Source organism: Anolis sagrei, chromosome 2, assembly GCF_037176765.1.
Source record: "Anolis sagrei isolate rAnoSag1 chromosome 2, rAnoSag1.mat, whole genome shotgun sequence".
Lineage (NCBI taxonomy): Eukaryota > Metazoa > Chordata > Lepidosauria > Squamata > Dactyloidae > Anolis > Anolis sagrei.
The window spans coordinates 248567105-248711283 of record NC_090022.1 but is presented as its reverse complement, the minus strand read 5'-3'; the positions used below and the strand labels follow the sequence as shown (position 1 = coordinate 248711283).

Below are 144179 nucleotides of genomic sequence, written 5' to 3'. Positions count from 1 at the left end.
TAAAATTCCCTAGTAGAGAATTCTGGGCAGGCATGTAGCCGGGGGGGGGGGGGGTTGAGGGGCTTCAGCCCCCCCCCCCCCCCAAATTCTCATAGTGGTTCACGAAAAGGCCTTACTGGTGCATTATTTTAACTGTTATGTTTATTCATATCATGATCTGATCACCATACTCAATATATCCCATATGCATGGGGATATTGGGGTAATGATACAAAAGGTTTGCTAGGGTAGACCCTCTTTCACTCAGACTCAGCCCCCCCGAAACTCAGCCCCCCCCCGAACCCCCCCCCCCGAAATTTTTTTAGCCTCCCCCCCCCCCCGAAATGAAATCCTGGCTACGGGCCTGATTCTGGGTCACATGCCTGTACTACAGCAGTCTAGCAGATAATTGTAAATTGTTTACCAGATTTCAAACCTCATAGATCCATAACAGTAAAATGATATCAAATGCTGTAACTATGTAATGTAGGCCCCTTTCACACTGCCCCTATATCCCAGGATCTGATCCCAGATTATCTGTTTATTCCAGATTATCCCACTTTGGAGACTAATATAATCCAGTTTAAAACAAATAACCTAGGATGAGAACCTTGGATAAAGAGCAGTGTAGAAGGGGCCACAGAAGCGCACTATGGTCAAGATATTACACTGCTTCAATGTAGCAAAAATATGAGCCAGTATAATTAAATTATCATTGAATACAAATCAAATTTAACATATGTAAACCACTGGACAACATAGCAACTTCAATGGGAAATGTTCAGCATTAATGCATAGAGGCAACTCACTTATACTTTATTGTGCTACTGCATGCAGAACAGATCCAGATGTGAAATTCCACTTATGCCATTGTCAGCTGGATATTATTATTGTTCATTATAAAAAAAATCCACTCTGCATGTGCAGGGCAATGTACATCTGCATATGACACTACTAGGATGCTGGCCTACACACACACTCTCACACACATATTGTTCTTGGCTTTCTTATGAGGATGATAGACTTATAGAAATGGTAATGTACCATTTCTTCTGAAATGCATATACATTAATTCCTTCCCTGATACATGTTCAACAAAAGTTAAATGGCAGTTAATGTGGGGTCAAATTATATTAATTCTACCATGTATATGCTCTAAGAAACTCACAATTTCTCTACATATTGTCTTAGAAAATCCAGAAAAAAAAATCACCATAGGTCAACAATTGACTTGAAGGTACATTAACCCATGCAGAGTAATTTATTTAGAAACATGCATACATTTAAAGAAAATCTTTACTAATACAAAAAGACTCAATTTGGCAATCTTTAAATTCTTTTGTTTTTTCTCCCATGCAGACAGCACAGGAAATTAGATTCTCTTCATTTTTATCATGTTTCAATGTGATTTCCTTGATAAGCTGATGACTCATCACAAAGAGGTTGCTTTATTCAAGGAGCAATAGGAAAGCTGCTATAATGGATTCTCTATAAGGAAAACAAACTTCTTGACAGAATAATCCATATTGAGACATATGCTAAATACCTGAAACCACAATTCACTTGGGTCTGATTTACTAAAGTGTTTCCTATTTCAGATGCTCTATTTTTCACACCTATGAAATATTAAATGATACCTACAATGTGGTTGAAAAAAATTACAACTGCACTATGGTTGATCAAAACTACATGCCATCCAATATTTCACAGGTGAAAAATGGGACACTTGTGACCAAGCAACATCAGACTGTAGATAGGGTGGCTAAAATTATCAATGAATAACATGCAAGCTAAAGAGAGGCTTTAGCCTGAGACTACCATGATAGGACAATTTTACTGTCATCCTCTCCTTTGACCCCTTGTACTGACTTGAATTCAAGATACATTTCCACTATGGATTCATTTTGTGGCAACTAAAATAAGGTGAGAAAAAAGAGTTTGACTGGGCATTTTGAAAGCAGCTGAAAAGGTAAGATGATTGAGAATTCATTGGGATTGCGATTTCGCCTGTCCCAATGAATTCTTAATACTGATATTGAATCCATTTTCTCATATCTGTTTTATTGTACTACTTATTAGGGCTGGGCGGTTTCGTTTTGTAATTTCGAAATTCGTTAAAATTCGTTATTTTTTTTATAACGAAGCGATTTTGAACCATTCAGGAGCATCTAAAAAACGAAACGAATTTTTCAATTCGTTTCGTAATTGCTTCGTATTCGTTTCGTATTAGTTTCAAAATCGTTTTGAAATCGTTTCGTTATTATTTCCGCATGTCTGGGGCAAGTTTTATAGCTGTTGTTTGTTTAATCAGTGAAAAAAAATTATAAATATCACACCAACAGTCAACAACAGAGGGAGAGGGAAGCTTCAAAAGTTCCCCCTGTCCCATTTGGAGGTTTTTTAGCGTATTGCGCGGTCGCGTCCGTCATTAACGAATCGATTCGTATTCATTTCGAAATTGTTTCATAATTGTTTTGTAATTTACAAAAATTCGTAAATATTGAACTTTTTTAAAGAAAAATTTCGGAATTCTTTTAAATATCGAAATGCAAAAAACTCCAAAAAACAAATCGAGTTTAGAAACAAATTTTTCCATGGTTGCCCAGCCCTACTACTTATATATTACTTTCATTCCAAGGGTGTACTTGCACTGTAGAATGAATGCAGTATAATACCGCTTTAATTGCTATGACTCAATGCTATAGAATTCAAAGAGTTGTAGTTTTACAAAGTCTTTTGCCTTCTAAACCAATTAATGTTCGGTGCCACATCAAACTACTGGTTAGATTATTAGAGGTTTTGAAATGGCCAAATTTAACAAATTAAATTTGGTTTTAACATTTGAGGCATGGAAATTTGGTCTGTACTGAAACAAATATGTATAAAGACCAGGAAAAATCAGTTTCCAAGAGTTGTGGATGGAAAATGTTATTATTACTTTATATACATACTTGTATTTTGTATTAGATACCTACTGATAATTTAAGAAATTTTGAATACTGGATAAGTTAGTATCAATTAATAAGATTGGTATGGATCACATAAAAATGGATTGGTACTATAGGATTGTATAAGTCTGATGTAATACAAAAGGAAGCATGATATAATGCTACACAATAACAACTTGTTTATATAAATAATAATCTACTAACAGTTTAAATGAAAATTGTAGAATTCCTTTTAAAGATAATAATTAATAACTAATCACCAAAAAAGAATTCAAACAAATAGCCAACACCTGTAGGAAAAAGGTCCGCAAGGCTAAAGCACAAAACGAGCTCAGGCTTGCCAGGGACATTAAAAACAATAAAAAAGGATTCTTTTCTTATGTCAGTAGAAAAAGGAAAAACAAGGAGGCGATAGGACCTCTTCGAGGAGAAGATGGGGCAATGCTGACAGGGGGTAGGGAAAAGGCAGAACTACTTAATGCCTTCTTTGCCTCGGTCTTCTCACAAAAAGAAAGTCATCTTCAACCTCAGCAAGATGGAGTGGATGAGGGATTAGAGGACATCCAACCCCAAATTGGAAAACAAGTCATCCAGGAATACCTGGCTGCTCTAAATGAGTTCAAGTCCCCAGGGCCAGATCAACTACACTCAAGAGTACTAAAGGAACTAGCAGAAGTCATTTCGGAAACATTGGCAATCATCTTTGAGAGTTCTTGGAGAACGGGAGAAGTTCCAGCAGATTGGAGGAGGGCCAATGTGGTCCCAATCTTCAAGAACAGAAAAAGGATGACCCAAACAACTACCGTCCAGTCAGCCTCACATTGATACCAGGCAAGATTCTGGAAAAGATTGTTAAGGAAGTGGTCTGCAAACACTTAGAAACAAATGCGGTAATCGCTAATAGTCAACATGGATTTATCAAAAAAATGTCATGCCAGACTAATCTGATCTCTTTTTTCGATACAGTTACAAGCTGGGTAGATGCGGGGAATGCCATGGATGTAGCGTACCTGGATTTCAGTAAGGCCTTCGACAAGGTCTCCGACGACCTTCTGGCAAACAAACTAGTCCAATGTGGACTAGGCAAAACTATAGTGAGGTGGATCTGTAATTGGTTAAATGGACGAACCCAGAGGGTGCTCACTAATGCTTCCTCTTCATCTTGGAAAGAAGTGACGAGCGGAGTGCCGCAGGGTTCCCTCCTGGTCCTGGTCCTGTTCAACATCTTTATTAATGACTTAGATGAAGGGTTAGAAGGCAGGATCATCAAGTTTGCAGACGACACCAAATTGGGAGGGATAGCCAATACTCCAGAGGACAGGAGCAGGATTCAAAATGATCTTGACAGATTAGAGAGATGGGCCAAAACTAAAAAAATGAAGTTCAACAGGGACAAATGCAAGATACTCTACTTAGGCAGAAAAAAACAAAATGCAAAGATACAGAATGGGGGATGCCTGGCTTGAGAGCTGTACATGTGAAAAAGATGTTGAAGTCCTCGTCGACAACAAGTTAAACATGAGCCAACAATGTGATGTGGCGGCAAAAAAAAGCCAATGAGATTTTGACCTGCATCAATAGGAGCATAGTGTCTAGATCTAGGGAAGTAATGCTACCCCTCTATTCTGCTTTGGTTAAACCACACCTGGAATATTGTGTCCAACTCTGGGCACCACAATTGAAGAGAGATATTGACAAGCTGGAATGTGTCCAGAGGAGGGTGACTAAAATGATCAAGGGTCTGGAGAACAAGCCCTATGAGGAGTGGCTTAAGGAGCTGGGCATGTTTAGCCTGAAGAAGAGAAGGCTGAGAGGAGATATGATAGCCATGTATAAATATGTGAAAGGAAGCCACAGGGAGGAGGGAGCAAGCTTGTTTTCTGCTTCCTTGGAGACTAGGACGTGGAACAATGGCTTCAAACTACAAGAAAGGAGATTCCATCTGAACATGAGTAAGAACTTCCTGACTGTGAGAGCCATTCAGCAGTGGAACTCTCTGCCCCGGAGTGTGAACTTTTTTATTTTTTTAATTTGAAACATTTATATTTTCCCTTCTCACCCCAAAGGGGGACTCAGAGTGGAGCACAGCATATATATGACATGTATTCCATGTTGGAACATATCATAATTATAAATATACACAAACACTGCAATCAGTTTCATCAACTTTAAAATCAGCTGTTTAAAACCATCTCAAAACACCATGCTGGCTCTGGTAAGCGGAGTGGGTTTTCTATGGCCTTATTGCAGTCTCTCAAAGGCTTGGGACTATTAAGATTAATCTTCAATAAAGAAGAACCGGAAAAGAAAATAAGAACATAAATATAAAAAGGAACAAGAAGATATAATTATTAGACATAAAATTTACTTTTTATTTAGAATTTTCAGTATCTTATGTAATGTGTGCCAATAGAACGGAGATGAAAATTCAGTTGAAAAAAAATGATAATTTTGTATAAGAACCCCCCGCATCTCAACAACCTCTACTTTCTTCATTCTTACTTTATGATATATTAGATATAGGTTAACTAATAACAACTCTGCTATCCCAAATTATTCTTTTTTCTTTTCTTTCCCCCCTCACCTCTGCCCCCATTCCCTCTCTGTGAATTTTTATGGTATTGTTATTTAGAAATGCTGAATAAAATTATTTGGGTGGAAAAAAAGACTGGTGAGATTTGCATTTCACCAGTATCCAGGCCTGGGACCTTCTTAGTCTGGAATCAGCAATGTAAGAAAGCCTAGTATCAGTAATAGCTATGTAGTGGGATAAAGGCACTATACTTCCAAAAAGGTTGATCATCACAAATGTTAGGACGGATAGTACTTTTATTTCAACTAACTATTCATCTCCAGCAAAGGATCACTGCCTTGTAGTGGTGCCAGAGCTTGAGCACCTCAATGAAGTCACGAGTGAAACCATGAAAGGCAACCCAAGATAGGATGGTCATGGCAGGGAGGTCAGACAAAGTGCAATCCCTAGGGCAATAGCAATGCAAACCACTCCAGTATTCTTGCCAAGAAAACTGAATGGACCAGTACAACCAGAAATATGTTGGTATGCCATTGGAAGATGGGACTCCCGGGTTGGAAGATGGCCAAAATGCTACTGGGTAGGAGCAGAGGATAAGTTCAGCCAACCCTAGATGTGATGACGCAGCTAGCTCAAAGCCAAAAGGAAGGCTAGTGGCCGATGGTGCTGGAGGTGAATGACGAATCCAATGCTCTAAAGATCAATATACCATAGGAACCTGGAATGTAAGATCTAGGAGCCAGGGCAAACTGGATGTTGCTATTGGTAAGATGTCAAGATTAAAAATAGACATTCTGGGGGACAGCGAACTGAAATGGACCAGAATGGGCCACTTCACATCAGATGACCACCAGATCTACTACTTTGGAGAAGAGGAACACCAAAGAAATGGAGTAGCCTTCATAATTAATAAGAAAATTGCTAAAGCCATGCTTGGATACAACCCAAAAAATGACAGAATGATCTCGATTCGAGTGCAAGGAAAGCCTTTCAACATTACAGTGATCCAAATATACACCCCCAACCACAGCTGCTGAAGAAGCAGAAGTGGATCAGTTCTATGAAGATCTGCAGCACCTACTGGATACTACATCAAAAAGAGACGTTATTTTCATTACAGGAGACTGGAATGCCAAGGTGGGCAGTCAAATGACAACTGGGATCACAGGCAAGCATACTCTGGGACAACAAAATGAAGCAGGACGCAGGCTGATGGAATTTTGCCAGGAAAACTCACTGTGTAGAATGAACACTCTCTTCCAAGAACCTAAAAGATGCTTTATACATGGACTTCACCAGATGGTCAACACCGAAATCAGATTGACTACATCCTTTGGTGAAAACAAGACCTGGGGCTGAGTGTAGTTCAGATCATGAACTTCTTATTTCACAATTTAGAATAAAACTAAAGAGATCAGGGAAAATACACAAACCAGTTAGATATGATCTCACTAACATTCCTAGCGAATATACAGTGGAAGTGAAGAACAGATTTAAAGGACTACATTTAGTAAATAGAGTCCCAGAAGAACTACGGACAGAAGTCCGCAACATTGTTCAGGAGGCGGCAACAAAGTACTACCCAAAGAAAAAGAAAACCAAGAAGGCAAAATAGTTGTCTGCTGAGACGCTGAAAATAGTCCAAGAAAGGAGGAAAGCAAGAGTAAGCAGTGATAGGGAAAGATATGTCCAATTAAATGCACAATACCAGAGGTTAGACAGAAGGGATAAGGAGCTATTTTAAACAAGCAATGCATGAAAGTGGAAGAAGACAATAGAATAGGAAGGACCAGAGACCTTTTCCAGAAAATTAGAAGCATTGGAAGTAAATTTCAGGCAAAAATTGGCATGATAAGAAACAAAGATGGCAGGGACCTAACAGAAGCTGAAGAGATTAAGAGAAGGTGGTGAGACTATACAGAAGATCTGTATAGGAAGGATAATAATATTGAGGATAGTTTTGACAGTGTGGTGAGTGAATTAGAACCAGACATCCTGAGGAGTGAGGTTGAATGGGCCTTAAGAAGCATTTCTAACAACAAGGCAGCAGGAGACAATGGGATCCCAGCTGAACTGTTTAAAACCTTGAAAGATGATGTTGTCAAGGTGATGCGTGCCATATGCCAGCAAATATGAAAAACACAAGAATGGCCATCAGACTGGAAAAAATCAACTTATATCCCCATACCAAAAAAAGGAAATGCTAAAGAATGTTCAAACTTTTGTACAGTGGCCCTTATTTCTCATGCCAGTAAGGTAATGCTCAAAATCCTGCAAGGAAGACTCCAGCAATACATGGACAGAGAGCTGCCAGATGTACAAGCTGGGTTTAGAAAAGGCAGAGGAGCAAGAGACCAAATTGCCAATATCCGCTGGGTAATGGAGAAAGGCAGTTAGTTTTTTAAAAATAACATCTATTTCTGCTTCATTGACTATTCTAAAGCCTTTGACCGTGTGGATCATAATAAATTGTGGCTTGTTCTTGGTGGTATGGGCATACCAAGCCACCTTGTCTCTCTCTTGAGGAATCTCTATAAGGACCAAGTAGCAACAGTAAGAACAGACCATGGAACAACAGACTGGTTCAAGATTGGGAAAGGCGTATGGCAGGGTTTTATACTCTCACCCAACCTATTCAACTTGTATGCAGAACACATCATGCAATGTGCAGGGCTTGAGGAATGCAAGGCTGGGGTGAAAATTGCTGGAAGAAATATTAACAACCTTAGATATGCAGATGACACCACTGAGGAGCTGAGGAGCCTTCTAATCAAGGTGAAAGAAAAAAGCGCAAAAGCTGGGTTGCAGCTAAACATTAAAAAAACCAAGATTATGGCAACAAAAATAATTGACAACTGGGAAATAGAGGGGGGAAATGTGGAGGCCGTGACATACTTTGTATTTCTAGGTGCAAAGATTACTGCAGACGCAGACTGCAGCCAGGAAATCAGGAGATGCTTACTTCTTGGGAGGTCGACAGGGAGCTCTTGTGTGGGCTGGTCCATGAGGTCACAAAGAGTCGGAAACGACTGAATGAATGAAAAACAACAGCAATCATATTTTCCTTCTACTCTGGCAAAACCTGGATCTGTGGCAAAAAGAGCAACTGATGGGTACAGAGCCCACATAACTTGGTGGTTGAACACTTCAACTTCACTATGGCCTTTAAAATCTACTGTACAGCTCTGATCTTGTCAAAACCGTTTTGTTATATGAGTGACTTTTCACAGATCATGCAGATATGGCTTGTATTTTGGTGGTTTTGTGTGCAATAAAATTGATTTATTATGGGCTACAGTGAATTGGCCTTAATTTTTTTTCCACTGTTCTGGTATTTGAACTCTAGTAAATTTGTATGACAAAATTATTGCAACGTTGTATGAAAAAACACATACAAATAAACACAAGGTTGCATGCTCAAAAAAGATAAAGAAAATGATGTGTCAGGAGGTGAGGGGAGGAAAAATCCTCCCCTCCTGATACATCATTGTAAAGCACTAGGAGTACTCTATGTAGGGGCCTGCATTTCCATCAGGCTCCTTTGGTAAATTGGTAACTGGGGGGGGGGGATGGGGATCTGGGGGTTGGCTGGATGCCATTCCTCTAGGGAAAGCCCAGGGTTGTGGTAGGATGAGGCAGGTAATTTTAACCTGTTTCCTCCTGGGTTTTAGGTAAGTGTAGAAGGGTCCTGAGACTTTGAGCCCTGGCATTATTGGGAATATGTGCTAATAGGAGTCCAAGCTTTAAAAGCACCACTCATACAAAAATCAAATATTGATGTGAATTACTTCTTGCTCTCTTTCAATGAGGCTCCATTTACACTGCTGTATAATCAAGTTTCATAATGAAGTTTAACCCTGTTGAACTACATTATAAGGTTCAACACTGCCATATGATGCAGTTCAATGCAGTTAAACTACATTATGTGGGTATATTGGGCCTGAGACTTGTCTTTCTACTTGCATGCCCGAGGAATCTAGCAATTCTCTGAGAATTCAACCAGGCCTCTGAGGCTTGAAAGCAATAGTAACCAGTAGGGCTGGGCGGTTTCGTTTCGTTAATTCGTAATTCGTTAAAAATTCGTTTTTTTATAACGAAGCGATAACGAACCATTTTGGAGCAACTTAAAAATGAAACAAATTTTTCAATTCGTTTCGTAAATGCTTCGGATTCGTTATGTATTCATTTCGTTATCGGTTTGAGGTCATTTCGTTATTATTTCCGCATGTCTGGGGCAAGTTTTATAGTTGTTTTTTGCTTAATTAGTGAAAAAAATTATAATATCACACCAACATTCAACAACAGAGGGAGAGGGAAGCTTCAGAAGTTCCCCCTGTCCCATTTGGAGGTTTTTTAGCGTATTGCGCGGTTGCGTCCGCCATTAACGAATCGATTCGTTATTGTTTCGTATTTGTTTCGTTAATGTTTCGTAATTTTTTAAAATTTACGAAATTTTGTAAATATCGAACTTTTTAAAAGAAAAATTTCGGAATTCTTTTAAATATCGAAACGCAAAAAACCCCCAAAAACTAATCGATTTTAGAAACAAATTTTTTCGTTGTTACCCAGGCCTAGTAACCAGGTATCTAAAGAGTCACCTTCTATATTGTGAACTTGATTTTGTGAATGTATTATTGTTAGTTAGATCACTGTTGGATACAAGACCTTCTTCTGTTGTAATGACCTACTGTGTAAAGTCCTTTCTGGGTATGTTCACTTGGTGTTAACCTTATTTTGGCTTTTTAAAATTTGTCCATAACTTTACAACTGCTTATTTTTACAATCTGTTGAAGGCTTTCTCCTTTTTTTTACTGTTTGTATTGCTTTGTTACTTATAAGTTGTTCTGAGAGCCTTGGCTAAAGGAGCCTAATCAATGTTTTAAATAAAACCAAACAAAGTCTTCTCAGACAGGCTCTAGGGCACAACTACTGCATGGCAATGGCAAGGAATGATGATTTTCCACCTTAGAGGCTAAAAATTTAGTACATCCCCCTGTACTTTCCCTTAAGATTTTAAGATTAAGTTACATATTTAGATTCACATCAACTTTGTGCACTATTTTTGGTTAGCAATACCTGTTGAAAAATGCATTAAAATGAAATTAACATGCTTTAAGTAAACCAGTTTCATGAAAGATTGTATTGTTAAATGCTATTTTTATATCTTTATTTGTTCTAAAATAATACTTTGACACTTTACAGCATTCACTTAAATGCTGATAAAGTAATCCTAGCATTGAATTTCTTTTGAAGTTTCCACTGCCTTTATCTTTTGGGATACAAGATTGTGCTACTTTCAAACGGTGTTACATTCTGTATGCTACTGGGTATCATTTGATCAGCATAGCTGAAACTGCAAGTGCTGAACTAACATTTTTATAACCATTTTACTAAATGGGAGTAAAGCAGTCAGAGCAAATGGAATGAGCTTTGAGTTCAATATGAATATCACTGCATTACAAATAGGGAGAGCAGTGACACGAGAAAATGTTGGAAGCTAGTTAGGTCAACACATCATTAGAATCCATTTTTTATCAATACAAATAGGACATTAATGTTTTGCATCTCAACCACTTGTTGAAGATGCCCTAACAATAAAGTGATTTGCCTTCATGCCTGACCTTAACCCTGCAGGCTCTTTGGAAAGTAACACCTTCAAAAGGACATAAATATTGCTAATTAAGAAAACAAAAAAAGTTTCCAAAGAAGAGATGTCAAAAAGTTATCTGGTTGGGCAGGAGAATGGCAAAGCTCATTGTCAAACACATGGCTAAACATGGCTTACTATTTTGGGTTTTTGTTCAACTCAGCCCCACCAAGGCTAGCCAGTTAAAGGATTGTGTCTTAAAGCCATCTGAGTGAGAATAAATTAACTGAGACCCCATCTACACTGCCATATAATCCAGTTACAGAATGCAAATTAACTGTATTGAACTGGATTATATGGCAATTATATGGCAGTGTAGATGGGACCTAAGTCAATATAATAACTTGGTAAAATCAGAACCGATGGAATTTCGATTAATTCCCCGAGTCCCTTGGCTGGTTACAGGACATACTAACTAGGGACTTCTGGGAGAGGGAGTAAAGAAAAGCAACTCTTCCAAGACCTTCAAATCAAGCTACAAGCAAATTTGGGGGAAGTTCAAAGTGGTGGGGACAATTGGTAAAAATGGCTGTCTTCTTCTAACTAGAGAATCTCATAATTGAATCTCTGGATAGGAGATGCTCCAGCTGAAAGCACAGTTAAGCTCAGAGCTATAGTAGTGAGGTCTTTCAAATCTTGCACTAGCTAAAGCATTCCATAATTCAATATCTGGCTAGGAGATGCTTCTGCTGAAAGCACAGGTAAAGTCAAAGCCATAGTAATAAAGTCTTCCAAATCCCCACGAATGTTGGATAACAAAGTAGACAGAAACAAAGTGATGCTCAACAAAATCATGCCACAACAAAATAATCTGAACAAAATCATTATGAGGAGGAATGGTAGGAATTTATCCCAGGGCCCATGCAGACAGGCCTATATCCCAATTTTTAACCTGTTTTTAACCTCGTTTTTATTAATATTGTGTAAATTGTCATTTATTTATTTATTTATTTATTTACTTGTATACCACAGTTTCTCAGCCCAACAGGCGACTCAACGCGGTTTACAACAAGGGTAAAAAGTCAATCAACGATATACAATTTAAAACCATAAGAACATAGTATACAAATATTAACACAACAGTAACAACACAATACATCTCATCACTAGAGTCGTGATCCAATTCGTCGTCCATATTTCCATTCCTGTAATCCTCACATTCATTGCACTGTTTATCCGAATGCCCGTTCAAACATCCAAGTTTTTAATCTTCTTCGAAACACCATTAGCGAGGGGGCTGATCTCACCTTCATGGGAAGGGCGTTCCACAGCCAAGGGGCCACCACAGAAAAGGCCCTGTCTCTCGTCCCCGCCAGCTGCACCTGTGAAGCAGGCGGGATAGAGAGCAGGGCCTCCCCAGAAGATCTTAGGGTCCTGGCGGGCTGATAGGCAGAGATACGTTCGTATAGGTAGCTTGGGCCAGAACCGTTTAGGGCTTTATAGGCCAATGCCAGCACTTTGAATTGAGCCCGGTAACAAATCGGCAGCCAGTGGAGCTGGTGCAACAGAGGGGTTGTATGCTCCCTGAATGCCGCTCCTGTTAGTATCATGGCTGCCGAGCGTTGGACTAGTTGGAGCTTCCGAGCCGTCTTCAAAGGCAACCCCATGTAGAGAGCGTTGCAGTAGTCTAAACGGGATGTAACCAGAGCGTGGACTACCGTGGCCAAGTCAGACTTCCCAAGGTATGGGCGCAGTTGACACACAAGTTTTAACTGTGCGAATGCTCCCCTGGTCACCGCCGAAACCTGGGGTTCCAGGCTCAGCGATGAGTCCAGAATCACACCCAAACTGCGAACCTGCGTCTTCAGGGGGAGTGCGACCCCATCCAATACAGGCTGTAACCCTATACCCTGTTCGGCCTTACGACTAACCAGGAGTACCTCTGTCTTGTCTGGATTCAGTTTCAATTTGTTCGCCCTCATCCAGACCGTAACAGCGGCCAAGCACCGGTTCAGGACCTCGACAGCCTCCTTAGTAGCAGGTGGAAAGGAGTGACAGAGTTGGACATCATCCGCGTACAGATGACATCGCACTCCGAAACTCCGGATGATTTCTCCCAGCGGCTTCATGTATATGTTAAACAACATGGGAGACAGTATTGAGCCCTGAGGAACCCCACAAGACAAAGGTTGTGGGGTTGAGCAGGAGTCTCCCAGTAACACCTTCTGAGACCGACCCTCAAGGAATGACCGGAGCCACTGTAAAACAGTACCTCCAAGACCCATCCCCGTGAGGCGTCCCAGAAGGATACCGTGGTCGACGGTATCGAAGGCAGCTGAGAGGTCCAGCAGCACCAACAGGGACACACTCCCCCTGTCGAGCTCCCAGCGCAGATCATCCACTAAGGCGACCAAGGCTGTCTCGGTACCATGTCCCGGCCTAAAGCCAGACTGTGCCGGATCCAGATAATCCGTGTCTACCAAGAATGCCTGGAGTTGAGAGGCCACCACACGTTCCAGGACTTTGCCCAAGAAGGGGAAATTGGAAACAGTCCAATAGTTGACGAATTGAGTGGGGTCCAGCAATGGTTTTTTCAACAGCGGTTTTATTACAGCTTGTTTTAAGCTGGCTGGAATTTTGCCTTCCCGAAGGGAGGCATTAACCACCACCTTCACCCACTCGGCCAATCCCCCTCTGGCCTCCTTTAGAAGCCAGGGTGGGCAGGGGTCTAGGATGCATGTGGTAGCCCTCATTTCTCCAAGCACCTTGTCCACATCCTCGGGTTTCACCAATTGAAATGAATCCATCAAAACTGGACAAGCAGATGCTCGTGTTACATCCTCAGAAACTGCCGTTAATATGGTATCCAGACCAGAGCGGATCAAGGCGACTTTGTCTGCAAAGAACTGAGCAAAGGCTTCACAGCGAACTGCCGAGTCATCAGGGCACCAATCCTGCGTGGTGGGTTTTAAAAGGCCTCTGACAACTCGGAACAGTTCAGCCGGACGGTTCTTTGCAGACGCAATAGTGGCCGCAAAGAAGATCTTCTTTGTGGCTTTTATTGCCGCGGCATATGCCCTTAGAAAGGACACAAACAGTGTTCGGTTTGGCTTGCTCGGATCCGAACGCCACACGCTCTCTAGTTCCCTCTTCCTTCGTTTCATCGCTGCCAGCTCCTCAGTGAACCAAGGGGCTGGTTTAGCTCAGCTACTTGAGAGGGGACGTTCTGGGGCGATCGTGTCTATTGCCCTAGCCATCTCCCCATTCCAGAGAGCGACCAGGGCATCAACAGGATCACCAACCAAGGTGGCGGGAAACTCCCCAAGAGCCGTCAGGAATCCATCAGGATCCATAAGCCTCCTGGGGTGGACAAGCTTAATGGGTCCTCCACCTCTGCAGAGGTTGGGGGTGCAGTAAGTCTAAAACTGACCAGGTGGTGGTCGGTCCATGGCAACGGAGAGATGGACAACTCCTCAACACCGCCACCTTCCTCCCATCCCTGGCAGAAAACCAAGTCCAATGTGTGTCCTGCACTGTGAGTGGGGCCAGATACCTGTTGGGACAGCCCCATGGTTGCCATGGCAGACATGGAGTCCTGAGCCACTCCCGACAAAGCGGCCTCGGCATGGACATGGAAATACCCCAGCACAAGCAGCCGTTGGGACTCCAATGCCAGGTCCGGGACCACCCCCGCTAGCTCAGGTAGGGAGACTGTAGTGCAGCGAGTTGGACGGTACACTAACAGAATCCCTATTCTGTCCTGGTCACCCACCCTCAGATGGACACATTCAAAATTTGTTGACTGCGGAATGGGGCCCCTGGTCAGAGGGATGGAATTTCTATAGACCACTGCAACCCCGCCTCCCCGCCCTCCGGATCTCGGTTGGTGCTGCACAGAGAAACCTGGCGGGCAAAGCTGTGTCAAATTCACACCTCCAGCTTCGTCCAGCTAGGTCTCCGTGATGCACGCCAGATCTGCCCGTCCATCCAGGATTAAATCCTGGATGAAAGCTGTTTTACCATTGACAGATCTGGCATTCAACAGCACCACCTTCAATCCGGAGGGACCGCCATCCTGGTTACACCAACTTACCGTATCAGGAGACCGATTTGGAATTACTAATGTTGTTCTACAATCCCTAGGCCGAATTAGAGGTCTCCCTTTCCCGTATCTCCCCTTCCCCACCACAACTTCTATGGGGGCTCCTCGGCCGACGGAACACCCTCCCTCCTCCATGACGCAATCAACATCCATAGCTTCAACCCATGCTTCACTGATTATTTGATTCGTTGCAGGTTCAATTCACTGTAGTTTTCCCTTCCATTCATTTCTTACCCCAACTATGCTATTTCCGGAACTCTCTGGTCATTATTGTTTTCATGTGATTTGTTTTTTGTTGAATGTTCTGTACTATCTATTTGAATTGTTTAGTTTATTGTTGTATTTTATGACATTGAATGCTTGCCTTTTATGCTGTTAGCTGCCCCGAGTCCCCATGTGGAGATACTGTAGGATATAAATAAAGTTTTACTTACCTTTTGTCTCAGTTTTACCGGATGTGTACAAATGACCGAATTAATTTGGAATAAACCAGGGTTTCCCTAGTTTGTTCCAAATTAATTTGATACCCCATTAGACCCATGCCTTCCTGAAAGGCCCAGGACTATTGGGATATAGGGGCTGTGGGGACTCATTACCAGGTAGTCCTGCGACTACCTCGGGGTGAGTCACCATTGTCAGCTCACACCTTTTGGGATGGTGCCCACCCACTCCCTTAAAGATGGTTCCCACCCCCTCCTTTCAAGCCCCAAATGTACCCCTAAAAGTTAAAGAAAATGTATTTGGCTCTGCCATAAGTTCCCTCCAGGAGACCGGGGGGGGGGGGGGGCAGGAAGGATTTTCCTCCTCAACCCTCTCCATCTCCTAGCACATCATTTCCTTTAATTCAGGAAGCTAGCAGAATCCTGGGAAATTTAGTTTAGTGTGGGGCCTTTTGAATTCTGTGCTACAGGGGTCTCACCTCCCCAAACTACATTTCCCAGAGTTCTGCTTACCGCCTTGTACCTCCTCCTCCTCCTTATAGTTTTGGTGGGGGGAAACCCATGTTCATTCTCTAAAGGGATTTTGAGATAAAAGGGGATTGTTGGGAGTTGAGTCAATCCTGTGAGATAGGAAAAGTTTAGAGGCAGTAACTCCAAAATTGACCTAGTAGGTTTATAATAATAATAATAATAATAATAATAATAATAATAATAATTCTTCAAAGGCCGAATGAGCATTTGTTGGAGGTGGTTTGACTGTGCTTTTCCTGCCTGGCAGAAGGGGACTAGACTGGATGGCCTCTGGAGTCTTCCAGTGAAATAGTACTGTTAACTTTTATTGGTTAAAATTCCTTAAAACCAGTGGATGTGTAAATCTTTCAGAAACTTGGGGGGAATGATGCCCTGGCTATGTTGTATCATTGGAAATAGAAATTCAAAGAGACTGCTCTTGTAGTTTTTTAAAATTTTGTTCATAAAAACCTTTTAAAGTTCAGAAAAATCAGTGGATGAGTGAAACATTGGGGGGGGGGCAACAGTCATACATGTTTTCTATCATTGTAGCAAATTTCATCCCGATAGCTCTAAAAATTAGGGAGAAAGGAGCTCTGAAATCTCTGTCCTTGTACAATTACTAAACAACATGTTCATTATAGTTACGATATGGACCCATTATGATATTTTAGAAATGCTTTACAAATGATTCACTGCCCCATCCCTAATTTAGTAATGAGTTTTGAAACATTTTTTCATTGATCACACAGGGCTAGTTTTACCCCTACAAGTATACATTTTTTCTCTTGTGAAAGTTAATCGGATAGCTTACATTTGATGTCTAAATATATGCAAGATTAGTCTTTACATCCTGATTATTTTAAAAATAAAGTTAATCAGAAATTACACTGCTAGCATCCATCTGATTGACAAGTCCTCAAAACATCATAATCTTCCCTATTCATCAAGCAGAAGGTCATGACTATAAAACATAAGCATGTCTACATTTTGTGCAGTCACAGCCTTTATGTTCCATCTTCTGGTTTTGAAACTAAATAATGCAATCTGATTGATTGATTGATTTATTAAAATTAGCCTTCAGTTGTGGTGGTGGTGGTGGTGGGGGGGGGGGGGGGATACTTCTCTGTAACTAATGCAAAATTATAATCAGAGTATGTTGATCCAGGTTTCTTTGCTCAGTGACCAGAGATGTATAAAGGTAAACAATGAATATCTGCTAGTTTGAGGTTCAAGGAAGACATTTGATACCAAGAGAAAAATCAGCAAGAAGGTGAATGAAGCAGTAGTCACATTTCTGAGGAATGAAGTCAGTAGATTGCAAGTGACAGGTTCAATTACTGGCCCGTGGACCAATGACACATCTGCCTTAAACTCTGAGAAATGGGCAGTGGGAAAAGGATGAATAACTCTTAAGAATTGGAGAAAATATGTAACCACTCAGGCAGAAAATTAGCAATTACATTCCGTGCCATCAGTAATAAGTATTTCAACAAAGATCTTAGGTTAATGTCAGACTGTGTGACAGTATATCAACCATTACACCTGTGTTCAATCAGCGACCACATCCCTCAACGTGATACCAGACTGTTTAGTTCAAATGTGGCTTGTTCAGTGATAAGCAAGATGGCTGACATCTGTTACAAAAGTATTCAAAAGTAATTTATTTCATGGGCTTTGACAGTGGCTGTTGAAAGGAGAACATTTTTGAGAGATCCGAACTATGGCGATTTGTCTCTATGTGCTTTTGTTTTGACATTCCCCTGAGAGATTTCATAAACTGATAAAGCTGGCAAGAAATAATCAGAGGAGATACAATAGAGTACTAGGCACCATTAAGTTAGCAGGATGTGGTATTGTGAATGAGCATCCTTTCAGTGCAAGAACTTTATTTCATGCAGCATGTCATACAAAAGAGATGTAGGGCCTCCCTGAATGTGCCTGGATAAAATGCAACTTGAATGTTGACTAAATGTATGTGTACACCTAAAGACAACTCACTTGACACATAAGCATAAAAAGAAATGTTAGGAATAATTTCAAACAATGTGATAATACCTTTGCTGCATACCAAAAGTCATACTGTTATGTATTTTTCAATCAACTTTTTCAAAGTTGTGCAAACCTAAGAAAGCAAATCACTTTTTAATAAGCCAGCTGCCTAGGTATTGTATTTAAAAACTCATTTTGTTTTTGTATAAAAATTTTGAGGGTTTTTTGAAATTCTAACTTTTGAGTATTCAAAAATATTGAGCTGCTCCCCATAACTTCCACCTTCAAATATACAACACAGAACAATGTTTTTTTTATCTCATTTTCTTCCTTTCCAAACTTCTGCAGTTCATCATACTATACATATCTTATACATGAAAATTGCATGTCAGCTAAGAAGCAAGAATTCATAAAATACCTTAAATCATGGTAAGCTATATGACAACTAGATATCACCTGGTTACAAATATTTACATAGTTTTCAACACCATAATAAATAATATTTTACAGGCATACCAATATTATTTCATGCCAAGAGTTCTCAGCAGTTCCTCTTGGGAAGAGCTCTCTAAATTAAATGATATTATACATAAACCATTTTATGTATGAGAGACTGTAAAGTCTACCTTCCTTGCTATGAACCTCCTGCTGCAGTTATTTCCTGCCACAGCTATATCTTAAGTTAATGTGTGTATATCCTGTAGAATTAATGTAACTTGACCCCATGCTAACTGCCAAGGCTCAATGCTGTGGGATCATGGGAGTTGAAGTTTAGTGGATCACCAGTACTCTTTGGCAGAGAAGGATAAAGGCATTGCTAAACTGCAGTTCCCATAATTTCATAGCATTGAGCCATGGTAATTAACAAAATGTAAAATTGCATTAACTCTACAGTATAGATGTACCCTTGGAATATAAGTACTTTATAAGTACAGTTAAATATATGGAATAAACAGATACAAGAAACATTGATTCATTATCACTGTTAATAATAGACTGAGTTAATCATCTAGCAGGCCTCTGCTACATGTTTGGTTCTTGGATTATAGTAAAGAGTAGGCTCATACCACAATATCTGAAGAAATGCTGATCTAGGATCACATATGGCAAACTCCAGTTCTGCAGCAGCTTTACCGTGGTGGTCACTGACTCCCATCACACACCAGAAAAGTACTTCCAGGGTGATTCCATGGCAAAATGACTGTAGAACCAGAGTTGCCACCAAAAAAAGCCGCCGCTGGCCACACAGAAGGCCTTCTGTGGTTGAATTGACCTCAATGGGGCAAGCAAGCCAGTGGAGATTTACCCCATATGATAAGGTAGGGGGGAAGCTGAGACAGTGTGGGACATGGGGCAACAGCGATTCCGGTGGCATGTTTGCTACACTATATATGTATGTGTATGAGTATCTGTGTGTATTCAGAAATTGAGACTGGAGTAAATGTGTTGGATTTACTTTCTCATGCTTTCAGATTTTTTTAAACTTCAATATGTGAAAAAAAATAGTACATTTCCCCAACAAATGACTGAAATTCTCCATTATTTGCATTACTCAGATTCAAGAGACATACTTGTTCCAGGCTATATTATACTTATCTACCATATAGGTCTTATAGAACATGAACTCCCCAGGGGGAAAAAGTGGGAGATAGCAGCAATGATGTTTCAACATTAACATGGTTAAACATACCTGCATCTTTTCCCACAGTGAGAGCATTGGTTTCCAGGTGGAAGGCAGTCCCATAGAATCATAGAATCATAGAATCACAGAGTTGGAAGAGACCTCATGGGCCATCCAGTCCAACCCCCTGCCAAGAAGCAGGAATATTGCATTCAAAGCACCCCTGACAGATGGCCATCCACCCTCTATTTAAAAGCTTCCAAAGAAGGAGCCTCCACCATACTCCGGGGCAGAGAGTTCCACTGCTGAACGGCTCTCACACTCAGGAAGTTCTTCCTCATGTTCAGATGGAATCTCCTTTCTTGTAGTTTGAAGCCATTGTTCCGCATCCTAGTCTCCAGGGAAGCAGAAAACAAGCTTGCTCCCTCCTCCCTGTGGCTTCCTCTCACATATTTATACATGGCTATCATATCTCTTCTCAGTAGGTTCTTGTGGGTTTTTTCGGGCTATAGAGCCATGTTCTAGAGGCATTTCTCCTGACGTTTCACCTGCATCTATGGCAAGCATCCTCAGAGGTAGAGGTCTGTTGGAATTAGGACAATGGGTTTATATATATCTGTGGAATGGCTGGGGTGGGGCAAGGAGCTCTTCCCTGCTGCAGTTAGGTGTGAATGTTCAACTGATCACCTTCATTAGCATTTGAAGGCCTGCCTGCGCCTGGGAAAATCTGTTGCTGGGAGGTGTTAATCTGTGCCTGGTTTTTTCCTCTCTGTTGTTTAGCTGTTATAATTTTAGAGTTTTTTAATACTGGTAGCCAGATTTTGTTCATTTTCATGGTCTCTTCCTTTCTGTTGAAATTGTCCACATGCTTGTGGATTTCAATGGCTTCTCTGTGTAGTCTGACATGGTGGTTGTTGGTGTGGTCCAGCATTTCTGTGTTCTCAAATAATATGCTGTGTCCAGGCTGGTTCATCAGGTGCTCTGCTATGGCTGACTTCTCTGGTTGAAGGAGTCTGCAGTGCCTTTCATGTTCCTTGATGCGTGTCTGGGCGCTGCGTTTGGTGGTCCCTATGTAGACTTGTCCACAGCTGCATGGTATGCGGTAGACTCCTGCAGAGGTGAGAGGATCCCTCTTGTCCTTTGCTGAACGTAGCATTTGTTGGATTTTCTTGGTGGGTTTGTAGATTGTTTGTATGTTGTGTTTCCTCATCAGCTTCCCTATGCGGTCAGTGGTTCCCTTGATGTATGGCAGGAACACTTTTCCTCTGGGTGGATCTTCGTCTTTACTCTCGTGGCTTGTTCTTGGTCTTGCAGCTCTTCTGATGTCTGAGGTGGAGTATCCATTGGCCTGGAGAGCCCAGTTGAGATGGTTCAGTTCATCTTGGAGGAGGTGGGGTTCGCAGATTCTTTTTGCACGGTCTGCCAAGGCTTTAACGGTGCTTCTTTTTTGACTTGGGTGATGGTTGGAGTTTTTATGTAGATATCTATCTGTGTGTGTGGGTTTTCTGTAAACGGTGTGACCCAATTGTTGATCTGGTTTGCGGATGACTAGGACATCTAGAAAAGGCAGTCTTCCTTCATTTTCTTTTTCCATGGTGAACTGGATGTTTGGGTGGATGCTGTTAAGATGGTCCAGGAACCTGTTGAGTTCTTCTTCTCCATGGCTCCAAATGGTGAAGGTGTCATCTACATATCTGAACCATATCGTGGGCTTTTTGGTTGCTGTCTCCAGGGCTTGTTCTTCAAAGTGTTCCATGTAGAAGTTAGCTATGACTGGGCTGAGAGGGCTCCCCATAGCTACTCCATCTTTCTGTTCGTAGAATTCATTGTCCCACTGAAAGTAACTGGTGGTGAGGCAATGGTGAAACAGAGCCGTGATGTCTTCTGGGAACCTCTGGTTGATGAGTGCCATGGTGTCTGCTACCGGGACCATGGTAAATAGAGATACCACATCGAAGCTGATCAGTTTGTCGTTTGTATTTAGCTTGAGATTGCTGATTTTTTCTATGAAGTGGGCTGAGTCCTTGATGTAGTGTGTAGTGAGCCCAATATGGCTTTGTAACTGTGCAGCAAGAAATTTTGCTAGGTCGTATCTCTTCTCAGCCTTCTCTTCTTCAGGCTAAACATGCCCAGCTCCCTAAGCTGCTCCTCATAGGACTTGTTCTCCAGACCCTTGATCATTTTAGTCGCCCTCCTCTGGACACATTCCAGCTTGTCAATATCTCTCTTTAATTTTGGTGCCCAGAATTGGACACAATATTCCAGGTGTGGTCTAACCAAAGCAGAATAGAGGGGTAGCATTACTTCCCTAGATCTAGACACTATGCTCCTATTGATGAGGCCAAAATCCCATTGGCTTTTTTTGCCGCCACATCACATTGTTGGCTCATGTTTAACTTGTTGTCCACAAGGACTCCAAGATCTTTTTCACACGTACTGCTCTCGAGCCAGGCCTCCCCCATTCTGTATCTTTGCATTTCGTTTTTCCTGCCAAAGTGAAGTATCTTGCATTTGTTCCCGTTGAACTTCATTTTGTTAGTTTTGGCTCATCTCTCTAATCTGTCAAGATAGTTTTGAATCCTGCTCCTGTCCTCTGGAGTACTGGCTATCCCTCCCAATTTGGTGTCATCTGCAAACTTGATGATCATGCCTTCTAGCCCTTCATCTAAGTCATTAATAAAGATGTTGAACAGGACCGGGCCCAGGACGGAACCCTGCAGCACTACGCTCGTCACTTCTTTCCAGGATGAAGAGGAAGCATTGGTGAGCACCCTCTGGGTTCGTCCATTTAACCAATTACAGATCCACCTCACCGTAGTTTTCCTAGTCCACATTGGACTAGTTTGTTTGCCAGAAGGTCATGAGGGACCTTGTCTCGGATGGGGTTGGCTTGACGCGCCTTCCTCCTGGCACGTTTCTCTCTTTCACCCTCCATTCGTGCTTCTTCCAATTCTGCAGCACTGCTGGTTACAGTTGACCTCCAGCTGGAGCGCTCAAGTGCCAGGGCTTCCCATTTTTCAGTGTCTATGCCAGAGTTTTTAAGGTTGGCTTTGATCCCATCTTTAAATCTCTTTTCCTATCCTCCAACATTCCGTTTTCCATTCTGCTTTGGGAGACGATGGTCAGGCATCCAGACAACGTGGCCGGTCCAGCAGAGTTGATGGCGGAGGACCATCGCTTCAATGCTGGTGGTCTTTGCTTCTTCCAGCATGCTGACATTTGTCCGCTTGTCTTCCCAAGAGATTTGCAGGATTTTCCGGAGACAGCAAGGATGGAATAATTCCAGGAGTTGCATGTCACTGTAGACAGTCCACGTTTCGCAGGCATAGAGCAGGGTTGGGAGGACAATAGCTTTATAGACAAGCACCTTGGTATCCCTACGGATATCCCAGTCCTCAAACACTCTCTGCTTCATTTGGAAACATGCAGCACTCATAGAGCTCGGGCAGTGTTGTCCTGCACCAAAAAACCAAGAATCAAAAGTTTAGTCTTGTCTTTCATTGCAAGTTGTGTAACCTTTGCAAGTCTCTGTGATGCAGTTAAATTTCACAGAGCAACCAAGCTCTACAAGGAGGCAAAGCCAAACTTGCTGCCATAGGTTCCAGCCAATCAGGGTTGGGGGGGGGGAATAGAAGAGGCAGAGCTACAGCCATTGGCCTTTAAATTCCCAAGTGTGATGGTGCAGACTCCATTTGTGCTCAAGTAGGAATTGTGGCAGGAGCTCAATTGGCCACCTTGATTAGCATTTGATGGCCTGACAGTTTTTAGGTGTGGCTTGTTTCTGCCTGGAGGAATCCTTTGTAGAGAGGTGATTAGCTGTTCCTGGTTGTTTCTTGTCTGGAGCTCCCCTGTGTTTGAGTTTTGTTCTTTATTTACTGTTATAATTTTAGAGTTTTAACACTGGTAGCCAGATTTTGTTCATTTTCATATTTTCTTCCTTTATGTTGAAATTGAAACATTTACACCTAGCTCCAACAGACAAGAGTTCTTTCTCCCACCCTGGACATTCCACAGACATATAAACCTAATTTTCCTAGTTTCCAACAGACCTCACAACCTCTGAGGATGGCTGCCATTAATGCAGGTGAAATGTCAGGAGAGAATGCTTCTAGAACATGGCTATTCAGCCCGAGAAACCTCCAGCAACCCAGTGATTCCGGCCATGAAAGCCTTCGACAATACTTATTACACTCTGACAAAAGTTGAGTCAAACATTTCCAAAGATACAATAAACATGAAACATTTTGGTGGCAGTGGGTTGGGTTGTAAATCCTCTGAATCTGCTCGTGGTTTCTGAGTGGGGAAGAAAGTGAAGGGAGCATCCTGCAAACTACAATGTACAACTTTGGGTGGTGAAGGTGGTGATTCTAGTACCAGTAGAACTGCTGTCAGTCCCCATTTCTTTGGCGGAGGCAGGGCTGGATTTGCCTATAGAGTAGGCCTGGGTAACCACGGAAAAATTTGGTTCTAAACTCGTTTTGTTTTTAGGCGGGCCCTTGAGTTTCGTTTTTTTAAAGAATTCCGAAATTTTCCTTTAAAAAAGTTCGAAATATACGAAATTTCGTAAAATTACGAATCAATTTGTTAATGGCGGACGTGATTGCGCAATATGCTAAAAAACCCTCCAAATGGGACAGGGGGAACTTCTGAAGCTTCCCTCTCCCTCTGTTGTTGACTGTTGGTGTGATAATTTATTTTTTATCACTGATAAAACAAACAACAACTATAAAACTTGCACCAGACATACGGAAATAATTACGAAACTATTACGAAACAATTTCGAAACAATTTTGAACCAATTACGAAACAATTACGAAACAATACGAAATAAATTGGAAAAATTGTTTCGATTTTTAATTACTCCTCACAGTAGTTCTGCATGGCTCAATATTGGATAGTAAGCTAATTTAAATACGAATTAATAACGAATTACATATTAACGAACGAAACCGCCCAAGCCTACTATAGAGCTAACACAGGAGGATAATGTCTTGGAATCTGAAGAGTGGGACTCTCCCTGAGTCTCCCTCTGAGTCCCCAGCTGACAGTGAGCAGGAAGACTAGCCTGCAAAAGAGACTACATCATCAACCCTCCACTCCCCTTGCCCCACTCTCACCCCCACATCCACTGTTGTGATAGGAAGGCTGAGGTCAAACCTATGGGATCATTTCCAGCTGTATCCTGAGTTTGCCATGCAGGCAATATGCTAGCATTGCAATGGGAAAGTCAGCAGGGGAAAAGACTTGAGGCATCTGAGTACAATGGGGTTGAGGATGCACATAAAGAAACATCACCCACCCATTAAAGTAGAGAGAGAAACCAGAAGCAGCAGCAATGTTTTTTCACCACAATTTTTACCTGAAAGAATTTTATGAGCTGCCCCATGGCAGTGTGGCACATGCCAAAGTCATGTTGCCAGGACAGCTTCTTCAGGATTTCAACCAACTATTTCATCCTCTCACCCTTTCCCTACCTCTCATTTTTGGCAGTTTTTAAAACAGTTCCACCAATTGTGAGGGGTTCCTGCACTGAAAAAAAAAAACACCACAAGTGTTACTACAAGTGAACTCTGCAGGATTTCCACTGAACTATTATCTCTCTCCCATACTTCCAATTTGGTTTTTGGGTGTTTGCGAGAATCCCATAGATGATACACTGATCTTCCTTTGCTGCTCTGTTGCTGTCTCTGGATGGCACTTTCCCACAGCATCAACAGAGTATAATAACCTTTTAAATTAAAAATAGTCTTTCTGGTATCACTCTGGCCTCTGAACCCCAGCTGTCTTGGGGGTCTGTGGTCATGGGATTCCTCCTCCTCCTCTCTGCTAACCTTTCCTTCTTTGGGAGAATGTCTGGCACTTATGGAGGCAGAGTGGCCAGCCATTCCACCTCCAAAGCACATAAAATTGTACAACGTCATATTGTCAGTCTCCACCAGCGGTCTCTCATAGGGCACAATGATGCTATGGTGCTTGGGTTGGATATAAATTATCCTGGGGGTCTGTAGTCATGGGACTCCTTCCCCTCCTCCCCTTTCCTTCTTTGGGAGAGTAACTTGCCATTTCTGAGGGAGGAGATGCCAGCCAATCACTCTGTGGAGATGCCAGCCAATTACCCTCAACCATCCTGGTTGGTCTGTGGCCATGGTTCTCCTCTCCCTCCCCACCCTATAGTGAAAACAGAATAATAACAATACTGTAATAATAATAAAAATGCAATAAAGAACAGTAAGACTAACTATGACCCACATTAGCGGGCTTGTGCTAAACATTTCCACATGGTGGAAGTGGGGGTTATCATTATTGCTTGCTATTACTACTACTACTACTAGCATGAAAGGAACTAGAAAGAAGTTCCCATTTCGTAGGAAAGAAGTTATCTTGGTTCTAAGTTTAATATTAGGAGAAATAAACAAGTGCTTTTGTTTGGACTAAGAAAACTACTCTCAAAGTTCAGGAATGGAAGACTCCATCAGTTTAACAATTTTAACTTTTTTCTGGTACTAACAAAGGTTGGGTAGGATGGGAGAAAGGCATCAAACCATAATAAGGTTTGGAATTTTGGCTGCCTGCCCTCTTGCTTTTCCTGCTCCTGGCCTTGGGACAGCCTGAACCACACCCTGCCAAAGGAGGAGGAGGAGGGGGTGGTGGAGGAGGGGGCAAGGCCAGGAGTCAGGGCCCACCCAGTGCCTCATTTGGTTTGACAAACAGTTCAATGTGTCCTGTCCTCGACATATGTCAGCCATAGCAGCTAAAAGCGATTTAACTTTTTTACAATTCTTTAACCCCCCCCCCCCCCCAAATCAATGGATATGCTAACCTTTCTGAAATTTGGGGGGAATTATGCATTGGTTATGTTGTGTAATTGGAGAGAAACTGAAGGACATAGCTCTTGTATATTGTTCTTTTAAAAAGAGTTTTGGTAAAAAAAACCAGATTCTCCAAAAATCAACAGCTGAGTGAAACATTCTGAAACTTGGGGAGGGGGATGTTACAGTGTTAAATGTGTTCTACCATTGTAGCTAGTTTCACCCCAATATCTCTAAAACTGACGGAGAAAGGAGCTCCGGAATTGCCCCCTGGTGACCAATTACTTAACAAAACAACAACAACAACATTATTTATGTACCGCCCTATCTCCCCAAAGGGACTCAGGGCCATTTCCAACACACACAAAAAGGCAAACATTCAATGCCAGAATACAGTAACAAAGAAAAATAAACTATACTCCCAGATCCCAAAGGAAAATTCACAACTACTGTATAACAAAATTAAAATTATAACAGATAAACACAAATTAAGTAATGTTTGCACAATGCAACACTTTTTCAAAGTGTTCCCAAGCAAAATGGTAGGCAACAAAATGTCATGGGCTAGTTCAACTCTTTTCCTTTAAGAAGATCAATCATGTTTCCAGAAGTCAATTGGAAACAGACCCGTTATTTGCTCTGTCCTATTTGGCTCATAAATGATATGCAGAACTTGAACACAAAGCTCAGGCTTTAAACATTTGACAGATGGAATCCCTTCATTTTATCCTGTTTTATCTGTGCTCTGGAATGAAGGTCAAACATAACTTCATAGATATGACAGAGTTTACAGTGTAGCAGATAACGGAAAATGTAATCAAGATGGGTGTCACTGATACAAGTTTTAGCCACATATATTCAAAGTTATATTAGGCACGACATTGACTATGATCTAGTAAATTGATTGGCAGAAAGCAACATACTTTCAAACTGTCAAAATTTGGCAGTGATAATCCCAATTAACTCTCTGCTGTTCTGCATTTCCAGCTGCTTATAAAATGTCCCAGTTTTTCTTTCCTCCTTGTCTTTCCCCCTTCAGTCTCAGCTTACATCTACTGCTGCAAACTAAGGGTGGATCCAGACAGGCCCTTGTCCCAGAAGCATCTGCATTAAAATAACACCGATGTTTCTGGGGGCCTGTCCATACCCGCTTTCTGAGGTGGGTTGTCCAGACGTTCTCTCGGGACTAGCCTGAGAGAACATCTGGAGGCCCTAGCCCCCTCCCCATTAGAAGCCTCGGTTGGCTCTCCCGGCACATAGAAATGATGAGCCACGAGAGGGGGGAAACGATTTTGTTCCCTTCTCCCCCCTCCCGCTCTCCTGGTGCGTAATTTCTACAGGCCGGCAGAGACATCCGAGGCTTCTAATAGAGACCACATACATTTTTCTTAGTTTTCTAAGGGGTCTGGGAGCTTGGGGGAAGGGGTGGGTATTTCCACAGTTCACCGGGCTTATTTAGCTGCCGTATTCTGCAGTCCAGTATTCTGCAGTCCAGACCCAGATTAAGTAGATTTATCCCACACCTTCCAAGAAGGCATGAAATAAATCCACTATCAAACCAGAGTTTTCTTGGTTTGTAGTGAATTAATTCGGGACTGTCCAGAACATTGTCTGGACAGCCCCTCCTTTGTTGTGGGAGTTCCTGCAATAAAGGTGCTGTCCAGTCAGGCCCTATGTTCAAAGTACCAAAGTAGTTTTCAATCAGTTAATTCAGCTAAGGGAAGAGGAAAGAAGAGTGAGAACTCTATTATTTATTTATTTATTTAATATATTTATATTCCGCCCTTCTCCCCACAAGAGAGACTCAGCGCGGCCTCTAGTCCTATCCCAGTAGATCTAAGCAAGATCAAACTGCTGCAGCAGCTCCTAGTTTGGATGTTCTTCTTCATTATTAATATTTTTTCATTGTGATCACACTCTGATGTTGTTTACAACATGTATCCTTGTTTTCATTTGTGAAATACTTAATGACATGATGGGTCTGTCATCCCTTCTAGGTGTTCAACAACTTTGAAAACTGACTCCCAAGTACAGCTTATTCCCCACTGTTCTGAAAGAGCCTGATCACATGAGGCAAATTAAGCATCCTATGCTTTCAGGATACTTCCTCCTTGCTGCCTGCTGGATGGCATCACATGACATATGGCAATTTCTGGCAGGGCCCTATGGAGGAAGCATCCTCACAATGTTCTATAAAAAACTATAGGGACAACCTGCAGTGGCAATGCTTCCTCATGTGGGATAGGGAAGCATCAACTGCGGATGAGGTGGGTCATGGGGCGCCAGGATTGCCCCTCTGCTCCACTGGTGGTGGTGAATTGCCCATTAGCACATCATCCATGTGCTGAGGTTCTAAGGGTGCTTTCCAAATGAACTTAGGGGAAAGAAAATGCAGGCTTCATCCCTTGTGTAAATCTGCTTCTAATTCCATGATACTTCATTCCAAATTACCCAAAACTGTCATATATTAGTATAAGTTTTAGTTATATCCATATCAGCAATCAACAGGTTTCTAGGCATTGCTTCTCGGTTTCACCTCTCTTTCTGCAAATTATTTGCTGTAACCTGCTGTGTACACTATACAGAGATGTTTAAAAATGTCATCTAGCATTTTCCCCAACAACTAAGCAGAATATTCATGCATCTACTGTTATGATGTTGTTATCAGTAAAAAGAAAATGCATATCATAAAGTATATATAAGGTATACCAAACAATGATTATGTTGAGAAAGATAACATACAGAAATATTCTTAGACTATATTTTGACAAAAATACAAATAGAAGAAATGTTGGAGAAGCTGAAAACTAAATTTAGTGCAGACTTCACCAAACTAACCTGGGGATATGGGTGTGGTGTGTCAATCTGTTCTGGACAGAATTACACTCCCTCTGAAATATTGTGTTTGTATTATTACTATTATTAATTATTATTTGCAAACAGATGCTGATCCAAATGTACAAAGAGAAAAGTAAGAAACCGAATAAAACCAAATACAACAGATTTTCACATCTCTGATCATTTCAATTCATGCACATTCTCCAAAGTTTTACTTACAACTGCATCAAATGTGCCACTGTAATCACCACGGATCACGGCAATTCCAGCAGTGCTGTGCCCCGCATCACCTGATTCACCAGAGTCCCCATCCCACGGGAGGAAGCTTCAACCACCCAGCTTTTCCCCATTGTTTCTGGTGCAACATGGGAAGCCTCCTCTATTGATGCTGCAGTGGCATGTGCCAGTTCGCTTTCCCTTTAACCACAGAGCCCCGCCAGAAGTATCTGTGTGTCATGGAATGGGGGCTAGTAGTCTCTGTGGTTAAAGGGAAGGCAAACCGGAACATGCCACTGAATTCACTCCAATCTGATGAGGTCATTATGCAGCCTACTGACATATGCATAATTTACTTACATGCAAATGCTACAGATTTCAGTGAGATTTGATCTTACATATATGTTTGGTAGTGTGAAATCCTCCAGACTATGATAAAACCATTACAAGAGTACCAAAATACATGATTTAAACAGAAAGTCAACTGATGAATCCAGAAACAGAACTCAAACTCCTCACAAATCAAAGCATTCTGAGTAACAAAACAAACTACAGTCTGGATCATTGGGAATTTATGATTTTAACCATGAATAATTCTGTTTTAATAATCATGTTTTAAAATTCTTCTTTTGTGAATATCCCCAAATCCTTTTGCTACTTTTCAACTGAAAGGAGAAGAATCCATTAGTCAAAGCTAACAAATACTGGTACCCCCAAGTCAGACAGTACCAACCCATATAGGGTGATGGCTTGACATAAAAAAGCAGGTTTTTTTTTATTTCCCATGTCTCACTCCTGAGTTATTACTCATTTAATCTTCAACAATTTTGAGTCCAGGTGTGTTCAGCTGTGCTCCTATCTCCTGCATCAAACAAAATTGATGTAACACTTCTTAATGCTGTCTAGGGCATGATTTGATTTTCTGATTTTTCAACCCCTTTGGGGTCTCTTTCACCCTATGCCTTTATTAATCTGTCTTCACATTGCAAATCAGTATTTATTATAGTACTACACAATCAGCAATATGCAAAAAAGTTAGAGGGTCTCCTTGAAACATTGTTGCTACTAAAGGACCATGTTTTCACTATTACTTTAAGCATTACAAAAGGTTAGCAGTATTCAACTGTTTTGTAAAACCAACAACAAACAAGCAAATGTTTTTCAGAGCACATTCCCTAAATATGCACATTTTCCTTGCCTTGTAAATGAACCATTGGTATATAAACAATTTCTGCAGTGAGAATCAGAAAAATATCACCATGCTACCCACTTTTCAGGACTCGACTTTGTGCACTGGTGCATGAAAGCCTGGAATCATTTCTTGAAATCTATGCATGATGATGTGCATGTGAGTCAGTTCCTTGAATGAACACAATTTGCCATTTTTGAATATGTGGTCAGGTAGAGTACATTGCTCCTTTTATCTGCTACCCGTTAACAACAACATTAGAGGCTGAATATAGCATTTTTCTTTGGGTCACTGACTACAGAATGATGATATGAACCAATTCTAAGTAATCTGCAGGCCTCCAAATACTCTGCCACTTTCTTAAAACACTTCGAGGAAGCTGTTTTAAAGGCTGAATGATGAACAATCCAAAAGGTGAAAAGGAAAATGAACCTAACTGAGGTAATGGATATATTTTCTATTTTGGTTCCTGAAGCTATATTTGCACACAATTTGATACATGACTACTCAGAATATATATCTGTACCTGCAAGGTAAATGGCGCTGCAGGGAAGGTAAGTGTTTGATGGCCTTCAGGCATAAATACCAAGGTGCTGCACATGACAGGGCAAAGTCAAAAGTTACAAAGCCTTAATGTGCCTTCATATTAGTATCTTTTTTGGATCTTCACTTTGATGGCAAGAGCCAACATGAAGCAAGGGATGGGAGACAATAGCAAGGGATGGGGGGCTCACTGGGGAGAGGCAAACCAATAATGGGATGCACAGGAAGAATAAGCTGAGGATCAATCCTGACAAGACAGAGGTCCTCCAGGTCAGTCGCTCGGCTGACCGGGGTATTGGGTGGCAACCTGTGCTGGATGGGGTTGCACTCCTCCTGAAATCACAGGTCTGCAGTTTGGGGGTCCTCCTGGATTCAGCACTGACGCTTGACGCGCAGGTGTCGGCGGTGGCCAGGAGGGCCTTCACGCAATTAAAACTTGTGTGCCAACTGCGGCCTTACCTCATGAAGTTTGACTTGGCCATGGTGGTCCATGCCCTAGTTACCTCTAGACTGGATTACTGTAATGCACTCTACGTGGAGCTACCCTTGAAGACGGCTTGGAAACTACAACTTGTCCAATGTTCAGCAGCCAGATTAATAACTGGGGCGACTTACAGGGAGCAGTCAACCCCCCTGTTTAAGGAGCTCCACTGGCTGCCATTTATTTTCCAGTCCCAATTCAAGGTGCAGGTTATCACCTATAAAGCCCTAAACGGTTTGGGACCACCTACCTTTGTGACCGTATCTCCCTCCATGTACCATCTCGGGCCCTCCGATCTTCTGGGGAGGCCCTTCTTTCGCCCCTGCCAGTCTCACAAGCTCGCCTTGTAAGCACAAGGGAGAGAGCTTTTTCCTCAGTGGCTCCCCGACTCTCGAATTCACTACCTAGAGAAATTAGGAAAGCCCCTACCCTAGAAACTTTTAAAAAGAACCTCAAAACCTGGCTTTTCCATTGCGCCTTTGGTGAATAGGTATTCAATCTCACATTATCACTCATGTGCAATGTTCTGTCATTGGAATATACGTTCCCCCCCTCATGGGAAAACTTGATTCCGCAACTCCCACTATAATGAGCCCTCCTCCAGAAATAATTTGTTTCTCTTTTATCTCACCCGAGTTTTTAACTAGTTTTAATTAGTTCTTCTTTTAACCATTACATGTAGCCCACCCATTGTCACTGTGTTTGTTTACTGTAATTTTATATTGTTGTATATTCATATGTTTTATGTAATTATGATGTTGTTTATTGTTTATTGTTTGCATTTCTGGTTTGCGTTCGGTCATTCTTTATTGTAATTGTTGTTTGGGCTTGGCCTTATGTAAGCCGTTCCGAGTCCCCATTGGGGAGATGGTGGCGGGGTACAAATAAAGATTATTATTATTATTATTATTATTATGTCTTGTAGTTTGATGAGTCACTCTGTAGCAAAGAAGGCCAAAAACCTTGTTAAACTACAACTCTCATAATTGAATAACATTGGGTCATGGCAGATAAAGTGGTGTCATACTGCAATCATTCAACAGGACAGATGCACTCTTTTTCACCCTTAGTGATATGTGAGTGTGGTGGGGAGAGCACAAGACTGATCTGAAAGGGACATGATTCCCATTTTTGTCATAGGTGCTCTGCCATTCCACAACAAGGATCTTTTCAAGTAGCCTTTGATTTACAAACTCTTACACAGAAGTCAGTTAATCTCAAGGAATCATAGAGTTGGAAGAGACCATAAGGGCCATCCAGTCCAACCTCCTGCCATGCAGGAATACACAATGAAAGCACCTCCAACAGATGGCCAATGCAACCTCTGCTTTAAAACCTCCAGAGAAGGATATTTCTCCACACTCACAGGCAGAATATTTCATTATCAAACAACTCTTGCTATTGTTTAGGTGGAATCTCTTTTCCTGCCATTTGAATCCATTGCTCCATGTTTTAGTCTCCAGAGCAGTAGAAAATAAGCTTACTCCCTCCCCAATGTGACAACCTTTCAAATATTTAAACATGTATATCATGTCTTCCCTCAGTCTTCTTTTCTCTGAAATAAACACTCTAAGCTGCTCCTTGTAGGGCTTGTCTTCCAAACCTTTGATCGTTTTAGTCAACCTTCTCTGGACATATTCTAGCTTGTCAATATCTTTCTTGAATTTAAGCTACTTTACAAGCCTGAAAACAGGGCAGGGCTCTTTTATGTTTAATAGTTTGATCTGTCTTAGTGCAGGAAGACATTATATATGAAGCCTTCTCCATTACCCACCAAATCCACCTTTTAGCTGCTGCATTTCCTCACAATATGCCCATTCACTTTGACAGTGGTGAATAGAGAGAGTGACAGTGAAGTTGTAGGAAAAGGTGGTGCCACTCCTTAAGGTTGTGTATCCAGCCATAGGAATATAGACGGATGCTTCCCTGCTGCTGCTCCTTCTCACTCTTGACTAGCCAAAAATTTTAAGTTTGGATTGGGGTGATGAGGAAAAAGATGCCACGCAGATACAGGAGGTCTGTGCCATATTCAACTCGACATTAGGACAATTACTATGACTGTGGGGTGATTTTTTTAAAAAAGAAAGCACAGACACAAATAAAAAAAACATTATTTATGAAACTGACAACTTTTATCTTCCTATTATCTTCACAGTCAAGATGCTGTTCACTAGTTGGGTACTATAAAATTATGCCCACACATTTGTATAGTATGGGATTAGTGGATCACAGCAATGTGGAATCAGTCAGGCAGTGAATCGTTTGCCTTTAAGGACCAGCTTTACAAAACTGTCTACAGAATTTAATAGTTTGCACTATTGTCTACCCCCAGTATAACAAGGTTTGTGTAATTTCAAATAGAATGTTACCCTTGCGGAAGCACAGAGAACACATGCATAAAAATATTTACATCAACATAAAGCCAGAAAAACATTCTTGATTGTATATCTACCCTATAACTTTGGTTTTGAGAAGAGTAAGTTATGTTATTTTATTGGGTACTTCATAAGGCACCTCCACTCAAAAGCAGAAAAGATGATGTTAGCAAAAAGAAGCTGCCAGCTTAATATGACAGCATTTCAGTTCCAGCTTTTAGCTGCCTTTTAAAAGACAGTCAGATTACTGGATGGCCTCTGTTAAATGAAGTCCATTTTGAAGTACCATTCTTATTATGCACAGACTTATCTATTTACTGTCCCTTGAAGTATGTGCATGTGTGCTTAAATCCATAACACAGTAAACATCTAGCAGGGAATAAAAAAATTTAAAAATCTATAACAATTTAAAACTAATCTGTTGTGCAAGTTGTCACAGGAGCAACACATTCTGTTAAATTACATTTTCCATATAGATTTGAAGGTTCCCATCCTACTCAAAAGAAATTTAATCTGTAAGATAGTTTTTATATTGACACATTAGCCCATTAGTTTGACCCACAATAATTCCAGTCCCTGATAAAATATTTGAAACTGATCTTTCCAGAAGAAGCTTCTGAGATCAAACATCTCCTGGGAGGTAAGGGAAAGCAAACTCAAAAGATAAGACTCCTTTCTGCTGAAAAGCAATTTATATATTTCTTATACAATCTTCAAAAAATGAAAACATTTTTATATCAAACAATCTTTGAAGACAAATTATGTCTCTGGTGGAGGAATCTATTCACCCCCTTTGAGTTTATTATATGTTAAAATGTGTAACAAGAGACTACTTTGGAGATTAAAATCCTTTTGTGCTTTTCATACTTCAAAAATAGTATAAAATTGCAAATATATTATTCTTGCTGAGTATTCCTCCAAAGAGACCACTAAGACTTTGGGGAAATCTTTTAATGTTTACATTTTTTTTTCTTTGTGCACTGAGCTAGATTATTATTCCACTAGAATAATAGTGTTGCATTAGGCCACATGTATTCCTTTATAGAGTGTGTGTTCAGTGGTTAGAGATCCTTATTAAAGGAGAATGACACCAATGGCTTAGGGTTTGCCAGTGGTCCCTGTTCTTACTGCAAATGGACCACTTCATGATGCACAGCTGTCTCCAGTGAGGCAACCTTTTTGTGGGGAGCTATATTCTGGCATTGAGGGATACCCAGGAATTTGTTTTAAACTCCAGATAATCTTGGAGCATTGGGGCAGCCTGGACACTTGACAGATCCATCTCAGCCTGATCCATTACCCAGACGGACACTGCCACCATCATTCTTCCCTGCACTAATAAGAGAAAGGGAATAGTTCATGCCCATGTCACCAATGCCACTGTTCCCAGTCAGCCACAAACATCTACCTGAATACCTGACTACCACCTGTTGCACATGTAGTGTCAGAACAGGCTGGCCAAAAAGACACCAATCTCCTCCCTCTTTCTGCTCTGACAACAGCAGATGTGACCATGTTGCCTAGGGCCTAATCACACTTGAGCATTTTTCCACTTTAATCCACTGACTGAATATTGCAGAATTCTGGGGCATGTAGTTTAGGGAGGTCCAGGGCTTCTCTGGATTAACCTTAAAGCCCCCTTCCTAAACTACACACTCCAGAATTCTGCAGGAGGCAGTTACTGCAAAATTCTGGGGCTTGTTGACTAGGAAGGATCCTTTAAACTGCTCATCCATAAAAGCTGTGGGTAAAACAGATTAAAATATAATAAATACATTTAAAATAGCCTACCCTCTCTAATGTAGATGAGCTATTAGATAAACACACTAAAGGCTTTATTATAGGAACTCAATTCTATGATCTGAAAATTATCATGCTATTCTAATTTGCAGTATTTTGGGGACAGGACCTGTCAAGTGCCATCACAAAGTTTTGAATCCTATAATTGAGAACATTGGATAGCTCTCTTAATGTCTAGATAAAACTCCAAGTTTAGACAACAAAGCTTCCTCAGGTCACTTAGACGTTCAGGTCAATATCGTACTGAGAACAGATTGTATGTTTTCCCTGCTATTGCCTAATAATGAGATCTCTAAAAGTAATTTTGAGGGCCACAGCCCCTGAATCCATGAGTTAAGATGGCATTTTTTTTTCAAAATCTGCAGAGAATATTCTGAATCCATAAGTTTAAATAGATCATCCAGGGACCTTCTATGTAGTATTAAGTAAATATATGATATACAACAGGTTTAACTGATGACTTGAAACTCCTATGAATTCAACTGAACACTAATTATAGTGGACTAAAATAATTGAAAAAAATTAACATACATGTTGACTTACCCTTCAAGAACTGATTTGGTGCATCTACTGCAACTGGAATTACCACTTTCTATACAAATTGTGTGTCTTCAGTGGGCTCTAAGAATCAAAACATTTTTTCACATTTCAACATTTCAACATAATTTTAATTATTGCATTTTACTATTTTTTTAAAAAAAATTACTATATTATAATGTTTCTAAAGGTCATCCATTTATTCTATCAGATTCATTCATCTTACTTGCTGACCAGATAAAATAACTTGAATTCATGCTTAATCATACTTAGAATAGACTCAATAAATGAAGTTAATCCTAATTGACTCTAATGGGTATGTGGGGATTTAGTGCCAGTGGGGTGGTATATATATTCTGGGTTTTACTATGAACTTTAAAGAAGTTATCCAAAGTACTAAAACTATTAGGGGAATAATGTTCAGCACTTTGGAAGACTCCTTTAGACTAAAACCCAGAACTGATTGAACTGACATATAAGCTTTCTGCCATGAGAATGATTAAGCCTAGATCAACTATTCTACTTTCTGTAGAGTGTTGCTTATAGTACTGCTGCCTTTAGTGTTTCTGGAAAATTGACAAAAATGTCAATGTTTAAAGACTAACAGTCACAATGATCTGTAGAGTTCAAAAGAAGCCAGAAAGCCAAGAGTGTTAAATTTGCTACTTATTCAAACAAAAGAAGCAAAACAAGAACAAGAAAACAAAATTCTGCATAGAAGGGAATTTTGGGCACTGCAATTATTTTTACTGACATGATAAACAGTATCTTATTGGACTGAATCTGTAGCTCTCCCACTGCTCCATCTGTGTTATGTGGAAGCCAGAATTCTTTTCTGAAGCAAAAAAGCAACATTTAGAATGTATATATCATAAAATATAAAATGTAGAACTTCAGCATAAAGTCAGCTTCAGTATAAAAGGAAGGAATATATAGTCACTCTTAAGATGATATACTTTATAGGGCTGTGCAAAAAATTGTAAGAGGGCTGTAAATTGTGTTTCGTTAAATCCGTATGTACAACCCAATGTATGATCCCGAGAGCTACCTCCATTGAACATAAACTAATCAAAAACTCTGAGGTTTTGTAAAAAAAAAAATTAGCTTCACATGTCCTCTCACTCTGTCCACTTCCCTCTATCTCCTCATGCCCTTGAGGAGTGGCATGCTGCTCTCCCTCCCTCTCTCTCCCCCACTCTCCATCAGCCTCCCCTCATGGCAAGCATGGCAGAGGAGGAGCCCTGGCAAGGGATGCAAGCAGGCCCTGCCCTGGTTGTCCTCCATTCCTTCCATCCTCTCCCTCCCTGTTCTGAGCCTGGGGTGAGCCATGCACATGACGGAAACTCCTCTTCCACTAGGAGCATGGCTCACCCCAAGGGGGAGGCCAACAAAGAGTGAAGGGAGAGAGTACAAGGCCTGCTTGTGCAAGGATGGTACTCATGCCAGAGGTCTTCAGCGAGGCCTCGTCCCCCATCAAGCATACAGCTCTTCTGAGGCCCAACACAAGACAGGGTCTGCTCACATAAGACTATACGATGGATGAAGAAAAGCTACCACAAGCCCCAAGGGGGACTTCTCCTCCACCAGATATAGCTTAGCACTTGTAGGATTTTTTTAATAATGAAAGGAAAAAATAACTAATTTGTCATCACTTTGTATTAGATACAACCAGGAAGCAATTTTCCTGGTTACCTTCCCCATGTGTCTTTGCCCCAGAGCACTCAGGAGCATGCTAAGACCAAAAAAGGAGCCAGAATGCATACACCCCTCCTATACCATGTGCCAGATCATGCTTTCTATGCTATTTAGTTCCAAACAGCCAAAAAGATTTTTTTTAAAAAAGTTAAAATCTACCTCTCTTTATATTTTTAAACACCATATGGGAGATATTATTGCCATTCTCAACTTTAGGGAAAAAGAGATGGCAAATGATAAATAAATACCTCCCCCCCCCCTTCATAGAATCATAAAATTGGGAGACATCTCATGGGCCATCTGGAATGTGTCCAGAGGGCGACTAAAATGATCAAGGGTCTGGAGAACAAGGTTTTGAGAGCTCCTCAAACCTCAGCTTTTTTCGGCCAGACCAGGCGAGTTACTCGCCTTCCTACGCCCGGTGGATGGAGACCGGGATGGATGCGAACCCATAGGGGGGTCAGCCGATGGTCTAAACCCCCTCTCCCCTCAAGGGTGGGGGGCAGAAAGACCCGGTAGTGGCCCCCCGCAGGGCAGCGGGTTGCCGAAGTGCGAGCCGGCCGGCGAGACAAGCGGGCTCCGGCATTTTGCCGTCACCACACTCTTTCATTTAAAGAAGCAATTCTGTGAGTATTAAACCGAACTTTTAACTCTCTCACTCTAGTGACAGAAAGTGGAGGAGTAAACAAAAGTACAACAAAAAAAAATAAGAGAAGGAAGACTCCAAGAAGATTGGTAATTGCGACATGACAGACCCTGCAGAGATTCTGTCTTGTGAAATGTAACAACGGAAAACTACGGACTCAAACTTTTAGAACTGTTTGTTGATGTTTACTACAGAGGGTTAATACTGGAAACCCGCTCATAAGTTATAGTCACAGTTATGGTTCATAGTTTATAATTTATAGTATTTACAGTATTTATAGTGTTAAGGACACGTCTTGCTTATAGTGTATAAAAGTGTATAATTTAAGCTGATAGAGTATTAATAGAGATTGAATCAAACGCCGGCGCTGGAGGCCAAACGGGCGAAACGGTACACAAAGGAAAACGCAAGATACAGCGAGAACAGGACTTAAAACTATAAGAATCATTTGGAAGTAATTCGGAAGTAAGGAAGCAATAAGCAATAAGTGGCTTTTCAAACTGCTCATTGAGCAGCCTGATTGCAATCTGCTTAAACTACTAAACTGCTAAATTGCTAAACTGCTTAATTACTCACCCTCATTCACCCTCATTCCCAGCTGGAGGACATCACCCTGTTGTCTCGGACTTCTGGGCCGTTTGAGAGAGGAGAGGGAGGGGGGCGAGAGGTGACGCGAAGGCGCGAGAGGACGCAGCCACAACTCCCGCGAGACTTGGCGAAGCTACGACGAGCCCCTCCAGAGGGAGGGAACAGGGAGCAGGAAGAAAGAGGCGCCCGGGGTGGAGACAAGAACGATAGAAGAACGAAGGAGAGAGCGAACAGAAGGTGGAGACAAAATACAAAAGGGAGACAGAAGAACATCTAGAAGAGTAAGTCAAAAGAGATACAGCAGACTGTGCCCCAACCCTCCCTTGCTGTTCCTACTTGACCTTCCTAGCAGGGTGATGTTGAAGGGAGGGCTCTAACACATCCTTCCGCTCAGTGATAATATTCTGGAAAAAATCCTTCTCGCACCCCATTGGAGCTTCATTGTCTGGCCTGAGTGTGCGCCTGTCTATCCGCTTAGCAACAGAACTCACTACAAACACTTCAGCCCAACTCTCAGCTCATTGTGTTGGCTGCCGGGTGAGCAGAGCCTCCTTTTCAAAGTCTCTTTGCCATCTGAGCACGTTCCTTGGAGGGAGAGGACCAGAAGGTGCAAATCAAAAGAGATACAGCAGGGACACAATAGAACTTGAAACCAAATAAAATACAGGAATAGCCGGGGACTAAAGGAGACTTGAGGACAAAGGGGGGATGAAAAGGCTTGCCTAAGAAAAAGGAGTCTGAAGCAGCCTTTTAAACCATAATCAAGGAGAAAAACTGTATCATTGTTTCACTGTGAAGTGCAATAGATTATATTACTGTGAAATGTAGAAGTATGTTGTAATAAGAGTATTTTTATTGTGTATTATACTGAATAATAAGATTGTAAGGGGCCGTGGGGGGGGGGGGGGAGGACAGAGATGGGAGAAATGTGATTGAGACCTGTCTGTACTGCTCTCCCCCTTTTTTTTCTCTCTCCTCTCTTTCCTCTCTTCTTTCCTCTCTTCTTTCTTTCTCTTTCCTTCCTTCTTTCCCTCCCTCCTTTTGTCTTTCCCTAGTCCATTTTTCAAATTTGCTTAATTAACCCAAATTTATTAGCGGCAATACCAAGCAAAGTAAAATATTGTAGTAATACAGAAGAGGGAAGAAAAAAAAAACGACTGTCTCTGGGAACTGTTAAATCCACAACAATAACAAACAAATTGCAGTGTCAGAGCTATACAGAGCTATATAGGTATTTTTGTAAACACTATCTTCAGTACCCTTCATAACCCAGTCCATAACACATCTTCTCCAAAATCCACTAGAAGGCAATAAACCTACTTATTTACTCAGAAACTGAGCCGAGGGGAAGGAGGACTCATAGGTGGTAGAAGGGAGAGTGAAAGAAACCGAGAGATTGACAAGGATAGGGAGGGAGGGGAGGATAGAGACAGTAAGAAGAAACGAACATCAGATAGCAACAAGGAGCCAAAAAGAGATATAAACCAAATCAAAGGCCACTAAACTAGAATAGATAAAGATGACTACACCTAAACTCAAGAAAGATAAGGGGGAGAGAGTGGATAAGGAAAAAGAAAAAGAAGGAGATAAAGGTCTAATGCAACAGCCCACGGGACAAATTCAAAAGACTTCGGCCTCGGGAGAAGGAATAATGAAAGAGATATTAAAGGAAATACAAGGAATCTCAGCAAAACAAGATGTACATCAAGAAGAGCTAAAAAAACTCTCAGAAAAACAAGATGAACACCAAAAAGAACTCCAGAAAATGAGGAAAGAAATGTCAGAGGACTTAAATGCAATGAAGAAAGAAATACAAGTATTCCAGCAAGAAATGAAAGTACTGAAAGAGGAAAAGCAGGTACTGGCAAACAAACAGGAACAATGCGAGAAAAGACTGGAAGATCTGACAGGGAAAAGCCTAATGCTCGAGAAGCAGCAGGAGAAGCTAGAGACAAGCGAACTGGAATTCCAACTTAGATTTAGAAATATAGCTGAAGATCCAAAAGAAGACATCAGACAAATCGTGATAGAACTAACGGCGAAGCTAATGGAATGCCCGGAGGAGGTTATAGAAAAACAGATTGACCGTGTACACCGCATATCAACCAATTATGCAAAAAGAAATAAAACAGATAGAGACGTTATAGCAAACTTCACCAGAAAGACAATCAGAGATAGCATTCTTAAACAAAATAACCAACAACAAACCCATTATCGAGGAAGGAAAGTCATCATCTTGAAGGAAGTCCCACCATCCACCTTACTGAAGAGGAAAAAATATCTCTTCCTGATGGAAAAACTGAAACAACTTAATATAAGATTCCGTTGGGAAAGAACCGAAGGATTAATGGCTACATATAAAGGAGAACGAGTTTGGCTTACATCAGAAGAAAAAGCTCAAGACTTCTACAAGAAATTACAAAATGAGTTAGAAACTCAACCCTTGAAGGGCCAAAAACAAGGAGTTAAAAGAGCAAGATTAACATCCCCAGGAGGTACAACATATGTTAAAGAGCTGAAGGGTTGGGATCCGGATGCAGAAGAATCAAGAAAAGAAGAGGATAGCACCGGAAAAAATGAAAATGGAATGGAAGCTTAATTTACTATCATTAAATATAAACGGTTTAAATTCCCCAAATAAGAGGAGGAAAGTATTTAACAATATGAAAAAGAACAATTATGACATAACACTACTGCAAGAGACACATATCCATCAGAAACACATGGCACACCTAAATCAGAAAGGTTTTAAGGTATTCGCTTCCTCCGCCCCAGAAAAAAAGAAAGGTGTAGTAACTTACGTTAGAGAACCAATAGTAGCCAAACAAGCCTTTAAAGACACAGAAGGTAGGATTATAGGGATAATTGTAGAAAGAGGAGGATCCAAATTGCTAATATGTAACCTATATGTACCCAATGGAGCAAAAAATGTATTTGTAAATAAATTGAAAAATTTTCTTGTGGATCAGGAGTATGATGAGCTCATTATTGCGGGGGACTTCAACGGGGTGCTAGACACCAACTTGGATAAAAGCCCATTAGACAACAAGAAAAAGAAAGATGTAGGAGGTAAATTACCTACTAACCTGCTTAAACTAAAAGAGGAGTTTAGCCTAAGAGATGCATGGAGGACCCATAACAAAAAAGGGAGGGACTATACATTCTTTTCGAATAGGCACAAAAGGTGGACCAGAATCGATATGGTCTGGGTCACAAAGACGCTAGTGGGGAGAATTAATAAGATAAAGATCTTACCACGGTACCTCTCGGACCACTGCCCGATGGAAGTAGCCATTAATCACAAAAGAGAAAGGAAAACATGGAGACTAAATGAGTACTTGTTAAGATCGGAGGAAGACATAAGGAAGAACATAGAAATACTGACAGAATTCTTTAAAATCAACGATACTGACAATATGGCAGAAGAAATCATCTGGGACACCAGTAAGGCCTATATGCGTGGGGTCTTCATACAACAAAATAGCAGAAAATACAAGCTGAAAAAACAGAAGGAACTAGATATCAACAACAAAATAGAGGAACTAGAGAAAGAACTTAAAAGGCACCCAAAGAATGAAAAAATCAAATTAGAGCTGGAACTGCAGAATAAGCAAAAAGAAAATATGGAGCTAGAACAAATGGCAAGAAATCTGGCCTTCTTAAAACAAGACCACTTTCAAAATGCGAACAAGGCAGGAAAGTGGCTTTCCAAGAGAATTAAGAAGAAAAAAAGCAAACAGAACATCGTACAAATTGAAGAAGGAAACAAGATCTATACAAAAGACGAGGAGATAGCGGCCCAGTTCCATAAGTTCTACAAGAAGTTATATAGGAGAGATCCGATAAGCAGGGAAAAAATTAATGAATATCTGGGCAAACAGAAAATAACAAGAATATCGGAATCCCATAGAGAAACCCTAAATAAAGAGATCACGACAGAAGAACTAGAAGGGGCAATAAAGAGACTCAAGGCAGGGAAAGCACCTGGCCCAGACGGCCTTCCTATGCTATACTACAAAAAATTAAAGGAAATTATAATACCACAACTTAAAAGAGTAATGAACAACATCCTACAAAACGGTACAATACCAAAAACCTGGAAAGAGGCCAGCATAATAATGTTGTATAAGGAAGGCACGGACCCCCTTGGTGTAAGGAACTACAGACCAATTTCGCTATTAAATAGCGATTATAAGATCTTTACATCAATATTAGCAGAACGATTAAAAAGCTTCTTAGTAACGTGGATTAAGGAGGAGCAGACTGGCTTTCTGCCAAATAGAAAGATGAAAGACAATGTCCGAAACATCTTAAACATCATTGAATATTTTGAAAGTCATAACGAGAAAGAACTGGCGATATTATCGGTCGACGCGGAAAAGGCATTTGACCACCTAAGTTGGTCCTTCTTCAAATCAATACTCAGAGAAATGGACATAGGGTTTAATTTCATGAATGCCGTAAATACCATCTACGCTGACCAAAGCGCAACCATCAAGATAAACGGGCACGAATCAGAAAGATTCATGATAGAGAAAGGCACGAGACAGGGCTGCCCCCTCTCACCGCTAATTTTCATTCTAGCGCTAGAAATTCTGCTAAACGAGATCAGGGAGGATAACAGACTGACAGGAGTAACAATACAGAAGGAATCCTTCAAACTAAGAGCGTTCGCTGACGACCTTATTTGCACAATACAAGACCCCCTCAGTAACATCAGCCTATGGATAGAAAAAATAGAAGAATTTGGCAAGGTCTCAGGCCTTAAAATTAATAAAACAAAATCAATGATACTCACCAAAAACATCTCAAGGGAAAGAAAAGAAAGATTGACAGCCCTTACAGGCCTACAAATAACAACGAAAATTAAGTACCTTGGTATATATATCACGGCGAAGAACTCTCAGCTATTAAAAAACAACTATGAGGTAAAATGGAGACAGATTAAAAAAGATCTAAAAGACTGGCAATACTTGAAACTCTCTCTCATGGGCAGAATAGCAGTGGTAAAATCTAATATACTCCCCAAAATGTTGCATTTATTCCAAAATATACCAATAATAAGAAAGAAACAACTATTCGTAGATTGGAACAGAGACATCTCAAGATTCATTTGGAATAACAAAAAACCCAGAATTAATTTCACCAATCTAACAGACGAAAGAACAAGAGGCGGTCTAGGTTTACCAGACCTCAGGTTGTATTTTGAGGCCAGCTGTATGGAGTGGATCATAGATTGGATCAGATTGCAGAATAAAAAATTATTAATGTTAGAAGGCCACGACCTAAGATCTGGGTGGCATGCCTATATATGGAACAACAAGGCAAAGGTGGAAAAAAATTTCCGAAATCACTTCATCCGTGCGGCCCTCCTAAAAGTTTGGGATCAGTATAAGGGGAGAATGTACCCGAAAACGCCGCTATGGCTCTCCACCTTGGAAGCCCATCAAAGGAGAGAGATAGGCTGGAGAACATGGCCTACGTATAAAGACCTTCTTGCAAAGACAGGAAAGGAAGAAAAAATGAGACCATTAGAAGATCTAAAAGAAAAATACAACAATCTCACATGGCTTCAATATTGGCAACTGAAAGAGTACTTCGTAAAAGACAGACAAATAGGCTTCATGGAAAGCGTATCCGCCTGGGACAGACTAATAGAAAAACCAAGTAAATTCATTACCAAAGCATATAAGCTACTGCTTGAATGGTCTACGGAGGAGGAGAGAATCAAAGAATATATGATTAAATGGGCAAGACTGTTAGGAAGAACAATATCATTGGAAGAATGGAACATCATCTGGAATATAAAAACAAACTATTCATATGCCTATGAGATAAAAGAACACTGGATTAAAATGGTACACCAGTGGTATCTAACGCCCTCCAAGATTGCCAAATTTTCGAAAAACATGTGTAATAAATGTTGGAAATGCGGGCTAGAGGAGGGAACTTACAAACACATGTGGTGGACTTGTGTGAAAGTAAAAGCTTACTGGAAAACAATCCAAGAAAACTGCCAAAAAATACTAAGAAAAAACATCCCCTTAAATCCAGAGACATTTCTATTGGGTTTAACAGAAAAAATATGGGACAAAGAGACTGATAAGCTATTCGTCTATCTGGTTACGGCGGCTCACATACTCCTCGCCAAAGTCTGGAGAAAAAAGGAAATGCCATCGGAGGCAGAATGGATCAATAAAATAGTGGACATAAAGAATATGGATCACCTATCATATATCCTTTCAACTACACGAAATATACCGATTACAGAGACAAACTGGTCACCAATTGAGGAGTGGTTGGAGGAGAAGAAGTTAAAATTGTAAATGGGCAAATAACATCCCCACAGTCATGGCTCTAATCGCCGCTTATTTGTGGCAAATACGTTAATTCAAAGGTTTATTTTGTTTTTTTTCTAAATATACATTTTTTTATAAGTACGGAGTACAATCTTCTCTAAGTGCCGCAAGCTACAATACATAAAGCAAATTTCCAGTTAAAACTTTTATCTTAATATCAAACACTATACTAAAAAGCAAATCAACACAGATCAGGAAAAGAAGTAAGGTATAAGTTAATGGGCGGAAGGGAACACAGGGAATGAAACGAACTAGTGAGAAATAAAAGGAAACCATGAGACAGAAAACATGAGAACCTTTAAAGATAGGACAATAAAGATATTTACACGAAAGTTTTTGAAGCAAGAAGGACAATATCGAATATACCCATACAAGAACTAAGCATTAGAGTAAAAACATACATCTTTATATAAATACATATATCTGTATATAAAAATGAAGACTGCAAACAAAGACAAAGAGAAAATCCACTAGAGTGGGTGAGAGGAGGTCCGGCCAACTGAGGTTGGCCAAGTTTTTAATGTATATGTTCATGTGCATCTGTACCTTGTTATACTTGTAATCAGCTGTTTGTTTGTGTGATTGTTTTGTGTGTCTTTTTTGTAATGTTGTAAAATAAAACTTAATAAAATAATAATAATAATAATAATAATAATAATAATAATAAAAAGGGTCTGGAGAACAAGCCCTATGAGGCATGAAGAAGAGGAGGCTGAGAGGAGACATGATAACCATGTATAAATATGTGAGAGGAAGTCATAGGGTGGGGGGAGCAAGCTTGTTTTCTGCTGCCCTGGAGACTAGGACACGGAACAATGGCTTCAAACTACAAGAAAGGAGATTCCATCTGAACATTAGGAAGAACTTCCTGACTGTGGGAGCTGTTCAGCAGTGGAACTCTCTGCCCCTGAGTGTGGTGGAGGCTCCTTCTTTGGAGGCTTTTAAACAGAGGCTGGATGGTCATCTGTCAGGGGTGCTTTGAATGCAATTTTCCTGCTTCTTGGCAGGGGTTGGACTGGATGGCCCATGAGATCTCTTCCAACTCTTTGATTCTATGGTTCTATGATCTAGTAGTACAATCACCTGCCAAGCAGGAAAAGCACAATCAGCAGCAGATGGCCATCCTGCCTCTGTTTACAAGCCTCCAAATAAGGAATTTCCACCACAATTGAACAGCTCTTACAGTCAGGAAGTTTGGTAAATTTTTATTTTATTTTAAGGCTTTGGAGGTGGTGGAGTTGACCCCATTCCATTGCAGTAGTTACTTGCTGGAAAAAAGACAACTCCAGGAAAGTCTACTTCCTCTGGGCACCCATGGGGACTTAAATTCATTTCTTAATCCCGCTCCAAAACAGGTTTAGGTCCTGAGTGGAAGCACCCAGAGTCCTAGCCTCCAGGGCAGCAGAAAACATGTCTTCTCCTTCTTCCTTATGACATCTTTTCAAATATCTTCCTTGTATGGTTTTGTGCATGTTTTCCCACAAGTAAGACCTATTCCTGTTCAGTGGAACAGTACAAAGGAGAAGGGAAGACAGAGATTGAGATTGTACATCCATAGGGATATAGAGTAATTTAAAAAAAAGAAGAAAATTTGAGTGTAGTAAACAAATTAAAATTTGAGAAGCTATGGCAGACAGTGGGTTCATCCAAGATGCATCAGCCTCTCAATGCAGTTGCCACCTAAGTTATATGCATAGTGACATATTTTCTCTCACCTCTCCTTGGGGGTCCACATATTCCTTCAGCAAGCAATTTATGGGTACAGAATACACTGTGAACATCTTTTGATATCATATGCAACACATATGAGTCTAATCAAGTATGTCTCTTGGTGGGAAGTAACTTACACAAATGGACTTTACGCAGGTGAGAAGGATGAGCAAATTGGCCACAGTGGGATGGGAAGTACTGCCTCTGCATACTTTCTTGTTGATTCACTGAGCTTCCAGCTTTACATCTGACAGCTCTAATCCAGAAAGTTTCATCTAGTAAGAAGCATGGTAAAAATTATACTCGGCAGGGAATGTACCAGAAATAATATTTACTTGTTAGATAACATATGCACCATGTTTTTGACTAAAATACCCATACATCCAAGGTATCATTGCTGATTGTGAGGAATGGTGGCAGCTGTAGTCCTACACAAACCTGAAGACCAGCCCTGCAGTAAATAAAATATAATATGGCCACAAAGCATGGATGAATCTAACTGTTTTAAAGGGAGTTATTCCCATATTGCAATTAATGTTCCATGTATTTGTTCCTGGACAGGTGGAGTATCTTGATGCACAATGGTACACAATACAGTGGCCTTATACTGAAGAGGGTGATCATATACAAGAAAGAGAGGGTTATTCTGAGTGGTGAGTTAATTTCTCATGGTGAGTTTATTTCTCATGGGAACAAAATGAAATACTTTTCAGATTTAAAATAACACGATTTGATTTTCTGCTTGCACATACATTTGTGTGGGAACAATAACTTTGCTGTATCTCAAGGTGACAGCAGATATCTGCACTAGGGGAGCTAGCCTTGTAATAATTACAAACTAATCAGCAAAGCAATTGTAATTATTTTTCCCTTTTAAATAAGCAGATGCTTCAATTTCTTATAAAGATTCAATTGTTTGTGGGGAAGATTAGTTTCTTTCTCTACCAGCTCAAGTTCCAATATAAATATTGTAGCATTTCATATGCTTGAGATGCCTGAGATCTGAATGTTTCCATCACCATCCGCACTCTACCTCAATTCATAATACTTCAGGGTAATATCCTGCTCAGTGAAATGAAGATAAATGCTCTCTTTTTCTTTATAAAATTATAGATTAAGCTCTACCATTACAAGGAAATAAGTACAGTAAATAAATAAATAAATAAATAAATAAATAAATAAGTCAGTTGAGGCCAGAGATAGTTCTTGTTATTATTGGCTAAGACTGTGGTATATACTAAAGGAGAAAAACATTTAATACATGAATGACTTTTCAGTTACTTCTATACTAGGAGTGTTTTGGCCTGCTGAAATATTGTTTTTCCTCAGTCAGCTGGAAAAGAAATAATAGTAGTTGTTTTGCACCACGTATATTCCTGGATAATAATTAGAAACAACCATCCCAGTTGATAAAATCCTAATACAATTCTCTTTACTTGGGTATAAATGTTCCACTTTCATTCCTCAAATACTTTTTGTGGTGTTTTAAGGGGAATTCAGATAATTACCAGAAAAGTAAAAATAAATAATCGTCATCTTATTTATGTATAACCAAGAGTGGGGAAAGTCATTTTACACATATGCTAGGTCAGTGCTATTAAAAACTAAGCAAATATGTAGATTAATATTTCTCCAATATACAAATGGGTATGATCCTGTTGCATGTCTAGGGATTATTTAGCCTGAAGAAATAGAGATTTTAATATATTTTCTTCACAGTACTAATTATGTACATTAATGAAACCATCATATTATTCAAAGGACTTCCTGCGTTACACATATTGAAAGTGGGTTTATGGAGTTTCCTGACAGGTTTACAAATCGTGACATTTTGAAAAATATATTAAAATTGTAACTTACTCCACTATGGTATTTTCAAGAAAGATATTGCATGAAATTAAATGTTTTATAGGCCATTTATTATTATGACATTTAGTGAAATATATTAGCAATACATAGTCATCATAACCATTGGAGGGGGAAAAAGAAATTGCAGGTGATTATAATAATTTACAGTATATATTGCAAGAGTAGTGGTGCACGGGTGAAACAATGCAATAATGTATATTTATATGAAAATGTAAACATCAACAATCATCTTTGGGTTTACTTTCTCCTAAGAAGCAAATGAAAAATGCAACAAGCACAGATTATTTTGCAAAATATTTGGCAAGCAGGAAGAATGTCAGAGAACTAGAATAAAATTAGGCATGCAAGAAAAAAAGAATAAAGGAGAGGGGTCAGATATATCAAGAACAAGAACGAAAAAACATGAAGATGTGGGCCCACTTCTTAAGAAATATATAAAAAAATATAATGACTAAAGAAGGAAGGCTGTTTAACTTCAATTGCCATCTTCTGCCAAAAAGAAAAGTCCTTGTGAAAATCAAACAAATTATATAGGGAGCACATCTACACTGAACATTTAATGTAGTTTCAAGCTGGTATTGAGGAAAGCGGTTTCACTCTGCAAATGATTACATAGGAAATCTTGAAACTAATGTAAGGCCTGCATGCTGATTACACAAACCACAGAGCATCAATGCACATTAAGGGCTTTCTTTTGCATATTTTTCTGGGCTTTGATCAATGGAGATGATAATAATAATAATAATAATAATAATAATAATAATAATAACAACAACAACAACAACAACAACAGCAACAATAATAACACTTTATTTATACCATGCTACCATCTCCCCAGGGGACTCAGTGCGGCTTACATGAGGCCGAGACCAGAATACAACAATAAAAGGAATAACAACAATACAAGCAATTTAAAAACAAACAGGACAATAAAACAATAGCATAAGCATTAACAATAGGACAACACACTTTAAAATCTATGGGTAGGCTAAATGTAATTATAATTAAAAATAATGCTGGACATGGGCGAAAAAGTGATGGGGCAGTTTGTGGAAACATACAAGCAGACCTAAAACAATGTAAAGTGCTTTGGAGGACAAAGTGCTATGGGATCATTATTCTGGGAAGGCACACTGGGACAACCAGTCTCCTCCTAAAGACTGCCAGAGTTGGGGCATGTCTGATGTCCTTAGGAAATGAGTTCCAGAGTCGAGGGGCCACCACCAAAAAGGCCCTCTTTCTCATCCCCACCAATCGCGCTTGCGATGCAGGTGGGAGCACGAGCAGGGCCTCTCCAGATGATCGAAGAGATCACGTGGGTTTGTATACAGAGATGCGGTCGTGCAGGTAGGCGGGGCCCAAACCGTTCAGGGCTTTGTAGGTGAGAACCTGCACCTTGAATTGGGTCCGGAAAATGAATGGCAGCCAGTTGAGCTCCTTAAACAGGAGGGTTGACCGCTCCCTGTAAGGAGCCCCGATTAACAACCTGGCTGCCACCCATTGGACCATTTGGAATTTCCAAGCCATTTTCAAGGGCAGCCCCACATAGAGTGCATTACAGTAATCCAGTCTAGAGGTGACTAAGGCATGGACCGCCTTCACGGATGGGCCAGGAAAGAAGCTTCAGCCCAAGATATGAATACAGGTGGAACGGAAATTGTTTTCCATTTTTCTCCAAGGACAAAGAACTTAAAGATGTAATCTTTAAGTTCTTTTTTTAACTGTCCGGTCTAAAGGAATTCTGCCATGGGTACCCAGATATCGTGGTAGCACATTACCTTGTAGAGGGTTTTAATTTTGTTAAATGGTATCATTCCTGCTGAGTTATGTTCAAAGCATTATACCTCATTTGACAGGGCTGTGCATGAGGTTCGTAAAAGGAGGATGATGTAATGATAGCAGAACCTTGATAGCAATTAAATTCGCTCACAAGGAAATCTTGGGAAATTATTTAATGCTAGGTTTACTACTATACAACAAAGTTATGAATGAAGAAAACACAGGCAACTTCTGAGCTCAATACCTCCCAAAACCCCATACCTCAATTCACAAAAGTCCCTCCATTCAGCCTCCAGGTCTTCCAGTCAGAGACAGTTTGTGTTCTCAGGCTCTTTCCCACACAGGATCTCAGATATTTTAATTCCTCAACCTTGGCTTTGAATTCATGATATGGAGGTGTTCTGGTGTCTTGAACACATCAGATAAGAGTCCATGACAGGTGAGTGCTGAGCTGGCAAAATTCCCATCTTTCACTTGCTTCCTTTTCACCCTGACAACATCTCCCTCCTGGGTTCTTCCTTTGATGGTTCCCTTTTCGTAGACAGAGCCTCTCTCATAGGGTATTCCATGCCATGCAATCCATTTAAAAATTTTAGCATATTTTTGGAATGGGCTGTTTGCTCTCTTTCAGGATTACCTGGAATGGTAAATAATTTGGATTTTTTAAATTTATTTATATTTATTTATTTATTTATTTATTTACAGCTTTTATATTCCGCCCTTCTCACCCCACAGGGGACTCAGGGCGGATTACAGTGTACACATATATGACAAACATTCAATGCCAATTTTTGACATACAAATATATACAGACATACACAGAGGCTATTTAACTTTTTCTGGCCACCAGGGGAGCTGTCGCTTTCATCGTCCATCTGCGATGCTGATGAAGTATTTCCGCATTCCCCGCATGTTCCCCCGCTGGAATGCTCTGCTGGAGTCTTCTCTATGGCCTCATAAATTAGTTAATTTAGCCTCCCCACACTTTAAGATGGTACCTAATTTTCCTACTTGACAGATGCAACTGACTTTCGGGTTGCAAAGGTCGACAACAGGCTACACACAATTGGTTGGAAACCCACTCCAACCCAGGCTGGCTTCGAACTCATGACCTTTTGGTCAGAGTGATCTTAATGTAGCTGACACTCAGCCAGCTGCGCCACAATCCCGGTGAACAGATAGAGTGGGCTCTAGATGGAGTGGGTACTGGTCAATGCACTGACCTAATGCCCCATTTTGAACAATTTCATTGGGAGTTCTATTGGCACATGAAAAAACCGAGGGCTCTACCACAGGATCATTTTTCTGGGGATTAAGCTGATTACAGTGCACCAATTCTCCAGGTTACCTGCTCAAAAGTTGCAGGATCTCCAATTTAGGATCCATTTATTTCTCTTAAGGCAATATTTAGGTAGTTTTAGAGTTTTCATGGGCATCCCAACTTTGCATTTAGGGTAATTGCCCCTGGCAGGTCATTCCTTAGCAAGCTATGTGATGTCATAGCTGGAGTCATAAGTCCCCATTACAGAATTTGTATCAATAGAGAGATCTGGCAAACTAGCTAACGTTAATGCTGTTTCCTTCTGGAGATGAAATTTCCTTCTCCAGAATGCAATACAGGTGGCATCAGATACTACAGGCTCTGAGGATTTTGGTGTTTATTTTCGAGGGTGTAGGTGTGCCTCCCCCTGGCCCTTAGCTTGGGCACAAGCTGGCATTTTGACATATTTAACATTTCTTGATTTTTTTCCTATTGTGGTCACTGATAGACTATGGACTGGTGAGTTCTATAACTTGGTGGTCCACTTCTGGTATGACATTATGACTGCAGTCCAGATAATTAATTCAGTATCATCATGATCCAGGAATTTGAATCATTCACAATTTTTCTAAAAATAAACCAAACCCTAAATAAAACCCAAATATAAAATTCCATGTAGAAGAGATGCTCTGGCACGTTGCTTGTCCTTTACTATCACATTAATAAGCTGGAAATTTGTCAGGCTATGTCTGAAAATCACACTTAACCCCTTAGTGTCAGCAGAAGACACAATGGAGGATAAGGAGCACAATGTGAATAATAATAATAATAATAATAATAATAATAATAATCAGACCAAAGACAATTCTACCAGAGTCTGAACCAAACAACAGCCATAAATCCCAAGAAAACTGCAGCAACTAAATTTTGGAAAGAACTCTGGGAAAATAATAAGAACTACAACAAAAATGCTGGGTGGATAAAGGAGTTTGAAGAAAAATTCTCACAGAACAAAATGGAACAGATGGAAATAACAACTGAAATGATCAGCAAATGAGTGCAAAAAGTCAAGAACTGGACATCACCTGGTAGTGATCAACTGCATGGATTTTGGCTAAAATATCTGACTAGTCTACATGGGAAAATGGCCCAACAATTCAATGAGATGCTGCAAGAAGGAATGGTTACCAACTAGGAGAACATATCTGATACAAAAGGATCCAGCAAAAGGAGCAGCACCAGGAAACTACAGGGCAATATATGTCTGCCCACTATGTTTAAACTATTGACTGGCATCATAGCTGACAGAATTCAAGATTATCTTGAAGAAAATAATATCTTGCCAGATGAACAGAAAGGCAACAAATGGAAAGCAGGGGCACAAAAAACCAGTTATTAAATGACAAAGTGATTCTGGAGAACTGCAAAAGCTGAAAAAACAATCTTCACATGACGTGGATTGACTACAAAAAAGCCTTTGACTAGCTCCCACACAGATGGATCATCAAGTGCCTAGACACCATTGAGATTTGTAAAAATGTTGGCACTTTTATTGAAAATATGATGAAGCACTGGAAAACTGAACTGTTTGTTGGAAATCAAAACTATGGACTTCTGTTGGAAATCAAAACTATGGACTTTTCCAGAGAGACTCATTGTCCCCACTGCTTTTCATCATTGCCATGATCCCTCTGTCAACATTATTTCAAAAAACAAATCTTGGCTATCAAACATATCAGAGATCTCAGAAAATTTCACATCTGCTGTACATGCATGATCTGAAGCTGTATGGGAAAACTGAAACTGAAATCCAATCTCTGACTAACACTGTCTGAATCTTTAGCACTGATATCAACATGAAGTTTGGTTTGGAAAAATGTTCGACAGTGGCACTGAAGAAGGGAAAAATCATTGAAAGTGAGGGCATAAATGTGTCCAATGGCCAAGCAATAAAGTGTCACCAGCCAGAGGCCTATAAATATCTGGGCTGGACAATATCAAACATGAACATGTGAAAACTGTGGTCAGCAAAGAATAGATTCAAAGGGTCAGAAAAATTCTCAAAAGCAAGCTCAATGGAGGCAATACCATCAAGGCCATAAACATCTGGGCTATACCTGTCATAAGATATACTGCTGGCATCATAAACTGGATGCAGGCAGAACTGGACAATTTGGACAAAAAACAAGAAAACTCATGACCATTCATAATTCACTACATCCTCACAGTGATGTTGACCAGCTCTATCTGCCTAGAAGGTCTGGTGGCAGAGTACTCTTACAAGTAAAATAAACAGTTGAAGAAGAAAAACATGCCCTGGCAGAATATGTCAAGGAAAGCCAAGAACCTGCTTTAATTGAAGTCAGTATTCAGAAACTTTTCAAAGCACAGCAGACAAAGAACCAGTACAAGAAAGTTGCACTACAAACCAGAACTGACAGTTGGCACAACAAAGCATTGCATGGGTAGTTCCTTGACAAAACTGAAAGAAAAGTTGACAGGGTGAAGACCTGGTTATGGCTCATAAATGGAACACTGAAGAAGGAGACAGAAGGCCTGATTCTTGCAACCCAGGAGCAAGCCATCAGAACAAATGCCATTAAGGCCAGGATCAAAAAATCAGCAGATGACCCAAAAGGCAGACTGTGCAGGGAAGCTGATGAAACCATGGACCATATCCTCAGCTGTTGCAAAAAAATCGCACAGACAAACTACAAACAAAGACACAACTCTGTGGCCCAGATGATTCACTGGAACTTATGTCACAAGTACCACCTGCCAGCAGTAAAGGATTTGTGTGATCATAAACCCACAAAGGTTGTGGAAAATGAACATGCAAAAATACTGTGAGACTTTCAAATCCAGACTGATAAAGTTTTGGAACACAATACACCAGACATCATGATTGTGGAAAAGAAAAAAGTCTTGATTATTGATGTCGCCATACCAGGTGACAGCTGCATTGAGGAAAAACATCAGGGAAAACTCAGCCACTATCAAGACCTCAAAATCAAAATTGGTGCCGTGCCAAAAGATCTCAGCTGGCATTTGGAAACAATAAACATCGACAAAATCAAGATCTGTCAACTCCAAAAGGCCACCTTACTTGGATCTGCGCGCATCATTCGAAATAACAGCACACAGTCCTAGATGCTTGGGAAGTGTTCGACTTGTGATTTTTTAAATACGAAATCCAGCATATAGGTCTTGTTTGCTGTGACATACTGTGCTTTTATGTCAGTAAAACAATAATAATGTAATAATAATTATGTATTAGCCTCCTCTCATTATGGCTCAAGGTAAGGTTCAAAATGGGTAAAACAGTGAGAAAAAAAGAAAACACTATTAAAACACATATAACAAATATACACAGATAAAATTAAAATTCACACTGCAGGCTAAAATTCACAAGTCAACATTGACTGGATAGGTCTGCCAGAAGACAAAGGTTTTCAGTACCCACTAGATGTCTTATTTCCTCTTCCCAGCTTCCTCTAGCTGCAAAATCCTCTTTTTGGAAGTGGTGGGGAGTGGACATATTTTTTTTCAATTTGTCAATTAAAGACAATGCTTGCAAACATAAGTGGTGAAAAGTCCACAATCCTTCTAGCCCTCCTACAGGTGTCACTATGACCACAGTATTTGCATCTAATATAATTATATGTTTCATCCTTAAGGGTGAATTTAGACAGCACGAAATCAGCTCCAATTAGATATTTCAGCAGTGAAACCACACTTTTCCTTAAGTGAATGCTTTAGGCTCATTGATCAGGCTACAATCATGCCCTCCTTGCCTTCCCTGGCCCTTGCCTGTGAAGTGCTTTAAAGATGGGCCTGATAATTTTATGATCACTTAGATCTGAATGACTGAGTGCAGAGGATGACAATCAGGGACAGGGCTGATTAGCAAAGCCTTAATGCCGTTCTAGTCACTGACAGCAGCATTTTATGTCCAGCTTGTATAGCTGGTGGTACTTTGTTTTACTTCTGCACATTTAAACAAGCAAAACATTTTTTTCTGGTCTGACAACAATTACACTGGCCCTGGGCCCATTTCAGAACACAGTGTCTGGTCATTGGCCTCATTTAGACTGAATTTTATAGCAAACACAACTGATTTGTACTTCTTAACATAATATGAGGTTCAAAACACATTACTGCAAATGTTGTACATTTCCTTAAGAATGTGCACCAACACATATATTTTATGCTAAAACATAGTCAGTGTATATTTAACAGACTATCAAAGTACATATGTGTTAAATGTTCATATTGGGTCATTTCTCCACTTTAATGTTCTTTTCTCAATTTATGAATTTATCCAAGCATGTTAACTAAAAACTAGTGAACAGAGAAAGCTAGGAATGGATGTCACCTTTCACGCAGAGATATGATATTATTTAAAGGCTTTTCTTTGGTTCTCCCTGATCATTGTTTTTAAAAATGTAAATGTTTAGAAGTGTGCTTTTTAGGTGATTTATTTTTGCCCCAAACTATATCAAGGTGTACCCAAGCACAATCCAACATATTCTGAAAACTCCTCCTTCAAACCGCCTTCACATTCAGTTTTATGCAATCTGAAAGACAATTTTGAATGGGAGGTAATATACTCTGGGGGTTCTGATGTCAGTGGAGAAGTGAATCTATTTCAGGATTCAATCTGAATAATAAAGGAAGTATATACATAACATCCTGGACCTATTTGGGGGATAGAATGCAGTATCTTGGTTAGCTCTTGTGTTCCCCTGCTCCAGGGAGTATAAAGAGAACAACTGATTGCAACAGGTGTAAGAAAAAAAGATTCCATCTAAACACAAGGAAGAACTTTTTTTGTACTTTAAGAATTGTTTGACAATGGAATCAACTTCCTTAGAAGGCAATGGGCCTTCTTTTTGGTTAAGTATTTAAGCAGAGATTTAATGAGTATCTCTCATGAGTGATTTCTTTCCATATTCCTGCATGATAGGTGGTTGGACGTGATGGTCCATGTGATCCTTCCAACTCTAAGATTCTATAAATCCATGATTCTTTAAAGTCTAGGCTAAAACCAAGAACAATTTCACTACCCACTGATACCAGAATCATCAGCTATCAAAGTGCAGTACTTCTATCTAGGGCTCCAGCTACCTATGCCCACTACAAGGTTCCCCCTTTGAGTTTCTCAATTCTCTTGGTTTTATGTTACTTTTTGCCAACATTTACCCAGTAATTCATCGCTACAAAAGAGGTTAAGCTCTCATTGGACTGTTTGGAGATTCCCAGAGCCATCTCTATCTTCTTATGGCTTTCTAAAAACTCCCACATCCTTGCAGATGCCATTTTCTTAGGTATGGATCATCCTACTGTCAATGCTTGCGAGGGATCACATCATACTCCTTCAGTTAATATATGAGAACTTCTGCTCTCCAGGCTACATCAGTAGGAAAAAAAACAACAACTGGCAATGCATTTACAACATACCATTACCCACACTAGATAGGAAAAGGATCAGAAGGAAATAGTTATGTGTTCCAAATAGGCAAGTATTTAGTCTAATTAGTCTTTATTGGGTAGAGAAACCAGATTCATCCCCTCCTTCTCTTTTTCTTCCTCTTCCTCCTCCTCCTCCTCCTTTTCTGTTCTTCTTCCTTGAAGGGAAATTACTTTTAATTCACTGACCAGTATTTTGCAACAAGCAGCATGATTTGTGGAATAGCAGCTAATTATCTGGAAATTGTTTCTATTAGATAGTTGCTGTGCTTAAAAGCCATTTTAACTTTCAGTAAGAAAATACAGCATTTTAAATCTTCTAGTTCTATCTAGTGAACACTGCACCTTTTAATAACTTCCATAGCAAGGGTATATTGGTATGGGCTGTTATAATGATGAAAAAGGTCTAACTTAGGTCAGCCCACTTATCAGAGACTGCATTGTTTTCTAATCACTGTAAAAGTTTTAGTACTGTTCCCTTAGGCGGAGGCACACTAGGGGTTGCTAGAAAGATAGTCCATTTTACATTGGGGGCGGGGGGGGGGGGGGAGAGTTGAAGGAAGAAAACTATTTCACCAGTTTTCTCATATCATAAACGAGGGTTGTTTCCATGATGGGGACATGGATGGGAGGAATAACAGGAAAATGAGAGGAAATGATTTTACTCCTTCAACCCACTCCCCACCCCCATAAAATGGGCTATCCTTCTCTCTCTAGCACCCCCTAGTGGCCTCTGCCCAGATAATAGAACAGTACTAAAAGTTCTAATTCATGCACATACCTCCTGGATGCTTTCTTTGCTGAGTATTACATATGATACACTGGCTGGAAAAGCAAAGCAAGGTGTTTTAAGAAGTTTTTCAACTGTGGATATATTCAAAGTGAAGACTTTATTTAGAAAAAAAATAAGTTGCATTACTAGGTTGTATTGCTATGGTGAGTAGACAGGATGGGAACCAAGGCTAAGCAGCAGAGAGTTGTCAGATATTACAGTTGCAGTACAAAAGAGTTTAATATTCTAAATTATTTGATAAAGCTGTACTAAAATATGAACAGTTTGTTTATTTTTATTTATCATATCAGCAGCGAACCAAGCAGTTGTATTGCAGAATATAATATGAACAGTTGAATATGTTTAACAAAAGCCTGGTTCTTGTAATCTATTATTATTATTGTGGGTTTTTTCGGGCTATATGGCCATGTTCTAGAGGCATTTCTCCTGACGTTTTGCCTGCATCTATGGCAAGCTTCCTCAGAGGTGAGGAAGCTTGCCATAGATGCAGGCGAAACATCAGGAGAAATGCCTCTAGAACATGGCCATATAGCCCGAAAAAACGCACAAGAACTGAGTGATTCCGGCCATGAAAGCCTTCGACAATATATTATTATTATTATTATTATTATTATTATTATTATTATTAAATCATAGGCTTCCAACCCAGGTCACAAAAGCCACAGCTTCCCAAACTGTGGGAACAAACGTCCCAATGTCAATGATAACGCCACTAGTGACTACCGATTATTGAAAATTGCATCAGTGCCACCACATATGACTTATACACAGATGAAACCAATGCACTGATGGGAAAATAACTCCTGGACTGCTTCCTGGTTTAATCTATACACAACGGCACATCCTTCTCTTATGAAACTCTTTGAGTTCTTGTAAAAGCTGCAGAAACTCAGCAGTGAGAAGTCTCATTCTTATTATATAACACATTAATATTTAGATTTCAATATAAAAGAGGAAGAGGATAGATCAGACCATTGTTCCCAAATAGCATGAAGCCATCTGAGAGGATGTATAGTCTACTTTGGAACAAGATGAAGATCCATTGAGGGAAGAAAATAAATTTCTCTCTTTTGAAAGAGTGCAGAAGCATGGATTAACAGAGGAAGGTAGCAAAGGATCTGCAACCATATACTGACTGCTTCCAGCAACATACAAAATAGGACAAGATATTGAGAAGTCGAGGTTCAAACCTAAACCAAATTTTGTGTCATCATGGACCATTTGTCTCTCATCAGCATGAGGATGAAATATCACATCAGTTTCAGAAAAAGCCTTAGCCTGGTAAAACATCTCAGGTTTCTTTTGTAGCGTATCCCAGGGTCAAATCCAGGATAAAACCCTTGTCTTATAAAAGGAAGTGTTCCATAATTTGGGCACAAGTGCATTAATTTGAGGAATGTCTGCATGAATTAATAGCCCATTTGACCCACAGCTGTCCTTGCTCATGCATATTCCAGCACATCTCATTATCATTCTTCTTTTGAATTTCTAACTGTGCTATGGCAACATCAGCCATCTTACAAATGTATTGATCTCAGATTATAAGGAATAATTAACACTGACATAATCAATCTCCTTCTTACAGTATCATCTGGGTTCCCAGAGCAGGACTCCCAAGTGCAGTAAGAATGGTAGGCACTCATTAAGCCAATGCGGCTGGCTGACCTACTCTTCCCCCCCCCCCATTTTTTTAATTCACTAATATTTTCTCTAAACTACCTCTCAGCTCTCAGGAGTAATCAGGTCCAGATTCCAGAACACCACCAGCAATGTTGTGGCACACACCAGTGTCACAGTGCAAAGTCTATAAGAAAGCATGAGGGAGTTTTGTAATGCAAAGAATACCACTAGGGTTATTAAGGCGATTCTCTCTCAGCTCCGAACTCTAGCATTTCCACTTAAACTAACACCTCTCAGCTCTGACACACTATCTCCCTGCTCCTCACCACATGCCTGTGGCACGGAACCATGTCTCTCTTCTACCAGCATCAGTCAGAGTTCAGCAACCATCACTATCTCAACACTGTTGTTTTCCCTAAACTACCACTCAACTCTGAGGAGTAATTCTGTTCCAGGCCAGACTCCTGCATGCTGCCAACAGTATTGGGGCACATGCCAGTGTTGAAGAGCAAAATCTATAACCAAGTGTAAAGGAGTTCTGCAAAAGAAAGAAAACTACTAGTATTACTAAGCTATCTCTCTCTGAACTCTGAACTCTAGCATTTCCACTTAACTAGCTCTCACTTCTGACATGCTGTCCCCCTTCTCAGCTCTGACACACTATCTCCCTGCTCCTCACCACATGTCTGTGGCATGGGGCCACATCTCTTCTACCAGCATCAGAGTTCTGTTGTGTCTGATGACTTTTTGCTCCAGCTCCTCCAGCAAGCCACTTCCAGCCAACCTCCAGCTCCAGCCAGACTCTAGCTAGCCACTGCCAGCCAACTTTGATAGTACAGCCCTGAAAGGATTGGGAGATGTGGAAAATGACCCTTTCATCTTCCATGTATGACTTACAAAAAAGTGCAAGGAGATGGAGAAGAACTACATGATGCATACATTAGAATGACATGGATACTGGAACATATTTGAACAATAGGTTTAAAAAAGAGTTCCTAAAGTATCAACAAACCCCAATGACATGAAAACTGGATATATGAGAATCTTAGAGGTTCAAGACTTACTCTATATGAATAAATGAATGTGGATTTTTTGTTGAGAAAGTGGCATATTTTTGTATAGGAATTGAGTTTCTATGCAGAGTACATGGTTTTCACCTCAGAAAAATGCTTTTTTTCCATGAAGTCACCACTTATGATTTTTCAGGAAAAAAAAATCTTGAAAGACTTTATAGCAGCAGAAAGAAAAATTGTAACATTTTTTTCTTGACAATGAGAGTAAAACCCCTTGGTATACTTGATTGGATGGAGTCTACATTTTCTCACTTATCTGCATGAGGTACTCAGCCCATTGTTCCCAAGAGGTTAGAATAGAGATTGCTATTAGATGTTTGCCTGTACAGACTTGAGGTATGCTATCGATTGCATTATTATACAAAAATCAATTTATGAGAAACTTAAGCCATATTTTATGACTGGAGACAAAGTAAAGCTCACCAGATGTTGCTCAACTCTCAGGACTGTTTCCCATGTGCATGGGACTGGGACTGGGAATAGTTACAGTCCAATAATATTTGGAGAATTGCACTATGTTGTTTTTCTAAATTCTCTACAATGACCAATATTTTTTCAAGTTACATAACAAAATCCAGTACTTCGGGTCTCTGAATTTATTTTACATGATTCTAGATTTAAAAACATATGAAGTATTTTGCTGAATAAAATCATAGTCTATTTTTGTAAGATCTCTCACAGCTAGTTAATGATCAATGGATCATCACAACTTGACCATCAGTATAGTATGGTTTACTCCCTGTTCTGCTCTGTATAATATACATCTATGAACTTAATTCCCACTTATGCTTCCTGAGCTAAAGTCAAACAGCTTAATTAATTATAGTCACTGATGTTTGTCTATCAGCCTCAAGATAGGATAATAATTTTAATGCAATGAGAATTGTACTGGCTTTCTTATACACACCTTACTTCTACATTTAAATGATGACTTTAATGTAGATTACATGTTATTATTCAGGACCATTGTGAAACTTATCCTCTTTGACTTCATTGCTCTGTAACATTGGGTGGCATTTCTCCTAATGAATATCTTGGCTTGGATGGGAGACTGAATTGACTTAACCCAATTAACAAGGCTGAAGAGCCTCTCACTCCATTACTTTTCATAAAACTGAATTGCAGTTCATCTAACTTATTAAATATGGAGCCACTTTTTTGACTTTTGCATAATGGATCTAAAAATGAAATGATTTATGTTGAGGTGAAGCGGAGAGGAAGAAGCAAGGTTTGTCAGACTACTTAAAATTCTCTAAGACAAATGCACGTCAATGGAAATAAAATTCAGAGTGCATTACTTGTTACATTATAGTCAAGGAAAGGAAAACTTGAAAATTGTGAAATCAGGGTTTTTTTTACTTTTTAACTGCTAATACTAATTTCACTTTTTATGAAAAAAGCCTGTAAACTTTTAAACCTTGTATTCCTTTCCATGTTGCAATGTTAATGCATCTGATTTCAGATTGATACCATTTTTGCCCATATCTACTACATGGATCCACTTTCTACAAAATGAATGAGTAAAAGCAATATACTATTTGAATTGTACATTGAATACTTAAGAGAGCAAACTTAAATTGTAGAAAAAGGAGACTTTGGGATGGTTTGGACTTTCTTCTAAACCTGGATTGCGAGCCATGATGAGTCTGGAGCCCGGATGTTGCTCAATTTCAAGATCTCCATGTCACAATAAGCTGCCTCTGCTTTTTAAGCTCCAAACAAAGGGTTTTTTCTTGTTTTTGAAAAGGGCAAAATATTTGGGGTACCCAAAAAGTGAAATTGGCTTAAAATGGAGCTTGTGGGGTTCTGGAAGTATTTTGGGGGGGGGGGGTGTTGCATGATAGAGTGATTCAGGGAGAACCTGGGGAAACATAGAAGCTGTAAATAATAATAATAATAATAATAATAATTATTATTATTATTATTATTTACATGTACATAACATCACAGCACATATGTGCATTAGGTCCAAGTATCTGGAATTTGTCTCTGAATATCGGGCTCTTCCCAAGGACCTAGGATTTTAGCGGTATTTTCATAGAATGTGAGCAGTTCTGAGACATGCTGCCTTCTGTAGCATGTGGATTGATGTTCTGTCCAAACTAAGGCTTTTCAAGTGCATGTTGAGGTTTCTTGAAATGCCTCCAAGAGCACTAACCACTTTTGGTACCACAGTTGTTCTCTTTTGCCATAGTGGTCCAATTTCAATTTGTAAGTCTTTGTATTTCACGATCTTTTCCAGCTCTTTGTCCTATACCTGACTGTCTCCTGGTACTGCAATGTCTATAATGAAAGCATGTTTCTTTCCACAACCATTATATCTGCTGTGTTATGTGGCAGGTGTTTATCTGTTTGGATTTTAAAACACCAGAGTATTTTGTTTCTTCATTTTTTGTGGTCTTCTCCATCTTGTGCTCATACCAGGCTTGACTTCAGGGTAGGCCACACTTCTTGCAAAGGTTCCAGTGCAGCATTGCTGCTAGTCTGTTGTGACATTCCATATAGTCAGTCTGGGTTATTTTCTTGCAGCTGCAAATGAGGTGCTCCACTGTTTCACCACTCTCTTTGCAGAGACGGCTCTTTGGGTCATTGTAAGGTAAAGGTAAAGGTAGTCCCCTGACATTAAGTCCAGCCATGTCTGACTCTGGGGTGTGGTGCTCATCTCCATTTCTAAGCCGAAGAGCCAGCGTTGTCCATAGACACCTCCAAGGTCATGTGGCCGGCATGGCTGCATGGAGCGCCATTATTGTGGATCATTGTAGGACTTTTCAATTCTTGTTTTTATCGTATTTCTTCATAAGGCCTGTTCTTGTGCAGAAAAAAACAGGCCTTCAGTTTCTTTTATAAGGGTTCCCCTTCTAAGCCATTCCCATGTTTTCATGCTGTCGACCTTCCCTTCAGTGCTCCTAGAATACTGCCCATGGAGAGGCTTGCTTAGCTACTGCTCTTTTTGTGTTACAAATTGATGAGCTCTGTACTCTTCATTTGATTTCTTGGCTTTCAGCAGCTCAGCATTATAGACATATTTCAATGTTGGCTCTTGGCTTTCTTGGGTGGATTTTTTCAGTCCCCCTTTCTCTTCCTTTACTGATTGCTTGACTTGAAGCAGCCCTCTTCCTCCTTCAGACCTTGCTAGGTAGAGTCCAAGCACTGCACTAATAATAATGATACAATATTATAATTATGTATTTTATTTTATATGTAATATTACTAGTAATATTACAATATAGTGATATAGTACAATACAGTAATTACTTACTTAGGCGATCCCTCGTTGGACGAGTAAGATGGTCTTCCATGATGGGTTTCCTTGTGGATTTGTAGGTGGCTGTGGAGCCCTATTCTTGACCCGCATCTTCTCCCACAGTGAAGGCATTGGTTTCTAGGTGGAAGGCGGTCCCGGTCGGGGTTGGCTTGACGTGCCTTTCTCCTGGCACGTTTCTCTCTTTCACCCTCCACTCATGCCTCCTCGAATTCTGCAGCACTGCTGGTCACAGCTGCCCTCCAACTGGAGCGCTCAAGGGCCAGGGCTTCCCAGTTCTCAGTGTCTATGCCAGAGATTTTAGGGTTGGCTTTGAGGCCATCTTTAAATCTCTTTTCCTGTCCACCAATGTTCCATTTTCCGTTCTTAAATTCAAAGTAGAGCAACTGCTTTGGGAGATGGTGGTCAGGCATCCGGACAACGTGGCCGGCCCAGCGGAGTTGATGGCAGAGGACCATCACTTCAATGCTGGTGGTCTTTGCTTCTTCCAGCATGCTGACGTTTGTCCGCTTGTCTTCCCAAGAGATTTGCAGGATTTTCCGGAGGCAGCGCTGATGGAATCATTCCAGGAGTTGCATGTGATGTCTGTAGACAGTCCATGTTTTGCAGGCATATAGCAGGGTTGGGAGGACAATAGCTTTATAAACAAGCACCTTGGTATCTCTACGGATGTCCCAGTCCTGAAACACTCTCTGCTTCATTCGGGAAAATGCTGCACTCGCAGAGCTCAGGCGTTGTTGTATTTTGGTGTTGATGTTGACTTTGGTGGTAATATAGTAATATATAATACTGATATTGTACTATACTAATAATATAATATATTGTAGGTATATATATCTTGTAAGCCACTGTGAGTCCCCTTCGGGGTGAGAAGGGTGGCATATAAATGTCAAGACCCAGGCGGACCAACGAGGTGAAACAGCAGCTTAAGGGTTAACAAAAGGTGTTTAATGGCAAATTAACAAGTCAAATGACTCTTATCAGCAGAGCGTGTAAACAAAAGAGTCTGCGGCTTGCAGGAATGTAAACAAGGCAGCAGCCCAGGCAGTCTGGGCAGAAAAAAGGAAACTGAAGTAAAACAGACAAACAGTTCGTGGTAAGAATGGAATACAGGCAGTTCAAAAATCACAAAGCAAAAAGCAGTATGAGGAATGGTCCGAAGTCAACGCAGGAGACAGGCAGAATCGCAGAATAGTCAAGACGGTCCAAGGTCAAGGCAGGAGACAAGACTCACAGTTCCAAGGCAGGCAAAGTAGTCAGCACGGTCACGGAAACACGATTCTGGATGCAAGGACTCAAGGCAAGAGTTAACAGCAGAATACACAGGTACACAACACTTTGAACTCTGCAACATGATGGACCCAAGGCTACTCCTTAAATCCCATCAGAATCACTAGATTCGCCTCCAGGTGCATCCAGTTCCACAGGTGAACTTCGTTCCCTCCATTGTTGCCAGTCTGCACTCCGGGCTGCATCTTGAGAAGCAGTATTCCGAAACCCATGGGTCTGTGAACCCTTGGAACTCATCACTGGAGGTTGGAGCATTAATCACATCCTGAACCTCCTGGACCCTAGTCCAGTCAAGCTCTTCATCATCACTTTCAGACCCGTAGCTATCTGCTATCTCTTTAAGACGCTTGGAAATGGATTCCTCATCGCTATCTGAACTGCGTGCTACTCGCTTTACACCACGGTAATCCTCCATCTCCATCTCTTCATGAGTAAACCCCTGAAACTCTTCCCCATCACTAGATTCTAGGAACATGTCCCTAATGCACTTCAGCTGCTGCTGAGCGTCTTCCTCTTCCAAGCCTCGTTTCCTCCTACTAGCACTAGTAGATACATGAGGCACACGCTGTTACAACAATAAATGTCGTAAATAAATAAATACATACATACATACATACATACATATTTTTGAGGGATGCATTGAGAAAGATGCATTGGTAAGTCATCCTTCCAATACCTTGACTCAGGATGAATTTTATTTAAGTTGGATATTTCTAGAGAAACTTCATTTTGGGCAATAAAATAGAAATCCACCATACCAGTTTGCTTTTATTATATATTTTTATTACTGTTCTTGGAAATCTTCAGATTTGAAAGTACCCCAACTGGGCAGAGGGCAAAAAGAATGAAATGCTACAATTATACCATTGCTTTAACTATTAGTGAAACTTACTTTCAGATTTCCATCTAGATGTTCCTCTCTTTCCTTCAAACCACTAGTTTTTCTATGGCATTTATTAAGAATATATATATATATATATATATATATATATAACACTATCCTCCAATGAAGTGGGCTGTGGCCTAGGAAAGCTGATGCCATAATCAATGTGTTCATCTTTAGGTGACAAGACTCTGTTGTTTTCACAATAATAGTAATTGGTGCTGCTAACAGAATCATCTAGGCATATACAGATCAAAGACAGACCAATTTTTACCTGTGCTGTGTTGCCTAGGCAACCAGACAAAGCAGCTTCCTACCTTTTGAAAGTTACTCATTGACTTGTTAATCAAGCCCTTAGGCAGTGGGATTTTTTTTTTTGGGGGGGGGGGTCTTTTTTTGTTCAGCAAAAATTCAAAATACTGAAATTTACCCAGTGAAATTAAAGTGGGTGTAACACATTTTCTGGAACATTTCTGATCAATTTACAGATTTAAATTCTCACATTATTGTAGAAATGACTGTTTTTCACCAATCTTAGATGTCTACGGTAAAACTGAAAACTGGAGGCAGCTTTTAGAAGTTGTTTAAAGGTATCACATATCTAGGTAACAAGCATCACCTGCCAAAATTCCATCTTATCTAAAACAACTGATTCTTTTTACAGTTTTTAACAGTTTTATGCGATTTGATCTATTTGTTTTTAACAATTCTGTTTAATTCGATTTTATTTTTTTAACATAGGTTTTTAATTGTATTGTTTTTAATGTTGTGAGCTGCTTTGAGTATAAGTAAAGAGAGGAAAGCAGGAAACTAGTATAGTAGAGTTTCGCTTATCCAACATAAATGGGCCACCAAAACGTTGGATAAGTGAAAATGTTGGATAATCTGGAGAGATTAAGGAAAAGCCTATTAAGCATCAAATTAGTTATGATTTTACAAATTAAGCACCAAAACATCATGTTTTACAACAAATTGACATAAAAAGCAGTTCAATACATGGTAACGTTATGTAGTAATTACTGTTTTTACGAATTTAGCACCAAAACATCACAATGTATTGAAACAGCTGGAGGCAGACTACACTGGATAATACAGAATGTTGGATAAGCGAAGGTTGGATAAGCAAGACTCTACTGTAGTAGTAATAGTACATGAGTCCTCTCGAGTTTTCACTATGTGAATGCCATTAAGAAAGACAAAAGTGTCATCCATGCACACATCAATGCTCTTGATATCTATAAAGAGATTATTCTGCATGCATAGTAGGGCATACATTTTATGACTGCCATAGAAATCAACAGGAAAACTTGTGCATGCCTGGAAGCATCCACTGGGAGTCTATTGTGTTTACGAAGTCTCTGGATTAGGCAGATTGCTAAATATTCTACTGAGCATCAGATAACATTGTTTGCATGGAAATCATGTGGGCAATCCAGTAGCAATAATAAATTGCATACCATGGAATCTGTTATTCATCTATCCACTTGACAGTCTTAATAGGAAAAGGGGAAATGGGGGTTACATTCTGTACAGTGGACACATCTGTTTTGATAACTAAATTAAGGCCTACACAGTAAACAAGGTGAATAGAACAAGGCAGACCATCTGGGTTGCTTATTGCTTTCTCCCTCATTATTTCAATATACCATACTGTACAGTTTCATCTCAGTCATTCATATTCTACATTAATCTCAACTGGGAGGTCTACCTCCTTCAGGCGCATGGAAATTAGAAGCAGAAGAGTATCTGTTTTAGTTGGTGTAGTACGTTTAAAGATAAAACAGATATGAGGCTGCTTCTTAAGATTGTTTAGCAATCCGAACTGAATTTTAAACAACCACAAAATATTAGCCCTGATCTTGAAATTCTCCTTTTTTCAAATGCAAGCTTTCTCCCTTTGACAGTTCTATTTCTAATGCCTATTATATCTGTGTTTATGCACAAAACATACAAAGAAGGCTGTCACTGAAAGTGATATTTCTACATTTTGTCAAAGCAAATATTTGTTTTTCATTAATTTCAACCATTCTTCAGTAAATGGGGTTTAGCTATATATGAAATAAGTACAAGAAGTCCTAAAATGTTAACCAAGGTTATGCTTTCTATTTTTCAGGATCTACTAAAAACTGCAGAAAGATACATTGGGCAGTGTCATCAATTTAGTTATGTACAATGGTTGTTTTAAAGAGATGTTTGGGTGCATCCAGTGGTCAAGATATTTTATGGAAAAAATACATGTAGGGCAATGTTGGGAACCATCTGACCCCCTTCAGGCTTAAAGAACATATATTTATAATATTTATATTACTAACTTTTTGTAGTGATATGAGTATTTTTTCTTTTTTAACTATAAAAAGTATGGAATATAAAGCATGTTGTCCATTCAAAAATATTAAGCAGTACTAAAATGCTTAGTGTGGAGGTTTATTCATATAGTGAAAACTTATGTCTCTTACATTTCTTCCCTCTTGACTGCTCAGGAGGTCAGTAATCTGACTGGTTGGTAACCATCTGCTTCCTTTTGGCTGTAACACTTGGGAAATTTATTAGTTGATTGGTTTCTCTCCTGCATTCCTATAGACTGTCCCAATTTAGACTGCATTTGCAACCTCTCTAGCACCCACCTTATGCCCATAATTAGCACTGTCATGCTCCATTTGCTTCTGCCCACTGACTCTTGTGCACCACATTTAATTTGCATTGGAGTACAAAACAGAATGCACACAGTTGTTCTCCTTTTCCCTAGTATAATGTGTGGAACTTTCTTTGTAAATTGAATGATTTGTACTGGGATTAGAACTCATAGGGCAGAGTAATTTGTCAGAGCACAATGAAGAAAAAGTTACAAGCAAGCAGTTGCATTAAAGTGGGAGGTAAAGTAGCAATGAAAATGATTATGATGGTGTGTAACAAAGCAATGTCTCTCGCCTCAACCCCCCAAACCTGCCACAGCTGCATTGAGTAATGGAGGTCTCTTCAGCTGGGGATTCAGGGGCAGGCAGATGTGATTTCTAGTTTGTTCTGTCAGTAAGGAAGTCAACAATAAGGAATTACCACAAGGGCTCACTGGTAAGAGCAAGCTAGAAACAGCATTCTTCTGTGCTTTGATTGTCACCTTGCTCAATGTGACTGATAGCTGTTAAGGTAGGTTTGGGAGGATGAATCCAAAATCATAGCAATAGTGCCATGATCATGAACACATAAAACTGTTCAATACATAGCCAATACTTACAAATCCATAAGTCTGGAATATGGACTAAAACCACAGTATAGGATGTCAACCATTCTTTCCACTACTAGATGTGGAAAGGGCACAATTAGGAAGGAATATCTTAGAAGAGTCAGGAAAATCTTGAAATCAATGGAGCAAATACAATAAAGATAATCAATGCATGGACCATGTCTGTAGTATGCTACACTGAATGTATAATTAATTGGACACAAGCCAAATTGGATACTCTGGATAGAAAAACATGAAAAATTATTACCATAAATCAAGCACTGCAGTTGGTGTTGGGGAGGGGGGGCTTCCAACTGTTGATAACAGGCAGGAGACAAGGCAGAACTGTCTCTTGGCCCCCTTTCTCTTCTCTCTGGCCCAGAGCAGTTGGTGCGGAGGGAGGGGGGCTCCCAACTGATGACATAGGCAGAAGACAAAGTGGAACTGTCTTCTGCCCTCTCCCTCTTCATATGTCATAAGAGTACAACCCAATACATGTTTTCTTGAATATAAATACCAGTCTATTCACTGTTGGTGTTAAAAAAGATTAGAATTTTAATTTCAATAGTTTATTTTTTATTCACCAACTTTGTTCTAAGTCAATATGAGATCCTGCAAAACTTGTTTTAACTAGCTTGGGCTGTGATGAAGGATGGTTGTAGTTCAGTCAAACAATATATGCAGGCACTTGTTTTATACTTCTGCCTTAAATGAGCTTATGTTTTCTACTGCTTTTGAACAACCCACATATAAAGGGCTAAATACCACCCTGGGGTAAATTTATTTATTTATTTACTCTATTTCTATCCCACCTTTCTTCCCATAGGGACTCAAGGCAGCTAACAATATCATGCAAAATAAATTGAAATCCATGCTGTTAATTACATATTTGGCATCAAATTATTTATTAGGTTTAATATACCTTTGGAGCATATGATGCAGATATGTTTCTGAATTAATCTCTTCTCCTGTCTGAAATAATCTGATCCAAGAGAAAGAAAAAAGAGTACAAATAGAAGCTGAAGGGATTGATTGAGCAACAAGAATACCTTCTAAAGGAGAAAAAAAATCTTACCATCTCCTCTGGGGGTGCAACTATACTGCAGAATTAATACAATTTGACATTATTTGAACTGCCACAGCTTGATACTATGGAATCATGAGAGTTGTAGTTCTGAAAGGTCTTCTCTGTTGAATAATGTTGGTGCCTCACCATGCTTTAAACCTCAAGTTTCTACAGCAGTCAAACATAGTAATTGAAATGATATCAAATTGCATTAATTCTACAGTGTAATGTTCCCTGGACGTTGGGTGTTGGCCACAATTAATTTCCTGAAAAATAAAGAAAAGGAATTCACAACAATTACAATATTTTGTTAGTTTCTATCTGCACAGATATAGGTTGATACATTTTTGGTTCCTCTATCACTGTTCAGTTCTTCAATCCCAAAGCCAATCAATCTCTTTGCTCCTATGATTGATCAAAGAAATTCATAAATGAAGAGGTACATAAAATGTGACACTATTAAAAGGTGAAGCTGACAGTACATTGCATTGCATTTTGCACTTCTTTATGCTAGAGTGAAAATATCTTTAATGAAAGGTTTAAAAGATACTTGAAGCAATTAAATGTTTACAGTGTGACTTCTGCTGGTGATGCAGTGTGCATTTATGTTTTCTTTCCTTTTATGATAAGAAATGCCACTGTAAATGTAGGTCATGTGGTTAGTCTACCCGAGTATCTCTCTCTTTTGTTATTGTCTAGTTCAGAGATATAAATGATATTGCTTTGATTTCTAATATACTATGCCCGTAGGTAATTCCCCAGTATCCAAATGAATAGCATGTCTGTATGAACAGATGCAGCTAGAAAAGTAGATCTGGCTATATAGCACAATGACAAATTATAGATGATGAAACAGACTCTGGTTGAAGCACAGATGCATTGGTTTTGGCCAATTGTTTCATGCTGCGTGACTTCAAGTCATTTCTGACTTATAGTGACCCTAAGGTGAACCTATCATGATGTTTTTTGTAATACAATTGATTTGGAAGGGAACTTGTCTTTGCCTTCTTCTGAAACTAAGGGTGCACCTACAGTAGAATGAATGCCTGTATCTTAAAGTACCTATACTCTAAGGGAACTGAAAGGAGGGAGCTCCTCCCTCCCCCTGGATTAGACTGTCATCCAATATGTCCAGTCCCACCTAAGCCCAGGAACACAGGATGGCAGCTTCAGTCAATTCCAATGAGGAATCAGTGCAGCTATCTTAGCAGTCTTAACGTTGCATGAAAGCTCAAATCCTGGGTCAGAATTTGGGCTTTCTCTCAATTTTGCTTAACCCAGGTCAATATTGTGTTATTATTATTATTATTATTATTGTTATTATTATTATTATTATAACTTTATTTGTACCCCACTAGCATCTCCCGAAGGATTCGATGCGGCTCACAATAGGCCGAAGCCCAACACAATACAACAATACAATATCTAGCAAATAAAAACAGTTAAGCAGAAAAACAATAACAATAGCAATACGACAAGACATTATTAAAAACTGAGTCGGCCGGAGTAGGGGTACAAGGTTAAAAGTGCTGATGTATCGGAGGGGTGTGGGATTATGATATAAGTGCGGTGTGCAGTGTGCGGTGATTTGGTACTAAAGTGCTTCTGGGATTTGGTAGTGGGAGATTCCTAATCTGAAAAGGCACATTGGAACAGCCAGGTTTTCAAATTCTTTCTGAAGACTGCCAGTGTAGGGGCTTGTCTGAGATCTTTCAGGAGGGCGTTCCAGAGGTGGGGGGCCACCACGGAAAAGGCCCTGTCTCGCGTCCCCACCAAGCGCGCTTGTGATGCGGGCGGGATCACGAGCAGGGCCTCTCCAGATGACCGGAGTGAGCGTGTGGGTTCGTAGACAGCGATGCGGTCACGCAGGTAGGGTGGTCCTAAACCGTTCAGGGCTTTGTAGGTAAGCACCTGCACCTTAAATTGGGCTCGGAAAATAAACGGCAGCCAGTGGAGCTCCTTAAACAGGAGGGTTGACCTCTCTCTGTAATGGGCCCCAGTTAACATCCTGGCTGCTGCCCGTTGGACCAACTGGAATTTCCGAGCCGTTTTCAAGGGCAGCCCCACGTAGAGCGCATTGCAGTAATCCAGTCTAGAGGTGACTAAGGCATGGACCACCCCGGCCAGATCAGCCTTAGCGAGGTACGGATGTAGCTGGCGCACAAGTCTCAGTTGTGCAAAAGCCCTCCCGGTCACCGCCGAAGCCTGAGCCTCAAGCGTGAGCGATGAATCCAGGAGGACTCCCAAGCTACGGACCTGTGACTTCAGGGGGAGTGTTCAGGGGGAGTGTTAAGGTGACCTTGTCCTGGATTAAGCCAGATCAACCCTGTGCAACATTTAGCCACTGTGGGGCCAATCTATCTTAAGTGGTCCGTGTATATGAGTCCACAAAATTGCTTTACCCAGTTTCTTCCTCTGAAATATAGTTTACAACACTTGATATTCATTCAATCTCTCACCCAAACACAAGCTAGGCTGACCCTGCTTAACTTCTATGATCAGGGAGAATCTGGTGCCTTTAGGGTGAAGGCAGACCCTTCCTAAGAGGCTTTCGGAAAATCAAACTGCTGTAACCTCTTTTGGCTTGTGTGTTCCTCCTCATTAATAAATTGGCCATCTTGGCCAGATTTTGTTGGTTGTCATCTGTAGAATATTGTACAGCTAGTAGTTTTTCGATAGGCAATAGGGTTTGTCCTATGTGAAAAGAGGTTTGGACTGCACAAGCTTTCAGTCTGAGTCATGACTCAAATAACAATCCCCATGCTTTCATTTTGTGTGGGGGGGAGAACACAATTAGATTCAATATTTTTCAATGCATAAATTGTCCCTGTATTAAGTTAAGGATAAGGACCCCTGCCTTGGGTCAGATTTACAGAGGTGGGAATAGTTATATCCCAGAACCACCATCACCCATGCTAGTGATAATCCCTTACACTTAGCTTTGAGTTTAAAAAAAACCCTCTGAGGTATATGATGTAATACAGGTAACATCCAATTTAACTTCTCTTTAGCCATTTGCTGAACTGCACTAATAGGGGCAGGGGACAGAGAGTTTTATAAATATGTCAAACAGTAAAAGAGACCTATCTGTTCAAGTGATTTACCCACTTGTGGTTCTCTCCAAATAATCATGTAGTTTGGCAGGAAAGTTGCTGAGATCCTGGTCCTTTCACACTCAAAAATCTACAGTTAGGAGATGAAAGAATTAATAGGGCATAAATTGGAGTTGAACAAAAAAGAATTATTTACTTGAAAAGTAGATAGGAAGGGCAACATTAAAGACTGGGCTGAGATTATAAAATGTATGACAGTTGCTGTCCAAGCAACTGTGGCATTGGGCTAGAATACAGGAAGTGGGAAGTTTAAAAATAGTTTGAATATTTAGCTTCATTCTCCAGGACTACATCCTCAAAAGGAGAACCAAATATACAACAGGCCGAATCAAGAAGTGGGATCTAAAATGGGAAAGATTGATAGACTACAAGGAAAAGGAAAATACAAAGAACTGAACCATACTCTCTCCACAATTGATCAATTAAAATTATATTTGATTGAAGGAAAGTACTGTTCCCAGAAGGTGGGGGGAGAGGAGGGAGGGAGGGGAGTAATATTGATAGACACAAGTGGGAGATAAATGTGGAATAGGCAATGTTAAGAAAATTGAGTGAATAACATTCTGTTTGTACTATGAAATGATTACTGAAATTGACATTATTCTACCTGTGTTTACAATAATAATAAAAAAATTGTGGACCCCCCCCCCCCCAAAAAAAAAGAAACCTACATTTAGGGAAGAATAAAGTGTCATTGAAATATGTTACATGGTAAGTTTGTAATAACTGAAATATATGTTTCAAAATCCGTACGCTATGCTCTGTAAAGTTTAGGATGAAGCTCACAGTTATCTTCAGAAAACCTGGTCACAAAGCTTTCTCTATGCTAGAAGGAAAACAAATTATCTGGGAAAGCAAAACTATGATTGTTCTGGAATTGAGAGGAGACCCCCCCCCCCCCCCAATCTTCTTTCATTTTCACTCTGCAATAGAAACCTCCCATGTATACTACAACCAGATCTTCACAATATATTTTTCCAAGATTATTTTATTGAAAGAGAGAAAAACAAACAGCAGATTTACAATGTGGGCGGGAAACTTTACATTTTACAGTATTGCAGGTGTGTGTTTTATTTTTCTTCTCTGCTTTATTTTTCTTCAGTGTCACCCATCAAAAATGCTTTATTACACTTGTGGTTGAGACTTAATGGATTTTTCTTTTTCTGTTTCCCACATTTAACTTTGATATATCAGATAATATCTTTAGAGCACATTCCTTTCCAATTATATAAGACCTCAAGAATAGGTCATCTAGAGTTTCATTCTGTCCTTAATCTAATAATATTTTTTTTATATTTCAAGTTTATTAACAACTTTTATAGACCAAATATCTTTCACACTTAATCAGAAGAACAGCTTTTCAATTACACATTTCCATCCAATATTTTTGAATAGAGCAGCCCCCTCTTACATTTTATCCTATATTTTAAATGGTTTGGTTTTATATTTCTTCTGTTGATTCATTGGAAATCTGGTGCCACTTTTCATTATACCGCTTATAATTTCATGACGCTTGTGTCAGTTACGTGGTAATATTTTTTCACTCAAGCTAATCTTTTAAGGCTTTTGAAATGTATTTGGAGAACTGCAAAATGTGGGCCTTAATAATTTTTTTGCTTTTTAATTAGGGATAGTTATTTTTATATGTGTGAAAACTTTGGTCTGCAGAAAGTTTAATAGTCAACACCATTCCATTCATCCTGGCCAAAGGTTTAGGATGGGAAAATGTAGTTTAAGCCATCTGGAGTGACAAAGGTTCCCTGCAAACATCATACATAGATATACTACAGGCTAGCTACATAATAGCAAATTGTATGAATAAAAAATGCGTAGTTTATTCCTACTGATAATACCCAGATGTCTCCTAATATTAATCGGCCTTGCAGACCTATGAGGTATTTCATGATGAAAATGGGGTCAACTATTGGAAAATCAGAGAAATTGCAGAGTAATCCACTGGCAAGGCAGAAGCTGAACAACAAATAACCACATTCTCACAGGGCCCAGAAGAAAAAAAATAAACAGATTGTCCTTGTAAAATAACTAAGAACATCTATTCATACAAATTATTTCTGCATAACATTAAAATAAAGGAGAGAGAGAAGAAGGATGCTACAGATTACACTGATACAGAAATTGAAAAAAAAAAACCCAAAAGCCACTATAAATATAAGCTCTGCCTAAACTGCTGTAGACTAATATGTAACCTAGCAGTTAGTGCATAGAGGCATAAAATGTTGCAATTTATAACATTAATTTCACTCTTTCTACTTCTGATAAGTCTCTAGGTTAGTAATAGTTTTAATCTATGGGAACCACATAAAAGAGGAGGACGATTGTTCTCACTAATTCTGATATAATTATATGTTCATGGTTATCAGCAAACAAATTTGTGCCATGTCTGTATATGTATTAGTGATGTATCAGTGAATATGTAATGATGTTGCCAGTTCCAGTGTTTATCTTGGTACATTGGTTGTAATTCATTACCTTGCTATAGAAGTAATCAGGTTACTCACAACTTTTCTGTAAATGCAATTATATTGTTTTATTCAGTGCAACATTAGCATTACTTCTTCCCCAACTTATCTTTTTATCCTAGCATTAATCTATTGAGATTTTTATTGTATCATGGGTAGTTTTTATGGATCAATTTTGATGGATCAAGTATTTGTTGATTGTGGAATAACTACAGGCAAAGGGAATCTCCATCCTTGCCAGAAACAAATAGGATAGTGCTTTAGAGACAGAGACATCTTAATATGAATGCTTGAGGATTTCATTAGCTGAGAGCACTAAAGCAAGCCAATTTGATCTACTCTTCCTGCACTAATCTGCGAATTGGATCACAATTATAAATTGCCTTTTGTTCTTCTCTGAATTTTGGAATGCATTCTTGGCTCAGAAAACGTATCAAAATGCATCATATTTTGAAGGAGAAAGAGAGTGAGTAATTTTACAGATATTTATTCGTAAGAAAATACATTCCAATTAAGCTTTAAAATACATAGCTCAGTATGAATTTTGCACAAATCCCTATCCTCTACTAAATTGCTGATTAAAGTGCAAATAAATTTTGACTTAAGATATTTAAAACTGACAGAGACCAAAAACAGGTAAATCTATCATTCATAATACTCCACTCTAAGAGGGTGAGGTATTATGGATATGAGAGAGCTGCAATGCTTGATGCTTCACCAGTCAAGGCTCCTCATACCACTGGATATTCCATTCAATCAGAATTTACATGAAAACTGGTGTGTCTTCTTCTTGTCTTATCCTGACCAATCCATAAGTTTTTGATAAGGATTTGTTTTCCCACTTCCAGTTGTGTTATAGTGGAAGAAATCAACTTGATCAAAAAAAACCTCACTGTGGCTGTTCAGATCATGTGTGTTTATTAAAGATGCAAGAAAATGGCATGCGCATGGGAACTGTCTTGGGTTTCATTAGAGAAAAGTAGTGTTATTTAAGGAATCAATCACTCAATGGGTAGGATCAACCAGTCCAGGCCATTTTTAAACTTGTGCCTCTGGTTGGCCATCTTTCCATAGTTAGGGTGCTTTGGAATGTAACCTGCCAGACAAGAAATACAATATCTAAGAACTGAAATGTAATGTCTGTTGAGCCTCCTACCATTGATATCATATTGTTGTCAAATTTAGAGATAGGACTGCAGATAAGAGAATCTGTGCCCAGTGAGCATTTACGTAAACCTGAAATAGATCAGCACAAAGAAATCACTAGGATGAAGACAAGTCACAGATGTTTATTCAATCTGACCAGATAGGATGCAAGAACAAGCGGATGGTTTCAAAGGTACAAGCAAAAATATATAGAGAAATACAAGATATCTTAGACAGTTCTGATAGCTATTCTGACTTCCTGCTCCCTCACCTGATTGGCCAGAAAAAGGCATGGCTAGGATCCATGCCAGAATTGGCTAGCAGGAGGGAATGATCAGAGTGAAGGACCAATCAGCTTCAGGGATGCCCCCCCCCCCCTCAGGAGGTCACAATCTGGGAAAACAAAGGGTAGAGTTATGGAAAAGGGCCTCTGATGAGCTCCAGTGTCTCATTTTATGTCAAAGACAGGAGCTTCTAGAAAACAACGGTGCAAGATTTTGGTACTCAAAAGGGTTGACTGTCAGCAAAGTGGATTAACATATGCACATAATAAACCCCTGTTTTGTAGGCAGCAATCTCTCAGCTTCAAGTGAACCACATAGCTAGGCAAACAGGTTTATGTTTGTAAGGCTGGCAGGAAATCGCCTATCTCTGCATACATATGAACAATGGACCTGGTAATAGTTTTAGCTTGGGACAGGCCAAAGAGGGTTGCCCACCCTTCCGTTCTAGGAAATCTCTCAGCAACGAGGTGAATGTCCCTGGGCTTATCTGGTTTATTTTAGTAAAGAATTTTATATATTATATAATATGAAATAGATACAGTATAAAAAAGATAAAAGTTATATAGAAAGCCATGAAGAATAGATATCCATTAAAGGGTTAGATATGATAGTTGTTGCTGGTTTGGTCTTCATCTTCTCATGTTTTGAGCCAGCACATTTCTGGAAAAGGTCTTTTATTAAAGGGAAAATGTATATTTATTTCTGAGCCGTTGGGAGGAGGGTTACCATAGATTGATAACAATATGGTCCTCATTATGCAGAATCCATGTATTTTCTTGCATTCACTATCTGAGAAGCTTAAGACAGCATGCTAAATCAAGCCCATATTGGCAAATCCATGCAAGTCAAAGAGTCATGCACAATTATTTTTTAAAAAGAATGAAAAGATCAACTGGAGCATTAGTAATAACACATAACATGGCTCCGGGTTATCCAAGTACCAAAATCTATGATATTTTCAATATTTGATTTAATCCCATCCCCTACTGCAGTAATGGGAACTCCATGCTGGCCACTCCTAATGCAGTTACTTTCCATGAACCTCATCACATGCCGGTCCAGAAGCCTGGGGACAGTGTGGGAAACTGTGGAGCAGTGCCCAACTTTGTCCCTTTACCATTGTGGGTCGTGGGCTATCATCTCATGATGTTTCCATGCTGTCCCCAACTTCCTTGTGTGCTGTCCCAGTTTCTTCAATGAGGAGATGGTTAGTTACCCGACTCCTCAAGGCCCCCTCTTAGCATGCTGCTGGCATGGGGCTCAATGCAGCCCCATCAGAAGTAGTCCTGGGTCATTTGAGGGGCTTCAGCAGACTTCATCTCAGCAACGTTCCAGCAGTGCACTAAGACAGGGAAAACCTCCTATCTCATGAGGTGGTATGTTTCTTCTTTTAAAATATCAGAAATTCTAATGATATCAGTGTAGGTTAGACTGGCCTCAAAAGGGGAGTATATCATGTCTAATAAAGCACTTCTGGTGTATTTATCATAGTTTATTTCACTCATTTTTGTTACTTAACCCAAAAACTCTGTAACAGAATTTTATAAGATGAATAAGAACCATGAAGAAAAAAATGCACAACGATCCATTATTGCTGTATCCTCAGGATTTTCTAATAAGGATCCATGCAAAAGTGTTGGCATGCCAATGTGTTGGGGCAAGGGTTAATGTTATTTTAAGTGCTTGCCTTGTACATTTGCAGTGGTTCAGCTAAAGTCTCTGCAGACATATAGCTGCAGGCAAAGACTTGCTATAATCAGTTTATTCATCTCTCCTTTGGAGGTAAAGAAGAAATCCTTAAATAGCCAATGGAGAGAGAAAGAGAAAGAGAGAGATTGAGACAGAAAGAGAAAGAGACAGCATGCTCTGCAATTACTTAAGTTTCCTGCATGCATTTCACATTTTCTACAATATATTTAGATGTTGTGCTCATTATGGTGAGACCTGTAGAACAGATAATCTATCAGGCCTATTGTAGAATTCTACATTTACTACAGATAGTTGTACAGAGGGGAGAAAAGGGTTTCACCATTTAAAAACAAACAAACTACAATCTTTTTTTTAAAAAAAAAATAAGAAAATAATATTTAAGCACTAATTTTCATTTTCTTAACACATTTTGTTAGGATTATGAGAGTTCCAAACAAAAGAGATTATTACTTTCACACCCATGAATTTGTGTATGAAACTGTATGCTGTATGTGGTAGAGGGATTGCCTGATAAAAACCTAGTCTGGAAGTTGCCAAAGTATATCAAAACAAATACTAGAAATAATACAATTTTCGGAATAAGAATCAAAGCTTCATAAATTTGCCACTAGGAGAATAAGTAAAGGGGGGAAATGCCAAATTAATTCAAACATATCTCATGTTTTGTGTGTCCTGTTCAGGTCACAATAAATATAACCAACAACAGTTTGCCATGAGATCCAACAAGGGGTTGCTAGTAACATCAGGCAGATGAGGCTACCAAAGAGTATACCTAGTCTTCTAAATAGAGTTGTAATATGCTATTTTATCTTTTGGGATTTAAAATGTGTTCCTTTACTCCTTGTCAAATGTTAAGAATTGTGAACTTCTGTTTTTGCTGACTGCCACTCTGAATGCATTCTCCTGACATGTTATCAGCCATTTTGAATATAGACAGCCTGACATCAAATATTAATAAGTATCTTCACGAACTGAACAAAGGCCCTGCTACTGGGAGGTTCAGGTAAAAAGCTTCAGGAACAGACATATCTGTTTAATGACAAAGGGATGAAATGGGGGAATGAAGTTCTGAGCTATATTGCGGCAGCCCGAACAATAAGATGAGTTTGTAACAAATCAACAATGCAATAAATGAATGAGTGTATTTCTTAGCCAGAGGTTCACTGAAGATACAAGTTCTTTATTAGGAAGGCCTTTAATATCATTATGAAGACCTGACAGTCCGGAAATGACTCACTGTCTATTCCCTTAAATGCACTTGGAATTGCATTAAAGGGCAAATCATGCACACACACACACACACACCCGCTCCAAGGCTTTTGGATATTTAGTTTGCCATTTTGTTAGCCAATATTCTGGATTTTGGAAGGTGGCTTGAGAAGTTCTGGACAGCTACTTGTAGCCCTCTTGGGCTACATTTTACTTGCTCCTATCATAGATTACCTGCTATACCTGTATTTACACTATGGTGTGTTTTTTTTCTGAATCTATTTCTAAAGAACTTTGAGTTTAACACTTCTGAGGATGAAGCCAATAGGAAAGAGAAAGATAAAGACCAGAAAAAATGAGTCCAAGAAGAGAAAGCAATAGATATTACAATGTTTTATTTATTTATGGTATTTATATGCCACTTTTCTCCTGGTGTGTCCCAAGGTGGCTCACAAACAATAAAACATAATTACTTATAAATATAGTAATGGAATTAAAGCAATTATAATATTGTCGTTATAAAATTACATATTAAACAATGCAACATCATTAGAATATGCTGTCACTAAACTACAGCAACACTCCACCTGCATAAGAAGGCTCCCCACAAACAATTAATCATTAAAAACGTGCTTCGACAAGGTCTTTGCCTACCAATGAAATAAGAGCCAGGAGAAGGCAGCCTACCCTTCCCACCAAAGAAATGGTGGAGCATCTATCAATAAAACTGACCACCCCCCCCCCCCTCCTCAATGGACCTGTGGTGGTAGGAGAACAAAGAAAAAAGATTTTCCTAAAGATCTTCTGGCTGGTGTTATAGAGAATTTGGCCCTTCAAATTCTGGTATAGGGCTTTATAGTCAAATAGGATACAACCAAGGTATTACCATATTTAGATCTGACTTCGTAAGGAGTGGCCACAGCTGGTGCAGTATTCTTAATGTAATCATTGAAACTAGGCATTCAACATGAGGGTTGAATCCAGAACACCCAAGCAGGCCTGAAATTTCATGGGAAATATAAACCCATCCAGTACATACTGATGTCTTTCTCACTGTCATATAGAATTCTGATTATCTGCTTTGAACTGGATTATATGGCAGTGTAGACTCATATAATCCCATTCAAAACAGATAATCTGGATTATTTGCTGTCATAATCTAGATTATATGGCAGTGTAGGTTCAGTCTAAATCTCTATTCCCTGATCTGCCTTTTACTGACCAGGAGTAACTCCAGGGGCCACCCAGTCCAACCTATTTCTGTCATGCAGTAAAAGCACAGTCAAAGTCATGGCAGGAAGGCCTACAGGCCATGCCAGCTGTGGGAAGGCCCCTCCAGTTGTACTAGTGCTAGGGAGGCCCTTCAGGCTGAGCTGCCACCGGGAAAGCCCCACAGGTTGTGCCAGTGGCAAGGAGGCCATGCAGACCATGCTGCCAGTGGTGGTGGAAAAGCCTCACAGGCCATGATGATGGCAGGTTCCACAGGAGGGAAGAGGGGTGCCTGAGGGGGCCTTGCATAGCACAGTTGGAGAAACATTGATCTAGGTTATCCCTTCTCAAGAAATATCTGGATTTGGAAGGATGCAATATGCTATAGAATCTTGCTGCATAAAAGGAATATTGGAAAGTGAACTTTAATTCTCTAGCACACTGGGCTTAAAGGAGGGTCCCCCCCCCTGTAATACCCTCACCACAGCACCTTAAGGCATTTTTAAAGATCCCTTGCTTAAAGATGCCTAAAGGCATTCACCATTTCCCTTACCCAGCCAACCAAATCCTCTCTGGCAGCTTTCAGGAGACAGAAACATGTGTTGTGGCTCTCCTCTCCCCAAGGATCTAATCTACTTCCTTGGGTTCCACAAGCTGAAACATATTCAATACAGAATGCCAAGTTTATAGCCACAAGATCTATATCAGTAATGTCCAGCCTTTGGTCCTTCGTGTGTTTTGGACTTCAGCTCTCAAAATTATCGACCATTTGACAAGCTGGTCTGGGTTTCTGGGGGTTGGGATCCTGAATACCTGGAGGACCAAAGGCTGGACACCACTAATCTATAATAATTAGAACATACAAATTGTTAGTTTTAAAGTAGGTGTCATTCTATGTAACAGGCAACAGTCCACAGGTGAGAGAAGCAGACAGGTAGGCAGCAGACTTCCTTCTCTTTCCTGAGGTAGAAGAGGAGGTGGTCTTGTCTGGTATTCTGACTCCATACCTTTAGAATACACATTGAGAACACAATATATAGGTGAAAGACATTAAACAATGGATGTTGCAAGCTCTATAGATTGCTCTAACTGGGTTCACAAAGTTCTGGATCTAGGGCTTCAGTCCTAGACAGCAGGCTGTAGTACAGTGGTTCTCAATCTGGGGTCCCCAGATGTTTTTGGCCTACAACTCCCAGAAATCCCAGCCAGTTTACCAGCTGTTAGGGTTTCTGGGAGTTGTGGGCCAAAACACCTGGGGACCCACAGGTTGAGAACCACTGCTGTAGTACTTTCAGACTGAGTTAGTTGCTATTTTATTTCAAATCTCGTCCCTGGTTGACATTTTCAATAGTGATGGATGATGGGAGTTGCAGTCCCCCAAAGTTTGGATTGCTCTTTGATGAGCCACAGCTGTCACATGCCATATGTCAAAGGCATGGGCAACTGAATGGAGTTGAAGGGTCTTCCCTTCCCAATAATCCCAGAGGCCAGTAATGGTGAACCTTTTAGAGACTAAGTGTCCAAACCGGAAAGGGGGACACTCAGGGGGGTGATGGGGGACGAGCAGAGGGAGAGATGCAAGCAAGCAGTGGAGCAGGCAGGCAGAGGGTGGAGGGGAGTGGGGGGTGAACAGAGAAGTGAGTGGGGGCCGGCTGACAGCTTGTGTGCCAGGAGAGAGGGTGCTGTGTGTCCCTTCTGGCATGCTTGCCTTGCCTTAGGTTCACCACCCTGCCATAGGCTATACCCCTCACAGCAAACCCCAATCCTTCTGTTTATGCAATCCCTGTCAAACTGGTGTCAAGAAGTGATGTTGTATCATTTCCTATTTTTATGTTGAGATGGACTGTAAAGAAAAGGAAAACAGAAATATTTTGAAGTATTATAGTGATTTGGGAATACTTTTGGGGCAAACAAGTATATTTTCATGTGTTTTAATGCATATGGGGCAAATATTATCCTAAAATCAGAATGAAAACAATATTAAAATTGGTGGTTGGAGTTTTTCAGAAGGCATAGAGGTGAGGACAAGGCTACATGCTATTTTTTTGGGCTCAGTTTTCCCATCCCTGATATTTCAGGTCAAATATTTTTGAATATACTCTTATCATATTTAGAAGTATGCTGTGATCTAAGTGTTAACTTATCTATATCCATATACCATAAAGGGCCTAGTTCCAATAATTGTCTTTGCATTGCACCATAAGGGTGTGAATTAATCAACGTTGCTCACTTTCTGTTCAGTACATTTCCCACTTCAGGTTCATAGTGAGGAGAAAACCACAACTCATTCTAATAATGCAGACAGCTGACACTCCTAACTGTGCTTTCTGCATCTGTAAGAGAAATTCTGTCTCCATCTGAAGCTATATAAGCTGTAACTGTTTATTGCTTCTAATGCTGACAAAGGTTTTTAAGATGTGATTTGGTGCATGATGTTTAACGGGGAACCAACAAGGAACCTTGAATGCCTTTATCCCTAGAGAAACTCAATAGAAAAAAAGAACAAAACCCCAAAACAAATAAGCAAAACACAAAAAATATATTTCTCTTAGTCACAATGTCTTTAAAAACTTTTAGAAGATCTCTTTCTAAAAATCAATGGTATATTAAAAACAAACACGGGAAACCTTTCTTTGCTCTTTCTTGATGATATCAGTGGAATTGCTTCAAAAAATAAATATGCTGTATTGTCGAAGGCTTTCATGGCTGGAATCACTGGGTTGTTGTAGGTTTTTTTCGAGCTATATGGCCATGTTCTAGAAGCATTCTCTCCTGACGTTTCACCTGCATCTGTGGCAAGCATCCTCAGAGGTTGTGGATTCTGTTGGAACTAGGAAAATTGGGTTTATATATCTGTGGAATGTCCAGGGTGGGAGAAAGAACTCTTGTCTGTTGGAGTTAGGTGTGAATGTTTCAGTTGGCCACCTAGATTAACATTTGATGACCTGGCAGTTTTTTGGTGTTGTTAGTGCCTGGGGGAATCTTTTGTTGAGAGGTGATTAACTGTCCCTGATTGTTTCCTCTCTGGGGTTTCCCTGTATTTGAGTGATGTCCAAAATTCATTTCTTTATCCAAATTAATCAATTAAGCAGCTCAGATAAATATATTCCAAAAATGAAAGCGATGGCTGTAAAAATAAATGTGGGCAGTGCCACTTCAAAATAAGGAGCAGAACAGTAATTAGGAGGTGAAACTATAATCTTGTCCCTTTAAAAGCATCATCAGAATTTAACTAGTAGCTAACCCATCTCAAAATGCTAAGAGGTAGATTCTAGCAAATGATGGGAGAAAGCATAACAACTTGGGAGACAATTTTTAATTATTATTACATTTGTTTATACCCCGCTTATCTCCCCAAAGGGGACTCAATGCAGCTTGACAGAAAAGCATTAGCACAGAGCTTAAAATATACAAATATATAAAAATAAAAACAGAATTAAGCACAAGCAGCAGTAAAAATTCAGTAAAAATCCATCAAAACATATTAAAAGTTCAAATTATCAATATACATTTATTGAATTTATTTAAATTAGGGAAAGGAATTGTGTGTCCCTTTAGATATTATTGCACAGCAACACCTACCAGCACTAGAGTCAACAGCCAAAGGAGAGATATATTGAGTGTCATACATCTTTGGGGCAAAGAGAAATGGTTTCACTATTCCCACCCTTGACTGAAATTAGAGCTTTCTATTTATAAGGATCGACAAGGTGGATTGACAACAACAAGGGCAATATGAATCAAACAATAAGCAAATATCAGTATAGTTTTTAAAAGGTGGTTAATGCCACATGCCTACTAACTTTAAGGGAAACAAGGATAGGAATCCATAAAACTGGCTGCTACATAGTGATTGCTCTTTTTATTCCACGATCGGATATGCAGATGCTGAGCTTTGAAGCTTTTTCCTATGTAGCCTTTTCACTGGAATAAAAGGAGTAAGGCACCAGTACAAATTTAAACTGGCACCCCTAACTTTCAAAATATTATGTTTCTTTACATCAGTCAGCCAAAATAATTCTTTATTCAGCCAAGTCAGGGTCTGGTGTTAATCTGAAGGCAGGACAAATTGATCTTTTGCAAGTGCTGGACTCCAAAACATGTGGCTGCCTCCCCAGATGAACCTGAGCCCTCTGGTTAATTTTAAAACAATAAAACAGGTCTCATTTTCAAATTTGACTCTGATTAATAGTGGAAGGGGCTTGGCATCAGTGCAATGGAGTGTGCTGCCCTAATGAATTAGAGATGTTCCAATAATGCAGGCTAACTAAGAAGCACGCTTTGAATATTCAAAACCCCTGTTTTAAGTATACCTAGAAATAAAATAAACTTCAGAGGTTCGGGGGGGGGGGGGGGGGGAGAGAGGAAGAGGCTGCCAGAGATAACCAGTTTGCTTTCCATGTTCATTTTCTGAGCTCCTTTATGGAGACTTGAAATCAGTGACACTGCAGTGAGAGGTCATTCTCCCAAGAGTTTCCTCATTGTTTCAATTATTTTGTCAGTTTGTAGAACAACTGTCTCTCAAGTCTTTGTCACGTCTTAACACGTGCAGACGGTTAAAGTCTCATCACCTCTGTTTCACAGCAGGTACTCAAGTACTCATAACAAGACAGACCTTTTTCAGCAGATCATGTAAATCTGACTCCTAGTAGGTGGTATCCTTCTTCAATACCTGATACGAATCACTAATAAATAGGAACTGAATCAGTAAGATTAATAGCAGATGACTTGCTTCCTAAGCACAGAGGAGCAGAAAATTCTGAAAGGGAAGAAATCAGGGCCAGGCATTCCATTAGGCAGAATCTCATTCTTGTAGCCTTCTAAACATTTCTCTGTTTAACAGAGAAGAATTGCGAGTATCATGTACCTTCTTATCACCCCTTGAACAGGTCTGTTGACTTTAGGTGTGGCAATTGATAGTGCTATCTAGAGGCCAATATAAACACAAGATTCTGACATCACTTCAGACAACTTCTATTAATGGATTAAGGTGCAAGAATATTTGGTATTTATGCTATTAGTATGTGATGGCAGAGTGAGATTTGAGCTTTAAAGATAAACATTTAAAGCAAGAATTGTGATTCTGGATACTTGTAGTAGAATAAAAGAGAAAGCATATTTATGCTGTTTCAAGAAATCCATCCCAAGAGTTATGAAAGGGTTAAAAAAAGAATTAAACTAGACTTAGTTATAGAAACACCTAAAACTGTCTCCTAGGCTAGGCCAGCAGCAATAGCTGGGGATGAAACTTCAGAGACATCTGCTCAGATAAAGGTAGGGATGTTCTTCTGATTATTATTCATTCCCACAAGGGAGAACAATTTAATCAATTTTCTCCCCACTGTGAGAACATCTTTGAAAATTGTGCAGTTTTTGAAGATGTTCTCGCAGGAGGAGGAAGTATTTCCATACAATAAGGTATAGAAAGAACATTTACAATTATTTTTCCCATGTGGAAAAAAATTGTGAATTTCTTGTGGATTACCCAGATGTATCTGTTTAGCTACTGTAAGAAATGTATGGTGGATCCAGAGGATCTTGGACTTTTCTGTAATTATTTTGTGAGATAATAAGAAACATAGTTTTAACAATTAAAGAATGTTGCCTTTTCCATCTCTACACTAAGGTATTTTTGTGGCTATTATTTATTTATTTATTTCGAGGTTTTATATACCGACCCTCTCACCTTCAAAGAGGGATTCGGACCGGTTCACCACATGTGTTAACATACAAAAAATATACAATAACAACACAATGCCACTTCATTACACGATTAAAATATCAGCACCATACACATTAAAATATTAACATCCTAGTTAAAAGAGCCAAATCGTCCAACACCATCACAATCACATTCATCATCCTCCTTTCATGTGGGCAAAGAATTAAATCAGTTGTCAAATGCCGCGTTCCACAACCAGGTCTTTGTTAGTTTCCTGAACGTCATGAGGGAGGGGGCAGTTCTAATCTCTAATGGCAGGGAGTTCCAAAGTCGAGGGGCCACCATCGAGAAGGCCCTGTCCCTCGTCCCCACCAGCCGTGCTTGTGCAGGCGGAGGGACCGAGAGCAGGGCCCCTCCAGACGATCTTAGTGGTCTTGATGGTTCGTAGGGGAGAATACGTTCGGAGAGGTAAACAGGGCCGGAGTCGTTTAGGGCTTTATAGGTTAACACCAGCACTTTGAATTGTGCTCGGAAGCTAATCGGCAGCCAGTGGAGTTCGAGTAACAGCGGAGTGGTGTGCTCCCTGTATCCCGCACCCGTTAGTAATCTGGCTGCCGCGCGTTGTACTTGCTGCAGCTTCCGGGCAGTCTTCAGAGGCAACCCCACGTAGAGAGCGTTGCAGTAATCTAAGCGGGATGTAACCAAAGCGTGTACTACCGTGGCCAAGTCAGCCCTCCCAAGGTACGGACGCAGCTGGCGCACAAGTTTTAATTGTGCGAATGCTCCCCTGACCACCGCTGAAACCTGGGGTTCCAGGCTCAGCGATGAATCCAGGAGAACCCCCAGACTGCGTACCTGTGCTTTTAGGGGGAGTGTGACCCCGTCCAACACAGGCTGTAACCCCGTACCCTGTTCGGTCTTACGACTGACCAGGAGTACCTCTGTCTTGTCTGGATTTAGTTTCAATCTGTTGTCCCTCATCCAGTCCGTGACAGCGGCCAAGCACCGGTTCATGACCTGAACAGCCTCCTTAGTGGCAGGTGGAAATGAGTGATAGAGTTGGACATCATCTGCGTACAGATGACATCGCACCCCAAAACTCCGGATGATCTCTCCCAACGGCTTCATGTATATGTTAAACAACATAGGGGACAGTATTGAGCCCTGCGGGACTCCACAGTACAATGGCCGAGGAGTCGAGCAGGAGTCCCCTAGTGACACCTTCTGGGAGCGACCCTCGAGAAAGGACCGGAGCCACTGCAAGGCAGTACCCCCGAGACCCATTCCCGCGAGGCGTCCCAGAAGGATACCGTGGTCGACAGTATCGAAGGCCGAAGAGAGGTCCAGCAGAACTAACAGGGACACACTCCCCCTGTCCAGTTCCCGGCGCAGATCATCAACTAAGGCGACCAAGGCTGTCTCAGTACCATGTCCCGGCCTAAAGCCAGACTGTGACGGATCTAGATAGTCCGTGTCCACCAGGAATTCCTGGAGTTGCGAGGCCACCACACGTTCCAGGACTTTGCCCAAGTAGGGGAGATTGGAGACTGGCCGAAAGTTGACGAATTGAGTGGGGTCTAGTGATGGTTTTTTCAACAGCGGTTTGATGACAGCTTGTTTTAAGCTGGCTGGAATCTTGCCTTCCCGAAGGGAGGCATTAACCACCACCTTTACCCACTCTGCCAAACCCCCTCTGGCTTCTTTTACCAGCCAGGAAGGGCAGGGGTCTAGGATGCATGTGGTGGGCCTCGCCTCTCCCAGAACCCTGATGACCTCGTCGAGTTGAACAGATCGAAACGAATCCAACAAAACTGGACAAGCAGATGCTTGAGTTACATCCTCAGAGACTGCAGTTAATGTGGTGTCAAAGCCCACGCGGATCAAAGCGACTTTGTCCGCAAAGTACTGAGCAAATGCTTCACAGCGCGCTGTCGAGTCGTCAGGGGACCCACTCAAGGTGGGATTCAACAACCCTCTGACTACTCGGAACAGCTCTGCCGGACGGTTCCTTGCGGACGCAATATTGGCCGAGTAGAAAGCATTTTGCGCGGCCTCTATTGCCGCGCCATACGCCCTTAGATAGAGGCGTAGGCGTGTTCGGTTTGACTCGCTGGGCTGTTTCCTCCACACGCTCTCTAGCCACCTCTTTGTTCGCTTTAGCTCCACCAGCTCCTCGTTGAACCAAGGGGCCGGTTTCGCTCGGCGACTTAAGAGGGGGCGCTCCGGAGCAATCGTGTCTATTGCCCTAGTCAACTCCCTATTCCAGTGAGCGACCAGGGCATCGACAGAATCACCATCCAAGGCAGCGGAAACATCCCCAAGAGCCATCAGGAGTCCTTCTGGATCCATAAGCCTCCTGGGGCGGACCATCTTAATGGGTCCACCACCCCTGCGGAGGTTAGAAGTTGCAGCAAGTCTAAACTTGATCAGGTGGTGGTCAGTCCATGGCAAAGGGGAGATTGATAACTCCTCCACACCGCCACCTTCTTCCCAGCCCTGACAGAAGACCAAGTCAAGTGTGTGTCCAGCACAGTGGGTAGGGCCAGATATTAATTGGGACAGCCCCATAGTTGCCATGGAAGCCATGAAGTCCTGAGCCGCTCCTGAAAGAGTGGTCTCTGCATGGACATTGAAGTCCCCCAGCACTACAAGCCGCCGGGACTCCAATGCCAGGCCCGAGACCAACTCTGCAAGCTCAGGTAGGGCGGCCGTGGTGCAGCGGGGTGGTCGGTACACCAACAACAGCCCTATTCTGTCCCGGTCTCCTAGCCTCAGGTGGACACATTCAAACAAGGTCGACTGTAAGGCCGGGCCCCTGACCAAGGAGATGGAATCTTTATAGACTATTGCAACTCCGCCTCCCCGCCCCCCGGATCTCGGTTGGTGTTGCACGGCATAACCTGGTGGGCAAAGCTGGGTGAGATTGACCCCTCCAGCCTCGTCCAACCAGGTCTCCGTGATGCACGCCAGGTCTGCCTTTTCATCCAGGATTAAATCCTGAATGGTTGATGTTTTACCATTGACAGACCTGGTGTTCAACAGCACCACCTTTAATCCGGGAGGACCGTCTACCTTGGAACCCCTCGGGCTGAGAGGGGCGGTCAATAAATGCAAAAAATAAAAAAATAAAAAAAAATAAACCCAAGTTTACCATGTCGGGAGGACATTTTGGAATTTTTCTTAAGGTTTGCTCACGAATTGGCCGAATTGGTTTTTTAACTCTCCCTTTCCCGTATCTCCCCCTCCCCATCATCACCTCGATGGGGGCCCCCCAAGCACCGGAACTCCCTCCCTCCCTCCCCCCTCTATCATTCTCCATATCCTGGTAGTTCACTAGTGCGCTATTATATGATATGTCAATAGCCCTGGCGGTTGTTAAACCATCATTTCCGCCATTGTTGTAGTTCAATTCCTCCGCCTTATAAAACCATCTCCAATTTTCCCGGCCATTTGACCATTGTTGGGAGTGATTATATAATACACGATGTAAAGTGCAAATGCAAAATTAAAGTGACCGCACAATAGCACCATTGACATTAGTAACTAACAGAGATCTCACCGTTAATTAAAGTGCTGGAGTGCTAACAAGTCATCTTTCATAACAGTGCAATGAGGGATTAGACTACAGAGGTATTCCTACACAGTGCAATTCTTATTGGCAAGAAGTTGGCAGATTGGCAGTGTAATTGACATTAAGTAGGGGCATAGGAAAAAGTGCCAGGTGCAAATCACAGTAGCTTGAGAGATATTCGCAGCAGGACCTCGGCTCCAGGAGGGAGCCGTATAGTTCCTCTACTGATGCCTTCAGTCAATCTGCAGCTGTTGACAGTCTTCTCTGCACATAGGTGGAACAGTAGCACCAAACACACAATAACCCCCCTAGAGCCACTGCCCAGGATGGAGTACGGCTGTACTACTGGAGGTTGGAATATATTCCTGTTTGTTGGGTGGATGGAAGGGCAACTGACCCTTGGCAAGCCGAGGGTGTCTATAATGACAGTTGGCAACTGGCGACTGGTCTCAAACAAACAGTAAGCAGTAAAAAAGCAGCTTCACAATTACACCACAACCAAGCCAGGATGGATAGCAAGCCCGCAGCCGCCACCGCACATTAGGGGGTCCTGGAGGACTGCACAAGAAGTTCTTAACTGCAGATGGAGCACACTGTCACAGCCTCAATAGTACAGCACCACCAGTCGTCGTAGGTATTGCAGCCCGACCAGTTGGCCTCTAGCTGCTGCAGACAACCCCGCCGGCTGAAGTAGGTGGTCGCCGGTCCTCAACCAGTGCAGGCTCCAAGGGGGGAAAACTCTATCACCAGTCTTAACTGGAAATGGAGATGGAGAGTCGGATGGCAGCAAGTTAAGATGGTGGGATGGTCAATGCTAGTCCTTCCAGGAGTGGAGATGGAAGACGCGATGACAGTGGAGATGGAAGACGCGATGACAGGCGTCTCAGATGGTGAGATGGTGAGTCAGACCCCACTGGAGGAGGCCTGGGCTGCTGGCTACTCACAAGGAGTCCTGGGAGCAGGCTGGAGATCTTTATTGCCCCTTCACAGCAAGCACAGCAGACTCAGTCCCTGGCAGGCCTGTGGGCTCAGCTTTATAGATGTAGAGGCCTCCTTGCAGATTGCTGAGTCACACCCCACTGGAGGAGGCCTGGGCTGCTGGCTACTCACAAGGAGTCCTGGGAGCAGGCTGGAGATCTTTATTGCCCCTTACAGCAGCACAGCAGACTCAGTCCCTGGCAAGCCTGTGGGCTCAGCTTTATAGAAGTAGAGGCCTCCTTGCAGGTGCTGAGTCACACCCCACTGGAGGAGGCCTGGGCTGCTGGCTACTCACAAGGAGTCCTGGGAGCAGGCTGGAGATCTTTATTGCCCCTTCACAGCAAGCACAGCAGACTCCTAGTCTGCTGTGCTTGCTGTGGCTAACTGAAACAATTGCAAATAAAACCAATATATTTGCAAATAAAACCAGTCAGCTAGGCTAACTGAAACAATTGCAAATAAAACCAATATATAGAATTGTTAGCTTTTGGAATTACAGTCCACATAATAGCCTAGCCAATGAGAAAATCTAGAAACTTCTAACCAAAAAGTAACTCTTCCAAACTCTTAGTCAACTTGCCAGCTGAATTTGGAATCATAGTGTGACCAAAAGATTGCCAATGTTGTGATGGAGTAGGGAGCAAATATCAAATGTTACAGCTTTGAAATTCATTTGGTTTTCACTATGAATTTGGGGGACTGAGTTTTAACTTGAACAGCCTTCAGACTTTGCAGGAGCCCACAGCAGAGATTGCCCAGGATGCTGTTAAGTGTGAATAGGGTGTAAAACTCAATTCTGGAGGCCATTCTGGAGATGTTCTAATAGCAGTTCAAGCTGTAGCGTGGGGAAATTGAGGAATGGTTTGGAAACAAAGATATTGGATACTTTCTTGTGCTAAGTGCTTAAATATAACCCCCAAATAACAAGAAGGCACTATATAGCATTATGCCCTTTCCAAAATCCATATTCTCTTGAAAACTCAAATGTAAAGATACTTTAGAAAGTTATGTGATGGCTGTTCTGAAATGCAATGTACACATATCTTTTTTATGATGGTTGTTCTGTCTCAGTAAATGCTTTGACCTCATTTCAACAAAATCATAGTATTATCTCTTTACCAAGTAAAAAAAACCCTCAAAATTAAAAAAGGACAAAAATAACCATTATAAATTTTAGAAGACTTTATTCCTTCATTTTATTTTATGCATAAGACAAGCAATACCTTTAATTGCCTGTCATTATTCATCAAATGATATTTCTGCTAATTTGTGTGCCAAGTGAGACAATGCAGCACAATAATTGCTCCAGGGTCCTTAATATTATTTTGCGTTCAATTAAAAATGTGGAATTAAGACACGAAACTCTGATCATGGTTGACCTTACTCTTCAGGGAAAACAATCCTCACATTTGGTTTTTAGTTATAAACAGCTTCTAATTATTCTATATAAATGCAGAACATAATTCTGTAGATGCACTAATAGTAGAATAACATTTGCAATTATTAGCATATTTTAACCTGCATTTAGAAGAATGACTATCCCATGCTGTGCTAGCATTTCTTTTCCTCATAAAGCTATGCTAAGTAGTGTTTTTGCCAGAAAGAAACAGAGCTCTTTGATTGCCAGTATTTATTTAATACTAATAATAAATATATGGACCAAAAAGTCAAAGTTTCATTTCTGCATTCCATGCCTTTTAAAATCCAAATAGCTGCTGGACACTTTGGGAGGAGGGGAGGAGTGAGTGTGTGTTTCTATCAAATTGTCCAATATACCATATTTCCCATATGGCAACTTGCAAAGTTCAATCATGGAAAGACAAATTATTATTTGAAATAAAGATCTCATTTGAGGTCTCTTTAAAAGCTTCCCTTAGCTCAAAACTCTACTGATGGAGTAATAAAGAGAATAATAATAAGCCATGCCTTTACATTTAGAGTAATGAAATGTTTTAAAGATTGCTTTTCCCCCAAGTGGCAATTAAACTAACCTTACACATAATGGTAGGCTATAGAGACTAGTAATACTCTCTTGATACTAACTGCTGCTGATAGACCAAGATGTTATGATTATTAGTCATGATGGTGGTGGTGATGATGATGGTGATGATAAGAGACATGAAAACTTAATCACAATGTTTTTCAAAACTCAGAAATAATATAATGAAAAATACTATTTGGAACTTTAACCCAGAACCTTACCCAGATATGCTGTTTTCCTTGTTCCATCATAAATGCTCATTCTGCTTGCTATTAGTTGCTGATAGCCATAATGCTAGAAATATAGAAGAATACAAGCAACTGTGCTGAAGAATGGCTCATGTTGTGGTTCAGCCTGTGAGTGTTTTATTGCCTGAGGTTTCAGAGGACATTGGACAAGTCTTTGCAGACCCACAGGAGTCTGCTGGGGATTCTGGGCAGGAGCCTGGTGCTGCTACTGATGGGGCTGAGGATTCTGGGATTGTTAGGCCAACAGTGGATGTTCAGTTAGAGACAGGTTCATAGGCTGATAGACCCGAGCTAGTTTTCTTAAGAGAACCAAGGTCAGAATTGGTGAGAATGTGTTAATTGCAGATGTAGATTCTTCTGACTCCCCTGAGCAAGATAAAAGCAGGGAGATTTGTTACAGAGACAGATGGCCGAAGGGAGGAGCTGTTCTCAGTGGCTGTTATCTAAAAGAGGCTCTACTCAGAGTTCTCAAGGAAAATGACATAATTTCTTAAGTATAAGTGAGGGTTGATTTGGAGTGATCCTTTAGAGGAATCAATGCTTAGGTAAAGGGAACATGCCTACGTACCTCTCTCTTGTTTCAAAATTCATGGACTCAAGCCTTGGATTTTCCTGTGTGGTTTTTCATGGACTCATGTTTTGAATATCAACTGTTTTTTCATTGGTTTCTTGCATTGCTCCTAGAATCAAGTGTTTTCATGGACTCATGTACTTTTGGGATTTTTGCCGTGTACCTTTGATCCTAGGATTGTTATGTTTGCCAAGACTTCGGTTTAAAGGTCTCTCCTGTATCTTAGTCTTTTGGATTATTGCTTTCAAGTTTTCTAAGTGGCTATTTTTACATGGATTATATTTTGTATTACTTCTAATATTTTTATTCTTTTTGCTGAAGTTACTTTTATTCTTTAATGAACTGCTTTGCTTATACCCTGAAATCTGGAGTGAGATTGGTTCAGCTCAGTTTTACTTTCTCTCATTTTAAGATTTTGAAAATTCTGATGAATTCTGATTTAAATGATCTGAAAAGAAGTTCTGATACATACTTGACTGAACTATAAAGTCAAGCCCTGTAAATTTAAAACAGGATCCTATCAACTACACCACTGTATATGTTCTGAAGGTTCAAGGAGTGATGGTATGAATGGACTCTAAATCACCCTCCAACCAGCCACTGATGGACCATGCAGTGCACCCTTTACCATTTCAGTGCTATACACCCAGATGTTGCCCAAGAAAATATTTATGTAACACATTTTATGCCAGTGCTTTCCACAAAGTGGATTATGACCTTTATAGCTAACAAGTCAGGACCTCTAATGAAGTAAATCCATCTTTATTCAAGAACAGTGTACCCCACAATAGTTTGTATTAAATTAGGGATAGCACAGAATAATATTTTGTTGTTCAACCCACCTTAACCCTCCACACAACTGTTCTGCGCATTGTGACTAAGGCCACAGGAAATTAGGGAAATTACTTGGCATGTTGAAACAGGACATTATCATTGCTCCTCATTGAAACAAACTAATAGTTCAGACCTGAAATTTCTTCTCCTCTATGCAACTAATTTGTTTTAAAGATTTTCTTTTTTATTCTTTTTTATTTATTATGTACAAATAATTTAATTATCTACAGTATAGACATATATGACTAGAATCAGGATTTAACATCTTTTTGAAAATTTACACCCAAGACAAAGTCAATGGAACATTTCTTTCTTTCTTTTTTTTCCAAATATTCTTCTGATTATCATCAGAGGCCTTGGATCCAGTAGATTCCAGTTTTACCATGACTCTAACTCCAGAATCTTCCATTTTGAAATATTATTCTTGGAGAAAAGGTGCTCAATCTCTTATTTCCATCCTTCTACAAACAAACCTGTGGTCATCATTGTGGTTGTGCAACCATTGGTTGACAGTTTTTTTCCCATTTGTGAGCAGATTGTTTCATCTCCTATTCACAAAACTAAACTCAAATGTATCTATGAGTTCTGTGAATGTTATTCATTTAATTTCATTACTTTAAATCCTGTCTCTTTCCTATTATCATACGTCTGATCGAGGTATTGGGTGGCAACCTGTGCTTCACGGGGTTGTATTTCCCCTGAAGTCACAGGTCCACAGCTTGGGGTTCCTCCTGGATTCAGCGCTGACATTTGATGCGCAATTTAAACTTGTGCACCAGCTGTGACCATACCTTGTGAGGTCTGACTTGACCATGGTGGTCCACGCCCTAGTTACCTCTAGACTGGACTATTGCAATGCACTCTATGTGGAGCTTCCTTGAAGACAACCTGGAAACTTCAATTGGTCCAGCGTTCGGCAGCCAGACTACTATCTGGGGCAAATTACAAGGAGTGGTGAAGCCCCCACCCCTGTTTAAAGAGCTCCATTGGCTGCCATTCTTTTTACGATCCCAATTCAAGGTGCAGGTTATCACCTATAAAACCTTGAACGGTTTGGGATCTGCCTACCTTCGCAACCGCATCTCCTTCCACAAACCCACACATTCCCTTCGATCCTCGGGGGAAGCCCTCCTCTCAGCTCTTTCTCTATTACAGGCATGACTTGTGGGAACAAGTGATAGAGCCTTCTCTGCTGTGGCCCCTCAGCTATGGAACTCGCTAACTGGTGAGATTAGGCAAGCCCCTACCCTAGCTGCCTTTAAGAAATATCTAAAGATTTGGTTTTTCCAATGTGCCTTTGGAGAGGGACCATATATTCCAGTCCTGTTGTTTCACCTCATATTGCACTTTCCCCCACCTTATTGAAAGTCTAATTCCACTGTTCAGTCCCCTATGAGCTCCTCCCTCACAAATGTACCTTTTCATTGCTATCTCATCCAGAGTTTTATCATTTTATGTCATGCATTTGGCCTGCCCACTGCGTTTTATTTTTCATTATGTTATGTTGTACTGTTTATTTAACTGGATCAGTTTATTTATTTTATTGTGATGTTATTTTGTTGTTTATATTTTAAGTTGCTGTAATGTATCATTGGGCTTGGCCTCATGTAAGCCACTCCGAGTCCCCTTTGGGGAGATGGAGGTGGGGTATAAATAAAGATGATAATGATTATTATTATTGTTGTTATTTTATTATTATTATTATGAGATCTAGAGCAACTTGCGACAGAGTTTTTTGTGATCTAAAACTAATCAGTTGTAACATTGGAGATGTTGTACCCTAGAGCAGGAACGGGGCCCTCTAATCATTAACCACACCACACCACACCTTGAATGTAGGAAGCGTCCTTTTTTGTTGAAGAATAACTGGAGCCAATGAAAGAGATTATTATAAAATAGGTAGAAGTCCAAAAGCAAAAAAGCCAAATAGAGCAGCAATATAAGCAGTGTCCAAACATAGGAATAATAACTATGTCCAAAAAGCTTGCAGAAATAATCCAATTGCAGTGAATAACCAAAAGCCTTCAATAGAAAACCATGAACAGACAAGCAACTGCTAATCCACTTGAAAGGCTAGATATATTCTTAGAGACGAAGCCACTTGAAACAGGAATTCCCAGGAGATTTGAGCTTGATTCCAAACAATGCCTAATCTGAAGAAGATTCTCTAAGGGCCCAATTTAAGTCCCAAAAACAGGTTTCTACTCCCCCCAGTTTTTGGCCTTAAGTGCCAAATGTTTTCTGACCAGCATAAACATTGGGCCTCTCGACGGTTCTGGCTGATTTCCAGACGGTGACTGGTCTTATCTATCTCCTCATTAACTCCACCAGGTGTCAAGCTATCTTGCAAACTCTAGCATGGAGAAGAGAGTAAACTTTCTTCCCTTGCTCTGACAGAAACTTTCTCATTAGCCTTTCCCCTGACTCCTCTTGATGAGTGTCTGCAGTAACATCATTGTCCAAAGTGTCCCCCTTTTGCACCTCATGCCCATTGATCACATCAGGCTCATTATCCAAATCAGACCCAGAAACATTAGGAGGGGAAAACACAATCACCGATTCAGGCTCAAACACCAGTTGAGTCCCAACAGGAGAAGAAATAACTTATATTTTTTTGGTGAATTAAAAAAAACATTTTATTGACAGACAAACTGAACTTCTTTCCCCCTGGTTGCCACTAGAGAGTCTCTGTGAGGAAAAGAACCCTTTGAAGTGTATGCAGTCCTGGTTCTCAAATCTTCTTGGTTTCTGAATGGATATTGCTATATAGAATAGGGCCCCGACATGATTGGATTCTATGTATCTTTAAGCTAACGATACAATTCCAACATGACTTTATGTATCACTGTATTATGTGGTTCTTTAGTCTACCTTAAATTCAATTCTGACATGACTTTAATTAATACAGTTCCGACGTGACGTGCATTTCTGTACACATTCTACTTTCCTATGATTCCTTCTAATGCTAAACACTAACTGACAAAATAACTACTATTTTAAAGCCAGTAGGAGCCGAGGCTGAGCTCCACACCCTTCGAGATTTTAAGGGACAGGGCAGTAAGCTGGAGCTTCTGGTGGCATGACACTCCCCACCAAAAACTTACTAATAAAATTTACACTTTATTAATAACAAATTAACAATAACTTATAATGTTAAAACTGAACATTGAATTGAACATAAAGAAATAGCCCCCATGTCCTACCTGAAGGAGAGCTTCTGAGATGAGGAAGGACAAGTTGTGGTCTTGAAGCCAGAGAGACTGATAATAACGATTGGACCATCACATGCTGATCTTTAAGGAAGGAGGCTAGAAGCTAAGCTACTTCATTCTTTGGAATGTCTCAGACTTAAACAACAGCAACAAAAGCACAGATTTCCTACCTTGGATTGCTTTTTGGTCTCTTTCTTTCAGTTACTCCCTGGCTAGCATTTGACTCTGCTTGAACTGCTATTTGTGCTTCAGCCTTAGATTAAATATTGCCCCAAATGCTATGACCTTTTTTACAGAATTCTTCTTCACACATGTATGTAAGAAAGTGACTTGGAAAGGGGGGGGGGCAAAGAGACCTTAAAACCTTACGTGGTGGATTGGGCATTGTGCATGCCTGAAAAAGAAGGAGCTTACTAGAGATTTGCTGAAATAGGAATGTTTATAATGCTTGCAATAGTATTCGTGCTCAGTGGGGTGAGGGCAGGGTGGTGGATCTGCTGTTTTCAGGGCATTGAACTCACTTGTTGTGCCTTCACTATTACAACTTGTATGAAAGCCATCAAAATCTGCCCCGCAGAGATTTGCCATAACATAAACACCTGTGTAAACTGCAACCACTGTGGAAGAATAAGCTGTGAAATTGTTGGTGGATTTTCTAATGGTCTCTACATAATAAGAAAGAATGTCACAGCATATCAAAAGATACTATTGAAACAAATGGTCAGCCATCACAAGATGGATTTCTTTCTTTTTTAAAATCAGTACTCATTTTGCAAAAAAATGAATTTGTTTGTTTTGCATAAACAAAACCTGACATATATTACAAATAAAGTAAAGGTAAAGGTTTCCCTTGACATTAAGTCTAATCGTGTCCGACTTTGATGATGTGCTCATCTCCATTTCTGAGTCAAAGAGCTGGCATTGTGCGTAGACACCTCCAAGGTCATGTGGCCAGAATGACTGCATGGAAAACCGTTATCTTCCTTCCAAGGCGGCACCTATTCATCTACTCACATCTGCATGTTTTCTAACTGCTAGGTTGGAAGAATCTGGGCCTCACCCCGCTCCCTGGATTCGAACTGCCAACCTTTCAGTCAGCAAGTTGAACAGCTCAGAGTTTTAATCCACTACACCATCAGAAGGCACTCGTGCATTGCTAGCTATGCAAATATGTTTTTTTGTAATAAAATAAAATTATTTTGCACTCTTTGCACATTTGTATAATTTAAAAATGCACCCAAATTCTATAAGCTTACTACTTTGTTCTTGCATGCAACAATTAGGAAAAACTTGTAACTCTGCAGTAAAGTGCAGAGATTTCAGAATAGCACCAGCTTTCAGATTGCTGGGAGTGACAACCCATGTATTATCTTCTAGAGTGCTAGTTGATACTACTGAGGTGTGCTCATTGCCTTTGTCAAAGCTCATGGATAAGAATAATAGAATTATAGAATAATATAGTTGTAAGAGACCACATGGGCCATTTAGTCCTACCCCCTTCCATTCAGGAAAAGCACAATCAAAACAGATTGCACAATGAAAGCAGACCTTCAAACAGTTTAGAGCTCTCACACAATCACAACAATGCCATAGTCTTTACATAGGAGAAGATGGAGCTTAAATTTAGGTGGTACAAAGGCAAAAAGCTTAGTAATGCTGAATGCTTTAGGTGATATAATTGGCGAGGAAAAATCTTTTGGAACCAAGTATCTTAATATTACTTAATATTCTATAAGTTGCATTGTGTCTATGGTGCTATATCTACCAAGAAGAGAATCCTACCAAGGTCACAGGCACATACCAGATTGTAATGTCAGATTGTAATGTATGCTTTATTATTATTATTTATTTATTTATTTATTTATTTATATTCCACCTTTCTCACCCCGAAGGGGACTCAGGGCGGATCACAGTACACATACACGGCAAACATTCAATGCCGCTTTTGTAGAGATAATAATACATAGAACAGAAGGAGGTGCCATGGAAGGTTGGGCTGGAGTCCTGGGGGTGCTGTTGCTCTATCCTCTTATGACAAACAGCCATCAGGATTTCATCCTTCCTTTTGGTCACCCAGCATTTTCTGATCTTCTTTCTTTATGGTGTCATAAAACACCTCCACCACTTTTTTAGTGGTACCTAATTTCTCTAATCACAGCTAAAGCTGTTTTCGAATTGCTTAGGTAAACAATGAGCTAGGCTGACATTTGGCTGCTCACGCCAACCCAGGGTTTTGAACTTGCAACCTTTTGCTTAATAGATCTTATAATTGCTGATGATTTACCAGCTCTGCTAAACCACCCATAAGTGGTTTCTTATGGAAAGAAGCAAGTTGTTTTCAACTATCTCAGTGATATTAATAAAATATGACAGAGATATAGGAATGATGCAGCCATCTCTATAATTAATATATTTCACACACACACATGTATGTGTGTGTGTGTGTGTGTGTCTATATATATATATATATATATATATATATATATATATATATATATATATCAGTGTGTATAGATCAGTCACAGTCTGGTTTCAGGCCTGGTCACGGCACAGAGACAGCCTTGGTCGCCTTGGTGGATGACCTCCGTAGAGAGCTGGACGGGGGGGGGGGGGTGACCTTGTTGGTTCTCTCGGACATCTCAGCGGCTTTCGATACCATCGATCATGGTATCCTTCTGGGTCAACTCTCTGGGATGGGTCTCGGGAGCACGGTTTTGTCGTGGCTCCGGTCCTTCCTGGAGGGACGATCCCAGATGGTGAAGCTGGGAGATGCCTGCTCGGACTCCTGGCCTTTGATCTGTGGGGTCCCGCAAGGCTCTATTCTGTCTTCCATGCTTTTTAACATCTACATGAAACCACTGGGAGAGGTCATCCAGAGTTTTGGAGTTAGGTGCCATCTCTATGCAGATGACACACAACTCTATTACTCATTTCCACCCAACTCCAAGGAGGCCTCTCGGGTGCTGAATGAGTGCCTGGCCGCAGTGACTATCTGGATGAGGATGAATAAGCTGAAGATCAATCCCGAAAAGACAGAGGTCCTCCTGGTCGATCGTAAACCTGATCGGGGTATAGGGTGGCAACCTGTGTTTGACGGGGTTACACTCCCCCTGAAGTCACAGGTCCGCAGTTTGGGAGTCCTTCTGGATTCATTACTTATGCTTGAGGCTCAGGCGTCGGCGGCGTCCGGGAGGGCTTTTGCACAATTGAGACTTGTGTGCCAACTGTGACCATACCTCGCAAAGGCTGATCTGACCGGGGTGGTCCATGCCTTGGTCACCTCTAGATTGGACTACTGTAATGCGCTCTACATGGGGCTGCCCTTGAAAATGGCTCGGAAATTTCAACTGGTCCAATGAGCGGCGGCCAGGATGTTAACTGGTACTCCCTACAGAGAGAGGTCAACCCTCCTGTTCAGGGAGCTCCACTGGCTGCCGTTTATCTTCCGAGCCCAATTCAAGGTGCAGGTGCTTACCTATAAAGCCCTAAACAGTTTGGGACCATCCTACTTGCGTGGCCGCATCTCCGTCTATGAACCCATGTGTTCTCTTCGCTCATTCGGAGAGGCCTTGCTCGCGATTCTCCCTGCGTCGCAGGCGCGTCTGGTGGGGACGCGAGACAGGGCCTTTTCTGTGGTGGCCCCCCGACTCTGGAACACCCTCCCCAAAGACATTAGACAGGCCCCTACGTTGGCAGTCTTTAGGAAGAACTTGAAGACCTGGCTGTTTCGATGTGTCTTTCCAGAATAGGAAAACTCCAACAACCTGTCCCAGAAGCACTTTATTAGACTTTAAGATTGCCTGCACACTGCAGTTACCCTAAAATCCAACATACGACCTGTCACATCAGCACTTTTAATCTGTACCCATTACATTTGGCCCGGCCCAGTTTTATTGTGTTTGGTGTATTGTTTTATTGTTCTGTTGTTTTTGATATTGCTTTAATTGTTTTGATTTGCTTTGAATTGTGTATTTGTTATGCTATGTTTTTGAGGCCTTGGCCTTTGTAAGCCACATCGAGTCCTTCGGGAGATGCTAGCAAGGTACAAATAAAGATAATAATAAACATTATTATTATTATTATTAATATATGAGAGAAATACTATGAGAAATAGATAAGATATGCACCATATTGCACCTTATGGAATGCAGCATATATGTTTGAAAAAGTATTCAGGGTGGTGCTAGAGAGTGAGAAATAATAGATTTTCTTTCATGAAAGCTAAGGGTTGTTTGAAAGTTTAGTGAACATTAAAATTCCAATCCATACTGTTATGGAGTAAATGTATTGCTTTTTCACACCCCCAATTGGTTCATATTTTATCTAAACAACAGCTAATTTTCCTGCTGCATCAAGGTAATCGTTATAGAATTTGTACTGTCTTTTGCACAGAACAAGCACTAGAATACTGTTTATATTTATTTTTCCTAAATTCTTTCTAAACTATAAGCAAAACATTTTACTCCTTCCCATGCAAATTGAGTCAAAAATGCAAACACTTACAAAGTTATACAATGTTTATCCCCCTAGATGCAGTTGTAGTGTATCAATATAAATTAAAAGCATTTTTTTTACATTCATCCAATTTTTAATATTAAAGAATTATCTTGCAAAATGTATAATATTTTTTGTAACAAATAAGTACATTGGAGAATCTAAGATTTAAAATGTTGGAATCTGCATTCCAGAGGAAGCTTGGGCTGAAGATCCCTTATTATTTTATATGGAATTTCTCCAAAAGTTAGTTATATGGAAATTTTGCATGGCTATATAAAATAACTCCTGAAAGATTTCTAGACCAAAACCTTTTTCCCAGTATAGTTAAATAGTACATAATCATATGAATCATTACCAAGGAATATTACACTTTGAAAGCTCAGCAAGGTTTCATGAACCTTTGTATGTATTGATACGTTTTTCTAGTAGTTGTATATAATGGAAAATTAAATATGAACACCTTACACTAAATAGATGTCATGTATCAGAATTAATAACTAAAGATCACATCAGTATGTAATGATCAGTATCAAGCTTGGTAAAAGAAATCCATCTTTTAACCATTCATAGAATTCTTGAAGGGATAATTTAAAGTGAAGTGGACTCAAAAAATGCTGTCTTTCAGTCAGTACTGAGTAATTGCTGGGAGCCTGCTTCTAGTAGTTGGTCCCTGTTGCAATTTTCTGCAATCTTTTCTTTACATATCTTCTCAGAGAAGTATACCTTTAGGACATGGGCAGTCTGTTAGCTGGCTGGTGCAGCTTTTTGACTTTTCTATTAGCACCCACTTTTTCTGAGTTTACAATGAAATAACAGAGCATGATAATGTATTTTACTTAGATATTACAAGTAGCCTAGTCATCTTTGCTTAGTGTACATGATAGGCATAGAGGTGAACCTAAAGAAGGAACAGGACATAGCCTGGAAAGAGTCCAGATAAGGCTAAGATATCTTCAAATACCATTTTTAGCTATCTGTTTGCTGGCTGCATTAAAAATGCATAAATACTGGAACACTGAAGGCCAGATGCAGAGATTCAGAGTGATTCTTGCTCCAGGGAAACTGAAATCCATAGATTGATATAATTAGTAAGATGGGATAACGTTATTTTTCTTTATTTCCTTAATTCTAATTTTTGAGTTCTTATAGGAACAGAGATGCATTCCTAATTTCAGTAAATCTAATTCTCAGGGGAGTAATTCTCTCTTGTTTTACATTTGATAGTTTCATGCAACATCCAATAACCTCCTAGCCAATGTATTTCCTTTCCTTTCAATAAAATACATGTTTTGAGGCTGTATAGATCAATGCATCCTTGAGAAGGCCTCTGTGTACATAGGCTAAACCTTCAAAAATTACATATTCAGCTTTCAGAGAACATAATTTCTGGAGGCTATAACCAAGTTTTATTTTTTTTCTCCTTAAAAAGGGGCATTTTGCATCAGAAAATTATGTAAGTAGGTATGGGCAAAAGGCATCTTGAAGATGGCGTGTGACCCTTGGGTTTCCAACGTTGGATTCTTGAAGCCTTCCTAAAACATCCCAAAACTCAAGATACTTACAAAATATTTTTAAAAGACTGGTTCAAATAATTTTATCTAAAAATACAACTCAACATTGAAAAACACAGTCATTTTGTCTCCTTTCTCAAGTCTCATATATCCTTCAAACAAACCATCAAAAGTAGCATAAATCTGAAAATCAGTCAAATTCAAAACTAGATGTGACATGAAGTAACTTCTTATCACAATAGACATGCCAACGTAGCCCTTAAAAATTACCCCCTTGCCCTTCAAGGTTTCCCACTCCGACTTAAAGAGAGAAAGGGGACCCCAAAGTCATTTTTGTGAGTTCTATAGATGCAATCTAAATTGCAGTTAATGGCACAATTACAGAAGGCAGAGGATATTGATAAACTCAGTCCCAATTTGGCCAATGCAAAGGGTTATTACTGCAAAGTCTTGCAGACCCCACTTATTATATTCACAGTGGAATAGAGAACCAAACATAATAAAACGCTTGGCAGGAACACATCCTAGAGCTCTTCCGAGAACCTCTTGTTGAAATGTGATAACTCACTTTACTTATCTATTATTAATTATCTCTATATTCTAACTGTTTTCCTTCATGGAATGTGTATGCATGTAGATGGATAGATAGATAGATAGATAGATAGATAGATAGATAGATAGATAGGAGGTTTCCTTTCCAAACAGGCATGAAGTGTGAGATGAAGTAATTGCCTTGGGGGTGGAGACTGGAAGGAGAGATGTCCCTCCTGGACTCTATGACTGTTTCCTTCATATGGAGAACTGATCTGGGAATGCCACACAATATGCTCTGCCGACCCCCAAGCTACCCCCCTGTCTCAGATGTTATTACAAGGCAGCCTTGCAGCCAAGCAGTAACCAAACAGATTCAAATATGATTAACTTTAACAGCATGGATCCTCAGGCAAGGAACAGTTCAAAATAACTACAGAAGTCTCAAAATGTGTTCATCACACTTCTGGTGAAGAAATGGAGCTGTGAGCAGCAAACTATCTGGAACACTGGGAAGTCCTCAGTCTTAAGTGGTTTGCATCTGCAATCCCCCCAGAGGGGGATTGGCTGAGTGGGTAACGGTGGTGGTTAACGCCTCCCTTCGGGATGGCGAGATTCCAGCGAGCTTAAAACAAGCTATTATAAAACCGCTGTTGAAAAAACCATCACTGGACCCCACCAAATTTGACAACTTTCGGCCTGTTTCCAATCTTCCCTTTTTGGGCAAAGTCATGGAAAGCGTGGTGGCCTCACAACTCCAGGTATTCTTGAGAGACACGGATTATCTGGATTCGGCACAGTCTGGTTTCAGACCGGGACATGGAACTGAGACGGTCTTGGTCGCCTTAGTGGATGATCTGCGCCGGGAGCTAGACAGGGGGAGTGTGTCCCTGTTGGTGCTCCTGGACCTCTCAGCGGCCTTCGATACCGTCGACCACGGTATCCTTCTGGGGCGCCTTGCGGAGATGGGTCTCGGGGGCACTGTTCTGCAGTGGCTCTGGTCATTTCTGGAGGGCCGCACCCAGAAGGTGTTATTGGGGGACACCTGTTCAACGCCACAGCCTTTGACTTGTGGGGTTCCACAGGGCTCTATACTGTCCCCCATGCTGTTTAATATCTACATGAAGCCGCTGGGTGAGATCATCCGGAGTTTCGGGGTGCGGTGTCATCTGTACGCAGATGATGTCCAACTCTGTCACTCCTTTCCACCTGCTACTAAGGAGGCTGTCGAGGTCCTGAACCGGTGCCTGGCCGCTGTAATGGTCTGGATGAGGGCGAACAAATTGAAATTAAATCCAGACAAGACAGAGGTACTCCTGGTCAGTCGCAAGGCCGAACAGGGTATAGGGTTACAGCCTGTGCTGGATGGGGTCGCACTCCCCTTGAAGGCGCAGGTTCGCAGCTTGGGTGCGATCCTGGATTCATCGCTGAGCCTGGATCCCCAGGTTTCAGCGGTGACCAGGGGAGCATTTGCACAGCTTAGGCTCGTGCGCCAGCTGCGCCCATACCTCGGGAAGTCTGACTTGGCCAAGGTAGTACACGCTCTGGTCACATCCCGCCTTGACTACTGCAACGCTCTCTACGTGGGGCTGCCCTTGAAGACGGCCCGGAAGCTCCAGCTAGTCCAGCGTGCGGCAGCCATGTTACTAACAGGAGCGGGACGCAGGGAGCACACAACTCCTTTGTTGTTCCAGCTCCATTGGCTGCCGATCTGCTACCGGGCCCAATTCAAGGTGCTGGTGCTAGCCTACAAAGCCCTAAACGGTTCCGGCCCAAAATACCTGTCAAACCGCATCTCGGCCTATGAGCCCACGAGGACTTTGAGATCGTCTGGGGAGGCCCTTCTCTCGATCCCGCCTGCCTCACAGGCACGTCTGGCGGGGACGAGAGATAGGGCCTTCTCGGTGGTGGCCCCCCGGCTATGGAGCACCCTCCCTGTAGACATTAGACAGGCGCCTTCCCTCATGACATTCCGGAAGAAACTAAAGACATGGTTCTTTGAGAAGGCGTTTGATTAGTGCTTCGACAATTGGCAATGATGATGATTGGAACGGAATATGGAAAACGAGATTGGATTGTGATTCTACGATGAGACGTCGTGAATGATTTAGTGTAATTGTAGTATTAATAGTGATGTTGTTGTTGTTTGTGTAATTGCCTTATTGTAAAGTGCTTTTATATGTTGTACACCGCCGTGAGTCGCCCTAGGGCTGAGAACGGCGGTCTACAAGTGCAGTTAATAAATAAATAAATAAATAAAATTTTCTGAAAAAGTATTTCTCAACGCCAGTTGGTTGATTAACCCTCAAGGGTGTCCCAATATTCCAGACTGGTATATTGATATTTTGAAGCAGCAAGAACAACAAAAACAGAAAATAAAGATAACTGAAGAGGCACAAAAGAAGATGCAAATGAATTTCCAAAGAGATTCAACCCAAGTCCAAAAATTAGCGTATTCACAGAAAAAACTCTAAGGTTGAGAGGAATACCAGAATCTGTAAGGCAATAACAGAAGTTGTGGCTGGTAGATCAGAGCAGGTGGTCAAGATACAAATTGACAGGACCTTTAGGGTCCAATCCAAACATATAATAAGGAATAAACTTCTAAGAGATGTGATTGTGTTGTTTACAAGAAAGAAAGTACAAGGCCAAGTTTTGCAAGCCCATGCCTAAGATCCGAATGAAATAGGAGAAAGGAAACATCCGTGAAGAAAGGAGAGGATGGCAACCTCAATAGATCCTGGATAAAGAAGACATTGAACTACAGTGGCTGGAGAAGAATTGGATGAGCATCTACTATTTCAAGAACAAAGAGCCTGAGGATACTTTCTTTATGTATAACTAGACTAAATTTACCAAGCAAGAGAAGAGCTTTTCATCACTTTTTTATTATTTGTGATCACAGAAAACATAAATAAATCACCACACAAGATTTATAGATTACAAAAATAATGAATCTGGCAGAAACGAACAAATTGATCAGGTTTATACAATCGCCAGACCCTCCCAAAGTTGAAGAAATCTAATTCTGTAATAATTAGTAGGCCTGGGTAACAACGCAAAAATTTGTTTCTAAAATCGATTTGTAATTGGGGTGTTTTTTTGTTTCGATATTTAAAATAATTACAAAATTTTCCAAAAAAAAAGTTTCGGTATTTACGAAATTTCGTAAATATTTACAAAACATTTTGTAAAGATGGCGCCCTTTTTTTTTCAATATTTTTAAAATATTTTTTAAATTTAATTATTAATTTTGTAGAATAGGGAGGAGAAATTATTATTGAGGGAAGGCAGGCACTCACTCTGGCGGGCCCTCTCGCTCGCCGCTCGCTTGCCGCTCACCCTCTCGCTCGCCCTCTCGCTCGCCGCTCGCCCTCGCCCTCTCGCTCGCCCCTCGCCCTCTCGCTCGCCCCTCGCCCTCTCGCTCGCCCTCTCGCTCGCCGCTTGCCCTCGCCCTCTCGCTTGCCGCTCGCCCTCTCGCTCGCCCTCTCGCTCGCCGCTCGCCCTCGCCCTCTCGCTCGCCGCTCGCCCTCTCGCTCGCCCTCTCGCTTGCTCAGCCGGCGCCGAGAGAGGAGAGCTCCCAGCAAGCCAGGCGGCCATCTTACGTATTTCCGAAATGGACGGAAATACAATTTTTTTTGGCGCCTGCCGTTTTGATATTTAAAAACACTTCCAGGGTTAAAAATAAGTTTTGTAATCATTTCGTAATTCAAAAATTAACGAATTTTTTAATGAATTACGAATTAACGAAACGAATTGACCAGCCCTAATAATTAGAGATGGAGAAATTGAACAGGCTTATAAAATCACCAGATTCTTCTAAATTTGAAGAATAGCAGCCTTTTATTGACTATTTAAAAAAAGAAAAGAAAATGGAAATACTGGGTTTTCTATAGGACCAAGGAAAAATTATTAGTATGGGGATGCAGGAATAACAAGAAAAGAAAAAACAGAAAAGTCAGTGGAAAAATAAAGAGGATCCTCAGTGGTATCTAAGGGATCCTGGAAAGTTAATTTACCAGAGATAAGAAGTTTTATGACAAAAAGAGACAGGGTCGGAAGCATTAGTTAGGGCTTTCTATTTTCCATTTCTCAACTTTTATATCTCCTTTGTTTCAAAACACTATATACCCACTTTTCTATCCTTCTGATTTAGATTAGAAAAGTAATGTTTTTTTGTTTCTCTTTTTTAACATCATATGAACCTTTTTCAGTGAAAGAAGACAAAAATGTAACATGTTAAAATGCCTCAGTTCTATATCCATTCGTATATCCCTCCCCATTCCCCATATATTTGCAATAAAATTATATGGAATTTTAAAAAGTGTTCATCAGGTTAGAAGAAGCAGTTTCATTTTATGCTTTGTAGCAATTCACAAGGTGACACTTGCCTCCAAACAGGCATCTGCATGATATATAAGGAGATTTCAGAGGCCACAGTAGTGTCTTAGCTATTTTCTATCACAACACAAAAATATCTGTGTGCATTATGTTCATTGTGTTGCAGAGGTAGAAAGACTGAAGAAGCAACCATAATAAATGTAATGTTCTAATTTTGTAATCAAAGTAATCAATAAATAATTTTAGTAATTCTTTCACACTGTGAGAGAGCCTTTGAAAAGTTTGAAATTTAACAAGATGCACAGAATTCTGTGAATAAAAATGTGTATGTTCTATTTGTGTACAGAAAGGAGCATTTTTGCATATTATATATATATATTTATTTTATGGCTGGGCGGTTTCGTTTCGTAATTTCGTAATTTGTTAAAAATTCGTTATTTTTTTTATAACGAAGCGATTTTGAACCATTCAGGAGCATCTAAAAAACGAAACGAATTTTTCAATTCGTTTCGTAATTGCTTCATATTCGTTTCGTATTAGTTTCGAAATCGTTTCGAAATCGTTTCGTTATTATTTCCGCATGTCTGGGGCAAGTTTTATAGCTGTTGTTTGTTTAATCAGTGAAAAAAAATTATAAATATCACACCAACAGTCAACAACAGAGAGAGAGGGAAGCTTCAAAAGTTCCCCCTGTCCCATTTGGAGGTTTTTTAGCCAGAGGTTGGAGATATGCCTTATTGGGAAGGGTTGCCATTTCAGGACAGTTGTAATTGAAACTATTATTTTTGAGGGGGATTGTTAAATTTTCTAAGACTAATTTCCAGACTGTACTAAGATGGTGTCAAGTTCTGTTTAAAATGTTTCTTCTTCTTCTTCTTCTTCTTCTTCTTCTTTTAACTTAACTTAACCCACACAACTTAACTGATATTACACCTCTGGCTTGAACTAAAACGTCTCTTGGTACTCATCAAGTCTCCTTTACATTTCCCTCTTTAAATAAATGCCATGCCAACTCAGTACTCAGTATTTTCAATCTCAGTACCGTTAACCACTTATTGACTCACCATTATTTATAGACAACCCAGGGATTGCTTGTTAATGAAATAGAGGTATACAGTATATGTTTAAAACTCAATATGGCTTTTATAACTATGTTCAGAATCTGTGAATTTTTAGGGGGAAATGCCACTAGGGTAAAATAAAACAGAAAATATTAAATTACTCATCAAGAAAAGTGAGATCTAGGTAATTTTGTCATACTAGATTTAGAATCATTTGGCTTTGAGTGAGTTAAACATTTGATAGCACTTTTCCATAAGAAACTTGAGAAATAGCTTAAATTACTGGACCCTTCCATATGTTGACATAAAATATGAAAGTGAGCACTTCATGCAATTTTTTAATGAATTAACAGACGGTGAATCAAATCAAGACTCTAATTTAGGAATGTACATTTCTCACACTATAAAATAAACTTTACAAATCATTTTTTTTTATCAGTGCTGGGTCAGAACTTGAAAGCGTTGTGCCTTTTTGGTGATTTTTCACATTTCAGGAATTTGTTGTAAAAGTGTTGTTTGTAGAGAAAATAGTTCCCTGTGAAGAAATGTTTTGTACAAAATATGGGAATAGGGAAAATCACTTCTCTCAACAGATTTCTGTATAATAGAACTGTCTTGAGAAAGGGGGGAAACTCTATTAATGTGTTAGCCACTAGTACCGAAAGTAGGTCTGACCCTTACCAAAGCCTCCTTCGAAATAGTGATTTTCCATCTCAAACATCATCTTCATTGTTAGTACTATCTGTATGATTAATATTTGAGGACCAATGCATTTTTAAGAAGAGTTGACTGATTTTTTTTCCCTCACACAGTGTGACATAAAAATATGGCATATTTTTCTAAATCTTTGCAAAAAAATCATTTGTGGAAGCAGGAATGAATCATTCTGCTGTATTTCCCTCCTCTGTAAGAAATTTCTTCTAAAATGTGCACAGTTTGAAGACTATGCAGTTTGTAAAGTATTCTATTTAAAATCATTTTTAGACAGAAAACAGAATTCTTCATTCATAAATGTTATTTTCCACACAGAAAATGTTGCATCTTGTACATAAGCATAAAAGTTTTTATTTAGTAACTGTTCTTTTTGTGCAAAAATATTCCCTCCTCCTTCTTCCTCTTCTCCTTCTCCTCCTCTTCTTCTTCTCCATCCCCTCCTCATTCTTCACCTCTCCTACTCCTTCTCTTTCTCCTGGTTTACTTATACAGTGCCATCAAAGAGATACATGTACCTTATTCTGAAACTGCACAGATTCTCGCCTATCAAGGATTTTCCTCATCAGTGTGTTTCCCTATACTCAAGAAGTACATTTGACAAATTTTGAATATTCCTTCTGTTCCTAATCTCTTTGGCAAAACCCATGTTTGACCAAAGCAATTCAGTCTTAAATAGCTATTATAATTCCTCCCTTTCTCTTTTTCTATTTAAGACTACCAACTGAAAAGATTGGCTGATTACATCATTGCCTACAAAACAAGACACATCAAGGAAGACACAACCTTTGTGTAGACTATAGCTTTTAATATATTAAATAAACTTATCTCCATCTTTAGATATTTTGAACTAAAGCTGGTCACACTGACTAGAGCTGATTGAAAACTATAGGCCAGTATCTGAAGAAAGTCCAAATCAAAGCTTGTTCATTTTCCAGGCTCTATATAAGGAAATCCAATGAATTTAGATGTGAGAGTAGTGCAACTTTAATGGACATTTATAGCTAATTATATGTTTTGTTGCTTCCCTGAATTGTGGCCCAAGTGAAGTTTCTGAAGCACATAACTGCCAACTAGACCACATTATTTCACACTAAAGATATTAAGAAATTCATTAGGCTTCATGAAATGACTCAGCTTTGAGTTCTATTTAAAGCTCATCCTGATTAAAGCATTCAGTATATTCCCACAAAAGGATGTTTCTTTCATTTGCTTTATTTATTCTAGTTTAATATTAGAAAGTAATGAAACCTAGACCATGATGCAATTATTATATGCTAATTGTAATCAAGTTTTTTGCAGCCCTCTGAAGATTGCATATTTGCATTAATGCAAGATTTTATGATAAATTACTTTTGCATCTTCATATGACACTCTTCTTGCTCTCTATTAATAGAATGACAATAACACATTTTAGCTGTCTAGGATAAAAGTTGAAATTTGGTGTATATTACAATATAAAATAAAGTGTGAGGTTTCCTCCTTCCATTCCAGCTTTATTTCTCATTCCACTATTGGTAGTTTTGTAAAGGTTGCTCTAAAAAAAACCCTTGAAGTACAAAGATGTTTCTACTTTTACCAATAGGATTGCTTCTTGTTTTATGAATCCGCCTATCCAATCTCTGGGAACAGCACATTCTCTCCATCCTTTCTTATGTCTTTTCCTTCATTCATTCTTTCTTTCTCTTTTCTTCCTTCCTTCCCTCCTTCCTTCCCTCCCACTTTCATTCCTTCCCTCTTTTTTCTTTCCTTTTCTCCTTCCTTCCTTCTTTCCCCCCCTTTATGCTTCCTTCCCCACTTTTTCTTTCCCTTTCAACTTTCTCTCCTTTCTTACTTCTCTATCTCTTTCTTTCCTTCCTTCATTTGCTCTGTCTGAATCGTTTGCCTTTGAAGCTTGCTGAGAGGAGGAAGCCTTGGAAGCACTCACCTTTGCAAAGGCAACAGGAGGGGCTGGGAGGAGGGGCTTTTTTCTCTTGCTTTTTCTCTTTTCGCCTTCTGTTTTTTTTTTGTCCTTATGTGTCCAGCTCCAGGGTCCCTTCCCTCTATGCCTGGTTTCTTCTCTTTCTTTCTGGCCAAGGGGAAGGCGAGGTCTCCCTTGCCTCTCTAGGAAGCTCAGTGGTGCCTCTCATGCTGGTTGAGGGAGGAAGCTCAGTGATGCCTCTCATGCTGGTAAAGACAGTTATGTGTGTTGGGGGGTGGGGGGCGTGCACACGGTCTTGACTCCCAAGGATCTTGAGGAGAGGGAGGAAGCTCAGTGGTGCTTCTTGTGCTGGCTGTGGCAGTTGTGTCTCTCTGTGTGTGGCCGTACACACATGCTTGGCTCTCAAAGCTGGTATGGCCAGCTCTTTCCCTCATGCAGGAAGGGGCATGGCCAGGGGAGTTGTTTCCATGCATGCACTGTATCATCATTTAGGTTTTTAAGTCCCTTCCACTGTGTTTTTCTATGTTTTTATGAGTGATGGACTTAGGTGTCTTCTGGCCAATTTTTTGTCACTTTATCTAGCGGTTTTTGAGTTATGTTAATCCCACAAATGAACTTTATATTTTTATTTATATAGATGACAACTTGGTGGTAAAAAGGCAAATAGGAGGTCACTGTAAAGCAAACTAATAATTTGTGAGGATAAACATCCAAAAGTTGGTAATTCTAACATGATTTTGGAGGTAGCCTAAAATGAGCTGTTTCACCACTATTTCATCTGAAACTGACATAAACCACCACTCTTTTTTATATTCCTTAAGACTTGCATGGCAAAGAATTCAGGCATGAAATTTGCCTAACTGCATTGTTTCATGGTATGGCTTCATGTTTGTTGACTGTAATATTACTTGTATTTTCTCCTAAACCTTAAATTTCTTTTACAAGGACTAGTAGCCATATTGGTTTTGTCTGGTTTATTCTATAGTATATTCATTCAATATGTCTAAATGTTGAAAGAGGAGAACTTCATCCAAATGTTCCAGGCTCTCAGGAGAGTAGAGATCTCAAGGGACCTTACACTTTCATGAGATACCTTCCCCTTAGACATTGGTCTTGTATACCTGCCCCATGTGTTACTCCCTACAGCACCTGAGAGCGGAAAATGTGATTGTCAGCTGCACTTGCAATAGATGGAGCCCCACTGAAGCCACTGCTCTGTTGTGTGTCTCAGAAGTGCTGTCTTCATTTCTACATCTAACACTAACTTTCATACTGCCCAGCTATCTTAATGGAGTTATTCTTTAGAAAAATGTACCAGAAGTTGCAATGCACTAAAACATTATTTTAAGAGAAAAATGATGAATTGGATTAAGACAATTAAACCTACTTGAGCCCCATACAAATGGACAGAGCTTATGTTAATCACATCTAATGTAACCCATTGATTTGTCTTGGGTAAAGGATGACTCATTCAATCTAATTAAGGATTTAGAAGTGTTTCTTTGGACTCAAAATGAACATTTAAATACAAAGATTTGTGTAGATTTAAGAAATATAAATATATCACAGTCAAGTGTGAAAAAGAAATGGAATAGATTTAGGGATGAGCACATGTAGAGAAAACACAGGCTGAAACCAGATAGATTCATCTTTCCCTATCATATACATTAGCTCAAGTGTATGCATTTTATTAAAAAAATGGAGGTGTGCCTGGTACGGATTTATATCACTACTCAGACGTACAAGAATTTGGAAACCATGTATATAAATTTTGCAACTCAAGATTGCTTGGGTTCATTCTGATTATTTTGTTTTGACTTGAATGAAAACAAAATCAGGGCCTTGACTTCTTTACTTGAGTCTATCTACCTGCAATACAGTCTTCTTCATTTCCTATTGCCTTTATCTTTATATACAACTTCATCACACAGTGGGGAAGGCATAGCACCATCAACAGAATTTGTTTATTCTGAATTTCATAATTAATAAATCCAGGCATTATTTTTTTCAAAGATTGCTTTTCATTCCATTTGCAATGCTATTTGATAACCAGGACACAAATCTGGTGTTCTAAATCTAAACTGCTACCTGAAAGCAAAACCCACTGATACCAATAGTGCATACATATCAAGTATGTGCAGTGTAATCTTATTATGCATTACCTACATGGAACACATTCACATGCACAAAATATCAGTTGGTGGCCACTCCTCAGCTAATGCACACCAGCTCCCCCACTGCCAACATTTTCTACAGGACTGCATGATTCTTACCTCTAACCTAAAGCTAATGATTGTCAAGAAAATATTGAATCTGCTATTCACAAATATCTCAGCTGCTCTAAAAAATAAACCTTTTATTATAATGGTTTTTCAAAGATTTTTAGCTTCTGCCCAAATAATATTTTCAGTATAAATGGTGAGTTTAACATTTTAAATAAAATGCTTTATTAGCTTTCAAAACATCAAATTACTGCTGGAATTTTATTAGTATATTTTGAAATGAATCCAATCTTTTTTTCCCCCATCCGTTTTGCCCCCTGCTCACTATAGCAATGGACATCATAGAGTGGCATTTCTGTAATTTCATGTCAGAGTTAATTGCTTTCTTCATGGTATTCTTTTAATCTTTTCACCCATGTTGATATTTTGGACAAAATTGTATTTGAAGGAAGCTGTTTTTTAAAAAAGGCAAATTAAAGATCACTCTTGTTAATCATGTGTCAACCGGTGTAGCAAGAACAGCATGCAATGTGCTCAGGGAATGGACTTAGTGACTTTAGAAGAGATAATTAAAATGTAAATGAATGTAGAGGGCTGTTGGTCAATGGAGCTATCAAAGGTCTAGACAAAAAAAATACCGTAAATGACACTTTATTAAAATGAAGGCATGTAGTTTGAAGTGTCCTTTTGTTTATTTTCCTTTTGAAAGAAAACTTTTTACCAAGCCAGTTAAGAGGAAACTATATTTATACCTACCAATAGCAATGCAGGGTTATGATCTAAACAGAAGGAGCTTTCAGACAGTTTTTCCCCTCTCTCTTACTTCCATTAAAGCCAAAAAATCATAATCTGCTTCTCAATTCTGTTCTGATTTTTATGTAATTTCTTCCAATTTTACTGTTCGGTCTTGCGAATTTTGAACTTGAGTTGTGATTGAAGACATTCATGCCAAAGAACTGAAGGAGTTTTCTAACATGCTAAATTCTACATCTGAATTGCTTTAGAACCTTCAAAATTGGGAGTGAAATCTACAGCAAATTCAGTAATATTTTTACAGTGTCACCACCAATCACCACTAACATCTCCATTATTGTTGTTGTTGTTGTTGTTATTATTATTATTATTATTATTATTTACACAACAAAATGAGTACACAGCAAACAAGATAATTATGCTGGCTTTTGTATTGGATCCCAAGTGTCTAGGACTATGTGATGCATTGGTGAATAATGTGTGCAGATCTAAGTAGGGTGGCCTTTTGCAGCTGAAAGATGGTAATTTTGTCAGCTCCTATTGTTTTTAAGTACTGGCCAAGGTCTTTAGGCACTGCATCTAGTGTGCTGATCACCACTGGGACCTCCATTGCTGGCTTTTGCCAGAAACATTGCCGTTCTATCTTTAAATCCTCATATTGTGTAAGCTTTTCCAGTTGCCTCTAGTTAATCCCGCTGTCAACTGGGATTGCAACATCAACAATCCATACTTTATTTTTTCCATGATTGTGAGGTCAGGAGTATTGTGCTCCAAAACTCTCTCAGTCTGAATTCAGAAGTAGTTTGATGTGTTCATTTATATGGAATATATGGAATGAGTATAGAATGGCTTGGACTACAACTATGGATGGCATGATTTTAATATAGAATGCAATGTTTTTAATGTTTAATATGTTTTAATTTTAATCTAATTTAATTTTTTTTTTTTGGAATTGTATGTGTTTTAAGGCATTGAATAATTGTTTCTATGTAAGCTGCCTTGAGCCTCCTTCGGGGTAGAGAAAGGTGGGGTATAAATAGAGTAAATAAATAAATAGTAGTAGTAGTAGTGACTGACATTCAGTATTGCAGGCCCCTTCCTCACAGTTCAATAAAATCCCACAATATCTGCTTTGAACTGGGATATATGGCATTGTGGACTCAGACAACCCAGTTCAAAACAGATATTGTGGGTTATTCTTCCTTGATATTCTGGATTATACAGCTTTGTGGAAGGGCCCACAGTTACAGATTTGCAATGAAGGGTAAATCAATATGTAGAATTAGGCCCCTTCCACACAGCACTTTATCCCAGAATGTCAAGGCAGAAAATCCCACAATATCTGCTTTGAACTGAATTATCTGAGTCCATACACAGATAATGTGGGATTTTCTGCCTTGATATCCTAATATAAAGGGCTGTGTGGAAGGGCCCTTAGTGTAGTTTGACACTATTTTAACTGTCATGGCTCAAAGTTATGGAAACCTGGAAATTGTAGTTTTACAAGGTCTTCAGCCTTCTCTGGCAAATAAGGCCCCTCCCACACAGCTGTATAAAAACTCACATTATCTGCTTTGAACTGGGTTATATGACAATGTGAACTCAGATAACACAGGTCAAAGCAGATATTGTAGATTATCTCCCTTGATATTCTGGGTTATATGACTGTGTGGAAGGGCCCTAAGAGATCTGGTGCCTCACCAAACTATAACTCCCATTATTCCATAGCATTGATCCATCACAGCTAAAGTGGTATCAAACTCCATTAATTCTACTGTGAAGAGCAGCCCTACAGGTATAGATCCATGACTGGGTATTTTAAGAGCATTTATTATATTTTAAATGGGTTTTTTTTACTACAATAGTTAACTGTTTCTTAACTTTTGTATTGCATTTTAAAAACTTGATTAAAGTGTGAGTTTGTTAGTATAAATAAAGTTAATGGATCCCCCGGTGGTGCAGTGGGTTAAACCCCTGTGCCGACAGGACTGAATATCGACCGGTCATAGGTTCGAATCCAGGGAGAGCACAGATGACCTCCCTCTATCAGCTCCAGCTCCTCATGTGGGGTCACGGGTGAAGCCTCCCACAAGGATGATAAAGCATCAAAACATCCAGGCATCTCCTGGGCAACATCCTTGCAGACAGCCAATTCTCTCACGCCAGAAGTGACTTGCAGTTTCTCAAGTCGCTCCTGACATGACCAAAAAAAGGTTAATAGTAATTACTGCTCTGTATCAACTAAATCTAAGTTATAGACATCCACATTGGCAGCTAGCAACCATATGGAGTAAATGAGGTGTCTTCTATTGGTGAGTGTCGCAACTCAGGGTAGTTTTCACCTTGCTCAAGACACCAGCACACACCAAGGCTGTAGTTTTGTAGTTCATTGAGAAAAAGCAAAATCAAAACAGAGAAATAAAGATGCAAAAGTTTAATAGGCAAAACAGAGTCTTAAATGCAAAGGCAAGGTTTCCAAGATCACAGGCAAATAACATGAAGCATAATCCCTTACCAATGGTCCTCTCACATATTTATACATGGCTATCATATCTCCTCTCAGCCTTCTCTTTAGCCTGAAGAAGAGAAGGCTGAGAGGAGATATGATAGCCATGTATAAATACGTGAGAGGAAGCCACAGGGAGGAGGGAGCAAGCTTGTTTTCTGCTTCCTTGGAGACTAGGACACGGAACAATGGCTTCAAATTACAAGAAAGAAGATTCCATCTGAACATGAGGAAGAACTTCCTGACTGTGAGAGCCGTTCAGCAGTGGAACTCTCTTCCCTGGAGTGTGGTGGAGGCTTCTTCTTTGGAAGCTTTTAAACAGAGGCTGGATGGCCATCTGTCAGGGGTGATTTGAATGCAATATTCCTGCTTCTTGGCAGGGGGTTGGACTGGATGGCCCATGAGGTCTCTTCCAACTTTTTGATTCTATGATTCTATGAAACAAGAGTCTATGGCAAACAGGTAAAATCAGGATCAGCATCCCAGTCTCCAAAAAGCCAGGAGCATTTCGCAAAAGCCGAGGCTATTCCACAGAAGTTAATGGGTAAGAAGTAACATTGGACTGACAAGCTAAATAATCCTCCCGAACATGAAAGCATTGCGTTGACCTTTGGCTTCCCTCTTGCTAGCAAGGCGTGTGCTTCTCCGAACCCTTAATTGCAAACAGTCCTGTCTGCTCATTAATTCACTATTATCTTCAAACTCTTTATCTCGGCTCAGCTGATCACTCTGGGAACTGATAGGAGTCTCCAGCTGTACTTGTGGGATTGCACTGTCTCTATCTAAATAAAGGAACATTCCTTCCCCGGGGAACAAGCCTGCTGTTTCTTCTTCAGAAGGCACACTATCAGCCCCGTCTGGAGCATGTACAGGAATCTCATGTAAAGGAATCTGAAACCCATCAGTCTCCTCGTCATCCTGCAGAAAATCATGCTCAGGCTCAGAAGACCCAGGCCCAGACCCAGAAGGGCCAAACAGTTCAGTTTCAGACTCAGACTGAGCCACAACAGTGAGTTTGTTTCCTGCCCTTCCCACCAAGCAGTCAGGCTTCATCAAATATAACCAAAATCTTGCTACTATTTCTTTTTGCAGCCTTGCTTACTAGTGGGAGAAGGATGGAGACACTATCCTCATGCACCAAACAACGCACAGAACAGACTTTCACTTATCAGAGTAGTTGCTGTCTCATAAAGTGGGATTGGGGACAGCCAGAAATTTTGTTTAATTGCATATGTGTATTGCTAAGCAGACAATATAGAATATGGAGAAGTATTATTATTTTTATCTTTAATTTTGCCACACTATACCCTCAATATTGGAAAATATATTTATATGTATATCTAGATATCTAGGTCCATAAAACATATTAGAAATGTGTATATGTGTCAGTTGAGAGAGAGAGAGCAGCTGTGACAAAAATAAATGCATGAATTGAAATTTCAGTATTACATACCTGACATGAACTGATTTTCATGGAATGCAGAACATTTTCATCTTCCACAGGTATGGGGCTATTCAATACAGAAACAAGCTTTCTTCATGTTGTATCTGATATCCCTTCACATATTGTAAGATGACTATCAAGACACCTCTCGGTCTTCTCATCTTCAAGCTAAACATACCCTGTGACACCCTGCTAGGTGATTCTCTCCAGGATGAAATGGAACTATTGAGGGGCACTGTTTGGCTTCTATCCATGAATCTTTACAAATTCACCTAACAGCAGCTGACATTCAGTATCACAGCTACAGTTGTGTAACCTAGAATTACACACCCATAACAGCACCATCTTTACATTGTCCTAATTGTGACACTATCACTATGATCATAACTGGCTTCCCAAATCCCTTTTCAATGCATCAGACATACCAAAAGAAAAAGATCCATTCTGCTGGCAATCACACCTCTCTCACCAGCAAACAAGGCTAAAAAAGTTAAAAACATATAACTTCTGCAATTTTTTCACACAGCCTTACACACTAGTAGAAAGTGGTGGAAATATCAGGCATGTATATCCAACCACCATATTCACCCTGTGAATACTCTCACTGTTTACCCCTAATATTTTATGTAAAGTTTCGGGGGGGAGGGGTCAGTCTAGACAGCCTCTTTTCATTTGAAGCCTCCATCACACTACCCTTTTCAAAATTTCCTCAGGGGTGGGGTCTCAGGCAAGGCAATTTTGGTTCTTGGAAGAGTCAGCTTTTTTGTGACTAGAAGGTGAAGAGAGAGGAAAGGCGGAAAGTCTACAAATAGCAAGTCCAGTCGGAGCTGTATTCAAGTTCAGTTGGATCTATATTCGAGTCCAGTAAGAGTTAAATATTGAGACCTTCTTAGAGATAGTTGAACACCATACAAAAAATGAGACAATAACAAGAAATAAAGATTCAAGAGCCTCAGTTCAGCCAGAAGTGTGTCTATATCTCAAAGACTTTACCTCTCCTCATAAAGACATTTTAGTGAGACCAGGTGAAGAGAAAGTCTAAAATTCTTGTCAGTTAATAAATTTTTGTTTGATTCAACTATATAATCTCTGATCTGTTCCCTCTGCAGCCAGTTCGCCTTCCAAGTTGTTAAGATTCATGTCAGCAGAACAGACCTTTTTCTCTTAATGTGACTTTTTAATTAATTGTTTTAAATGTATTCTATTTATGACTGTGGCTGGCATTTGAATGAATGCCTGTTGTGAAGCCTCCCTGAGTCTGTTCATTCCCGCTACCCCACCCCGGGGGGGGGGGGGGGTGTGTGAGAAAGATGGGGTACATATATGCAAAATAAATAATAATAAATTGATGTGATTTGGTTACCAGACACCAAATCACATCAATTTATTATTATTACTGGGGAAACAAGTAAATCATGGTATTAGGCTAGGAGTGATAGGTTTTGTCGAAGGCTTTCATGGCCGAGATCACTGGGTTGTTGTAGGTTTTTCTGGGCTATATGGCCATGTTCTGGAGGCAATTTTTCTCCTGACGTTTTGCCTGCATCTATGGCAAGCATCCTCAGAGGTAGTGAGGTCTGTTGGAAGTAGGAAAAATGGGTTTATATTATGCCATCGTGCCTGGGGCTATAGAGAAAGAGGCATGGACGTGAAATCTTTCCCCAGGGGATTGCTTCTTGCCCTCCTTTAGGGAAACTGGAACTCCCAAGGACCAGAACACAACAGGTAACTCGAAATGATGTTTATTGCTGACAATTAGTTCTCTTTCTTAGGCACAAACTTGATGTTTCAACAGGGGAAAAATCTTTATAAACTCTAAAGTCCAGGGTCCTAGGAGTTATAAGCTGAGAAGCTTTTCCTGTTCCCTCTCTCTCAATGGTTGTGAATGCCGGAGCAAACCACAACCCCAGTTCAGTGGCCTAAGTTGAAGGACAAGACCTTCCTATGGTGCCAAAGAACCGGAATAAAAGCACCTGAGGTCTTCACAATTTCGTTCAGGAGGTTTGAACATAAAGAATAAGACTCAGGGGTAAAAACCTAAGAGTTGATAGTAAAAAATGCCTTGACCAGGGACTTTGGGCCAAGCTTTGCACACGTCCATCCAATGAGTCTTTTTCTGAGGTAAAAAAGGTGAGAGAGATACCTTTCCTTTCTCCCTTGGAAGGGCCGGAGCCTAAACAAATGAACTGGGGAAACAAGCCAATTGGCGCACAACAACAATAAATTGACAACTATAATAACCAATGAAATTTAACTATACATATACAAGGTAGACAGGAATAAAATGACAGTTTAAATCCTGCAACTAACAGTACTACATATATGTGGCGCCACACGCGCCGTCACATATATATCTGTGGAATGACCAGGGTGAGACAAAGGACTTTTGTCTGCTAGGGCTAGATGTGAATGTTTCAGCTGATCACCTTGATTTGCATTCAATGGCTTGGAAGTGCCTGTGGGGAATCCCTTGTTGAGAGTGATTTTATGTGCCTGTTTGTTTGCCCTCTGTTGTTTTGCTGTTGTGATTTTTGAGTCCTTTAATACTGGTAGCCAGATTTTGTTCATTCTCATGGTTTCTTCCTTTCTGTTGAAATTGTCCACATGCTTGTAGATTTCAATGGCTTTTCTGTGTAGTCTGACATGGTGGTTGTGAGAGTGGTCCAGCACTCAAAAATCACAACAGCAAAACAACAGAGGGGAAACAAACAGGCACATAAAATCACTCTCAACAAGGGATTCCCCCTGGGCACTTCCAAGCCATTGAATGCTAATCAAGGTGATCAACTGAAACATTCACAGCTAGCCCCAGCAGACAAAAGTCCTTTGTCTCACCCTGGTCATTCCACAGATATATAAGCCCATTTTTCCTACTTCCAACAGACCTCACTACCTCTGAGAATGCTTGCCATAGATGCAGGCGAAACGTCAGGAGAAAAATTGCCTCCAGAACATGGCCATATAGCCTGGAAAATCCTACAACAACCCAGTGATATGTTGTTCTGCATTCTAAGGAGGTAATATAGAATTCTGGTCATAATTAGCTTTGGTGTTGAAGTATACATACATAATCTCTTGAAGGATTTCCCAGTAATCAGAAGATAGTTAAAAACATTCTGATTTTTGGTTGTTCCAAAATCCATAGCCAAGCATTACATATCTGTCCCTCACGAAAATTAATTTACTATAAAAATCAAGCATAATAACATAGTCTCCTCACTACAGATGGGTGAACCTTAAATGCTTCATACTTCCATTCACTTAAAATAAACATCCTTAAGTTTGAATGCTTATCTTAAGCTTACATGCCCATATCTGGCTGAAGCTGTCTGACTGAGAAATCAGATTGGCCATCTCTCAAAAATGGTAGCTTTTCTGTTGAGATTTTGAATGCTTCCTGGTTTTCACCCACAATAAAAATAAATCATGAGACTAGCTTGTCTTGAATAATGTTAACATGGCCATATCTACATTGTGGAAGCTACTAGAAAGTTCAAGTAATTTGATTTGAAAGTTAATAGGTTTTTTGTTTGATTTTCATTTAACTTACGGATTTAGGGTTGTCATGTTTCTTGTTTTGTTTTATATCTGTCCACTGACTAGCAATGTTAGAGCCTCTGAAGACTTTATAGTTTAGCAGTGTTGATGTTACAAACCTAAATTGTTAGAGAAACATTAAAGGCATCAGCATTGCTAGGCAATTGAAGTATTTCTTGAGTGCAAGGGATCCATTACCAAGCTTGTTCATGATATCAACAGCTGAGAGAACTGCTATGTAATAATTTGTCATGTAAGTGTCCATAATTACATGGGATGTTGTTCTGTCAGTTTAAAATGAAACCATAACACTATAATTACACAGTGTGACAAGACCCGTAGTGTCCCATGAAGCAGTGCTCAACATTGACATATGGTGAGAGAATCACACCAGAATCTCAGAGTCCATTGATCCTATGCCAATGAATCGCCAAAGCTTAGCACTGGGCTTAAATATTTAGCTTGTAATACTGTACCTCAGTCATGGTAGAAATATTGTCTCTAGTGTCAGAAATTCATCTAGTACCTGTCTAGTGTTTATATCAGGGGTAAGGAAGGATTAACTTTTCAACATAATTTTGTTCCATGGCAAATAGCAAGCCACTCAAGAAACTAGGGATAGGGGATCTTTGTGTTCCAGAATTTTGTACATTGTCTATAGCCTGTTACCATGGATCATGTCCTGCATTGTGATAAGAGTATCATAATACCTAAAGGGCAAAATATTCTCCTTTTCTGCATGAAACCAAATAGAGTTTATTTAAAGTCATGATTTGGAAAAGCAGTTTAAAACACAAGCATACACACACAAATATGTGAAAAATAAATCATGCCTACCTTTTCCTAGGATATTTCCTACACTTTCAGCCATATACACTGAGGAGCATAGGAAACTGATATCTGGAAATCCTCTTTGCTTTGGAATCTCCTGTGTCACACAATGTCAAGAGATTTAGACAAAAGAAACCAATTAATGTTTATTGCTCTATCTATGAAGTGGTACCATATTTGGGTCCTAAGCACATTGAGGGAGTAGGAGCCATTTACCATTAGAATTCAGAGACTTGCAAGATCCATCCTCTTCTAGGACATGTAGAAGACACTTAAAAGACAGTTTGCCACATAAACCCCTATTTTTTTTTTCGTGTTGGGGTTGGAAACTTCTATAAATGTAGTCTAGCATTAGTTCTGTTGTTAGGCCAGAATCTTTAAGTCAGAGTGATCTGGTGTAGCCTAAACAATAGTTTTCAAATAAAATGTGTCTATTTGGTACCATTTGGATACTGTGTAAGTTTTTAAGATCAGTCTGCCCATGCAGTCCTTGTGTGAATATCAGGTCTAGCAGCTTTTATTCCACTAAAAAAAAACCTTTACCATCTAGAAAGACAATGAATATATCTAATTCTGGAAGCCATCAGGAAGTCATAATGAAATTATTTTTTTTCAGTGAGCAGGTAAAGAGCTACATTTTATGCTGCCACCACTGATTTCTGGAGAATTTTCATTTTTTATAAACAACATTTTTTTAAAAACTACAACTATTATATGCAATTCACAAGATAACAACAATTCACAAGATATATGCAATTCACAAGATAACAAGGACATAAATCCCCCAAAGTTTCAGAAAGATTCACACATCTACAGATTTTTATGGATTTTGGAAAGTTTAGACAAAAACAATTTATCCCCCCCCCCTCCCCAAAAGTAACACAGCAATTCCCTTGAATGTCTGTCTGTCTTTATGGCACACAACCACATAACTTCAACTTAATCCTCTTTACAGATTCAATAATTTTATTTATTATTATTAGACTGACTCTAAACAGCTGGTGCCATTGGGGCTTTTTGATGCTGAGCATTCTGGGAAATGTAGTTTAGGGCAGGGCCTTTTGCATTCTCTGACACATGGTGCCTCGCCTTCCCAAACTACATTTTTAAGAATGCTGTGTTCTCATTCTCTTAACCAAGTTTACTCATCCCACCGCCAGTGCCTTCCTTATGGCGATCAGACCATAGAAAAATAGGATTGGTTTTTAAAACACTTTATGTTCTCTTGAGTTTACCAAAATTGCTTAATGCTTATACTAAAAATCAAACTGTCCTTGGGAGGCACCTGAAAGTTACAGAATCTTAACAAAAATTATTGGTGAGTATTTTGATTCATAACCCCCCCCCCCCACCCTTTCTGCATGTTTCTAATATCAATTTGTATGCACCAATTTAACAAATTTGATATGAAATACAAAGAGTAACAATAATTTTGCACACTCCTGTTATATAGTATAATATTATGTACACATTATCTTATGGTATTCTGGGAAATGGAGTTTCCAGAGAAATATTTAGATTATTCTTGTATCTCTCCAACCTTCAAATCCCAGGATTCCATAGAATGCAGCCAGGCAGAGGCAGCTGTAGGTAATTTTCAATGGTAAACAAAAGTATTTTGGCACCCCCCCCCCCGCCCAACCAATCACTGATATATATTTTCTGTTTGTCGTGGGAGTTCTGTGTGCCATATTTGGTTCAATTCCATCATTGGTGGAGTTCAGAATGCTCTTTGATTGTAGGTGAACTATACATCCCAGTAACTACAACTCACATATGTCAAGGTCTATTTTCCCCCAAGAGCACCTCAAGAGCACCCCTGGGAAAAATCAACTATACTGTAAATGCTTACTTTGCGTAATGGGTTGAGCCGCCCCTGCAGCCAGGACAATTAAAGTAGAATCACAATTTGTAATAAATGGCTATAGTCTTGTTTTCAGAAGATGCTAGTGGATTAAAAAATGATACTCTTAGTTCATTTTAATCATTTGTTTTTTCCATGTTTTTATTCAACACAGGAGTCTTATTCATGCAATACAATCATTTCACAGGTCTAGTTTAAAATATCTGGTGGCAGTATTTGCATTAGAATGGTGGATATCCAGAAACAGTTTGAATCCCAGTGTATAACATTTAAGCTTTAGTGTAAATTTGGAAGTTTGTTATGTACACTGAGCTTTGTGGAACCATTATGACTGTATTGTTAAAAAGTGCTTGTTAACAAACAGTCCATGCTGGAGCAGAAACATGAAGAATAAAGCAATATAACTGCAACACAATCACCAGAGTCTAATTAGTCTGACAGATTTGACACTATTCCAGTTTAGGTATGTCATACTCTTTATCTTTTGATAGTTATTATATATGGATACATCAAATAACATTCTTATCGGCATTTCACATGAGTTTATTCGCAGAAATTGTATTTAGTCTTGGCATTGTACTATGCCCAAGAAGACTGTAGAAGAGAAGAGAAAATTTGCAAGCAAAACAGATGCTCATTATATACCCATGATGACCAGAAGTCCTTCAGAATTTAATGACACCGTAAGCAAACAAAACAAGATTTGTTCTCTAAAGAGAATATGACATTACTTTATCTAAGATATAATGTAAAATGTTAGCAAGAAATGTAACTCCTTTAAAAACAAGAAGCAAAAAAGTGTTGCCATAAAATGACAGTTAAAATAACAGTTTACATGTCTGTATCTCTTATGATCTCCATCTCTTCATGGCTGAATAATTTGTGAAAAAGGAAGACCAGCTTCCACTGTATATCCCTAACTTAAATCTCTTAATGCATTACAATTGGCAGCAGACTGGCAGCTTTCAATCCTGAATATGAAGGATACCGGGAAGGCTAAGAATAGTTCAGCCATCTACCCACATCTTTATTTTATAGCCACACTTTTCGAATGATACAGCCACAGTACAAGTGTTCAGAGCTGGAACCATCTGAATCACATTTAAAAGCATGAATGTGACCTACTCTCCAGTCGGAGTGGCATCACAGGAATTAACTCTGTAATTTCTGAAGAAATACATTATCTTTGGTATTTGAAAATGCCTTATATAGGCATTGGAGGGACACAAGCACTCTTCAGTGATATTTTTCCTACATTTAATTTCAACCATGTTAAAAGATCTATCTGGCTTGCTAAGAACAGCATATATACTACTGTGTTAGTGGGGAAAAAATGAATTCCAGTTTTGAAGTTATATATTCATAGCCTAAATAAAAGAAATCATTTGTGCTTTATGACTATGCTTTCTCATAACAGGCACGGTCTAGAAACCTAATATCTCCATTTCCATCCCCCATTGTGTTTTCCCATCACTGGCCTGCTGGGTAACTAAATCAAGTACCAATCTCACAAGTAAACCAAATAGCAACCTTTGAATTTTTAATTTTTCAGTCCCTAAAGCTTTGAAGAACCAACATACATGTAATCAATTTTAATTTAACTCTGAGCTCACTGTTGTGTTTACCGTACATGGCCTTTGTAAAAGCTAAATCTAACATAATTTCTGTAATATCTTTTTCATGGTGATGATATCTTGTCTCCAGCTTGCTCGTGCCAAGAAATAGAGACAGGTCATAACCAGTCATAAATACATATTTAATATGAGTTAGTTTTGAATGCAGCATTAATCCAGTCTAAACTGTACCTCTTCAAGTTAATTAAAAGTGCTGTCATAACTGACATTTCATTGATTTCAATAGTGTTACTTTAGGATGAATATTGGATTTAGCTCTTTGTTTTTGAGTAGATCTAAAAACACAGATTTATTGAAACACACATGTGCATGCACACACATGCAAGGTTTGTTCATACTTCCAGTTTTGGTGTGAGTTAACCTGATATCGCATCTCCTGTTCTAGCTGTTGAAGTGCATCTTACTGCATATCTCAGTCACCATGGTGATGAGTACCACCGATGAGTTGTCTTCCAGTTGTCTTGATTAAAGAGATTACAGTCACTTTGGTCAAGATGAACTAAATTATAATGTTATATTGAAAAAGGCAGAGTACAACATTAGGTATGTTGGATTGCCATTCACATGAACTTCTTAGTATTTCATTGTCTTAGTCATCTTTACTATCTACACAGAATGTAGCACTATGAAGCACCATGAAATTAGTTGAGAGTCATATTACTTGTGAAACACTATGTTGCCATAATCAGGTCAGCCTGACCAAATTATTATAGTTTTGTCAAGTGGCTGTCTGAAAGCATCTCAAAGTAATTGTTCATACGCAATGAAAACTGCAACTGAAACTCTGAAATAGGAACACAGAATCTAATAACTCTTTCATGGTGATGTCTTCTTGACAATCCTTTTAAGCCATGAAGTAGAGACAGGACATAACTACTCATAAAAACATATTTCATATGAGTTGGTTAGTTTTGAATGCAGTATTAATCCAATCTAGACTGTACCTTTTCAAATTAATTATACTATAGTGTGTTCTATGAAACCAATAAAATGGCCAGCATAAATAAAGTAAGACATTGGAAAAACTAGATGTTCAGATCTGACAGATTTGTCTTCATTTCCTAGCCACAGCTTATGTGATGTTAAAAAAAGTGCAACCACTAAAAGAGTGTACCAATATGATAATGACCAGTGTGTGTGTGTGTGTGTGTGTATATATGCTTAGATGGTTGAATATTATTATATGTATGTGATGTGTTCAGGAGGTAAAGGACAGTTATGGATGTACATAAAGGGTTAACCATTTAGAAATGACAGAACTAGGGGGATGGCCATGGAGAAAGGAGTGGAGCCAACTGCACTTACCAAAAGCAGACATTTTGAGGCTTCAGTCCTTTGGTCATCGAGACAAAGGGAAGGTGGTTCAAATGTGTGGTGAACCAAACTAAGAGAAAGCTTTTAGCCTGAATGATTTAAATAAGTCAAGGGGACTTATTTAGGTTTGTGGTTTAGCTCTGTGCTAAAAGGAGAAGAAATCCCACTGGGAATCTTTACTTCAGCAGGAAGCTGAAGGGAGACAAGGGCATTAGCTGACCTTAGTTAATCTGTCAAATAAGGAAACATATTTAGAAGTGTAACAACTAAAGAACTAGTTGGTGAAGTAAAAGACATCCCAAAGTTATATTAAGATTTGTTGAAACCGTAACTCGCAAAGCTTTATACATCAGAAGAGAACTCTGAAACTATTAAGACCCTTCCATACTCCAGATAAACTTGTCCTTTTTTTAGTAACTCAAGTCTCCGTTTACTATTTCAAAGAAAAAAAGGAAACCTCGCTACACACCAAAAGAAACACTACAGTGAATCTATTTGAAAATAGGGGAATCCATTAATAAACTAAATAGGAAATGCTTATTAATTGGTGGCAGCATAGACTACTACCTCACAGATGGTGGCAGCATACTAGATTGAATAGAATATCAGACAACGAAGAGGAAGCCTTTACAAGTACTTTTTCAACTACAGGCAGTCCCCAAGTTATGAGCAAGATACGTTCTCTAGGTTTGTTCTTAAGTTGAATTTATATGTAAGTCAGAACAGGTATATTTTTAGGTATAGCAACTGCAGCCATATGTGTATCTAATCTATATATCTATAACTACAGTAGATCTATATCTATATAAAAGCTTTGGATAGCATAGGGAAAGTTTAACATCCCTTTGGTGTTTGGTTTGCTGTCCCTGTGATAATTGGATTTTGAAATATTTGGCTTGTTGTGGAAACAAGGATTGGTGATAAAGCTTCAGTGGAGACATCTTTCCTCCATGATAACTTTTTCAGGAGTTAATTTCCCTTCTGAGGTGTAGATTTCTCTCACTTCCTCTTGTTTCACCCCCATTTGTAACTATGAGTCATTTTTAAGTCTGATGTTTGTAACTTGGGGGCTGTCTGTACTTCACTAATTACTCAGGAATATTCTTCATTCCATTTAATATACATTATCCTTTATTATTAGAAATATGGGAGAAGATACACAACTCCTTATGCAACCCATTGCCACAGTGAGTGTCTCAGAATGAAAGTATAACTAACTTCAGCCTGTATGCATTATAGAGCTACAGCTGCATTAAGGCCGATGAATGTTATTATATTAACAACATTGTCCTGGGAGTCTTTTTTTTCTCCTTTCCCCGTTCCACTTTTTTTTGTACCATGCTATTTCATACTCTTAGCTTGAAAAAAGAGGCTGCCTTATTAATATGTATGTAATTCTATTTAACATAGAGACATATTTTTTTTAGCAACAGAGAGTCACGAGAAGCCACTCCCTGTTCAACTTTTGTTTTGGTGAAAAAAAAAAGCATTTTCTTTAGATCAGTCAGAACAAACTAAAAGAAAATGGAATCTTTTCCTTCATTTTAACTCTCTCCATGTTTAGCACCAATATGAAAGTGAGCTAGGCAAGTAAAATCGACTACTAACTTTTGTGGATGTCTTTGTGAGTTCACTCTGTATTTTAGAAGGACTGTGAAGAAAAGAAAAATAAATGATCTGAATGTCAAAACTGTCAAGGACTTATTATCTCAATCTGAATATAACAGCATAGCCTATATCATATCTCAATGCACAGCGGAATGGTGCCATTGCTAGATAATTGAACCAAAGCTTCTGAACTGTGGGTAGCAGTTCTTCCCAGGTGACCTGCCTATTTTCTACACTACAATTTAGCCATAGCGGATTTTTCATCTCAGTTTGCAGAGATTATATCCCATTTGTAAAAGAAAGGGAGAACAATACCCTCCATCTACAATATCGTGTAGTAACAAGATGCAAAATACAGAGGTGAAACAATTGGAACTTTATTTCAAAACAGATCAGCATGTCACAGAATTGAAGAGAAAAAAAATATTCAACTAGTTCCCAGCTGGGAAAACTTGTAATTGCAGCCAGCGAGAACACTGATATAGAGATCGCAAAGCCACTAACAAGGAAGAAAGAAAATATAGGAGATGAATAAAGGAAATGTTGTCATGTGTAAGACAGGAGCTCCTGTTAATATGACAAAATGTTCACCGGCCACTGAACGTCAAGCTGGCTTGAAGGAAATTGATTACTACATGATGTGACTAAAATCTGTTTTCAAAAACATGCAAGGTAGAGAGAGAAGGCAAATTTAAGGGGAAATGAAAACTAGCAAAGGGGGAAAATTGCCCAAAGCTGTAGATCTAGAATTCTACCCTTCAACAAAGAAAATCAAGAGTAATAGGAATATTAACATGATACGGAAGAGCAAGCAGTGCTCCAGGCAGATATGCATATTGTTCTCAGTATGCAATGCCTCTCCTCCTCTCCATGCTGGTGTATGGCACCCAGAAATCTAAAAGCTGAAAATGAGCATCTGTTGCAACAATAAGATATGAACAGACTGTAAATTCATTCCTGAGGATTTGTTTGCATGGTAAGAATATACATTTAAGTTTATAAATGGTAGAGGAGTAGGATTGCGAATAATATAAATAATGTCATAAAACAACAGTGAACCCATGTACAGGGTCATAAGCATTTATTTCTTGAAAGATTTGATGAACATTTTTTGATGGAGAATATGGGCTTCCTGATTCTACAGGAAAAACTTAGAGTTCCCAGAGCAGTTGTAACTTTCATGTTGCTTTTTCAATATGTGTGCAATTATAGAATCACAGAATCATAGAATCCATTCCTGTGTAGGTAAATGCAGTTAGTCAGATAGGGGAATAAGCCTTAGGAGCTGTAAATTCATGGTGGTTGAACAGGAATTTGAGCTTAGTTCTTCAGTATCCACACTGAAAACTGCACTTCAACCATTAGATGGCCTGCTGTTGGCATGTGGACTTAAATTGGTCTCAAGACAATTTTATCTGGCTCCGATGGCTCAAACATTTTTCAATAAAAATAAAACGTAATAAAACTAAACACATAAAATTAAACTTGCTAAAAAGTTTTTTTCAGTAAGTAATACATGCTGCTGTATATAGTAATATGATATATCTCTTAGGTAATTATGTAAAACATTTGCATGTAAGTGATACCAGAGCAGCTTTTCTGCATAATGGTTAAGCTCTTACTGAAGAACGACAGCAACCCTATTAGGAAAACCAACCACTTATGTGAAGAGGGATTAGTGTATCAAGATATATATCTATACATCCCTTACTGGAAAATCTGGAAAACAGGGTGGTCTATAAGAAAATGGAATTTAGCCATTGAACAAATGGGTCTTCCTCCCTCCACATCTTGTCCTGTTGATCATAACTCTTAGAGGGAAACTCCAAAAATCTTTCTCAACTCTTCTCTCTTTTCCCCCAGTATAAATCTTAATCTTTGTGCTGGTGTGTGAAGTACTCTGTAAATGATCAGAGCAGTCATATTATCAGAAACTTGCCAGACTATTGGCTGCTGTGTGTATTTCCTTTTAATACATTTTAGTTCCAAGATATATCAGGGTGAGGGGTGAACAAATGTGACAACTAAACATTAATATGTGGAAAGGAGCTTTTGTACCATAGTACACACAGAGTTCCTTGTTGACTTACTTGAAGAAGGTAGTTATTTGTATATATCACGTTATACCCCTAGTCTGCCTCCTTCATTGAAAAAGAGGGAAAAGCTATTGAATGTAACCAAACTATTTAACTGCTGCTTCCACATTGGTCCATCTGTCTGTGTGCACTGAAAGGCAGTAAGATCTTTCACAACCCTTAGAGACTAAAGATTTAACCTTATTCATACAACAAAGTATTTTTTCTGTTAGCAGGGAATGGGCTCTCCCAAGTGGCCTAATGTCAAGCAGAAATCACTAAATAAGGGCATATACACCTCCTGTGAAGTACCTAATATAATCCAGTGTTAGGGAAAGAATACTGGAATAGGTAAACCATGGTCTGATCCATTAAGGCTGCTCATATATTAAAGGCCGAAGCACAGTATGGGTTTACAGCACACATTGACACATAATTCTTCTCATGTTGTTGCAGCTGCTTGTTATTACTCTATTAATTTATGCTTCCACTGAAGCCATAGAAGTAAAGTGCATCTGAAAAGCCATAGATTTTTGTTAGACTTTGTTTCCTTTTCTCCAAGGATCAGAATTCAGTCATTCAATACAGCTCTTAGCCTGACCGAAAGTACTGTCGATTTAAATTATTATTGGGTGAACCTCAAGGTTCAGATGTTCAGCTCTGATAAGCAAGAAGTATGACTACTTAGCCAAACCTTACTCGTTTCTCATTTCTCCAAGCTTCCTGATTTTGCAAACTTGAAGGAAAGAACTATGAAAATAATCTTTGTTTTGTTTCTAAAGTGGAAGTGAGATGCATATAAAGCAAAAGCTTGAACCATAAATTCACTAGCAAAATGAGCTGTACAGAGACTGATGAAGGCAGGATGACTCTCTCAAGCCTCTTCCACACAGCTGAATAAAACCCCATGTTATCTGTGTTGAACTGGAATATATGGCAGTGTGGACTCAGGTAATCCAGTTCAAAGTAGATATTGTGGGATTTTCTGACTTCATATTTTGGGCTATATGGTTATGTGGAAGGTCCCTCAGACTCCAGAAAGGCTGCTTTCAGAAATTCCATATAAATTCATTTCCTTGGCACCTAAGTGACAAATCTGAGGAACTACTTTTATCTTAACATTATCTCAGGCCTTTCACTAGTGATCCTTTGTACTTTACTTTTCCTAAACTGCCCTCACTGTGCCTATGATCTACTTAAGAGACAATAAACCATTGACTTTCAAAATGTTTTTGATTTTAGCTCCAAATCACCTTGGCTAGAATGGTCAATGAAGAGGAATTGTGGGCATATTATACTAAAATATCTAGAGGACCAAACATACTCCACCCTCATTTATGCTTTTGACACCACCTGTTACAAAAGCAATACTCATGGGATCAGTATAAAATGGATGAGAAGGGGGAGAAACTTCATGTAGGTATTATGGTTTCCAGTGTGGAGCTGACCCTATCTGTCATTGTTTAAATGCTGATACATGTATAGGACCCCTTCATCCTCTCAAAATACTGGAAAGAAAGTGGGTTTTAAAGATAATTGCTATTGAATTTCATATTGAAGAATCAATCCGTGCTAGTCTACATGCTCTAATTTTTCCCATCTTCTTTTTCCTTCTCATCTATGTTACCAAATTGCACTCTTGACAGTAAAACAACCACAGGGGAACAGATAAGACTGACAGTAACCATCACCATTACCTTTTGGGCAAATGAATTAGCTGTCATTGATAACTGTTTATACATGCAATAAAGATTCTGTGAACAGTGAAGTGCATTTGAATGCTGATTTCAAGGAGGAAATTGTAATCAAAGAGATCAAGGCATGCATAACAGGAGAAAGAAAAGCTGACAAGGTAGCTCACAGAAAATCATGAAGACAAGAGAACGAAAGCCATGGGGTGAGGTAGGTGTCCCTCATTCCCAGGGCAAGTGAGAAAAGCATCTCTGGGGAGATGCTAAAAAGGACAAAGGGATGATTTTTTAAGGAAAAATTATTTAACATCCTGTCAATAGCATCCTCATATGTGATTTGAATGAGAGTGTATTACGGATATCAAGAATGTTCACAAAATGTATTATTCTGGATCAGAAAAATGACAAGAAATGACTAGGGGTGACAAACTAAAAGGTGTATTGATGTTTCTGCATTTTTGCACAAAAATGGCTAGGCACAAAACTGCTTTTTTTTCTCCTTTAAAACAAAAAAGAAAAGCAGAAGTAGAGAAAAAAAGAGAGAACACAACCACAGAAAGACTAATAGATCAAAAAGACACAAACAGCCCATCCTAAACTCCTGTTTTTTAAAAGTCCATGCAAAATGGCAACTGTTTGGAGTGATATGGTTTCAACAGGAATGCTGCATCCAGTTTTCAGTACTTCATTTTAAGAAAAGGTATTATAAACATTTTAAAGCAGAGTCACTATGGAGGAATAATGGAAAGAGCTGGCTCTGAATATTTGCCTGGATTGTGTGATACCTTGAAATAGAATTAGCAAATCTGTCAACTTTGATTAATCCTATATTTTAATTTTGCAGATATTTTTTCTATCGCAGTGTCAAGGCTGGAAGACTGCTGCGGAAGAGGTAGGCTCCAGAGGAAGTCCCACAACACAAGCTCTCTCAGGATATCTCCACCAGACAGAACTCTACTTTACTGATACTCCAATGGCTGATGAAGCAGCATAAGGTGATCCATGGCCTCACCCTGGAATTGGATGGCCTGGGCCCTGTGAAGATGCCCCTGTTGAAACACAACTGGAGCTGCATCTCCCACCTGGTTTCTGCGCTCCAGCCCTTCCTGGAGGCCACAGAGACTTTGAGTGGGGGCTCCACCAGGGGGTTAGGGGTTAGGGAAGGGACAAAGGGAAGAAAGAAGAGGAGTTGTTGCCATCACTACCAGGTGCCTGCTCTTGCCTGATTTGCGAGGGCACCCTCATGCCACAGCCACTGCCTGAGATAGAGTGGCACTCAGCCCCATGGCCCCCATTAGCTGAAAGACCCAGCTGCTTATGATTTGTTCTGGTCAAGGCTTTAGCTGGGTCCTGCCAGTGGAATTGAACACACCCCTAATAACCTGTAATACAACACATTTTATTATTCTAAACTGGAAGACTTGTATTTCTACCCATTCAAACAGTATAATTATTGTGTCAAACTTATTGCATGTCTCAGTTTCATGGTCATTTAAAAAGCCTGTGTTGAAATCAAACATTTTGGCACTTTTCAAAATTCATTAAGATTTTCTGTCTATGCTAGTAATACCACAGTTATACTGAGAATTAAGTTTATTTTTTACATTAGAATTCACTTCAATTTTCTTCTGTAATCACATGATTGTAGTCAAAAAGCAAGACAGAAGAAAGGGTGATAGCATATCATGCTTGGAGGTAATCTCATGTTGCTATCTCACTTGTAAATAAAGTTGTTCCAATGCAAGTTACACCATCCTTTCATATAGATAACATTGCACAGTTTGACATTTATTATTTATTTATTTGTTTCGTGTACTTCTACCCCGCCCTTCTCAACCCCTGAGGGGGTACTCAGGGCGGCTTACAAACAGGCACAATTCGATGCCTACACAATAATACAAAAACGTATAAAAACAGCAGTTAAAGAGTTATAACAATTAAAACAATCAATATATATCACAATCAATAAACCAATCTCATGCTCAGCGTTCGCCAACTCAGAGTCCATACTTCATTCCACATTGTCTATTCCTATCCGTAGTCGTAGTCCTTTATTTATCTTACTTGGGAACATGCAAAACTTTACAATTTGTGCAAAAATTTATCCACTTAAAAGTCCAGCCCCCCCCCCCCTCTATTTTTTAAAATGTATGCCATTTAACTATCCTGATTTGGCAGTCTTGATTAATAGGGCTGCGTGGTTTTGTTTCGTTAATTCGTAATTCGTTAAAAAATTCGTTAATTTTTCAATTACAAAACGATAACGAAACAGTCTGGAGCAATTTTTAAAAAAAACGAATTTTTAAATCTTTTCATAAATGTTTTGTATTTCGTTATTGTATTCGTTTCGTTATCGTTTTGAGGTCGTTTCGTTATTATTTCCGCATGTCTGGGGCAAGTTTTATAGTTGTTTTTGGTTTTCTAAGGGTTTTTATAGTTGTTTTTGGTTTAATTAAGCTTCAGAAGTTCCCCCTGTCCCATTTGGAGGTTTTTTAGCGTATTGCGCGGTCGCGTCCGCCATTAACGAATCGATTCGTTATTGTTTCGGAAATCGATTCGTTATTGTTTTGTAATTTTTTTCACATTTATGAAATTTCGTAAATATCGAACTTTTTTAAAGGAAAATTTTGTAATTATTTTAAATAACGAAACGCAAAACCCCCCAAAAAACGAATCGATTTTAGAAACAAATTTTTCCGTTGTTACCCAGGCCTATTGATTAACCATCTGTTGGCCCATTTTTCAGCTGTTTTTAAAATGTTCTAGATTTTCTCTTTTTCTTCACCCTCTCTATTCTTTTCTCATTTTTCTCTCAGCTTCATTTAATTGCTGCAAACTGAGTTTAAAGCGGAAGAGTAGTTTGCACTCAGTTAACTCATCAGGGTAGAAAGCTCCATGTTTTTTGGCTTGTTATATTGCTATCACTCTTCTCACACTAAGGTATCTGTACGTGGGACTTGTAAAGTATTGCCACCCAGAAGATGCATTTTGTAAGTATACTCAAGAAGCCCCATTTGTTTTGAAAAGCCAGAAGTATTTATGCATATACAAGTACTAATCCTGTAATTATGCCAATGAGCCTCAGTATAATATTTTAAGAGCTTTGCATTTCAGTCAACTGATCAATTAGATTAACCAATTAAAATGGCTTGACTAATTAAATAGGCTATCCTTGGCTAATAACTGTTCCCCTTTATTTTTATACATTCATGGATCATGTAGAAAAAGAAATGAAAAAACAATAAGCCATCTACTTGTCAAAATGATTTTTATTCACATTTAAATGTAGATACATTATTTTTAAAAAATCAAAATAGATTTAAAAAGTGTTAATGAGACAGCCAATAATACTAGGAGAATCAAAATGCACAGAATAACAGAAGCCTGTTGCAATACAATATACTTAGATATCAATATGTATAATGCTATACCATACAAATGTATATATTAAACAAGGACATCTTCAGTGTAGATTATTATTATTAATAATATTAATATCCTGCTTTATCTCCCTGAAGGGGACTCTAAGTAACTTAACATAAAAACATCAGTATAACCATTTAAAAATACACAATATGAAAAACACTGAAACAGGATTAAATATAAACAGTATTATAAAATTCCCAGTTAAGAACCATTAAAACAAATCCAAAGTTAAAAACCACAGCACCCCCTGAATTGATCTTAAAAACTTTCATCTTGAAAAGCCTGTCTGAATTCCCTGGGCAGAGAGTTACAGACTTGTGGGGCAGTCACAGAGAAGGCCCCCTCTCTCATTCCCACCAATTAAGCTTGAGATGGACTAAGAGAAGGGCATCTCCTGAAGATCTCAGTACCTGGGCAGGTTCGTATAAGGGTATGCGGTCAGCCAAATAATCTGGACCTGAACCATCAAGTAGTTTAAAACTAAACATAGAACACAAAATAAAATTGAATCATACCAATACCTAAGTTTATTCAAATTTGTGTGTAATTAGGATAAACACACACAAATTTGTGTGTGATTAGGATAAACACACACAAATTAGTTCAATAGCTTTTTCTTCATTTCAATGGAGACTAATGCTATGGAACCCAAGCATAAGATCTCAATTCATATGGTTGTTATGCTAACACTAAGTGGATATTATTAGTCCTTTAGCCACTTAAGATTTTCTCCACTTCAGCCTCCATCTTTTGTTATGCAGCTCCTTTTCTTGGTACTTAAAAGGGTTTATTCATTGTTTTATCACTTTTGAAAATGTTTTAATTGTAAATAACAAATTTTTGCACTGAACTGTGGTATATAAATACAGAAACAAAATCACAGTATTTCACCCTTCTAGTACTTTGAATTAAGTAGATACAACAATTGGCAAAAGGCCACCTTGCAGCAGCCATAAGTCATCTGTACACCAGGGATGTGCACCTGGATCTGTTCATGACATTTAAGAGAACAGAGAGGCCAGCTTGTGCTTCACAGCACCCACAGGTATATCACAGTTAATGAACTAGAACTGTTCTTGGGCACTATTTATTTATTTACTGTATTTGTATACCGCCTTTCTCAGCCAATTGGCAACTCAAGGCAGTTTCCAACAAAGCAGAATTCATTATAGGTAAAAAACATTAAACAGTATAAGACATCACAAAAGCAATAAAAGCAACATCATCAGCGTCTCATTATTCTCAAGCATTGTCCAATTCCATTGTCAGGCCATTCGATTTCCTATATTAGCTACTCTGTATTTGTAAACGCTTGCTCGAATAGCCACGTTTTAACTTGCCTCCGAAATGAGGGAGCAGATCTGATCTCCCTAGGGAGGGCATTCCATAGCCAAGGGGCCACCACTGAGAAGGCCCTGTCTCTTGTCCCCGCCAAAGGTGCTTGTGACGAAGGCGGAACCAAGAGAAGGGCCTCCCCAGATGATCTTAAAGTCCTCAGTGGTTCGTAAGGGGAGATACGTTCGGACAGGTAAGTTGGGCCAGAACCATTTAGGGCTTTATAGGCCAAAGCCAGTACTTTGAATTGGGCCCGGTAGCAAACCTGCAGCCAGTGCAGCTGGTGCAACAAGGGGGTTGTATGGTCCCTGAGCACGACTCCTGTTAACAACCTGGCTGCCATTCGTTGCACTAGTTGAAGCTTCCGGACCGTCTTCAAAGGCAACCCCACATAGAGAGTGTTGCAGTAGTCTATATGGGATGTAACTAGAGCGTGGACTACCGTGGCCAAGTCAGACTTCCCAAGGTAGCTGGCACACAAGCTTTAACTGTGCAAATGCTCCCCTGGTCACCGCCGAGAACTGAGGTTCCAGGCTCAGCGATGAGTCCAGGATCACACCCAAGCTGCGAACCTGCGTCTTCAGGGGGAGTGTAACCCCATCCAACACAAGCTGTAACCCTATACCCTTTTCGGCCTTGTGACTCACCAGGAGTACCTCTTTCTTGTCTGGATTCAATTTCAATTTGTTCGCCCTCATCCAGACCATCACAGCAACCAAGCACCGCTTCAGGACCTGGACATTCTCCTTAGTAGCAGGTGGGAAGGAGTGACAGAGTTGGACATCATCTGCGTACAGATGACACCGCACCCTGAAACTCCGGATGATCTCCCCCAGCGGCTTCATGTATGTGTTGAACAACGTGGGAGACAGTATTGAGCCCTGAGGAACACCACAAGAAAAAGGATGTGGGGTTGAACAGGTGTCTCCCAACAACACCTTCTGGGAGCTCTTTAACAGAAAATATACCAAAGGTGAAAATAACATGGAAAGAATAGGGATAAGCTCTTGCATTTTACTCCAAAACTATCAATATGCACATGTGAAACAAAACAACCAAGTCAGGTAAGCTTTGGATTAGTAAAGAAACCCATTCTGAACCTCCTGGAGATTACTTGAAGAAATCTTCCTAAACACAAACATGTCTCACTTGAATCTCTCTGCCCCTCCCCCCCCCCCCCTTTTATCACATCGGCTGTCAGTTCAGTTATCATCATTCTCCAATGCTTCTGTTGTTGAACTTTGTTATTGAACACCCGAATGCAAAGGTTGGCCTACACTACATTGAGTTGGGAAAAGGCTTTGTAAATCCTCAACAGGCAGTTCTTATGTCTGTGTTTCTCTCAATCCATAAGCAGAGGCAATTATGAGGGATGAATGAAAAGTATTGCCTCCACCTTCGTAACTCCTCAACAGATGGCAGTACTGGTATGTGGCAGATACTGGCTTGTTCAGTAGACTCTCCTCTACAGTTCCATTTTGGCAGGAAGCCTTAGCATTGAACGGTTATGTTGTTAAAGTGCAAAGTATGGAACCCTGCACAGACAGTTGGTCAATGCGATTTAAGCAATGTGCAGTCATTGAATTCTTGACAGCAAAAGCTGTCACCCCAAAGGAGATTTATCAGAGAATGCAAGCTGTTTATGGTGATTATGTTGATGTGAGTACTGTGCATTGTTGGGCAAGAAAGTTTAAAGATGTTAAGGTGGGAACATCTGACTTGCGTGACAAACAAAGAGTAGGATGTCCTGTGACAGCAACCACTGAGTTTCACAAGCAAAAGGTTGACAGATTGATTCAGGACGATCATCTTATCACTCAGAGAGAAATTTCAAGCATAATCGGCATTCCACAGGAACATGTGGTCACATTATTTCTTTGCTTGTCTATCAGAAGATCTGTGCACGATGGGTTGCGGAAACAGAGTGTTGACTTCTTCTGTGACAGCTTCAGAAAACTTGTTCATTGTTGGCAGAAATATGATTATGTGGAAAAGTGAATAGTGGTAGTTAAAGAGCACATTCTAAGGATTATTTCTGCGTTTGATTTATTAAAATATTCACTTCCAAGCCCAAGTAATGAAGGTGGAGGCATTACATTTCATTCAACCCTCGTAGCTCTACATTATAAACACATATATTTATGCTATTGTAAACCTCTGTTAACATCTAAAGAACTGGGCTCAGTATTTGTGTATTTATTTGTGGTATTTGTATACCGCCCTTCTCAACCCTGAAGGGGACTCAGGGAGTATCTCTGTAGTCCTTATTCGTGTGATCTGCCAGGCTAAGGGCATATCAGGACCCCTCTCCTAGAAGCTTGCTGTCAATATTGCCTTTCTGGTCACATACCTCAGTGCCCAATGTGACTGCACCACCATCCGGATCAATCTGTCCACATCTTTGACAATCCACTGGATCATTTCAATGTGTTTTAATATATATATATATAAGGGCTGGGCGGTTTCGTTCGTTAATTTCGTAATTTGTTATTAATTTGTTATTTTTTTGATAACGAAGCGATATTGAACCATTCAGGAGCAACTAAAAATCGAAACGAATTTTTCAATTCGTTTGGTAATTGATTCGTAATTTTTTCGAAATCGTTTCAAAATCGTTTCGAAATCGTTTTGTTATTATGTCCGCATGTCTGGTGCAAGTTTTATAGTTGTTGTTTGTTTTATCAGTGAAAAAAATATAATTATCACACCAACAGTCAACAACAGAGGGAGAGGGAAGCTTCAGAAGTTCCCTCTGTCCCATTTGGAGGTTTTTTTAGCGTATTGCGCGGTCGCGTCCGCCATTAACGAATCGATTCATAATTTTTTCATAATTGTTTTGTAATTGTTTCGTAATTTCCGAAATTTCGTAAATTTTGAACTTTTTTAAAGAAAAAATTCGGAATTCTTTTAAAAATTGAAACGCAAAAACCCCCTAAAAACGAATCGAGTTTAGAAACAAATTTTTCCATGGTTGCCCAGCCCTTATATATATATATATATATATATATATATATATATATCTGTACAGTTTTAAATGCTTTTATTTGTTGGGCATTACCTTGGGAGCCTTCCAGGATAGAAGGTTATAAGAACGTTTTAAATAAATAATAAATAAAAACTCCTTTCATTAAGAAAGCTTTTGAAGGATGATTTGGACAATATAAAATCTGAAAAAATGAGATATGCAGGCTGTCCCTTTTGAGGGACTTGGACAAGCCAGACCTACATTTTTGGATGATTTTCTCCCCTTGCCATCAAGAATGACAAGGCAGCATAATTCATCATTACCTGTTCACTGATCTTAAGCAAGTTCCCCAGACAGCATAGGTTAGCAACCTTGTGTGAAGATCACACCTGGAACAAAGAACCACCTAGCATTCCTCTTGAACCAGTTAGCAATTAGACATATAAGGATTGGCTTTCTTAAAGTGATCCAGTGCCTCAGAAGCATATTACCAAGTGAGAATCCTGTGAAATATGACAAGAAAATGCAAAACAGACAGATAAACCAAATCCAAGAAAACAGTATGAAAACTAACCAAACACAAACTGGAGATCCCGTGTCCAAAATCAAGCAGAACACAGCCAAAAAATCCAATACAGTCCACAATCTTGACTGATAAAGCATACTAGAATGGATGGTTATGGGTTGCCAGCAAGAAGTCTGTCTGCACTGTAGAATTAATGCAGTTTAAGCCCCCCTTATCTGCCATGGCTTAATCCTATGGAATCATAGAAGCAGAAGTTTTAGAAGGGTCTTTAGCCTTCTCTGCCAAAGAATGTTGGTGCTTCACAAAGCTACAAATTCCAGGATTACATAGCATTGCACTATAGCAGTTAAAGTGGTGTCAAACTGCATTATTTCTACTGTGTAGATGCACTCAAGAAAAGAGGCCAAAGTCTGGGATGCTTTACCTCAAATACCCCAGAGCAATGCAACGCAGTGTCATTAAATAAAATATCCTCTCCCTGCTAGTAGAGAAGGGAGATCAAAATAATTCCTAGGTATAGACCTGGGATACTGCAATTATTTCAATTTGTCCACAAGAGGATAAAGGCAAGAAATTAAAACATT

General features: G+C 39.8%; 1 protein-coding gene across 1 annotated transcript; it reads left to right on the top strand.

The window, feature by feature from the left end:
* Window positions 1-40948: 40948 nt before the first annotated feature.
* Window positions 40949-112739, top strand: LOC137096213 (tropomyosin beta chain-like). The gene is made up of 3 exons (XM_067464856.1): window positions 40949-41518; window positions 42399-42498; window positions 112660-112739. Exons 1-3 carry the CDS (start codon window positions 40949-40951, stop codon window positions 112737-112739), a joined length of 750 nt encoding a protein of 249 aa, XP_067320957.1.
* Window positions 112740-144179: the final 31440 nt, after the last annotated feature.

Excerpts from the sequence above, each read along its gene's own strand:
- LOC137096213 (XM_067464856.1), top strand. The coding sequence starts at position 40,949 with ATGACTACACCTAAACTCAAGAAAGATAAGGGGGAGAGAGTGGATAAG. Across the intron at positions 41,519-42,398 it reads TAGAAAAACAGATTGACCGT|GAGTATGATGAGCTCATTAT; the intron begins GTACACCGCATA and ends CTTGTGGATCAG. Across the intron at positions 42,499-112,659 it reads GAAAAAGAAAGATGTAGGAG|ACTACCAACTGAAAAGATTG; the intron begins GTAAATTACCTA and ends TTTCTATTTAAG.